Source organism: Stegodyphus dumicola, chromosome X1, assembly GCF_044657685.1.
Source record: "Stegodyphus dumicola isolate Sdum_Otavi_A_Nest chromosome X1, ASM4465768v1".
NCBI classification, from domain to species: domain Eukaryota; kingdom Metazoa; phylum Arthropoda; class Arachnida; order Araneae; family Eresidae; genus Stegodyphus; species Stegodyphus dumicola.
Genome location: NC_140780.1, coordinates 52,381,966 through 52,488,971, shown reverse-complemented (window position 1 = coordinate 52,488,971; position 107,006 = coordinate 52,381,966). Strand labels below are relative to the sequence as shown.

At 33.7% G+C, this 107,006-nt stretch overlaps 2 protein-coding genes across 9 annotated transcripts; one reads left to right on the top strand and one right to left on the bottom strand.

Moving 5' to 3' along the window:
- Positions 1–15,367: 15,367 nt before the first annotated feature.
- Positions 15,368–29,805, top strand: LOC118193758 (elongation factor 1-alpha 1). Its single transcript, XM_035364896.2, has 7 exons — positions 15,368–15,520; positions 20,752–20,917; positions 24,498–24,677; positions 24,858–25,025; positions 27,603–27,882; positions 28,964–29,356; positions 29,438–29,805. Exons 2-7 carry the CDS (start codon positions 20,774–20,776, stop codon positions 29,659–29,661), a joined length of 1,389 nt encoding a protein of 462 aa, XP_035220787.1. The 5' UTR covers positions 15,368–15,520; positions 20,752–20,773; the 3' UTR covers positions 29,662–29,805.
- Positions 29,806–50,127: 20,322 nt separating this feature from the next.
- LOC118193757 (mitochondrial inner membrane protein Mpv17-like) lies at positions 50,128–87,137 on the bottom strand. Of its 8 annotated transcripts, XR_004758987.2 has the most exons (8): positions 86,409–86,879; positions 80,988–81,103; positions 72,727–72,819; positions 63,502–63,597; positions 62,423–62,455; positions 61,348–61,455; positions 54,788–54,840; positions 50,807–50,871 (listed from the first exon to the last, which is right to left on the bottom strand). XR_004758987.2 is itself a non-coding variant. In XM_035364892.2 (7 exons), the coding sequence occupies exons 2-7, from the start codon at positions 81,093–81,095 to the stop codon at positions 50,790–50,792; spliced, it is 465 nt and encodes a 154-aa protein (XP_035220783.1). In that variant the 5' UTR covers positions 81,096–81,103; positions 86,892–87,137; the 3' UTR covers positions 50,128–50,789. The 8 variants fall into 8 exon arrangements, 7 of the variants coding, with proteins under 7 accessions (XP_035220783.1, XP_035220784.1, XP_035220780.1 ...); XM_035364892.2 differs by lacking the exons at positions 61,348–61,455; positions 86,409–86,879 and adding an exon at positions 86,892–87,137 and having other exon boundaries at positions 50,128–50,871; XM_035364893.2 differs by lacking the exon at positions 61,348–61,455 and having other exon boundaries at positions 50,128–50,871; positions 86,600–86,879.
- Between the last annotated feature and the right edge of the window lie 19,869 nt (positions 87,138–107,006).

Sequence of the window (107,006 nt, the reverse complement as noted above, 5' to 3'; positions counted from 1 at the left end):
CTTAAGTGATTTCTAAAAGCTACATTTCAAAAAATTAAGAAGTGATATTAGTTTTACATGTTCGTATGAAAATTTTGTAAAACTTTTCAACTTCTGTAAAGCATATGAATTCTATTGAAATTATAACACGTTTTCCATGTCTTCAACAAATGAGTAACCTATTTAAAAAAATGATTTTAATATATCGTAAATCATGTATGAAATTTATTCAGAAACGATTTGGTGTTGATTAAAATATGCTTAAACAACAAATGTCAGTCCAAACTACAAATTTTTTATTAAATCACTTTTCAAATAAGTTAGTGCAACACGCTCAAACCGAAAAGTTTTTACCGTAGCATAATCACGCATTTGTTTTTATTATTATTATTATTATCATATGCAAAACATTGACCTAGACCAGCGACTGTGGTATGCAAAGAAACAAAGTATTTTTAATTATTACATTCAAGCATTAAATACAGAGTCGTAGCTAGGGTTTTCAGCGCCCAGGGACAACTGAACTGCTTGCCAAAAATGGAAAACATTTAATTCTAAAATGTGGTGACATCAGTTTGGCGCCCCTTGGATTCTGCGCCCGGGGACAGATGCCCCCTCTTGCCCCCCTCTAGCTACGCCCCTGATTAAATACCCCAATATCCTGTTTAAGTGTTCTCTCTAACTCTCGGAAATTTATGCGATCTGACCATTACCATTACTCAAGCCGCTCTTAGAGTTTAGCAAAATAATCCGTTTTTATTTTCACAAATAGTCTTTTACCCACAGACGTAACGAAATTTGTCACCAATGATGTTTTTAGAAGGATTAATAGAAATGGATGTTGCATTTAATAGGAAAAAAAAACTAGTTCTAAGTTCCTAATAAAAGGAAAATAACAATATCTCATTAATTCTTTTTGAGTTGATCGATTTATTAGCATGTTTACACTTTATCTCTCCACCATTTCCGAGCTCATATTGCTCTATTTTCAATTAGAATCATTTTTTACTTGCATTTGCTGTCTCTAATAACAGGCAATTTGTCTTCCTGTTGTTTTGTGTGCCTTACTTTTCGATGCGATTTGAAAATATCGTCGTTTGTTTTTGAAGAACTCGCAATGTACACTTACACTTAAATATTTATGAAAAGATAATAAATAAGAACAAACCTGGATTTTCAAAATGGGGAAAAAGGGCTAGGATTGACTGAGGGGAAAAAGTGATGGATCCAGGCAATGTATTGGCACTAAGAATATTAAAAAGAAAAAAATATATCTATAGAAAATATAATAGTATTGGGTTTACTTGCAATGGAGATGAAATGGACTCTTAACCTCAATATATTGCTTGCGTTGTACTGTTTTCCTATTAAAGTATGAAACCATTGTTTCTAAAAAGACATCTTGAGGAGTCTAAGCATGAATCTGAAAAATATTTTAAGAGGAAATTATTGGAGTTAAAAAAAAAAAAAATACTAAACAAGTAATGAAAGGTTTTGTTACCTCAAGTGAAAAGGTTTTGGAAACTAAGTTACCTAGTAAGCCTAAGAATTGCTAAGGCTGGGCAAGCTTACTCTTTTGAAGAAAACTTTATATTACCAGCAGCTAAAGATATCGTTTTAACATTATTCAACGAAAAAGTAGTTAATGAACTTAATAATATTTCGTTATCAAATGATACAATAAATTGACGAATTCATGAAATGGCAAATTCCTTAAAAGAGACGCTTATTCAAAAAATAAAACACATTGAGTATTTTGCATTGCAGTTGCATGAAAGTTGTAAGATTCTCTACTGTGTGCTTAAGTTACAGTTGAATATGAAGAATCTTAAGAACTAGTAAGCGAATAATCGCTTCAGTTCGTTAGACAGTTCATTTTGTGGACTTGGCAAGGGTTAAAAGACCCTTTATTATTCAAATAAGATTTAAGAGAACTCCGTCTTGGAGTTTTACAATAAAGCCGACTCTCGGGCTTGAACTTAGGGAACTAAGAATTAAAACTTAACTAACATTAACTAAAAAGATATAGCCGAAGCTATCAAGATTCTAACGGAGTTGCCCCTTAACGCTAATGGACTGCGAAGCTATTAAGGGCCTAAAGTACGGCCGAGCGTAATAATAGCTTAAGAGAGAGTAGCCTAAAATTGCGGACGCGTGCTAGCCAGAATCTGTGGTTCTCTCTAACTAAGACAGTAGAAATTCGCGGTTAAATACTGCTCTTCCTCAATTTGCATCCAAACGGGATTTTAAAACTGCGTTCCGGCCGGAAGTGGTAAGTTGAAGTTAAGAATCGCTACTCAAAATTTAACTGTTAATAAAATTAACATAATCCTTACAAAGTGCTGATATAACGAACTTTGTTGAATTATTAGTTTACATACGTTTCGAAGAAGGTAAACGAATTACCGAAAAGTATTTATTTTATGAATCTATTCATGATAAAGAAACTTTAAATGAAATTTCTAAAGTAATCGACAATTTTATGTCTGAGAATGATATTCCTTGGAACAAGTGCATTGCCGTATGCAGTGACGAAGCTCGGGCTTTAAAAGGAAAACATTTCGGTGTTATTTCTCAAATAAAGAAAGTCGCATCGGAAACTAAATTTACTCAAAACAATCCCCAAAAACCTTTGCTTTTAATAATTTCATTAAAAGCCGAGCTTTAAATTGAAGGATTTTTGCGATTATATGCCAAGAAATGGGCAGTTGAACATAAAACGCTCTTGTTGCGTTCCAAAGTAAGGTGGGTATCCAGAGGCAAAGTTTTAAATCGTCTTTTTGAACTTCGATCAGAAATTCAAATTTTCCTCTGTGATTCCAGATTTGAATTGCAAAAATGTTTATTTAGTGAATAACGCTGGCGCGTTTAGCATATTTAACGAATATTTTTAGAAAGTTAAGTGAATTTAATTTAAGATTACAGAGTGTTAATTTGTTTACCATTAGAGTTACAATAAATGCAATGATAAAGAAACTCGAGCTAATAATCAAAGAATGGAATTCAAGCTTTTTACCGCTTTTAGAAAGTTTCCTAATCGAAAAATATATTTGAAAATTAAAAGAAGAATTAGCATCCGACATTAAAAATCATTGTGTTCCATTGATAAATAATTTCAACGTGTATTTTCTCGAGGATTATGAAAAAGAAAATTGGATTAGAAACTCATTTTGTTCAAATGTACCTGAAATTTTATCACCTCAAGAAAAAGAACCATTGATAGAAATTTCCTGTGATCGAACTCTAACCGAACATTTCAAAAACACAACACTTGTTGACTTTTGGCTGAATCGAAAAAAAGAATTCAAAGGCGTTTTAAATGAAAATGTTAAATTTTTATTGCCTTTTTGTACAATTTATTTGTGTGAACAAGGATTTTTCTTCCGAGTTATATTTGAAAAATAAATACAGAACAAAATTAAAAGTAGATCCCAATTTACTAGTTACTAGGTGAAATAAGACCAGACATAAAGAAAACCAGTGCTGATGGGGTAAGTAGGTTGTACGCTGAGACGCTGGTAAGTAGCCCTGTGAGAGGAATAAAAGAGGATTTCTCCTTTAGAGTTTGAATGAAACTGCGGAAATTTATTCTGTTCCCCATAAAGGCCCATAGCGTAAGCCAACGATCGGTGACCTTGACTCTTAGCCACGATAAAATTAAACAGGTCCAAAGTTCGCACTAAATTTTAGAATTAAAGTATTGCAACTTAAGTTTTGATGATTAAAATGGTCACCATTATTTACTCTAATATTTTTTATGTGAGCATTTTTAATACAAATAGCCAATAGGTTGTGCGAATGACAAAATATATATATTTTTTAATATTTCTATTGAGAAATTGAAAAATAATTATTGTAAAATGTAGTAGTGGTACTAAGGTTCCCAGTTTTTGTTTAGATGGTACGTGTTAGTCAAAAGGTTGAGAACTGCTGACCTAGACTGACTGAGAATGATCTAGTCTGGCGTAAGTCACGAAGTGTCCTGGAGACTTCGTGAAGAAAAGATTCCCTAAGAATAATCCTCCTTAAGAATTGGATGGAGTGTCCCTAATTGAGTGACCATTGTGTCCCTAATTTGAGGCTGCAAACAAATCAATTATCACCCCACATTTCGTTTCTTTTATTGACCCTCGTCTCTACCTCGTTACAATGGGAGATACCGTGGGCACCAGTGATACTCTTGACAATCATTTCAATATTCTTTTTTAACTTAAAATGATGCAATGGTTTATTGTTCTGCTATCTGGATGTTCAGAAAGGACCGATGCATAAAATAAATAAATAAATAAATATAGGTTTAAGTTTCCACATGTGTGTCGTTTTTGTATATAAGGTAATTTTTCTTTCCATTCGAATTGTTTCTAATTTTGTGTTAGAAACCGGTAGCCTGCGTCTTGTCTGCATTGAAAGTAACTGTCTACAGTTTACGTTGGAAATGAGACAATGCTGGATTGCTGGATGTAATGACTGTGATGTTGCTTAAATGTTATTTCTTAACTTTTTAATGAGTACTATACATAAAATAATAACTTATAGCATGGTTTAATTATGATTATTTGGAGGTGAAGCTCTGAGGGATTTTAATTGTTTTCAAATTATTTAAATTCAGATTTGTGTTAAATTAATTTAAATTAATATTTTATGGGCAATAAATACTTTTTTGACGAAATACAAATTATGCGAGACGATGAGGATTTTTATATTATTAAGAATTCAATTTCCAGTATTTGAAGTCATTAACTTTTGATCAAATTATCCCACATGCAAAGTTCCGAAAGAAAAACCTAATAATTTTTGTATTATACTAGTTGATGTATTTTTGTGTTATACTAATCACTAGTTGATGATGATCATAAAACATTAACGAAGTATGTTTTGATGCTCAAAAACAAACTGGCTGGTATTCACATTACACATGGGAATTCATGTTACCCTGTTTAAGCCATACTAAGTTTTTATTGTGCATTCTATTATATTTTGCTTGCATTGTGCATTCATTGTTATTTATTAAGCTGCTTTTGTGTCTTAGCACGGTACTGTATCTTGATATGTTTACATATACATAATGTGTAACATTAGTTGCCTACCTGAGTTGTCATCTTAACCCTTGGGCGAGATATAAAAGTTACGAGATCCCAGTGCTGATGGGGTAAGTAGGTTGTACGCTGAGACGCTGGTAAGTGGCCCTGTGAGAGGAATAAAAGAGGATTTCTCCTTTAGAGTTTGAATGAAACTGCGGAAATTTATTCTGTTTCCCATAAAGGCCCATGGCGTAAGCCAACGATCGGCGCAACCCTTGACTCTTAGCCACGATAAAATTCGTTGGACCTGATCTGGCTGTATTTTCAAATCATTATTATATAAGAATGATATATAAGATAAATGATTATACAAGAATCATTATATCTTATCTCGTTCATTTGCGCTTTTGCAGCTGAGGATGATGTTTCGGTAAAAAAATCATCAAAACTAGTCCTGTGAAAATTTGAAAAATATTACGCTGATTTTTGTTGTTTGACTTCTAAATTAATAAATAGCAAAACGTCAATAGGATCCACCTTCCATATTCCTGTTTCGTTTTGTTTAGCAATAATACTGGAAATAAAACTTTGAAACACTTCTCTCTAACTGAGGAATTCTTCCTTATTAACCTTTTGATGGTCCTCAACAAGCTCAGCTCATATTGCACTAACGCACCGCAGTGGGCGCAAACGAACGCACTTCATATTACAAATTTACAACTGACGTATATCGCGCGTATTTGGGAAAAAGGAATTGCTTAATCTTGCAACCCTGATGGTTTCATGAACCGAGATCACAGTTTAGTTCATATTGGGAATTTTCAAGTTTTGCTGTTGAAATCTCGTGGTGATTTCTTTGAACACGTCATCCACAGGAAATCTATTTTTCTTCTTCAATTAATTCCATATGGTAATTCTGAATCGTATTGTTCTTTATTTGTCTGAACAATCCACAGAACTAACCTCCATCAAATATTATCTCACATGAAAATGGGCGCCTCCAAATTGTGTCGTCTGTGGAGGACCGGTACCCTCTAGCTACGCTACTGTGTCTGACATCACATATTCGGAGGGTGGAAGCTGCCTATGAAGGCTGTCCGGAGAGAGACTGTGCCTGCTGCCAAATCCGGTACTTCCTGCTGAGCCTAATCGTGACACACGAGGTGACCATGTGCTTCGGCAGTTTGATATTTACAGCATTTTTTAATGCTAACTCTTCGGTTTGTAGTTTTGTGAAGTGAATAAATGCATTCACAGTATTTTATTCTTATTATTTTTCATTTTTGTGAAGTTTTAAGATCTATGTTTTGCGTCGATTTTGCCAATACCCCTGATTGCTGAATTAAGTTAACAGTATTTTTGCAATTGCTATTTTTAATTTTAGCATACATGATTAATTAATTTTAAATTAAATTTTAAATTATCTTGAAGTTTTGGATTTTAAAGGTGCTTGTAGCTCTCGCTTCCCAAGCTCTCGCTTCAGGCGATTGTCAGGGGCCTTATATGCTATCCGTCTACGCATCCGTCTTCAGAGAAGGCCGTCGAGCCAGGGCTCTATTCCGGGGAGTAGGACTCCGCTTTTCGATGCCGGATTGCTTTCTTTTTCATGCGCGACCATGGAGAGGCTTGTTGAACATTATCATAGCCATATTTCTGAACTAGAATGCACCAGGGATAGGAACTGTTCACTCGCTGATGCAGAAGTGAAATTCTACAATTTTCTGATGAGCTCACTTGAAATGATGCGATCTTTACAAAAGCAATCCGAAAATAATGATGTTGAAATGGATCAAGTCACACCCATCGCTAGTACAAGCCAAAGTTTGAATGATAATAAAAGAGCTAGAAGCCCGATTAATTTACACTCAGATACCACATGTAGTGGTACATCTAGTGCTGATGAGGAAATCACGTTAGATAAGGACCTTAGCTCAGACGATGATATTCCCAAACGTAGACGTGGTGATCAGACAGTCCGAACTAAAATTCACCGCCAGACTGCTAAGAAAATTAAGCTTATTTCGCAAACACAAATCATTTCTCCAATAATCATGACAAATAGTAACATTAGTAATACTATCAACGAAACTACCAGTAATGCACAAGAAAATGCCGCTATAGCTGATAAAGGTAATCACGGACTCTACTCAAAGTGACCGTGCAACCAGTCACAGGAAATACTGCTCCTGCAGTTAATCCTGAAATATTCAAACCCACCAGATTACCTCCAATTATTCCCAAAGAAAATGAATATTCTCAAAGTAAAATCAAACAAATGTTTTACCAACTCAAATTCGACTTTATGGGGATAAATATCAGGATGATGTGAAAGTAATAGCTAACAACTGTGACAGTTATAGAGGGATTGCCAAACTGTAAAAAGAATTAGATGTTGAACACCACTCATATATACTCCCAGAAGACAAGAACCTCAAAGCAGTGTTGAAGGGACTGCTTCTCAACACCGAAATAGAAGAGATAAGAAGTGATCTTGAATACTTAAAATATGAAGTTTCAGACATTAAACAAATGTCCAGAAGGAGAGAAGGCGAAGTAATCAAACTTCCCTTATATTTAGTTACTGACTGTCAAAGACTGAGGCCTCAAAGGCAATTTCTTATGAGAAATACATTTGCGATCTCAGAATAAATGTCATAGAATATAAAGGTAGACAGGGACCTATCCAAAGTTTCCGCTGTCAGGGTTTTAATCACACCCAGGCAGGCCAAGATCACCAGGCAGGTTACTATAAGCCAAGATGCGGAGAGGAGCATTTTATTAAAGATTGCCCTGACGGGAGGAACAAGGAGAAACCACCAGTGTCTGCAAACTGCGGCCAGTCTCACACCTCAATTTATAAGGGGTCGAGATACGGTTTAATCTCAGTAACATTACGGAAAGAGACCGTTACGGTCTCCTGAAGATCTCGTCTGGAGAGGAATTATGCTGAACGGGCGGACGGAGCTCCACGTTTTCGACAGAAGTTCTGTAACCGGAGATCGCTATCGTCAGGAGGTGATCCTTCCCATGTGCGTCTGTTCCGAGGTGCCATTCTAGCAGACTTCGTTTTTATGGATGACAATGCACGGCCACACAGGACTCTTGCTGTTCAGAAGCTACTGAAAAGTGAAGATATCATTCGAATGGATTGGCCAGCGTGCTCCCTTGATTTAAACCCCATAGAATATGTGTGGGATGCTTTGGGGAGACGCTTGTGACACAATTACATTTTCCGGGGAACACCCAACAGCTGAAACAGATGCTGATTGCGGAATGGGCACTCTTACCTCAAGATCTGTTGGAAAATCTGGGGCTGAGTATGGAGAGACCGTTCGAAGCAACCATTGCAGTAAGGGGAGGGCATATCCCATACTAAGAAACACCTGCTTGTTGTTCTTCCTCTTGTACAGATAATCATGTGTAACGACACTATGAGTTCAATAAAGCCTGTTTTTGTTTGATTCCATACTGTATCATTGTATTCATTTTTAGAGCAATTATGCTTTCGTCATCCTTTAAATACAAAATGCTGTCTCTTAATTCTGAATTTCATGTCTCTCAGATGATTTCCAAAATGCCAAAAAGAACACCTGTTTCTTAAGTTTTGCACACTAGTGTATTTTATATATGTTATATATGTTTTCATCATTCATCGTGTTATCATCAAGTACTCCAAATCCACGAACCCGTAAAGCACAACAGTATCTTAATAATATTGATGATAATATATCAAAGTACTGTTTACACTTACTTACATCTATTATGCACAGCGACAAGTCGAAATGATCATTGAAATTTAGATAAGCATGCTTACCTAGGTAAAGGCATTTCATCTGTGTTCCCATTAATTACTATTTGATGAATTACAAACAAAGAGCTGACAAAGCAGATAAAATACCTACAAAGTAAAGTTATTACCCGTTGTTTGAATTCTTCCATAAGACTCACTGTATTACGGAGAGAATTTCCTCAAATTTTAATGATTTTTTTTTTTTTTTTGTAAATTTACAACATTAAAAAATCACGAATTTTTCTCATTTCTATTGAAGCTTTGAGATAATTTCCCATGTTTAAATGCTTTTAATATTTTCCGGCATCTTGGACAATCCATTTTCGAATGCAAACCACGTTACACGACAACATATTAGCTCACCGACGGCCGAGCGGTGCGGGGGCTATCTGATATCACTGAACACTGGTAGTTCGACCGGGGTTCAAATAGCAGCGAATGGGCTGGTTGCATGAATGATTTCGTGATTTTCTGCATGTATAGCATGGTACAAGCCAGATTCACTTAGAAAGTCCTCAACGAAGGCCTCCATTTACGCAGATAGCCCTTGTGTGCTTTGCCGTAATTAAATAACCAAACCAACCATGATAACAGATACCAAACAAAAAAATCTGTGTGAAGTATTAAATTATACTATCAGCTTAAATCAAGATCTTGATGTCTTGCAACGGTTCTTTTAACAATGGCAAAGCTTGACTGTTTGAAATTAAATAATACGTCATTACTTAATACGTCGTTATCTAACAGATTCTTTGAAAGAAAATATAAATGAAAATCCTAGCCTGCAAAATATTCGCCAAATTCAATAATTTATCCCTCGGGAGATGTTCATTAATTTTCAATTATACCATCCTTCCCGCGATGAAATAACTTATACTATGTGATCGAACCTGGCGTTTTCAGAACCCGGGGTTGGGTCGTTTATACAGTCTGACCTCGGGGGTTTGGCGTAAGTCGTAGAACTGATGGTTCTGTAGCTTGGTGTGGGACGGTACCACGGTGTTGGAGAGCACCGAGTTTGCTAGGTAATGTCCTGAGGTGACGCGCTGCCCGCGTAGTACTAGCGGGAGCATTCAAACGACCAGTCTAACTTTCAGGTCGATATTTTACCGGCCATTGGCCAAACCTGAGAACCGGAAGTGGTGACCCCGCGCGCCCAGGTGTAACGCTTATTCACAAAGCCTACAGACCGTTTCTTCTGCTGTTTGCTCCGATTGGTTAAAAGAGGTAGGGTTGCAGAATCTAGTGCTTGGCGACTTTTGGTTCATCGCCTTTACAATTTGTATCTGAGCGTCGTGTACCAAAAAGTGAGCATAACCCACCGGAGAAACCACAGCCCAGTGGTAACGAGCGCGAGAATAATTATCAGACTTCTAGGTTGCCGGTTCTATCCCCGCTCGGAACTTTCATAAACTCTACTTTATACGGATTTATTTTTATTTTAACTTTATTCAATGACTTTGCCATTATTTGTCTTTTCTCCTTCGGGTACGGTGTTAAAAATTAAACGCCTTTATTTTCTCTATTTTTGTTAATGTTAATTTTTCTTATTTTTATTTACTGGTTTGTACTCTTTGTAGTAGGTACCAGTAAGCAAGATTACGATCCAAGATCCCGAAAAGCGTTTCAATAGATATAGCGCATAATGGAATAAAATATAATTTTAGTTATACTTACTCGTAAAAAGAATAGGTATCCGACACCTTTAAATGTTTACTGAATGTTTTCATTAGGTTAATTTTTTAATATTCCTTTATTTGTATAAATTAATGCGCTATGAAAATTTACACAATAGACTCTTCCTAAGTGAAATAACGAAAAAGTGCATATGCTGTCTCGATATAAACACAATTACGTACTTTTAAAAGTTTAAATTCAAATACAAATAAACTATTAATAAGATCAGTAGGTTATTTAAGATATATTCCCTACAATTCCTCTAAGCTTTCATTCATAAACTAAAAAAAAATATTGAATGAAATAAACGCTGTTTCCGTTTGTTTGCTGTTAATTACCACTCCTACAGGGCGATAACTCGCCATTCCAAATATGACCGCCAAGCAGACCTCCAATGAGAGCAGCCCGTAGCGAAATTGTCTGTAGGCTTTGTGAATATGCAGGTGTAACCATGGTTTATGGAGGAAACACTAAAAGTCAGGCTTGGGACCGGCTTGGGACCCCGGGGTCGTAACATGGAGAACTGCGCTCCTCTTGGGGAAATTTTAACTGGGATCCTCCCCTTGCCTAATATGGGGGTTTACAGAAGGGTCCAGTCCGTGTTATGCCAGAGGATGGCGACGCACGTATACAGTAATTATTATTATACTATGTGATGCACAAAATAATAGTGAAATATGCAGCAAGAAGCGTCATACTGTAAGAATTATTGAAGAGGCAAGATCACATTAACGAATCTTTACAGAAAACAACACATTATCCCTAATATTTGAAGGCTATTTTAAATCCGTTTTAGTTATGCTTAATTGCAACATATTTAATGAAGTGCTGACCAAATATATAATGAGATTATTCAGAAAACATAAGTTTAATTGGAACGCATTCTTTTTCTATGATTAAGTTCTATAAATTATCCCAAAGTAAATATCAATTCAGTATTCAAGATGTTATGTAGAATGGTTCAAATTGAGTAACTAAGGCAGTTTTAAAGATATCCCTAGCGTTCTCTGAAAAAATATCAAATGATCACTCTCAGTTCTCGTATAATCCTTGTCAAATAATTTATCATTTAAACTATACTTAGTGGAGAGCCAAACGTTGCGTTTGAGAAATATTTCGTTGAGTGCACTGACAAAGAACCTCTAAAGAGAGGTCAGGGGCACTGACATGTTGGTTGAAGGACTTTGGAAGTAAGTATTCGCACTGGTTTCCACTTCTACAGATGGCTAATGAAAACATTCAATGTTTTGTCCTAAATTGCTCAAGCCAGGGGGTATCTACATCCGAAACCTGTTCAACTCTGCAGACGATCGACAACAAAGGCCTCAAAAATTAGCCAAGTTTCTTACTTGACGAAAGATGCAATGGCGTTACCGAAACCTTTAGGTTTCGAGGTACAAAGTATTTAAATATAATCGATGTATATGCACATTTTGTGCTGCAGAAGTAGCATTTTGATGAATTAATTATGTCATGGTTGAATCTGTGAATGTTACTTCGTTTCCTGAGGTAAAAAATTACCCATTTTAACGCAGAAAAATTAAATGTTCCCCCAAAATAAAAAGTGACCATTAGCCCAAATGGGATTATGGCACCCTATATTTTTCAATTGATATTAATCGAAAAAAGCTAAAAAAGTGATATTCGGCAAATATTTATTAATAATATGATAAAGTATGCCATTCTTTTTAATTCAGCAGAATTTTGAGGATGTATTCTATGTAGTATCAGACTTTTGCAGGACTTCACTGCACTTTTTATATGAGATAATATACCGAAATTTGATTATATTGAAAGAATAGGCAGACATTTGTTAACAAACCGCCTTAACAGCCATTTTCTTGATCATGTCTTGATAATTTTTTTTCTCTCTTTGCCCTTTTTTCTCTTTAGTTTACAGAATTGCCAATGTTGAGGTGAAAGAGAGTAACTTAATGGTCGCCACCTTTCTGTAATCTTTCATAACAACAAACAAATTAAAATGTCAGAAAGATCAAGTAAAATACAAAGGTGGTGGTGGTGGTGGTGGTGTATTGAGAATACGGCAAAGCACACTAGGCTATCTGCCTAAATGGAGGGATGCCTTCGTGGAGGATTTTCTAAGGGGAACTGTCTCGTATACACGTTACACATGGGGAAAACCACGAAAACGCCCACGCAGCCAGCCCGTTCGCGGGATTCGAACCTCGGACCGAACTACCAGTGTTCAGCGATTTTACCGCTCGGCCGCTGGTGGGCTGCAAAGGAAGAGCCTAGTCTGGACGCCGTCGAGATGGAAGAACGGATCGTTTTTTGCGATCTACTCGACAAAGAGCGAGTCTTGTGTCATCGTCTCGTTCATTACAGAGATCGACGGGTCGGAAATTTTTCCGTCAGCTGGATAGCTGCCGTTTAACTTTCTGACTGTCGTATTAGAGCTTAACTGAAGACGGCGGATGTCACGGATAGTTTTTGGAAATGTATGTAATGGATATTTAAATTTCTGAACGAAGAGATTATGATTAAGATTTGAGAAGAACTCGAGTGTTTCGCTGATTAATCTACTTTTATTGGATAAGTTCGATTTACTCTTATCAATAAATTAAAGCCATACTTTACCAGAGCATCCACGTCAAAGACAGCAATAACTCCTGAATTAAAGGTAAGGAATAATTCACTTATTTTCATATCTGCATGATATAGACTTCTGGCTATTGATCTATTAGATAAGCAATTCCTTAATTTAAATTTAGTGAAAATAAGATATTTGGTGTTTTCGTTTTTCACATAAAGAATGAGTGCATACTTTTAATTTTAAATTGTAATTTTTAAACTAATGTCTATATTAATGTACCTAATTTCATGTTTTGATGAGTAATTTATAAATTTTGAAATTTTATGTTTTAAATTATAATGTATTTCCTGCTACTTTTATTTTAATTTGCACCGTATAAAAGTGTAATACAACAAATTCGTTAAAGAATACGCAGTATATATTCAACTTATGCACATCCTAAATTCAACATTCATATTAAGTTTGAGTTAAAAATTTATTTCAATAGTTTTAATTGTATCAATATAAATGTCAATTTTCAGTAGTTTTTAGAATCTCCTATATAATTCAAGTTATATTCCTAAATAATTTTCAGTTAAATTAAATTCTTGTAATATTTTAATGCATGATTTATAATTAGTTATCAGATTTTTTATGTGATCTGCTTTTAGATATTACATCAGTTTTGTGTATTTTTCATTCAGATGTAAAAGTGTTTAGTTTTGGTTTTATGTGATTACGGCAAAGCCTCGAGGGTTATCTCCCTAAGGTGAGAGTTGCCTTCGTGGAGGACTTTCAAAGGAAAACTAGCTCGTATACACATTACACATGGAAAAAACCACGAAAATGCTTATGCAACCAGCCCGTTCGTGAGATTAGAAATTCTGACCGAACTACCAGTGTTCAGCGATTTTACCCTTCGGCTGCTGGTGGGATCAATTTAAAAAGGGCATGAATAGGAATATGTACTGCAATTTCTTTCGCTGCATATCTTAATATATTTATAATAAGTTATTTATATATATAGTTATCTATTTATTTAAAACAGGTTTTTTGTGCTTTAAACTTTTATGCTTCTGGAAGCTACCAGAAAAATGTTGGTAATGACCGATATATTGGTTATAACGCCCATGCAGCCAGCCCGTTCGTGGGATTCGAACCTTTCTAACTGATAATTATTACTTGCAAATTATTCTCTTGCTGGTGAACTATTAACAACTCTTTCTATTGCTGAGTTAGAGTTAACAACCTTCGTTCTCGCTACCGCCTGCCTTACGGAAATAGGGGTAAAATACTGGTACCTGGGCTGATTGTGAGCATGCGCGAACGTAGATGCTGTGAATAGCCTCTTAGCTATTCGCACCGTCGGTGCCAAGGAGGTTAGAATACCTCTTTGGTAGAGAGAATGCCAAGGAGAATCCCTTATTATTCTAACCTCCTTGCTCGATTAGCCACTGCGGACTAGACCCCTAATTTGAAAGCACATGTCTCTTCAGCCAATCTGAGGATTTCTGTTTAGCATTCAGGTTTGTTTAGCAAGTTTAGATGGTATCTTATAATATATGTGAAAGTGGTTAAAAGAAGAAATCAGTGAACGGCTCTTTTATTTATTTAGCCCATAATGGCTATTAATTTCGTTTTCGCATTTTGCGTTGGTTCACTATAAACGTAGGTTCACTTTTCAAATTGTTGCCACCACATTTAGAATCCTGTGTTACATTTAAAGAAATGAAGAATATGCATAAATGTATGTATGTTTCTCGCATTGTGATAAAGCAATATACCTAGAGCCGTGAAATTTTGAATAAAGTAATATTCCAGTGAATATGGGGATCTGGAAACCTGAATTTGGAATTTGTTTTATTATCGCTCTCATATTTTGTAACCCTTTCACAAATTTTTGATTAACAAACTCAACGATTTCAAAGCGATACTCTACGAGAAAAAAAACATTTTTATTTCCAGCGCGCGAGACTGTGTATCAGAAATTCTAAAGGTATACTCATTTTAAAATTATTTTGCGATATTCCTGTTGAATGGAATTTTATTGTTTAAGCTCGAAGAACGAGATATTTAATAAATAAACGTAGCACACATTACGTTAAAAAACGCCCCTTTATTTATTTATTTTTATTTTTGTGGTGCACCCACGAAAAGCTCTAGCAACAATGGTTTCATAAAATTCGACTGAGTGCTGATGAAACCGCAGCAGCAGTGGTCAGCAAGAACTGTCATATTTGTTTGTGCTAATTTTAGTTCAATTTCGTCGTTTATTTTCAAATAAACTTCACAAAGTTATTTTCATCTCAGTAATTGTATTGCATCACTGTTGACTTTCACAGAGCCCCGTATAATTTGAAATATACTTTTGTTGCCATCTGGCATCAGCGGCTTACACTCTGACTTACTTTGGAAAGCCACGTGACCAAACCCTCTTCATCATTCCTTAACGTTCGCTTGTGAGTGTTGTGTGGCAGCTGACTGAAAATCCTATTACATCTTCATTTGTTTTCAGCAAACGTAAGTAAAATAAGCTGTTTTTAATTATTTACATGTTATGCCTTGTTAATGGTTAAACATTTTAAGTAATTAATGTAATATAGTGTTTTTTTTGAATGATTTTAATTTTGGCGTCCGTTTGCTTTCTTGGTGACGTTTCTTATCCGGTAAGTTGACCAGCTGCTCATTTCTTAAATAACTCTAAAATTAAATTTCGAAGTTCTCTGTATAGATAATCTATAAAGCATCGAAATGATTGAATTAGCGTACTAATTAAATAATTTCTCACCGTAGCTTGTAAACTGATTTTTAAAACTGAAAGAATTCTTAATGTACGACGTCGCCACTATTCGTATTTTGGTTAAAGAATGTAATTAAGTTTGTCTTGACAGAGTGTAGAATTACTGTAGAAAGAATTGAGTGTATTACGCCATAATAACATTAGTTTCTTCCATCTCGCATCTTAGTGATTGTAAAAGCTTACTAGTTTCCAAAGTTTGTGTGTTTTAGAAATTCGCACATTAGGAATTAAAATTCGGGAAATTCATTTTATTTACTAAAATCACCAACTCTACATACTTCTGTTAAAAAAAATAACATGCATGTTTTGTCGAATTTTGGCATGTCATCTTATCTAAAAGCAGAAATTTAGTGAATGCTTCATAGATTTAATCGGAATAGTCTGTGTAAAAAGTTTGTTGGAACATTGCTATTGTTAAAATGCGTTTCAAACTTAATTCCTAAATTCAAATTTAAAAATAAACTTCACACACCATAGTTAAACGAATCTGATAGCCATAATAGAAAGAATGTGATCGTATAAACCATACTTTTATTCGGACATTTCCTTTATGGCATTTATAACATGAGCGAATGCTGCGTAGTGTTTCGCCACGTTTTAATTTCGTGTTTGAACACTTTTCTTGAAGAAACCAGATAGCTTAATCTTTTGGAAAATATCAAGTTCTGAATTCTTTTGCATTTTAAAAAAAGCTATGAATTATCTGATCATCCATATCCCAACTGAGAAGGTCACGAATTTACTAGTCATTATAAAGTATTCTGAAACTCATTGCTAATTTTTCACTGGCCTGATGTGCAAAAGGTATTCCATTTTCAAAATGGCAACACGTTAAGAATTTCTTAAAATATTCAGTAAAAATAAGGACAATGTCAGCAATAATACTTTTTTTTTTCCAAGAGATTATTCTGTAATTTTTCTATGTGTACCTCTTTTTGCTGAGAATAAATCAGAATTGCACAAATGTTGCATAGCACATTGGAAACAGTAAAATAAATAGCTGTTGTAATTGATGCCTGGCTATCTTCAAATTAGTTCTTTGTCCTGACCCTGATTTCTTTCACTTTGCATTTCTATCAAATGGTGATTTAAGAAATACAGGTCACATTTCTACCAGCATTTCTGTGGGAAAGTTGCTGAACAATAGTTGATGAGTTTGAATCTGCAAATGGGCTGACTGAATAGTAGTTTCCTGCATTTGTATTATGAGTCAATTTCCTGTAAAGCAAAATTCCTTAATGTAGGTATTCTTTCCCATAGACAGAATAAGTTGAATTCCGGAATGATCTAAAATCTGTATCTCAACCCCCACAATTTTTTCTCATAGGCTTTACATGTGTGCATTTGATTCATCCTCTCCGCACATAATAGAACATCTGGGGAGTCCTTATTCTTAATTTCACTTCGACACTAAATAAAATACCTTGTTATTGAAAAAACAATCATTTTAGCATAAATGGTTGATCTTTAGATTATGGTAACTTGGCGATTTTTTGGCGACAAAGTCTCCTACAGCAACCCTCTATTTTTTTTTCCCCGCCGCCATTTTGTCTTCACGAAGTAAAGACATGTTTCTTTTCTTTTTATCTACTCAACACTTCTTTCAACAATCTACTATTCGAATTACACTTATGCTAGAAATTTTATCTAACAAAACTGCTTAATCATGACAAATATTCACTGCAAAATTGGGAAAAAGTGCACAATACCATACTCCTTACGCGTTTTTCAAAATAACACGTACACATAAACCATGTACACGTCGATTTATTTTTACTTAAAAAAACATCCCAGAATTACACAAAAATGGCATTGTGCACACTCTTCACTATATCCATGTACACTGCTTTTTTCTCATAAATTAGAAAAATTTTATGAAAATACATGACAATTTTCTGAATCTTTAAACTGGTTAAAAAGTACATATATAAAATTACCTAATAACGAAAAAGTATATACCCTTTCCAAATATGAACATATCCACGTATAAAATAAATAAAATATCCAAAAACTTTTACTTCTTAAATTATCTATTATATTATAAACGTCACCAACGAATTCATACCGCAAACATTACAAATACTTAGTGTCAAATATTTAAATTATTTCCATGCATGTTTACTTCAACTAAAACCTATACCAAATTCCTACAAACATAAAATTCACAAAATAACTATCATTTAATTAAAATGTATTTAAATTCAAAAACACTACTTAAAATATAAATAAGCACATACATTAAATTAATAAAAATTAGCTTACAATCCTAATTACTTTAAACTAAACCATTGCTAATAACAATTTTCCCAATAATACCAAATTACTTTACTTCCACCTTACACTTAGAACAATGCATAAAAAGAATATCCTCAAATAATTAAAAATACTAACTTACCTAATCTTCTTCAGAATCTTGCTTACATGGTGGATACACTTTTATTATGGATTCAATAAAATTATTGAAAGATTTTTTCTGCGAATATTTCCTCCGCTAAATAAAAAGCAAAATTCTCTTTATCACATCTAGAATTCACTTTAGACAGCGCCTTACAATCCCAAAATTATTCAACCCTACTTCACACAACACACAATGAAGCTTGATACAAAATAATATACAGCCACAGATATTTTTCCAAATTCCCCCCTTTTCCGATTAAAGAACTGTAATTCGTCCATTAATATCACATGACATATCCCATGATCTCTTATTTCTCTCGCACAAAATAATGCGTAATCGGAGCTGAGTACTGCTCACATTATTACCAAAGTCCCAGGTAGTAACCTTTATCGCCTCCAAAATGTCGCCAAACTACCAGTTACCATATTCTAAAGATCAGCCGCACAAATTTCTATGATCAGTAAATGGTATTCTTTGAAATTTATTGTTATGTTAATTTATTAAAGCGAGGTGTGCGTAGTTCGTAGATTTGTTCGTTGCCTAAATTGTGCAATTTGTAGATTTTTTTAAGTTAAAACATGTCGTTGTGTACATAGATTCTTGCCAAATATTTTTGGTTGGAAACTATGTTTTTGCTATCTAAATTTTGTTTTTGTTTCGGGTTTTTAGCTTAAATCGTGTGTTCAAAACGTAGTTTTTGCATGTGCGAAAACCGTGTTTGAGACAATTTAGGCTTAAAGTTCGAAATATAGACAAAAAATTTAGATAGTAATATGGCAGCGTAAAGTTTCTCGCCAAAAATGTTTGGCGTGAAAATTGGCAACTTGAGGGCGCATATCAGAGTAGTTCCCAAACAGTATAACTATTTTCATTTGTAGTTTGATAGCATGCAAACTTTCTTTTGGTAAACTGGTTTAATGTCTTTCATCACTTGAAGATGCTACTTGGTACTCGTTCAGAGTTGACTTTTTCAGTTATATATTCTGTGTCTGTGATGGCTGTTTAATAATGAAATGTAACCGATCTTTTTTTTATATGCATGTATTAACTATCCAGCCATAAATTCACCTTGAAAAAGTAACTCCCTATCGCATGTTTCCTCTACATGAGACTGGATGTCAAAAGGGACATTTCCAAGAGCCTGCACATTTTCACGAAACCTACATTGCTATGTTGTTTTCACTTACTAAACATACTTGAACGCAAAACTGTTATCTTATTATGGTGAATCTATATTATGGTAACTTTTTGTCGAAAATTTGGCAACCAACCCTGCTACAGCAACCTGCTAGTTTTGTTTTGGACGCCATTTTGTTTTCACAAAGCAGAGGGTTTTTTTTTTTACTCTACATTTTTTCCAACAATCTGCTAGCCGAATTACGCTTATTTCAAAACTTTTATGGAACAAAAATGCTTAATCATAATGAAGATTAGGTGCGAAATTGGGACAAAGTGCAGAATCGCAAACTGTTTCCCGCGTTTTTAAAATTGCACATACACGGTATCCATGTACACGTCGACCTACTTTCACTTAAACATCCCAGAATTGCACAAAAATGGCATTGCGCACACTCTTGACTTTATCTATGTACACATCGACCTATTTTCACTTAAAAAGTCAAAGAAAATTGACAAAAATCCAATTCTTCTTACTCTTGTAAAAAGCGCCAAACAAATGAGTGGACGATTCTGCACTTTAGCAGCAAAATTGTTTCTAAGTGCTTATTAGCTAAAATCACAATCGGAATTTTCCGGAAAATGTCTCATTACATGTCTCATGATCTCTCATTTCTCTGAGACAAAATAATCTGTGATTCGAACTGTGTACTTCTCAGATTATTGCTAAAGTCCTAGCTAGTAACCTTTATCGCCTTACCAAAATGTCACCAAACTACCTGTTACCATATTCTAAAGATTAGCCCTTATTATCTCCAAGATTAGGATCACGTGATTCTTCAGGAGCAGAGCTTTAGTCTGATCGGTTGATTTCTACCGGCTTCGTGTCCAGTGAAGGGGTGTTTTTTTTTAATAGTTGTGTTTAAACTAGTGCTATTATTGGAATTTGGACATTTGTCAAGGATTTGCAAACCTTGTGTACAGCTCTTAGCCTGGTGATAAGGTAACATCTAATATTCATATAGACATTCAATTCATCACTAACCTCTGGTATAAAATTAACATTTAATTACAATAGTGACATCTGCAAATTATCAAGATGGATATTGTGCAAGCTCTACTTTAAAAATTGTACGCACATGTATATATATTTTTTAATCGAGTAAAGCCACTGTACCCGTATAAAGTCCACCAGAACAGATAACATTGAAATAAATTGCTTTAAATATACTGTGTGTATTACCATCAAGCCATCTTGTTATTGAATTTGCACATGTCAGTGTCTCATTCACATAAAACAAATGTCATCTGCGAGGTTAAAATCATTAGAATGTTGCAATTCAATCCTGTCTGAATTTATTTTATTGGTTTAAATGTTATTTTAAAATCTTGCAAGAAATGCATTTTCTAACTGTGCCTTATATTTACTTTTCATAGGTATTTTTTCAAAGAATAAAAGATGCCTAAAGAGAAGACGCATATAAATATTGTGGTCATTGGCCATGTAGATTCTGGAAAGTCAACGACTACTGGTCATTTAATTTATAAATGTGGCGGTATTGACAAAAGAACCATTGAAAAATTTGAAAAAGAAGCTCAAGAGGTAATGGTTCAAATTAAAGTTTTTATACATGTTCTGATAGCTATGCGTGGGTAAGCATAGCTATCAGATATTCAGCATTTACTGACCTAAACGCTGAATATCTGAAAATGATCAGTATTTGTTTAAATGTGTAATTTTTTTGCCTGTATATTTATACCTTATATTAATTTCAAGGATTTTATGAATTCTTTCTTCAAAGCAAGGTTATGTTTTTTAGTTTAAGATAAAACTAAAAACAGCATGAAAAGTTTTCGTACCAGAATTATCAATTTATAAAGTAATGAAATGTTTTCAAGTTGTCTTTCAGCTTTAATAATTTTGTGATTTATTATTGATTAAAATATGGTGCAAGAAGGTTTACTGTATTTTTGGAAGAAATTCTCTTAGACTGTTTATAAAATGTTTGCTTTAGGGTGCTCCATGAGTTATTCTTGTATTGGCAGAATGTTTATTACTCTTACATTAAATCCTATAAAGGACCTTGAGTGTTCTTTTGACACGTAAAAAGGCTTTCATCAATTTCGACAATCATTCCGGCCTTCCAATTTTAATGTTTCGATTATCCTTCAAATCCTTAGCACGCACTTCACTCGTATAATTATTCCAATCAATAACGGTCTTATTGAATAAATCCAACTGATGTTTGCACCATTTAATAGATGACTCTTCATATGCCCAAAAGTAAGTAAATCTTAAAGCTTTTAAAAATTCAATACGATTGTTTTCAAAACATGTACCAGTTTGGACACCAAACTTTTATTGATAATTTTTGACATTGCATCTCCAATAAAATCCTGAATTATGAAACTTCAGGTCATGACCATTTTTACAAACGCGTTCTTTCGGTAAAATTCCAGCCCATGAAAAATTCTATCACTTCATTTGAAGGAAGTTTGAAAATTTTACTATCCACTGGGGAAAAAATCTCGAAAGTTTCATGTGTTTAACCTAAACATAGTAATTCGCATAAGTATAACCAAAAAAGAAAAAATCGTACTCTTTATTTTAGTGCCCTCTATATTAGGTTTTGTATAACCTACAAGGGTTGCCAGTTTTGACGAGATATTTAGGTAATCATCATGGTACATAAGTATCAGTTTGAATTTGACTTTATCGTTGTAGCAATGATTTGTTAAAAGTTAACCTGATGCTCAGCTGGCAAGACTATATTAAGCAACTTGGCTTGCACTAGGCAGGGTTCGTAGCGGTCCTTATATTTGAAAATAAAATATAAAGTCCCTTATAGGTGCTTACTTTTTCTTTAAAGCCCTTATTTTTTTGTTTTTAGTGCGTCTTTTTTTTTTTAATGAACGCGCTATTTTTCCCCCTACCAAAGCCGAAACTAAATAAACAACTTTTCTTCCTAATATGGAATGTCAGATGGTGAGTCATATTCTCGGAAATAGCTTTTCCCCCTTTCTCTGCATTAACATAACCTTTGGTGTGCCCGTAGTACTATTGGTCAAAGAATTGCAAAAGCAGTAGAAAATTCTGCTACATTCAGCATTCTTTTCCTCCCACCCAAATACTACACACGTTTAAATTTCTATCAAGATCTTAAAAATTTGCATTTTCGTTCTGCTTGGTCAGTTCATATTCGTGTTTATTATGATCGTTATGCTTATATTATGAGCATATGTTTATAATAACATAGTTGCAGTAACTGCTGAAGTATAGTAAATGTCCAAAAATGGTTGTGTTTTAACACAGATTAGCTTTCTAAGGAATATTTGGAATGGCTTAAATAAAGGGAAAGTAATCGAATAATCAAAATAATTTCATTTTTTTTTACCAATATATTATACAGTACAAAGGTTGGGAGGTCTCCCCTTTCTCCACAAAATCTTGAATATTGAAACTGTTACAGTTCGCTGCAAAACAAGCGACGGACCTTTTTTTGAGGGGGGTCACTTTCCAATCTGGATTGAATAGGACTAAAAGTTCTGCGGTCTACCAACCCAACCGAAGAATGATTCTACTCCGGAAATTTAATGCCATCTGTTGAAAATTAGAATGAAAAACAGTTCAGTTATTTAGTTCTTTATTCTCTCAATACCGACAGCTGTTGATTCCGATTGCGTAATATCACTTAGGAAAGAATTATGGCACACGTATTGTGCAATAACGTTTGTGATATTTTGCAGAGATAATTAATTTTGATGTTCTGTCCGAGATTTGTTTATGAACACTTAAAAAAGTTTTACTGTGCTTGCTAAGCAGAATATTTTTCAGTTCCATTGGTTTATTTTTATATGATGCACATATCGAAATGTCAAAAGCATTTATTTAGCGGGAAAATCTAAAGAGCGGCTACAGTCTACCCCCACCACCACCACTCCGGTCCTCTTTTTTCAAGTTACACTCGACTGTCTGAATATTCGCCAATTTCCAAGTATGTGGGTTAGTTAAGCTTTTACTGTTAAAGATGACTGCATGAAGCAAATTTGTCTTCTGATTTCAGAAATGTTCCTCTTTTTTACTTAAATTACTTTGCTTGCAATATCTGTTAAGAGAAAACTGATATACAATGAAAATTTAGAAAATGTTAGGAATTTAGATTTAAATTATTAAAGTATCAATATGAGTGGAAAAATAAGTTTTATTTATTATTTGGTTCCAAGTGAATACAATAAATATGCCTTATTATTATTTATTTTCTCTATTTTCAACTGAAATTTTATCATTAAATCTTGTATAGTTTAGTTCTTCATAGCTTTTTTTCTCTCATTGTAAACTAGTTCTGTAAATTGAACTATTATTCAAAATTAAAAACAAAAAAAAGTATCGATGGTTGAGGGAATGCTTATTCTCTCTTAATAAGTACTTCATTTCTCATATTTTAAATTACAAGTTTAATTAGACAGGTGCTTATTTTTTTAACTAAAATGTGGCTATGAACCTTAACTAGGTATACTAATTTGCATTGTTAAAAGGAAATGCAGCAAAAGGCCTGCAGGTCAGTTGTGAAGAGTGTTTTCAAAGTACTTGTTTAAACAGTGGAGATAGTCTGCAGTTAAGTTGAATCTTCACATCTGCTTGTGTATGTTGCTGGATAATTGTTAAAAATACAATAACTTACCTATAACAGTCACAAAATGAAATGTAACAAATGTTGAAAATTGAAATAAGTACAGGATTTATTAAGAAATGTTGTGTGTATGTAATTTTCTATTTCCTCACCTGTTCATCATGTGATAAGGCTGATAAAATATGTAAAGGATTTGACCCATGTTGGCAATTGTTTAACCAAGTGAAGTTTTACAGAAAGGATTTAATTGATCTAGAAAGTTTCTGTATGTTTTCATGGCATCACTTGGATGATTTTCATGTGGCCATTATCATTGGAAAAGTAGAGGAATGAAAAGTAACTGATGTTGCCAGGGTGTTGTACATTGGTTCACAGCTGTAGAAAGCATTTAAAATGAATATGTAGCCAGTCTTCCTAAATGCTTTCTTATTAGTATATATGTATAATCTTCAAATAGTCAGGTGGTAGTTATGGATTTATATGAATGACTCAAATCTTGAAATTGAATTGAATAAATTCATGTATTTTAACAATAAATTTATATATTTTCAGATGGGTAAAGGCTCTTTCAAATATGCTTGGGTTTTAGACAAATTGAAAGCAGAGCGTGAACGTGGTATTACAATTGATATTACTTTGTGGAAATTTGAGACATCCAAGTATTATGTAACTGTAATTGATGCTCCTGGACACAGGGATTTCATCAAAAATATGATAACTGGAACTTCTCAGGTAAATATAACATCTGTTGAATGTTTCATGTTTTCTGTCATAATTGTTTAGAAAAATTTGATTTTCTTGATGGCATAAAAACTAAACTGTTGCTCCTGAGAATGCCTTCTCTTTAATAAAATTTATTCCTGGTTATACAGTGGTTATGTATATATAATTTAATTTTTCTTGCATTTCTAGGCAGATTGTGCTGTTTTAATTGTTGCTGCAGGTACTGGAGAGTTTGAGGCTGGTATTTCTAAAAATGGACAAACAAGAGAACATGCGCTTTTGGCTTACACCTTAGGTGTGAAACAGATGATTGTAGGTGTTAACAAGATGGATACCACTGAACCACCATTCAGTGAGGTAACTTTTGATCTTGTTTTATAATCTGTAAAAGTGATATTTAATTGATCTATTGTTTAAATTTTAATCAGGATTCATACTGTCCTTGTGTTTTTGTAAAAGATATTTGGTCCTGATATAAAAAAATTTATTTAACTGACATTTGTTTGTAGGATTGCCATTTTGAGTAAATTAACATTTTGCAAGAATATTTCTTGATTTATTCTTCTCCCATGTAGGTGTTTCATAATGTGTATGTTTTCTCTAAAAAATGTAATTTTTTACTTCATTTTCTGGCTTTATGCTCTTAATGTTGGCATAGAATGTTACCTTGCACTTAAGAAAGCATTTAAAAGTGAGATTTATCAATCTGGGATTCCAAAAAAAAAGTGAGCAAATGCATGTGTTGTAGGAAATTTGTGATTAATTTTAAAAAACTTGCAAAAATGGTGACAAGGGATTTGAATTTTTAATATCAATTCTTTCTTAAATATGTATATCTTCCCTTTATTTTCTTATCTTTTCACTACATAAGCATGAAAAATCTTGTCACAGCGCCAGGCATCTGTAAAAACTAATATTTCTGTTAACACTTTGTACACTGGTGGCATCTGAGACAACTAAAGTCTGAGCGCTGGCACCGTCTTGACCTCCTAAAGCGTGGGTGCCGGCAGGATTCGCTTGTTGACAACCAATTAATAGGTGAAGAAAATATTTAAAATTTTATACATTACCGTAAAACACTAAATTCGGTTTGCATATTCGTTGTAATGAAATTTAACGATAATGAAAATGAAAGTAAAATTTTTAAAAATTAATTTATAATTGTAAAAAATGCACCTGTTTTATTTGATGATTATTACATATATATAATATAAACAAAGAAAAATATTAATATTTAAGGGATGTATGGTATTTTCAAAACATTTTCCAAGATGTAAAGGTACTAGGCACAAAGAATATATAAAGTTCAAGCGATAGACTTCAAAACCAGAGTTTTCACGGAGTCGACGCTCAAACGATAGACTTCGAAACCCCGTTTTCGCATGGCAGTCGTACAATGTGTTAATGAAGATAATTTAAAAGCTTCATCTTGTATGTCTTACAGTTAGCACTAGGCATTATGCTACTTGATCATACCTGAATTTTATTGCTTCTTTAAAACTTTGTCACACTTGTGTTTTATGTATTTATTCTCTACTTTAATAAAGAAATAAAATTCTAAATACATGCAGTTCTATAACTTAACTCTAAAATGTAGATCAAACTTGATGAGAAAAATTATTTAAATTATTTTTTATTTTTCTAATATTGTTAGAACATAAACTAGGATATGAAGCAAACTAATAGGAACACTGATTTCTTTATTGAAATTTTCTTAAATTATCAAATTGAAAAGATGCATAAATATTTTGTATGATACTGCTACGAAATGTCCTGTTTTGTAGCTTATGTGTAATTACCGTAATATTCCAAGTTAGGTGTGTAATCTGTTTTAAACTGTAAAATGCTGTTATTGATTTGAATAATGCTTAAAAAATTTTTAGAAACCATGTAAATCTGACTTACTATAAGTATTTGTAATGAATTGCTTACTCTTAGTTCTCTGTGTTAAGAGGAGTTATTTTCTTTGATTGCTTACTGTGGATGTAAAACTTGATTCCTTACAGATAATGAGACTTGTTCAGTCCCACTGCCGAGTTAAAACATGGTACTGAACAAGTTAATATTAAACAACCTAAAACCTGAAATTCCTGTAGCTTATATGAGACCTTTGAGTTCCAGCAACTCTACATACAGCTATAATACTTACTGGGTCAGTGTTGAATGTTATCTATTCTGTTCAGCACCTCTTTCTCTTAGCAAGCAGTAGTGGTGGCAATAGCCAGGCTTTTGTGTTATTTCTCATTTTAACCTATACTACTTGACATAACATTTGCAATAAACCTCAGGACTGAGTGGTTGCATAACAGAATGACATATTAAAGCTGTCAGTGAAACTTGAATGTCTCTAATCTTCTTTACAATATGTGGGAGTATAAGTATAAAATACAAAGTAATTTTGTAATATAATGCTAAATTGTTGATTTTTACAAAGTACATTTTATTTCTGAATTTGTTTTAATAGATAAACATATTATGTTTGGAAATAATCCATCCTTATATTTATTTTATTCTTTTAATAGTATAACAAAAAGTTAATTTTAGGTATAAATAATTGCTTCAGTTAATTCCCTTTGCTGCTGGGTAAATTTTCAATGTGCATGAACAGTGTTATTTCATTAGCATGTTAAACATCTTTGTCTTTAGTCATTTGTTTATCTTCTGAAAATGATCATTTTTTCTGATTGTTTTTTATGTAAAATAAATTGGAAGAATTTTGCTTTAAATGAAGACAATGGTGTTAAGAAATAATAAAAATTCATGCCTTTTGTAATGGCAAATATGGATAGTTTCTCTATCTCGGAACAATAAATGTTCATTTTGTGCTACTTTTTTTAGTTTTATTTAACATCATATATTTGCTAGATTTATCAAGAAGTAAACCTTTGAGCAGTATTTTTTAAATTGTTTTAACTGGATAATTTTGTATTTTAGTCTCGCTTTGAAGAAATCAAGAAAGAAGTTTCTACTTACATCAAGAAAATAGGATACAATCCTGTTACTGTACCTTTTGTTCCTATTTCTGGGTGGAATGGAGATAACATGTTGGAAGCAAGTACAAACATGCCATGGTACAAAGGATGGGCTATTGAGAGAAAGAGTGGCAAATCTGATGGAAAAACACTTTTGCAAGCTTTAGATGCTATGGAACCCCCATCTCGCCCTCTGGATAAACCACTTCGTTTACCACTTCAAGATGTGTACAAAATTGGAGGTAATTATAGTCTGTAAAATATTAACTTTTAAAGCAAGTTTAATGTGTCATCCAGATAATAAATATATATATACCAGTTTCCAGTAATATTAAATTCTAAAAAACACTGCTGTTGTAAATTATGTTTCAAAAAGATGTTCTCATAGTTCAGATTTAAATTACTTTTCTTTTAAGCCATTGGTGTTGTTTAGGAAAGTTAACTTTAAGTGTTATTCTTAGAAAACATTTGTAGTTTCAATTTTCTATCTATTTAGTGCAGTTACATGTTGCAGTACAATATGACTAGATGCGGTTTTTCTAAATTCAATTCTTTTTTCAATCTTTGCTATTGCTGAGGGAAGTATTAACTGTAGAAGCTATTGGTTTAAGGCTTGATTAAATTTGAAAATCTTAGTTTAGAAATTAAAAGTACAGTGTTGCATGTGAGATGATTTGTTAGATATATTCTGCATTTCAATTTGATGAGTTTACTTTTAAGAAAATATAAAACATACTTCATGTTCATATTTATATAGCATATTTCTAGTATTTTAATGGTTATAAGCAATCCAAAGAAACTACATTCCCTGCCTTTTTAATGATTATTAGATACTTATTTTCAATTATTTCATAGCCAAGCAATTCTTTTTAACCACACTTTATCCTTATTATTGGTATGCAAGTATACTTACTAGCATGATATATACAGGGTTGCCATTTTACCGGGAAAAGTCGGGGAATTTAAACATTTAAGTCAAAATCTTAAAAAGTTGAGGTTATCTCGTATGGTAATTCCCTAAAAAGCAATTTTTGTGTGGAGAAAACAACTTATCATTAAAATATTAATGCTATATATATATGTGTGTGTGTGTGTGTTATAAATATTAATGTATTTCACATTAGAATCATATGTATGCTTCACTAATCTGAATTGTGCCTTATAACATGAATTTTGTCAGTTTGAGATGTTTTTAAAGTGGTGTCTCAAAAACCAGTTCTTTTTCATACTTCAGGATCGACCACTGAATTGTTATAAATTAAATTTCTGTGATATGCAAAAAACCTATATTTGGTATGACTTGTAACTTTCAATTTTTTGTAGGTATTGGTACAGTTCCCGTAGGAAGAGTTGAAACTGGAGTTATAAAACCTGGCATGGTTGTAACTTTTGCCCCTGTTAATCTTACTACTGAAGTTAAATCTGTAGAAATGCATCACGAAGCTTTGACTGAAGCAGTTCCTGGTGACAATGTAGGCTTTAATGTAAAAAATGTATCTGTTAAAGAATTAAGACGTGGTTATGTATGTGGTGATAGTAAAGACAATCCTCCTAAGGCCACAGAGGAATTTACTGCTCAGGTTATAGTACTGAACCATCCTGGTCAAATTTCCAATGGATATACACCAGTGCTTGATTGCCACACAGCTCACATAGCATGTAAATTCCGTGAAATTAAAGAAAAATGTGATAGGAGAAGTGGAAAAAAATTGGAAGGTATGTGTGTATTTTAGATGGTATAGTAATTTTGTATATTAAATAGTAATTATACTTAAAATTGATTTTTTTTTCCCTCAGATAATCCTAAGTTCATAAAATCTGGTGATGCTGCCATAATTGATCTTGTTCCAAGTAAACCAATGTGTGTTGAGACATTCACAGATTTTCCACCATTAGGGAGGTTTGCAGTACGTGATATGAGACAAACTGTTGCAGTAGGTGTTATTAAAGCTGTAAAACCAAAGGATTTGTCTGGTGGTAAAGTGACCAAAGCAGCAGAAAAAGCACAGAAGAAGAAGTAGACTGAGCAATGGATACTGGTTCCTCTTTATTTTGGTAGCTTATAATGTATATTGGCAAGTTATCTTTTGTTTAATAGGCAGTGTCTGCCATAATCAATGTTTGGTACCAGTTTTTCCAGATTTGCAATAAAGATAATTGCAAAATTTTTGTTGCATTTCATGAGTAAGGTTCCACATGATCATTGTAAAAATTTAGTCACCTCTGAGTAGTATGACAGTTCAGATAGTCGAGATTATTTACACTGATGATGAAAACTGACAAGTTAAAACCTTTAATTATTAGGAGAAAACAAATGCGATGCCATTTTATTAACCTGAATTGCCCATAATGTCATCTAAAGAATAAAATTACTTCAGCAAGAAGTTGTGATTAACCAATAGTCTATTTTAATAGATTATGATATATTTATTATGGGCTTACTAAACAAGCTTTGGTAATATAATCAATTAAGTTATTCCCTTATGAGTTTTCCTGTTTCAAGCAGTAGATGATGGAGAGGATTTAAATGCTCAAACTCGTGGTTTTGCCACCTAAAACTGTCTTTTGGTCCCCAGGACGTGGTGCTAAGATAGGCACCTTTTATTTAATATAAAAATATCATAACTCCCAAGGGCACAAGAATTACTGGCATATACTCTTTGTAGTAGTAATCAGAATCAAAATTTACGATCCAGATGCATTAAAACAATACTCATTGTTTATACTGATTTGTTCTGTTCTTTGAGTGAATTTTCTGTAAACTTTTTGCAATATAATTGGAATAAATTTTCCTTTATCACATTATTACATCTTTTGTTTGCAAGGCCTGATGAAGAAAATCTGGACCCTAAAGATAATGTCCCTCTAGAAAATTATAGCATATAATAGAAAAGATTTTGATACAGGTTAATATTTTACTAAAGCGAGAATTCTTTTAATCTGTTGTGTTATTATTAAATGGTTCTAAATTTGGCAACCTTAAATCGGTTTCTATGGAAACTTTAATTCCAAGATCTGAGGATTTTTCAATAATTTTTTAAACATCGTAACACTGATGCATTTCTTTAAAATAATGGTAATATATTGAAATTATATTTAAAAAATAACATTAAAATAAAACATTGTTATTTGTCGTTGTCGTATTATAAAGTTTCATTTTGGCAACTTGTACAATATTTTGAATCTGAAAAATAAACAAGGTATAATGCTATAAAGCCCAATTTACAAAACAGCTCTTAGCAAAAGCAAAATTGGATATCTAATTAATTAAAAATGTTTTTAATTTTTTTCATAGTCAGTTTTTCTTATGTAATTGTCTTAGAATGTGCATCAATTTACTCTATAAAATTAATTTTATACTTTTTCTCTCCCTTTTTTTTCCAAAATATTTCTGGCATTTTGCTGTTACAGAAATGGTAGGAATAATTTTTCTTTAGGATTTTAGACTTAAAAGCTTTAGAAGGATTCGAAGGCAAGTTTTATAGACCCACGATTCGAGAAATATGTGGCAAAGGGTAAAATCTCCATGGTATCAACACCTAATGGATGTATTTTACAGAAAGTTTGCAATTAATTTCTTACTTTTTTGGAGAATGTGTGGAAAAACAATGAAGACATGTTTTACTTCCAATACTAGAATTATAATATGTTTATCTTCCCTTTATTTTCTCTACTTTTCATTAGACACAAGCATGGAAAATATCAAGAATGCTTCTAATCTTATCACATGGGCAGGCATTATAGAAAGGGATTTTTTTATTAATAAAGAAATTGAAAACTTGCAATTTAAAAGATTCATCTAATACTTAATGTAGCATACACATAGCTGGTCACTAGCATTTTCTCACCTAATGCAATCTCTGTGGATCCTAAATTGTGCTGCCTAGTGCCTTTCCAAATTCTGCTTCCAATGCGTACTCTAAATTCTAAAAGTTTTGCTGTGTCTAGATTTTGTTTTTAGGTGTGTCATTAAATTCTAGAAATTGTCACATCACCTTTGTAACCAGCCTTTATATATTTGATATTTCTTGTGAATGTTCATGTTACTAAAGAAATAAAATAAGCTTTTTCTGTACATTCTAAGTGTACGTAGCGTTTTTTAGAATAGCAGGAATCCTTAAATTCTAAAATGAAAAGGAAACATGTTGAAGAAACTGAATACATAAGAAAATTATTCTTCAAAGATATGTGCAGTTATTATGTAAATTACCCAATTGTTTGATTTTAACCTTTACTATAATTTCCCATTTCCTCATATGATAAGAGTTAATGAGACAGATTAAAGTGTGTAATCTTTGATCAGTAGTTCACATTATTAGTTGGAATTTGACTATTGTTCAATTATGTCATTGTGAGCTGTAATTGATTTTGCTTAGCATCAGAACATGCCTTTATATTCTAAGTTCTTTTTAAATAAGGGGCTTATTTAAATCTTTGTCTGATATTGTAGTTAATTTCAGACATCGCATATGCTTCACGTCGGTCAAGGATTTTGGACTACTTTTACCAGATCAATTAAACCCTCATGGGTACATTCTGGAGAGGTTGACAAGTTAGATCAAGCATGCAGAAACTAGCGAGAGCATTGGTTTGCATATTGAGACATCTCTAATTGTTAAAAAGGATGCTTAAAGAGAGAAATCTATATAAACTAGCCAAAATGTCTGGAAAGGCTTCAAATTAAAATGACGAATAAATATTTTGTTGAGTGTTGTTACAAATCATTCATTGTTAATTAATACTTTCTGGTCACAAGAGAAACAATTCAAGTAAAACTCATTCTTTGCATCTACTGAGACAAAACAACTTATCACCTCTGGTGCTTTAATGGCTTATTGGAACCTTAAACTATATTACCTGGGTTACAACCCCTGGAACTGTACACAAAGCTAAGACACTAACTGCATCAAACAGAGCCTGACTAACTTTCAACACTTGCCAATCAGGCCTTTCAGGTTTGTTTTAATCAGCAGGTCCCTCTAGACAAGCAGCAGTGGTGACAACTTTCTGTCTTGTTATGAATCGTGCTGATTATGATGTTACTTACCTGTGCCGTTTGACATACAATCTACCTGCTATTTACTAAACCTGTAGACTGACCAAGCTTTATGTTGACAAAAAAATCAACATAAAGCTAACTGTTAGTAAAATGTAAATGTCGCTTATCTTCTTTTGAATATGACCAACTATTACAAGTGTAAAATATTTAATGCTACTTGATAAATCGCATAAAGTTTATTTTATTCTTAAACTTATTAACTATTATGTTAATTCATGTTTTAGTGATAATGCATACTACTTAAAGATTATTTTATTTTTAGGATGTTATTACAAAAATGAAATTCAAGCATAGATCAATATTTCAATTGAATTTATTCGGTTCCCATTTGCTCATAGGTCCTTATTTTTTTCAAGTACTTTATTTCTGTGTGCAGAAATGTGTACGAACCCTGTGTATTCTATTTGTTTCAGAAAAACTTCAAATGATACAAAGTCAGACATCCGGACCTTAGCCCTTAAATTGACCCAGGCTATTTATTTTCAAAATTTATATTTTATGCAACTTTTAAGAAAAATTAGTTACTTTATGACCAAAATACTATTTTTGAAATTCTGCTTATAATAGTGGTAACATTTACCTCCGCACTGTATAAGCAATTGCAATTTTCTGATTTGTGCAAAAGAAGAAAAAAAAATCATAATTACAAAAATATCACAAATAAACATGTATTTTTTAATGAAAACTATTTATTCTTGATTACTTAAATATACATATAATTTATAATGTAATATTGATTACAGAAAGAAAAATAACCAAATGCACTACTTCTACTGAGTTTCATGAAATTTAAAACATGGAGTGGTACATAACACCTTGGTACATTTCTGATTTACTTTTATGCTGCAATATTTGCTCCTTCTGTAACTTTCTCCTATGGCATGTGTGTTCCAACATTAGTAGTTCGGATTTCCTTTAGGGTAGTGTTTTCTTTTTTATGCTGATACCCAGTTTGATTGTAGTTTTCGTTTCTCCTATTAGACTGCAAGCTACTCTCAACCTAAATTCAAGATGAGAATTTCTTGACACTTTATCAATGTCCACATATAAAATATACGAAATGATACAAGCAGCATCCAATAGAAAATAAAATAGCCGATGCCACCATTTCTTTGCTCTCACTTGTCTGTATATTCCAAACCTTCAGAAATGGAACCATCGTCTTTTTTTCCAGTATAAATCTTATATCCTCCTTTTATAGGCTTCCCTGGCATATATTGTTTCATTATGGACCTTCCTTTAAATTTTACCATTTTTTTCTTCAATAGATTGCACTGATGAGGTTGAATATTCTTCTTGATATTTTTTCTAAATGAGTGATAAATACACACTGTATGTAATTTGGCTCATTTCAACCAACAGCCTTATGTCATTGAGATTTCTTGATTATTGAAAAAAGTCAGAAGACTAGTACAAATCTAAAACAGGTAATTTATCGACTTCCATAATAATTAAGATTCCCAAAGAAGCCTGCAGTTCTTGCGTGAAGGAGCCCTTTTCTGGAATCTTCTAAATTTGAAGGCAGTGGAAAATAAAGCTCTATAGTTTCCTCGGTTATTTTTATTTTTTTCTTTAATGCAGTTACTTAAAATAATATTCATTACATTTAAATAGTTACTTATATTTTGAAATCACTTGAACATACTGACCAGAATCTATAGCATTCTAATAATATATATAAGTAATATTTTTATTATAATTTTCTAAATGCATAAATATTTATGTAATCCTAAATAAATACTAAAATATTTTCCATAATAATTAATCATTGAAATGATAATAAAGTATTACAATATATATGTGCAAAGAAATCAAGTATGCCAAACAAAATGCTATATCTAAGGCGAAACATTTTAGTAAAACTGCGTTTCGATCAGGTAGTAAATTATATACCACCTCTAAAATTACTCAGCTTGCTGTGGTTAAATATTTTACCACCAAATGCAAATATGTATAAGACAATATTTTGCTATATTTTTAATGCATAATACAATATAGCTGTCAAACCTTTAAGATACAAAATAGATGAATATATAGCTTTTAACATTTTTATATATTATTACATAACAAAATAAAGGAGTATGTGCTTACCCTCTCCATATTGCTTGAAAACGATGAATACGGAAATGTTGCGGTTTACGTGGCCCCTACTGCCATCTTTTAGACAAAATGTGAAGCTCTGGTTACAGGGGATAATTCCTGATATCGAGCGACGGTAAATACACTGCTGGCCACCCAAATTGCAACACCAATAAAGACGAGATGTCGCAACAAAATTTATTTAGTAGGTAACATGTTGACCAAGTATCAAATGATTAAATTTATAGACTTCTGTGAAGTGTGGTTCCTTCCAGAATCATTAACCGCCATTGGCGGAGATCAGCGTTGCCACACCCCTCGGCAAGGATCCAAAGAGACTGGATGTCTCCTTGGAGTACAGCTTCCACTTGTTGCCAAAGTTGATCTGGTGTGGCAGCTTGAGATGTAATCTGGGTCAGTCGTTCAGCAACCATGGACCACATGTTTTCTATCGGCGAAAGATCCGGAGAGCGAGCCGGCCAGGGAAGCAGTTCAATCTGGCGATTGACGAAGAACGCTTGGACAATGCGTGCCACGTGTGGTCGTGCATTATCCTGTTGAAATATGGCTGTGGGCAAGCCCTGAAGGTAATGAAGGACAACTGGCTCCAACACCTTGGAAATCTAGCGCTGGCTGTTTTAAAGTACCGGCAGTGCGTATTAGAGGAGTGCGAGAGTGATATCCAATACCTCCCCATACCATAATACCAGTGTGGTGGAGCATAACGCAGCTGTTCAGCATCCTCTCTCCACGGTGTCTCCAGACTCGAATCCGACCATCGTGGTGTTGCACAAAGAAACATGACTTGTCAGTAAAGACAATTTCATTCCATTTTGCCGTCCATGTCCTTTCATCGCACCATTGGCGGCGGCGACGACTGTAGTTCTGCGTCAAGGCTAGACGAAGCAATGGACGTTTTGCGGACAGACCACTCTGCTGTAAACGGCGTCGAATAGTACTCGCAGAGACTGGATGATGCGTTACAGACTGAATGTGCTGTGCTATGGTTCGTGATGTGACAGCGATCCGTCACTGCCATGCGCACAATGTTCCTGTCATCCCGTGAAGTGGTGCACTGAGGTGGATGCGATCGAACACGTCGGTCCGTTGTACTCTCCTGCATCCAACGGTCACATATCCGCATTACAGTTCTTTGGTTTCTCCCAACACGACTACCGATTTCCTTGAAAGATAATCCACACTCTCGGTAGGCCACTATTCTTCCTCTGTCGAACTCGGATACTTGATCAAACGATGATCGCTGTTTACTACAAGGCATAATTGATTTTTTTTTTTCTTTTTTTTTTTTTTTTTTTGAAAAGACCCACAAGAAAAACACAATTGCCGAACTTGAAATCGTCGATCGTTTTGAAGTGGCGGCATAGTCGCGCGTGATGTGCGTCTTCGCTGAAATTCTAATCATTTGCATATCTCACCTCCGCTAATGCATGTTGTAAATTTCATGTTATTTGCATGCTTGGCCATGATTCCAGATTTTTAAAGTTTCTTGCCATATGCTAAAAATAAATTTTGTTAATGATACTGATAGGCCAAGAGATTACATTTAGTGGTATTTGAATTAAGAATAGCTGATTTTTTTATTCACTCAGAACTCAGAACCAGCGGTATCTGGTACGGCCACTCCAGCAGGATTTAGGGAAGACTAATTTTTTGGAATTTAGAGTAGCACAGAATAATAAAGTTAAGGGGTGGCGAAATTCTAAAACTTAAGATGGTCCTTGGTAGCAGAATTTACAACCGCAGAGAGTGCATCAGGTAGCGAATTATTTAGCGCCGGCCCTCAGTGAACTTCAGTATATGTGGGAATTTATTCAGGGCTCGGATAAGCCTTAAGTTTGTGCAGTAATTAGATGCAAGAAAAATTCAGGCTTAATTACCTTGGTGAGCAACAGAAGCTAGGAAAATTTAAGGCAACATTTCGTCGTCATCCGACCTAGCTAATCATGTATAGCGGACGCTGTTAAGCTAGGCTAAAATTATGCTTTACTTTCTGTTTTAATTACAGCAAATTTATGAAAACTAAAGTTTGAACTTTCGATTATGTCGAAAAGAGTTTCTAATTCTGGAGCTGCAACAAGATCTACAAAACGAAAGCGTGTTTTGATGTTCATTAAACAAACTGCATAAGAGAAAGGAATTTTTCGTAGATTCAGACACCCCACTCGCAATGAATAACAGAAAAATTATTAGCTGTGCTAAAGTTGAGGATCATGACAAGGGATAATTGAATGGTCAGACAGATATGCAGCGAGGGCGTGCCATTGATGGGTCTAATGCTAATGGTTCAAGCCAAGGAAATTAAAGGACTTAAAAACTGGCTGTACATATTCAATAGAATAGTTAACCAAATTTTAAAATATATATGTGGGATAATGTAATTAAAAATTTCAATTGAAAAAGCTTCTGACACTGAAGCTGCTGAGCTATTTGCAGATGAATTCATTGAACTCGTTATTGCGAAGCATTATCTCCAGGGCAAATTTACATTGCTAATGAAACTAGTCGTTTTTGGCAATATGTATCAAAATATCTTCGCAACCTCTACAGAAAAGGCTCCAATTGATGTCGAAGATTCCAAAGCTAGGCTAACAATTTTAACATGAGCAAATGCTGCAGGAAAGCAGAAGTTGAGACTTTGCGTAATTGCAAAAAAATGCACAACCTCGAGCAAATAAAAGAGCACAGATGACACAAGCATTAATGAATATGACTGGTTTGAAAATCATTTCATACCCGAGGCTCGGCAAAATTTGAATTTGGTTGGTTTACCTGATGATACAACATTTTCCTGATCGTAGATAATGGATCATCTTGTATTTCTTAATAAAAGACAATGCATCTGGTGTTATTCTTTCTTCCAAACTATGTCCATCATTCAGCCTATGGGTATAGGAATAGTGCGCACGCTGAAGTGCAAATATAAAGTTTCATTTTTAAAATCCATGTTACATTTCTTCAATAATGATGAGACTATTCAAGAATTTTTGAAATTATTTCAACAAAATCTGTGTGAGGATATGCCATGGATTGAGATGAGTTCATAAAATAGTATATCAAAAACAACTTTTCCCTTATAGGGACATGAGTTTTTTTTTTTTATGGAGTGTTAAATTTGGCAACGTATTTAGCATTTTGGTTATTTATCTTGCACTGAAGAATATTGAATAATTACATTTGACACATAACTTGAAAATAAAACATTATTTTCTCTTGTCCTATTTTAAAGTGATTATGGTAATTTATGACTGTTTTGATTCTAAAAATGAAAACCAATGCTGTAAAGCAGTATCTGAAACAGTTCTATAATTATTTAAAAATTAGTTTTCTTTCTACTCTTATGTATTTTTTGTACTTCCCAGTGTGTTCAGAATATTTAAATGTATTATCAGTTTTCTCTTAACCTTTTACATGCTGCACTCTGATCATGGAATAAGATGCAACTAATTCATCAAATTCGCGTTTGAAATACACCCATAAAAGTTTGCTTTCCCCCCCCATGTTCCATTTTTGAAACATTGCCGTATAATGCCGTGCTGTCTTTCTTTTTCTTCGCTTCATGAAAACAAACTGTTGTATATCTTAAAATTTTGTACTGTAAGAACGATGTGATGTGAAATTACTAAAATTTAAGTGAAAGTAAAACATTTACATAATTTTTAATTGGTGTAATATTTAAAAAATGCAGTGCAAAAAGTATAAAGAATTATGAAAACAATTTTACACTTGGCACAAGCTTGGCTAACAATATACAGAATATGAATAAATGAGATTTTAAAAATGTAAAATACGTTCCCAATAAGAAATAAAATATTTTATCCTTTAGAAGGTGCATGGGATTTTAACTAGTAGCAGAAAAAATACACTCACTTCCAAAAGCACGGAGAGGAAAATGCTAATTTCTGGAAGCCAATCATAATTGAAGAGAATGCAATTCGCTGCACAGGCAGATGGAAGTATGCAAATATGTTAGGTAACAGCCAATCGCGCTTTCATGCCAAGAAATATGCAAAAAAATATTTATCAAGCAGTCTTATAAGAAGCCAGCTTTAAGAAGGGTTACAGGAGTTGATTGTAAGTACTGATAGAAGGTGTTTAAAACTTTCGTACAATTTGTTTTCAAGACATACGTGTTTCTATGACTTCCAGAAGACGAATGGAAGATTCTGGGCGTGCTGTGGGGCGCATTGAAGCAGGACAGTTGATCACAGATGTTGCTGTTTTCTTCAGCGTTCATCATTCTGTAATTTCACGTTTATGGAAACAATTCCAAACCACACAGACAGTTGTCCGAAGGCCTATAGCCGGTCGCCCGAGAGTTACAATCCCCGCGGAAGATCGATATTATTGTGCCAAGCGATTCCGCTTGGCACACGTGACATCTATGGTTACAGCGTCCATTGGTAAGGCGATATCTGCAGCTACTATACGCCAAAGATTACATGTGAGTGGATTATACGCCCGGGTACCTCGAGTTTGTGTTCCTCTATTCGTCCAATCAAGAGGGGCAAGATTATAGTGGTGCCGGGAATGTGTCTGATTGGGGCAATGTCATGTTTACTGATGAGTCAAGATTTGCTCTGGAGCTAGATGACAAGCATATAAGGATATGGCGTGAACAACGAACACGCAATCAGTGCCAGAACATCACGCATTCCGAGGCGGAAGCATTTTGGTTTGGGCACCGACCTGCACATCTTTAAACGGGATTCTTTGACGGCTGTCCTGTATCGATATGAAGTCCTAGAACCCATTGTGAGATTGTACGTTGCAGCAGTTGGCCCTGCTTTTGTTTTAATGGACGATAACGCACGTCCCCATAGAGCTGACATCGTCGATGATTACCTGGAGATTGAAGGGATTGCGCGTATGGCGTGGCCAGCATATTCGCCCGACCTTAATCCCATTGAAAATCTTTGGGATGCTCTCGGCCGTGCTGTATCTTTAAGTTTCCCACCTCCAGCCACTCTTATTGAGCTGGAAACTGCTCTACAAGAAGAATGGCGATTGCTTAATTCTGCGGTGGTTGATCACCTAATTGAAAGCATGGTCAAAAGGTGTAAACTTTGTATACAGATGAGGGGGAGGGATCACATACCCTGTTAATGTCCATTTTTTTCACTTTATACATAATTCTGTTAAAGTCTCCAGTATGTCATTATCTGATAACTTACAAAAATTTAATATTGTTTTCATTTCTGTATATAATTGTTGATTTTGTTTTATGCATAACTATATATGCTACTTTCCTGCCGAATTTTGTGTCCATCAAAGCGGTATTTTTTTTTTTTTTTTCCCCCATCTTCGTGCTTAACTTTTGGAAGTGAGAGTCTAAAACATTTTTTTGTAAGCCTTTTTAGCAGCTTCTCAGTATCCATGATGTGGGAAGCAGTGTACATACAGCCTTTTCTTGCATTCAAAACATGTGTGTAGTGTTATTTGGCGCATTATACGTTTTTCATGTAACTATAATTTTCATCCAATTTCCTTGCAGATGTCGACTGATGGACAAGTCTGTCCAACAGGTCTACTCTAGACATTCCTTCATTATATAACCTTAGAATGTAAAGGTTGGAATATCAACTTTTTTTTTTTTTTTGCTTGAACACATCTTTTTGCTCTTCCTAATGGTTTGTTAGTGATAAGATGTGATGCAATAGTTAAACAGAACTATCATTCCAACGGCACATATAAACTTCTGCATCTCATCAGTCATCTTAGTATTCTCCATGTGGAAATTTCGACGTTCTTTTGCTGTTTTAAGAGGACATTGTTTGTTTTAGAATCTCGTACTGTACCGATTACATAAATATGTCAGCAGACTGCAATCTAATAAAGCTTGAACTTGTGAAAAATAACTTGTTTCTCTGGATTTTCAAATAGTTCGGAGACAACTTCTGATCCAAGTACCAAATGTTCATTCTTCGACTTCCCACCGTAGATAGAGGTAGCATGAAGATAACCATTTGCGGAGTTGGGAATCCAAACTTTGAGCGAGTTGGTTTTCCATGTATGAACATCTTAAAGCAGAATGATGTCCATAATACAGAATCATGGATTCATCAATACTGAGATTATCATAGAAAAATCGAAATTGTCAAGTTTTCCCCAATCTCTTTACGAAAAGGGAGAAATTTTCCCTAATTTATCACCTGGTTCCAATTTACTATTATCAGCAATATGGAAATACATTTTTACACCCAAAATTTATTTCTGGGCATTATAGTGTTAACAATTGGGATATGCAAATCTTCCCGAGAGCTCCAATGTGAATTTTGCTCAAATTTTGAATTGAGCTCAAAAGCAGGGAACTACAGTTACCTCTTGGTGAGAGAGATCAGACCACCCTCCTGTCCTCTCCCCCATCTTTTCTTCAGATATAAATGACACATGGTTAATGCCTCTCCAAAAGGTCATGTTTCTGAGCACTGAATGTATTTAAATCTAATAAAGAAAAATATAAGTGTTGATATCACCGATTCTGTATATAATTCCATGCCTATGTCCCTTTTATAGAACACTGCAGTTTCATGTTATTTTAATTTCTTTTATTAACTCATTAAACTTGTCCTCTGCAAGTACGATGGGAAAATTTTGAGGTGGATTTGAATTTTATAGAAGTTTTTTCCTTGTTCCTTCCTGTCAAAATTGTAAAAAAGCCAATATTTAGAAATTTTTCTATGCTGAAGTATTCATTCATACTTGAAGAAATGTCAAAAAATGAATCTTACCTTCTGTAATAAACAATATTTTTTTTTTAAACTGACAACAGATATGACAGTTTATTTTAAAAAATAAACACTGGCTTGTGAAAGGTTGAAAATGCACTTTTCTTATTTTTCAAAAATCCGTTTTTAGAATTTGGAAGTCTCGGATTTTGACCTTGCACCTCGGACTGCAATGCTATTTTGAAGGCAACATTTATAGACCCACAATTTCCATAAATATATGACGAAATGAAAAGTGTCTTAATGGTATTAACAGGCAGTGAACATGCCAGAAGTCTTAGTATGTTTATCTTCCCTTTATTTTATTACCTTTCCACTATGCATAAGTGTTGAAGCAAAGAAATTGAAAACCAACCGATTTAATAAGATTTATCATAAGTTTCACTGCATCATACATACCTCAGTCCTAAATTCTAAAGCTTTGTTTAAGCATTTTTTGTTGTGATAATAATACATTTTGTTCATTTTTTTCATCGGACTTGTGGATTCATTTCATAAAGAACCCGTACGCACGCAACAATTTTTGGTGTCAGAAGTGGGATTTGAATGCCAATCACAAGAGCGATGGAAGAACAATTAAGACAGTTGATATCAGCCTTTGCCACGTTTAAAGAAGAAACGAAAGAAAAGTTGGATGCTGGTCAAGCAGAAATGAAATCGGGACAGGAATCCGTTAAAGCAGAGATTGAAGCAGTTAACGGAAAGATGGACGCTGGTCAGGAAAAGATGGAAGAATCCGTTAAAAAAGGCGATGAAAGCCGTTCAAAAAAAGATTGAAGCAGGTCAAGAGAAAATAAAAAAAGATATTACTTGTATAATAGAAAACAAATTTGAGGCTATGGAAGGCAGAATTGACACTGTTGAAACTAAAGTTGGACAAATAGAAGAAAGAGTTTCTTCGGTAAAAGAACAAGTAGAAAAAAGAATTTCTTCTGTAAAAGAACATATAGAAGAGAGAGTTTTTGCCTTCGAACAACAAACTGATGATAGGGTTTCAGCAGTTGCGACAGAAGTTGATACTTTAAAGAAGATCGTAGCGACGGCAGGGAGCAATTCGGATAGTTTTAAATTTTTATCGATGCCTGCTCGTCCCGTTCTGAAACTATCTACATATGATGGGAAGACCTACTGGCAGGTGTATAAGACACAATTTTCTATCGTGGCGGATGCGAATGGATGGGATTCCCAAGCTAAGGCCTGTCATCTCGCCGCTTCACTGAGAGCAGACGCAGAGGATATCCTTCAGACTCTTCCCGAAAACCAAAGGATGGATTTAGAAGCTCTGTCCGGCGCATTGAAGAGAAATGTTTGAAAGGCTTCAGTTAAAATTCCGCCAAGAGAAAATCACCGAAACACTCCAAGAACTCGCCACAGATGTTGAAAGGCTGTCCCATCTCGCCTTTGCGGAGTGCGCGATAGAAACAAGGGAAATCCTGTCTTTGCAATACTTCATCGACGGCATTCGGGATCCTGAAATACAGAGAGCTGTACGAATGGCGGATGATAAAGATTTGAAAAGCGGTCTGTTGCACGCCGCGAAACTGGAGGCAGCCCAGCAAGCAACTCGTAGAGATCGCTACACAGTCAGAGCTGTGCGAGTCCACGAGCCAGTGGATCAACTGATGGCTCGTTTAGATGATTTAGCCAGAGACGTCAACGCTTTGATACGGAGTAGAAGGAAGAAAAAGTGGCTCTAAGGTGTTGGAAATGTGGTATTGAAGGGCACATACGACGGCATTGCAGAACACCCCAGGGCACGGATAATAAAGCGGATGATTTGATAAGACCATTGAATGCCTTGAGACGGAATATTGGTGAGAAGAAACCAAACCTAACTGCGGTGTTGAAGGCCACATACGAAGGAACTGCAGAACACCCCAAGGCACGGAAAATAAGAAAGGCGGGTTAAACAGAGAATTAAATGCCATGGGACGGAAAAGGAGTGACAAGAAACCAAAGTGCTGGTACTGTGGAGCTGAAGGCCATGTACGAAATAATTGTAGAACACCCCAGGCTACGGCAAATAAGATCATTTCCCAGCAACAACACAGGAAACAAATTAATGGCCATATCGAGGAACGGAGGTTGCCAGGTAATAAAAAACCCTGTTTTAAAGCGCTTAAGATTTCTACAGTGAGTGGCAACAGTAAAGGACTGTGCATCAATGGGAATATCGATGGAGTTCCTTGCAATATGATCATTTATACAGGAGCTAATGTTACCTTCATTCGGAAGGATTTAGCTCAACAGTTTAAAGACAACTTATTTGGCCGCCATCCTGTGTTACCCTTCAGACTGCGTCTGGTGATAAGATCGACATAGCTGGGAAGTTAAACGTGAGCATCACGTTTGGAAGTTCCGCCTACCATCACATGGCTTATGTGGCGGATATTACAGATCCATGCATACTCGGATTGGACTTTTTAAGGAAATACAATTTTTCTATAGACTTCAAAAACAACAAACTGCTTTCAGCATCTGAGGACATGACGTCTTCAAAAGGGATCATCGCCTGGAAACGCCGACGTCTCATGCGAAAGATCCTACTAGGGTCGGAGAAAAACACCAGATAACCGGCTATTTTCCATCTTAGATGCTCTTCGGTCGTGACCTTCGTCTGCCTTGTGATCTCTTGTTTGGTCGCCCTCCGGATGCTCCTTCATCGCCTGAGGAATATATTCAAGATCTCCAGGCCCGGTTTGAAGAAGTGATACACAACTTTCACGAGAGCGAGTCCACTTGGCGACGGAGAAGAAGACCCGATACGACACAAGAGCTACTGAACATCAATTCTACGAAGGAGACAAGGTGTGGTTGTGGAATCCGACTCGACGGAAATGACTCTGTCCGAAATTACAGTCATCTTGGGATGGTCCGTACAGTCTTAAACAGGCTGAATGACATCGTGGTTCGGATCCGTCTTCGAACTCTAAACCTAAAGTCGTTCGTTATGAAAGGTTAGCTCATTATTATGGGCCATCGTACGTACTGTAAATAATTGTAAATAGTGTACGACCATGGTCCCTTTTTGTTTCTAAATGTGTATTTAGTATTTGATTGCATTTATTGTTTATGTTTTTTGTTTTATTATTGTAATGTAATGCTTATTACTGCATTTATGCCTTAGTTGTAAGTTTGGCTGCCTGTCCAGGGATTGTACTGCCCGGGATGTGCAGTCCTTGGGAAGGGGGCAGTGTTACGGATTTGGTATTTAAATAGTTAATGTTAGTAGAATTATAAATAAAATTGTTTTATTCCCCACGCAATGCAGCGCGTGATGAATATTAAAGGAAAGCTAAGCCAGAAAATTAAAAATACAAGAGCTTGTGCATTTAACATTTAATAAATAAAAATCCCTGTTTTTGATTTTGAGAAAGTACTAGAAAATTCTCCCGCATTTTAAAAGCTCATAAAAAAAGGAGGAAACCTCTCAATTCCGTTAGTTAGTTAGTTTGTTATTGTTTTAAGAGTTTGTTTAGAAAACTGCTCTTGTTGATTGTAGTGAATTCGCGGAATAGCTTTCTTTAATTGTTTTGAATTAAGTTCTCTTGAACGTTTGAGTAGTTAAAAGATAACTACTGTGAGACATTGTAATACTGCATGAATATCTGAGGAAATTTAAGCATTTTTTGTTGTGATAATAATAAATCTTGTTCATTTTTCATCGGAGTTGTGCATTCATTTCATAATGAACCCGTACGGAGGCAACAATATAATATAACAAATTTTAAAAACTTAAATAAGAAATAATCTTTTGATCTCTACATTTGCACATATGGAATCATTAAAAAAGTTATAACTTTATTACATGTATTCATAATGTAAATATTAAAATGGTTCAATGTAAATTAAGCATTTTTTTAAACTAATAAAAATTGGTAGTAGTCATAGAAATGGTGACAACTCTTGTTCAAATCAAAAGTTTTAGAATGCTGCTAATCATCTTCAAACTATTAACTAACAATGATAAGCCAAACAAGAATGTTACTAATGCTAGGACGTTTTGCAGTATTTTCCCCCTTCAACAGAATTAGAGCAAGAATGCTAATACTTTATTCAGTTTACGGTTAACCCGTCAGCACACGCGCTGGGGTAAAATCCACCCCATGTGTAGTCTTTTCTTAGAAAATAAGGAAAGGTCGTACGTGACCTTTCTAATACTTCATATACATTTTAAGATCAAGGTTAGGAAGGGGTCGTCCAGAGGAATTTTTCCCGCGTCCTTGGGATTTTGTGTTTTCGGCGAAGGAATGTGTAATGGGATTGTAGGTACTCCGCGCGTGTGCTAATGTTTCACTTCTAGAGAGACATTGAGATGAGTGCGTACGAGCAAGAACAGTAGCGACTACTGGTTCTTCTTGCTAGTGTTGAAACTGATAGCGAAATTGAAGTTTCCGATTCTGAGTGCGATAATATTTCTGAAAGTAATCCCGAAACTGATTCTGACCAGTAATATGATGATTCACATGATTTAGGGAGCATATCTTCTTTGAGATCAGATGATTTTTATGTTTGAAAATTACCCTCGAAAAATGTTCGGACACGTCCGCACAATATAGTGACACATTTACTCGATGTCAAGAAAAGCTTTAGCAATTTGAAAAATCCAACTGAGTGTTTATTGCAAATTTTTGATGAAGAACTAATGGAAGATTTGTTGAAATCAACAAACATTTGCATTTCATCAATAAGAAACAAATTCTCTAGAAAACTTGATGAGCAAGAGACAAACATAGCTGAATTGAAGACGTTATTTTTCCTATTATATTACGCTGGAGTGCTAAGAGTAGCAATTCTCAAAGCAAAGATTTGTGGTCAGCTGACGGAAGCGAAATAACTGTTTTTCAAATAACAATGTCTATCAACCGATTCCACTTCCTGTTGAGATGTATTAGGTTTGATGACATAAATTTAAAAGCAGAGCTAAAGATGACGGCTAGACTTGGCACTTATTAGAAATGTTTTTGAAATATTTATCAAAAACATACGAAAAGTATATTCTTTATCTGAATATTGTACTATAGACAAAAAATTAGAACCCTTTCGGGATTTCGAATTTCAATTCAGACCATATATAAAAAGTAAGCTCCCAAGATATGGAATAAAAGCTTTTGTTTTATGCGATTCTCATACATTTTACGCATACAACCTAGAAATTTATGCAGGTCAGCAGCCTGTCGGGCTTAGACAATCAAATGTGGCATTGGATGTTGTACAAAAACTTATTGCACCCATAAAGGGCACTGAAAGAAATATAACTATGGACAATTGGTACATGAGCATTCCTTTGGCCAATGAATTATTGAAAAAGCACAAATTGACATGTTTTGGGGCACTTCGAAAATATAAGCGTGAAATTCCAGAAGAATTTCTACCAAATAAAACAGACTTCTGTACTCTTCGTGTTTTGGGTTTAGAGGTAAAGAATGAACTCTTACTTCATATGTTCCAAAAAAGAGTAAATCGGTCTATCATGCATGCATAAGGATAATCAAATCGATCCACTGTCAACTATGCTGTCTAAAGAGCAGCTCAAGCTCGAAATGATAACTTTCTGCAACTCTGCAAAAGATGATGTTTATACTGTTGATGAGTTATGTGGAACATGGTCTGTTTCAAGAAAACGCCGCCGCTGGCCTCTAATGGTATTTTTCAGACTATTGAACATAGCAGGTATGAATGCTTTTATTATTCATCGATCAAATAATGACCAAGTGAATATGAACCGAAGAGCTTTTCTCAAAGATTTAGCATTAGAGCTTGTAAAAGAACATGTCCTAAAAAAAGGGCTGCAATTCTGTCTCTCTCGAAAGAACTCAAAACTGGAGTAAAAAGGTTGACAGGAACAGAAGATGCAGTAAACCTTCACCCTAAGAAATAGTTTGTAAAAATATGTTGTCGCACTACGTCAGAATTGTTCAAAACGATGTTATTTGAATAATTGAACTCAGGTAGGGGGGGTGGACGCATTTATTTATACGCTGTGGTAAACTCCGAAAAACAAACACTGAGGTAAAATTTGTCCCGCGCGTGCAATAACGTTGCCCAGTGATGCGCGTGTGCTGAAGGGTTAATCAAATCGCTCCAATTTTCTTCTAAGGAGTAATTGGTAGTGAACCATATTTATGCCATTCGAAATTCCAAACCAGAATTTTAAATGAAGTTCTTATTTGGAAACATAATATTGGATATTGGACCATAAGAATAAGGACATAAACCATAAGACTTGTTATATAGCCCATTGTACGTACTTTGCTTCTGAATGAAAAGATGTGCATGTACAAATGTTTTGTGGTTGTTATATCCATTGTTGATTATTCCTATTCTAAATGTTTTTCTCCAGATCATCTGCAAGTGATGAAGTCATCTATATTACAAATTTTGTAATACAGTATCTTTAATCCGGACATCCATAATCCGGAACGATCTATAATCCGAACCTCAAAGCTACAAACTTTCTGCACATGCGTAAACGCATTAATGCGTTTACGCAAGCACATAAGCGTTTGTTCCTTAATCTTCTAAATGGATCCGACATAATATTTTTTGCAGACTGTTAGAGCAATTTTATAAAAAGTAAGCTTGAACTTTTCAATTATGTCAAAAAGAGTTTCCTATTCTGGAGATGCCAAAGGATCTACAAAGCGAAAGCATGTTTCGATGTCCATCAAACAAAAAGTGGAATCCCTGCAAAAATTGGATAAAGGCATATCCTTTGTTTCTCTAACCATTCCGAAATCTATTTATCAATTTCACCCTGCCCTGTGGGGGGCATTGCGGTGCGCAATGAATTGGAAGTTGATCTGTCAGCACTATCCTCATCTTCACGGCAGATGTTTTTACTTCCTTGTACAAAGTAAAAAGGAAGTATTGTAATTGCGAAAAGTTTCAGGCAGCATATTTCAACGAAAATATCCATTTTGACCGCTATCGAATGCAATTTAACGATGTTTTTGCGTGATATCTGTACGTAAGGACAGAATAAAATACTCTTTTCCTTCAAAAAAAATTATAAAACTGCTTTAAAATTAATTCTGAAGAGAATTTTTCGTGGCGTCTGTACGAATGTATGTACGTACGTGCGTACGTATCTCGCATACCTCAAAAACAAGTAGCCTCAGAACGTTGGAATTTTGTATATAGGACTGCTATAACATGTAGATGTGCACCTCGTATTTTGGTTGCAATTGGCCGCACCAAACGTATATAAATATATTTATATATATATCCACTCTGTTACCCGGCTCAGTGATCTCAGTTTCTTTACTCTTATATGTTTGTTAATTGTACATTTTTTGCTTTAAAAATGATTGAATTATGTTGTTCTTATCTTCCGGTTAAGGTTTTTATGCCTTTAGTAAATCTTTATGCAATATTTTTAGAATTATCAACAATTTTAAAGTTGTTTAAGTGCCGCTAAGCCTAATACTTCTCTTGATGGTGGCCATTGATGTTTACATTTGAAACAGGAGACTAGTGGATTTGTTGCCAATCTAGAGAAACAGCTTCGCAACAACAAAGATAACGCATTCATTTATTACTGCCAATTAAATTTTGCTTAATTCTTTTTGGAATTTTTTCGAGGAAATAAGTGTTTAAGATTTACTTCGTAATTTTTAATATAGATATTTTTGCCTTCTCGCGAAGTGAGAACTGAATTAATTGAATGAGAAATACTCAATCGTCTGTGAAAAACTGTTTCTTTTTTGTTTTGTTTGCTTAATTTCTTTTATACATCATTTTAGCATTATTATAGTATTTGAATATAACATGTGGCAACGATTAGATAATTCTATTCTTTAAATGATATAAATTTTCTGCATTATGAGTTATAATATGAACGAAATATTTAAGTTAACTCTTATATAATTATTGGATTATATAACAGTTAACTTAGTTTCCACTATATAATTATTATATAAGTTAACTGTTATATAATTATTAATACTGTTAAGTGAATCTAGCGCCAGAGTGTCGCTATGGTAAACAAATACTAGAGTGAATTTTAAAGAATGCATTTATTCTATTGTGGTTTATGCGCTGTCAGCGAAGTAGATTTAATTCAATCCAATAAGTTTAAATGAAATGCAAGAAAAAATGCTTATAATTTAATATTCCGTACAAGGAAGTCGTGGTGTGCACATCAGATTTTTTTTTATTAGGCTCATAATTCTTTACTAAATGTAGTATTTCATCTCGATGTACTCGGTCTTTGATCTTAATCAATTTCCTCGTCATTATAAATATCAAGAATACACATCAAATAGTTTTCTGGTTGCAATTTTCTAATTTCCACTATGCGTAATGTATGCTTTATGCATGCGCGCATTGGAAGAAATGTTTAGTAAAGTAAACAAATAAATATTAAGCTTTTTTTTTTTTGTAAATTTTGATACCCTTTAGATCATAATTGCTCTTTATTTCATAAATTACGGTTTCATATTTTTAATTACAAATAATAATTTCTGCATGCTATCTTACCAGATTTAAATTGATGATCTAGAATCCGGAAAAACCGATAATCCGGAACCGCCGAAGTCCCGACGAGTCCGGATTAAAGACTTTGTATTATATAGATATTTAAGACATTTATGAAAACAACATTTATGAAAATATCAAATGGTTATTCTTTATTTAAAAAGGTTTTTGTTACAATCAGTCTCGTATAACAATCAAATTTTATTGTAACTACATTAAAGAAGATTCTCTGTTAAATAAAAGATTAATGAAGATACATTCTGTTTCAAGAAAGGAAGAATTATGGATTTGTTGATGCCAACAGAACTAATATCTGGGTGAATCTGGCAAAACTGATCCAGATTTTATTTTCTATATAATGAAAAGTTGATTAATCTTCATAATTTATTAATACATTTTAAATATTTGCAGATTTTGACATCTGTGATACCTGAAATTTTTAATTGCAAAAGATTTTAAAGTAATTTCCTTAAGCTACAATTCTTCAATGTCATAAAATCTCAGGCTCATCAGACAAAAATTCACATATTATTGATGAAAATTTGAACTGGCAAAATAGCAGCTTGCAATCAGCAATTATTTACAAATATAAATTTAAATTTCAGTAATTGTTTATCCTACATACTTGTTTTACATACAATACTGCTTCATTTTACCTAAATGTTAAATTATAATAAGTGTTAGAAATTCAGCTCTAATTAACATATGTATAGTAATTTGACTGCTAAAACTTTTCATCTGCTGGAATTTTTAAATGGAATATACCGTTTACAATATTTTGGAAATCTTAATTTGTAGACATATTCTTATTAGCTTGACATGCAAGGAATGTATTCCAGACCAATGCAACACAGCTGACAAAGACAATTCTGAAAAATGATAAAATATGGTTAGTTAACATTTTAATGTATACCTATTTAGCCTATTTTTATGAACTAGAAATATTAATTACACCAAAAAATTAATGTTAAACCTCTATGAATTGAAATGCTGATAAATAAAATGGCTTTAATTTAAAAATAACAAGGAATTTACAAAAAAACTGACTATGAATGAATTGAAAATATCTTAACGAACCATACTGTTGCTCTATCCTGCTGTTATAAGTTTTCAGGGTCAACGCCATGCTATTGTCACCTTTGCTCAGCTATTGTCAAGTCCAATACAGACATATAACATTCTTTGTTGTAGTTGGAACAAAGAAATTTTCTGACCTTTAAATCTCTTTATAAAATAGTATTACTGCCCTATGTATCCTTGGGATTTAATGCACAGCTTGGCTAAGAATAATGGTGTAATGAATAGTTAATTTTAGCATAATTGTACAGTCATGGTAAAATGGCTTCCCCGCAAAGCAGGTTTAGGGTTGCCACATTTGGCGAGAAATCGCCCATTTGGCGACAAAATTGGCGATATGCCAAGGACGGATGGAGAACCTTCTGGAACGAATTCTTACCGGTTTACCACAGAATGCTCTCAAACACAAGCCAAAAGCTATATAAACCCTGCTAGTCCGCAGTCACATTGTGCCTCGTCTAGTATGCGAGATAGTTAGTGTCTCGAGTTAGTCAGTCCGTGCGGAGTCGATCGAGTTGACAGCCGGCAGCGTGTGCCGAGTGGGTCGAGTGCATCGAGTCTCTTCGCATCGTTGAGAGAGTGTGTTGAGCTCCGAGAAGGATTGAACCGAAGAGACAGGAGCTGTGCTCTCTGTGTCGTCAAGTGCATTGCGAGTTGTAGCGTGGAGTTCTGAGAACCACCGAGCAGAGTCAGGAGCTGTACTCTGGTGCTTTGCAGTGAAGCTGTCTCCACCATTATTGCCTGACAGTGTGAAGGCTGTGTCACTGATTGTTCCAGCATGTTTATAGTAGATCTTCGAAGACTGTAAAAATGTTTTGGAGCTGTCCTGATTAATATTGGTAAATAATGTGTGTTTTGATACTTCATCAAGTGTCATCGTTATTCACTCCAAATCCCCTAAACCCCATACAATCGTGAAGGAAGAAAATAACGTAACAACTGGTGTCAGAAAAAAATGCAACAATTGTTGTCAGAAGTGGGATTTGGGAGTAAATGCCAGTGACCTGTCTGCAGAGGGAAGCCATGGCAGAGGAGACTTTGATGGACATTTTAGACGAGATAAAAGCCGGATATGATATGATGAGGGCTGAGATCAAAGCCGCATTGGAAGAGAAGAAATAAATGTCGGCCAAGGAAAGGTGCGAGAGCAACTCCAACAGATGAAAGTGGAGCTTTCAGAAGTAATTGGAGCCATAAAAGAAGATGTGAAAATGACAGAAGTAGCGTCTGAAGAATCGAAAGATGGAGAAATGAATGAAGTAGCTGATGAAGTATCTGATAAAAATCAAGAAATAGAAGATGAAATATCTAACAAGATTAAAGACAGAGATCGAAAAGATGAAGGAATGAAAGACGGGAAAGAAGTTTTTGATTTTCATGTGCCTGAAGTAGAGATAGAAGAAAGTGAAAAGATCGCAGAAACTGATAATGAAGTCACAAAGTCGCAGTTAGCAAGTATTGAACCATTTGAAAATTCATCTGATGCTGAGATGCAAAAAACTTATGTACAGCTTACGCTGAGTGCTTCAGTATTGCAAGAAAATTCACCCACTTCGCAAAGTATACGTGCGTCTCATAGTGCAGATTGTGACCAGGGCTTTTTTCTAAACACGGATACTTCTGCTTGTAAAGGATCAGATTCTATTCACGACCCTGGTGCGAACATCAGAACTGACTTTCAGGAAATAGAGATAAATAATAGCATCTGCTAAAAGTACCGAGGTGAACTGTATGCATGCTGCGAATGAACTACAGAGTGGTGAACAAACTGCTGATCTTCCTGTGGATGAAAAGTCTGAAAGGACTGAATCTTGAGACTGTGATGTGCAAAACAGAAATGCATCTGGGAACTGCAGTGGAAAAAAAGTACTTGACCTGGGTATAACTTAATGAAAAGACTGAGACTGTAATTCATTCTGAACTTTGTATAATTTAAAATTGTTATGTATTTGTGTATATAACTGAAAATAACTGTTTCTTTAGTTATGTTATTTGTTTGTTTTATTATGTTTTGTTTGTATTGAATTTGGCTTCTGACCAAGGGTTGTACTGCCCGGGACGTGCAGTCCTTGGGAAGGGGCAGTGTTACGAAATGTACATAAAAAAAACGTAACAGTATGTATTATTTTATTGCTGTACAAAAGAGACAAAACTATATACCCTTTTAGTGCGGGATAATTTACATTTCTTGTGCATTTTTTCATATTTTGTATGTACACAGATGACAACTTTATAAGGTGTGATCAGTAGTTAAAAGAAATTGAATGTTATTAGTAAGGTATCAAAGGTAATCAGATAACCTTCAAACTCCATTGCATTGATACTGAATTTATTTGACATACAGTATCCTAAAAATACAGTATCTGCCTGTAAGCATTACACTTAAATATTCAATATGGATACATGATACATTTAAAATCAGGTTCAAAAAGATCATATTTATGGCTCTATTGAAATTCTGAATTGATATTTTCCATTCCCCTTCATTTACTTACAAAACAATTTTTTATGCAAATGCTATTTAACAAATGCTTCAATTTGAAAAAATACAGCTTTATTTTCATGTCTACACATATTCATCTTGTTACCACAGCTTCCTGATATGCACAAAAATTATTTTCTCTACTCCAGCAAATTTAAATTGAAAACAGTAGACAGAATTTAACCTTCCAGCACGCGCGCTTATCAATTTTACATGAGCACGCACACGTCGTACTTTTTACAGCATCTGTATTCTACCGCTTTAGGCCAGGTAACACTCACAATATTCATCTTATTCATCTTTGAACAGTTTTCGTACTTTTGTTTTTGCCATTTATTTATTATTTAACTCTATATTTTCCTCACTCAGATTGCTATTATTCTCACATCCAAAGGTTTCCTTGTCTTCTTTTCTTCATCAGATAATTCTTGAAGAATGCGAGCAGCTGGTTGCACAAAATTTTTTGACATGAAAACCGATATAGTTTGGTTCATTTAATTACGGCAAAGCACACTAGGGCTATCTTCCTAAGGGGAGGGATGCCTTCGTGGAGGACTATCTAAGGGAAACTGGCTCGTATACACATTACACATGGGGAAAACCACAAAAACGCTCATGCAGCCAGCCCGTTCGCAGGATTCGAACCTCGGACCGAACTACCAGTGTTCAGTGACTTTACCGCTCGGCCGCTGGTGGGCTGAAAACCGATATAAAAATTATAGAGTTGAATTTATACAAATTAAAATAATACACGGCAATTTACAAAATATTTGACAACAAATTTTTTTTTCTGAATTTTCACCAGCAACCTCGCGCATCTCAGAACTTTTATGATGAAGCTGCCACGTAGCACATATTATTTCCTGTTGGCACATTCCTTGACGTGGGGAAGGGTTGAAAGGAGGAATAGAAATGACATTCAGACGTCTCAGCTGCGATATGCTACATTAAAAACCGAATTTGTCATAAACTTCGTGCATAGCACGCATACTGGAAGTTAAGAATTATCCATATACTTTCAGGACTTTATATAAATTTAGCAAATGCTTGACATAAAATAATCATGACTGAGTATAATAATGGTTGGGATTCAGTTCAGTAAATAAACCTTTTCCAGTTAACTATTAAATACACATGCAACTTAATAAAAATAATTCAGTTGATAGCACATTTCATTAAACACAAAATACTACTATGACTATCAAGATACTACTAGAATACCATACCTCAGTTCAAGAGGAATAACATAGAATGTGATAAGTTGGGCAGCAGGCCACAGCTGTTATGAAGAAACACAGAATTAGATAAGAATCCGCAAATTATTTTACAAGTATATACAGTCAAAAGTCGTTAATTCGGACACCCATAATCCGGACCTCAAAGCTAAAATCTTTCTGCGCATGCGCATAGGCGTTTTACTCGTGCGCCCAAGACATTTACGCACATATGCGTCTGCGCAAGTGCAGAATACATTTTCGCTTGCGCGTTTAATGTATAACGGACGATATAAGCTAAAATTACCTAATTATCTATTTCAGTTAAGGTTGATGATTGCGTTGTTCCTTAATCTTGGAATTGGATCCGGCTTATTATTTTTTGCAGACTGTAAGAGCAATTTTCTAAAAGTAAGCTTGAACTTTCAATTATGTCAAATAGAATTTCTGATGCTGGAGCTCCCAAAGGATCTAGAAAACGAAAGTATGTTTCGATGTCCATCAAACAAAAAACAAATTGCTACAAAAAATGCATAAAGGCATATTCTTTGTTTATCTAACCGTTCCGAAATCTCTTTATCAATTTCACGCTGCTCTGCACGGGGGGGGGATGTTGCGGCGTGCAGTTAACAGGAAGTTGATTTGTCAACACTATCGTTATCTTCAGAGCAGATGTTTTTATTTTATTCGGCTTATAATTCCTTACTAAATGTAGTATTTAATTTCGATGTACTCCGTCTTTGATATGATTTAAATCAAATTCCTCGTCATTATAAATACCACGAATACAAATCAAATAGTTTTCTGGTTGCAATTTTCTAATTTCGGCTATGCGTAAGGTATGCTTTACGCATCCGCGCGTTGAAAGAAATGTTTAATAAAGTAAACAAATAAATATTAGGCTTCTTTTTTGGTAAATTTTGATACCCTTTAGATCATAATTGCTCATTATTTTATAAATTACGGTTCCATATTTTTAATTTTATAATTTCTGCATGCCATCTTACCAGATTTAAACTGATGATCTATAATCTGGAAAAATCAATAATCCGGAATCGCCGAAGTCCCGACGAGTCCGGATTAAAGACTTTTGACTGTACTAAAAATGAAGTCCTATATACATACACTATGATTAACAGAGCAGACAATAATTAAAAATTAACATTTAAATTGAATTACTTGAAAAATTGAAAATTTATATCAATGAAATATAACATGAATCAAATTATTACTTGCTAATTCAAATAAGATATATTTGTAATGAAACTGTTATCTTTAATTTTATGTTCAGATTAACCTTGTATCTTTCAGCCTGACATAAGTCTCCACATCAGTCTGATTTCACCAAATGCTTCCTAATTATTCTGAATTTTCCTCAAACAGTTGCAGAGTGGATAAGACCATTACTATTGGCAGCTGAACCTATACTCCAAAACTATCCGATTCGTGGGTGGTTCCCCCCCCCACATGTGTAATGGAAATATAAGCCACTTTCTTCAAATGTTCAAGTTAGGTTGGTTATTCATGGCAATGGAACTCAGCTACCTGCCTGTGAGTTGGGATGCCTCTGTGAAGGTCTGCTTGGCCACCCACTTGTTGTTGCCCCCCCATGAAAGTACCCCTGCTATAAATGACCATAACCATGAAAGTCCTAGCATACATTGTCATAATTACGTAAGCTACAAGCATTCAATTATTACAATAAAGAGGAGACTTTAACCCACTAATAACATCTGCTGTTTATGTATTGTTGAAAACTCCCACAAATGATTTTTGTATTGCCATATAGAGGGCATTTCACTTCTGAGAAAAGAACGTTAGTTCAGTTTGTGATATAGAAGATATCGATGCACGATTGTTTTTGTAAAATAAAATGATTATCTGATGCAAAATGTTGAAGTATTGGCTTCCATTAGTATTAAGTATGATCAGAGCTCTCACAAGGAAGTCAAAATATATATTTTTGGTGATCAGTGACTGGAAATATGCTGTTTTGCGCTTCTAATAAAGAATATAGTAATACAAGTGTTGCTAACTTTGGATTAAATATATGCAAGGCTTTGGAACAAGTAAGATTAATATTAAGATCATTCAAGATAAGATTTAATATTTTCCTTTTGTTAAAAAATAGATTTTGTATTGCAAATTACTTCCGTTTTGATTGAACTGATGACTGAACAAGTTGCAAATGACTGCTAACTCCTCTTCTTTTAGAAAAATTTAGTTAAATGAAGATATCAAGTTAATCTGAAAGCAAAGATTTCAAAATGGAAATCGCAAAGGCTAAAAGAGCTATGCTTAGATCTCAAGTAAGATTAAATTTTAAAATCGAAACTAAAATTTTAGAAAATGAAACAGGAGAAGAGCTTCAGAACAGATAAATTTGAAATTTAAATACTTAAAAGAAATAGATTCTAAAATTCAAAGTCAAATTACGGATGTTAAAGAAATTGAAACCGAAATTATTAAATGTGATGAGTATCATGAAAAATTGATTAACTGCTCGTGTAAGTTGAAAGCTGCTATCGCTAAATGTAAATCAACTACACAAAGCTTAGCTTGTTAAAATTACAAAAACAATTAGTTAAATTACCATCGTTAACAGTAAGAAGATTCGATGGCGATCCTGCCGAATGGCAAAAATTCTGGGATCAGTTTAAATCCCTGATAACAGAGAAATGAAGATTTATCTAATGTAGACACTAGAATTACTAACACTCATATTTAACTGGAGTATCCGCAAATGCAATTAAAGGAATTACACTGAAAAATAAAAATTATGAAGAATATAATAGAAATCTTAAAGGAAAGATTTGGACAAAAGACTTTGGTCATTAATTCTCATATGAATAAACTGTTAAATCTAATGCCTGTTAGGAAATCAACTGACATCTCTCTGCTTAGAGAATTGTTAGATATTTGTCAAACAGAAGTTCGCAATTTAGAAGGTAATTCAGAAACTTATGGTTTTCTATTATGCCCCATACTGATTAAATTAATACCACAAGAGAGACAAGTTCTAGTGATCACTTAAAAAATGCAGAATAGACAAAGATTGGAAGGTTTCGATAATAATTAATGTTATAAAAACAGAAATTGAAAGCAGAGGGAAAAAAACCTTATTTTTGGCATGCAACAAATAGTCAAATGAACATGGAAAACATTCCATTAGGAAAAACTAGTGATCCGAATGCAAAGCTTCAAAACCGAAACACCTTCGTGAAAGGAATTCAAAAAAGCACACCATCAGCAATGGCATTCAATATGACACAATCTACATGCATTTTCTGTTCTGCACCACATGATTCATTTAAACATAAAATGTCACCACCAAATAAAATAGAAATTTGAAAGAATACTAAACATGGTTTCAAATGTTTCAAAATGTATCACATTGGTAAAAACTCTCGTTCTAATTAATTTTCTTGCTCAAGTGCAAAAGCGAAAGTCATCATAGTTCCATTTGTCCAGGTAATAACCAAAATAATAATACTGCAACAATTAATCAAACAAATAATATTGAGGACAAATGTAAAGAATCATTGAATTTAAATTGTAACACTAAAGATACTCAAGAGTTAAATAATTCTAATTCTGAAACTGTCAGTTCAGTTTCACAATGACATGCAAGTATGACATGCTCTAAAAATGTTTATTTACAAACATGTGCGGTTGTTGCAAATTCAGAATTTAATTATAAGGTGACTAGGCTTCAAAATCTACTCAATAATGGAAGTCAAAGAAGTTTTTACAGTGAACATTTTGCGAATATGCTCAAATTAAAACCTATTTGCTATGAATTACTCTCTGTATATTCCTTCGGAATGGAATGTGCTTGAGAAAAGAAGTATCCAGTCGTAGAGTTTGAAATCAAAGCTAGACATAATACGCAATATTCAATTAAAATCAAAACTCTCGTTATCCCAAACATTACTAGCGCCATAATTTCTCCTCCGGATAAATAAGTATCAGAATTCATGACTAGTCATAAATTACCGCTCACTAACTTATGCTGCGGACATAAGTATTTGGATGTTGAAATCCTAATAGGATCCGATATATTTTGGAAATTTATCTTAGATGAAAAAGAATCGCAATTAATAAACATATAGGTGCATTAAAAACTGTCTTTGGATAGGTAATTACAGATTCGAAATTTAGAAAAGCGGAAGCTTGATTACAAAATATTAACGTTATGAAGAATGCGATAACGAATGACCTAAGAGTGTTTCGGGAATTAGACTCAATTGGTATTTCAAAAGAAAATTTAGGTTTGTCTGTTAAAGATAAACAAACAATTGATCAATTTGAAAACTCTTTATCCTTTGATAAGGGAAGCTATCAAACAAAATTGCTTTGGAAATCTAACCCTGATGATTTTAATAATAACTTTTATATTGCAAAGAAGCGTTTTGAGAGACAGATTGGATAAGGATGTAGAAATGCGTAAGGAATACACAAAAATAATTGAAGAACAACTCGATGACGGAACTGTTGAAGTATATTAAAATAAAGATTTCGAATCAGGTTATTATATGCCCCATATAACTGTGATAAGATCAGATAAAGAAAGTTTTCGTGTTAGAATTGTTTTCGATGCGTCATGTAAAGGAGAAAATTCAAAATCCTTAAGCGATTTGTTACAGGTTGGACCTAATTTAAATCCTAGCACATATTAGCTGTCATTCTTAAATTTCAAGAACACTATATCGCTTTTTCCACTGATATAGATAAGGCATTTCTAATGATAAGTATTGAAAAGGAAGATCGCAAATGTTTTTAAATTTCTTTGGTTTCAGAATGACAACAGTGAAAACATGACACATTTACCATTTGGTTTACCAGTCCATTCATTTTAGCAGCCACAATAAAGCAGCATATTAAAAAATACATTAAAAAACCTGAAAGTTATGAAATATTAAATTCATCTTTATATGTCAATGATTATGGAACGAACGATTTTAAAGCACACCAGTATGAATCTGTGTAAACTTTATTCCAATTCTAAGGAGTTAAAAAACGGTTTATCAATGAATTTTCATTTCGAGAAGAGGAAACTGTTGCACCTTTTATTTAAACAACGCAAAGACTTTCAAATATGCTGCCAAAGATTTACAGTATTTTTACAGCATAATTAAAAGAGCAGACTTTCAAAATTTTCTAGCAAATGAAAGCTTGAGTTGGAAATTTATCATCGAGCTTGCTCCGTGGTGGGGAGCTTTTTATGAACGCCTTATGAAAAGCATTAAGAAATCATTGAAAAAGATATTAGGCAGAGCTCAAATGAATTTTGAAGAACTTATGAATATGCGGACAGAAATCAAAAATATTTAAAACAGACATCCTTTGATCTAAGTTTACAATGATTTTACATGAACCTGAACCGGTTTCACATTTTTAAAATGAATGGAACCACTTTTAAGGTCCCATTTATACCTGAACCTTGTTTCTGATAAACTGTTATTTTAGCCTTTTCATTGCTGAATGTGCGAAAATATTAAGCACTGTTAATTTTGTTCAAAGTTGCACTTTCTGGCTACATAATAGTTTTTGTAAATCATTTCCTACTAAAGTAAATAAAAGCAACTGTTCTTTAGATACTATTTTATAATGACACTGCATTCCCCAAAGTATCTAGAAAATATTAAGGTTCATGTAGCTCCTAAACTGAATTTAAACACAGTTTATTAATTTTATATCAAGCTTGAAATTTCATAATTTTGGTCAAGACTGAATTTTTTGAAACTCTTATAATGTTCAAGGGATGAAAAGAATTCAGATAAGTTGATTAATAAAAATATTCTTAAAAAAATAGAATGTTGATTACTCTGTAATAAGATGCATTGCAACTCACTATTAAATGCATAAGAATTTGAAGTGGGCTGGATTACAGCAAAGCACATGAAGACTATTTGCTTAAGGGGAAAGACACATACAAGGCTATTTTTAGGAAAGTTGGTTCATATTCATGTTACTCGTAGAAATAACAAAGGCATGTACTGTTCCCGTTCCTTAATTTCTAGCAATAAAATTATGAGAGTATAAGCAGAGTGTGGAAATAGTTCATTTAAATTTCATAAATTATTACCGAGATGGATTTAATATAGTTATTTTTATATAAAGATTTATAAATATTTTATTCATTTTGCCTTAAATAAGGAAAATTTGAGTAATTTCAAAATATGATATACTTAATATTTTCACATTTATTTATATACAGACGAGCAATGAAAGAAGGAGAAATTTTGTACAATTTCAGTACAATATTGCTACAACAGATGTGTATCAGAGAATAATGAACTCTTCAAAGCAACTCTTCATATTATTCTAACTCCGAGCACCCAACTTTTTCATGTGTCTACTGTTTTAACATACCATTAATTAGAAAAGCTGCAGAGCTCTTTTAGTAATGAACATTATGTCTGTGATGAGAATTCAGATCATTTTTAGCATTTAAACAATGGCAAGGCTTACAGACTATTATGTGCAATTATTCAGAAGACAGAATTACTTTAGAAATTCTAGGATTAATTAAAATATTTTTCAGGGGAACAATGGTTGATGTCTGTTACCTTATAACAGTAGCTGCCCTTTCATAGTTGTGCAGAACTACAGTAAGATGTGAAGTTTAGAGCCAGGTCATCAAAACGGAAACTTTTCAGAAATTATTCCTGAAATATCTGAATTTCGTATGTCATGTGAGTATATTTTAAATGCACAATTTTTGGAAAAGAAAATTTAAAACAGACATCTAATTCCCTATATATATATTAGTTGAATGAAAATAAACAGCTCACAACAGCAAAATAAATAACTGATGTTAATTTAAATAGAATGAAAATTAACATAAAAAAAATGGCAAATATAGCAACCATGTTAATTTTACTGCCTTCATGGTGGGGACAGACAAAAGACTTCACAAAAACTATTCCTCAATGGGGGAATAGTAAGGGAAGGGAAAAGTATTTTGGATTTCACTGTTCTGAAGACTATAAGAGCATTCCCACCTAAGCTTAGAAGGTAAGACAGTATACCTAATGTTCAAGAACCTCTAAGCCAAACAAAACTCTTTTGAATATATATTTTTCTACCAAATCCCCATGAACATCAATACAATTAATATATCTGTTAACTCTCTGATTGAAGAAAAAAATTCTGTCATACTCCTCAAAATAATGTTCAATAACTTTTTTTACATCCCTGCAAAAGAGGCAGCTTCCAATATATTCTTCACATGAGTACTAACCCATGTTGCCCCTTCCTTGGTTAAAAATTTCATAAAGACACAATGTTTGATACTGACATTTCTCTCATTCTTATCTTATAAACTTCAACAAATTCCATCATAAAAACTAACAACACACACTGCTGCAGGACAGGCACATGAACAGAGAATGATGAAATATACACACAACATCTGAACTTCTTCAACTGGTTGAATTACAGATTATTCTTAGAACTTACTGAATGTCATTTACAAAATTCTTCACATGCATGCATATACAAACAGATGGGGGGAACTCCCCTTTTAATTCACATTTATTTTTAACTCACTAACCAAGCATACACCAAGAAATCAGAAATGTATATGATTTTCTAGCAACAAAAGGTGATAAAGAGACAAGACATAATTTAGCCGACACTTACCAAGTAATTCGTCTTCAAGATAACAAAATAATCCTAAAGGGAGAAACACCATATTTTAAAGATTTAACTTTCATTACATTTCTGTTATGAAAGAATATTTCTTAGATTGGTTAATTTAAAAAAACTCCTCATTAACAATTAACATTATTTTAATTACTATAAAAAATTCTGCTAAATAAAATTAACTATGACGTTTTACATAATGACCTTAAGTCACCACCACAAATTTCTGTGTCTCAAATTTAAGATGTTTGAGAGAGGACAAATATAAACAAATACTGCATGCACATTTTAAATATTAAGCTACAACATATATTAAGTAAAATTCATATATGAAGCTTTTAAGCCAATAACTGCTTTTTCTGCACCAGCAATCACAACATAAGTGAGAATGCACAAACATTTTTAGAATTCTGAATAACCCCCCCCAATTACTTCAGGTACACTTAATGCAGTAAAAAACTACAGAAAGCCCTAAGAAGCAACACTATTCATTCAACCATTCATATACTTCTGTGTATCTGAAAACAGTATTAGCTTTAACCTAAACCTACAGTGTCGGTAAAAGAACTTTTAAGATGTTTCTACTTCCACTTTAGTCTACAGAAATTGACAGATTTGCATCATAAAACACAAACATTAACTTTAAAAAAATTAAAACCATTGCACAACTACAACGTAAGAGTGCATATCTAACATTTTAAATAGAATTTGTTTTAAATGTTTCTGCTATATATATTGTAACATATGCAGAAACATTTGATGCAAAAAGTAGTTTAACAATTAAACACTGAAAGTTAAATAAGGAAGCAGCAAATTGCTGGCAGCACTAAATTTAAATATCAGCAGCTTTTTTTAATTGACGATTTTTATGAAAAGGAAATAAATGTTTGGTAGCAATAACAATACATACTATTTCATTCTTATTAAATCTTTTTCACACTATCATAATACAGACTGAAAATTTTCCATGTAAACTATTCACAAGGATCTAAGTAGCGTATTATTAAAAAGAATTTAAATACTTATACCATATGAATAGTTATGAATGACTATATGAATATATGATATCTAATCACCTTTTTAATTTTTTCTCCTATTTTATGCCATGGTTGTAACTGGAGTAAACCAGACACAGTCAGAAAGCATCCAATAAAACAAGGTGAAAATATGGACTGCAAAATACAACAAAAATTATGGAATAACAAAAATCTATAAGGAACAGCAAGTTTAATTTCCTGAAAGTTAAAATGTGTTCAAGTTTCCCATACATATACTTCCTCTTTAAATTCTAGTTACAGTTTTTTACATGCACATTCATTAAGTGGAAAGTAATCACTTCACTACCCTCACATGAAAAATTTTAGATTTGTTGTTGTAACTTAGCTCAAAGGGGATCACGACTGAAAAAAGTTTAATAAACTCTGTTACAACAGAACAAAGAATTGACTTTTTGTACCAGAAAAATATACTTTACTTTGTGTTTTGATCAGCAAAACTGCTATTCTATATCCACAAACAGCACAAAGTCTGAAATACGAACATCTAAATATCCAAAATAATCTAAAATCCGGACCTCAAAACCACCAACAACGTTTTGCTCATAAGCTTTATGCATGCACATTTGATTCCCCTCTCCAAGCATAATAAAACATCTGGAGAGTCCTGATTCTTAATTTCACTTCAACACTAAATAAAATACCTTACTATTGAAAAAACAATTATTTTAGCATTAACTTGTACGATCTGTAATTTGGCTCTGTTGCTGCTATCTGCTTGGTACACATCTCAAACCGAAACACTCCACATAGTTATATCTGACGCCAACCTGGGGAATCATTATTTATTATACTTTGCTTTTATCATCGCATGTTTATCAACTTGACAACTTGAGTAATGACTCATGTAGCAATGCCTAAACAATTTTTTTATGTTAGTAATTGAATAATAAAGGAGTATGGTAACCTTTTATGTTGACATTTCACTTGGCAATGATTACAGATTTAAGTTAAATGCACTAAATAATGTTGATGAGGAAAAATTTAACAAAAATTTCCTTCCATATGCTAAAAATAGATTTTGTTGATGATAGTCATAGACCCAAAGATTACATTTAGGCCTGTTTGAATTAAGAATAACTGATTTGCTATTCACATAAACCTAGAACCAGTGCCAAGGCTCGTAAGACGGCACCAGGTTGCAGAATTTAGGACCTACGCATCAGGCAGCGAGATATCTAGCGCCGGCCCTCAATGAGGCTTGAGTATATGTGGGAATTTATTTATTCTGAACTCTGATAAACCTTAGGCATATGAAAGAAATAGACATAAGTATAATAAATAACTAAACTAAAACAATTCAAGCTTAATTGTCTCAATGCGTGATAGAGGCAAGATAAAAGTTAACAGAACAACTTGTCGTTAGTCGCCAAGCTCATGATGCATAGCCAAATATGTATAGTGAACGATAGCTAAATTTGATGATGATAGCCGCACATTTTAAAGAATTTCGGATATATCAAAACAAAGGTGAAATTTTCCAATTTACAGATTTTGTAAAGAAATGTGGAAAGGTGGTAATAAATGAAGATGATTCAAAAGAAGTTTTTGATTGTGATGACAATGCTTGTCAATCATCAATCAATTAATGAATGGCGGAATCTGTAGTATGGGTCTATACCCAGAAAATACTGCTACCGATAGTGAAGAAAGTAACAGAGAAGTTACTGAAAACTAAAAAATTTCGATTGACAAGTTAGTCGGAATTCGCGAAACAGTAGTTACAGGACTTCAACAATGTAACTATACAAGAGATTATGTTTGTTTACAGAGATATAAGCACAAAAAATGAAGCAACTTAAACAACTTACATTGAAAGAAATGTTTAATAAGTTAACAAACAAATATTAAGCTTTTTTTTTTTTTTTTGTGTGTGTGTGTGTGTAAATTTTTATATTCTTTAGATCATAAATGCTTCATTATTTCATAAATCACGATTTCATATTTTTAATTTTATAATTTCTGCATGCCATCTTACTAGATTTAAACCAATGATCTAATATCTGGAAAAGTCCCAAATCTGGAATTGCCGAAGTCCCGACGAGTACGGATATCGGACGTTGTACTGTATACCACAGCTTGAAGGAATCTACTGAAATAAAACCATTTATGCTTAAAATTACATAAAACATACATATAAAATCATATATGATAAAATGCATAGTAATGAATATAACTGGTATGGAGCATTATGTTGCCACGCCTTTGTAATAATTATTGAAAGTACAGCAATCTTAGTTAAGGGTATATTAAGTTTACTATTTCATAAAAGGTTATGTCCATTTAGTCTCTATTATATTGTAAATACAGGTAATTAAAGCATGTTATACAAAACTGTTAAAACTCTTCTAGATTTTACCCTTAATTCCTAATGCCTACTTAGTTTGAAGATTCTCTATTAGAGTGGTTGCCCTCCCCCTTTTTTTGGATGTGTTCTTGTTTTTCGAACAGCAAAATTCCTGTTCTGTTTCAATATATATCCCAATCTGTGGCATCTATTGAAATATCTTCCATCCTTAAAATGTAAACCACTAAATTTATACAAAACATACATATAAAAATACATATTAATAAATGTAACTGGCCTGGAAATTTATAAGATTTTTATTTCAACCATTGAAAGAAAAGCATTCATAGTGAAGCTTGCATTAAGTTCATATTTCACGCAAAATTACGTGATACTTAGTCTCTATTATAAATACAGATAATTAAAGTGTACGATTTCAAAACTGTTAAAAGCATTTAGTTATAAAAAATCATACATGATAAAAATATTAGTACTACTAAGTGAAACTAGCCTGAAATTTATCAGACTTTTATTATAACCATTAAAAGAAAAGCATTCTCAGTCGGGTCACGTTAAGTTCATTATTTCACACACAACTGTTTTAAGTCCTATAATAAATATAATTAAAATGTATTATTTCAAAACTGTTTAGCACATTAAAACAATGATATTCAAGTATCCAAATACAGTAAAATTGTGTCAGCTTTAGTGGGTATGGGATAAATATGTGAATGAGACCTTCAATCACTTGGACCTAAAAACAAGAACAATCCAATTATGCTTTCTTGGGAAGCCCTGACATAACACTGTACTACTGAAATGTTTCTGAGCTTGTTACTTTTCCCAAGTGTACTTATTTTGCAGGAATAGGGAAGAATATTGCCTATGATAAAAAAGGTCAAACAGTAAAGGACTACAGCAAACATCATAACTGTAACTTCATAATTCAGCAGGTTTGGGACATCATCAAATATTATTCTGATGATTGCTATGTAATAAACCTAACAGAACTGAAACCTACTTAGATAAGTCATAAAATTCAAACATTTTTTAACATTTAGCCATTTGAAAAATTGATATATTTAACAGTTTTCAAGTGATTATTTTATTATCCATACACTAATTTTTCAGTGGCACTGTAAAATATTCAAATGCAGATAGTAATGCAAAATTATGAAACAAAACCAGGCACATGATTAGCAATGTCTATTAATACAGTCTTACTTTTAAAAACAGTAATAGTACTAGCACTTACAGTAAAATCAAAATTAACGTTTACAGAAAGAAATATACATAAAAATAATTTTTGAAAAATAAATGGAAAATTACACTGAAGATTTATGTTGGGATTATTTGATTATGCAACGTGCACAATGGCTATCTACTTATGGGAAGGAATACTTTCCTGGAAGAATTAAAAGGGATTTGGCTCAAACATGGTCCTTCTGATAGTTTTACACATGGGTAAAACCACCAAAATTTCAATCCAGCCAGCCTGCTTGCTATTATTTGAATCAAGGTCAAACTATTAATGTTCAGTAGTCTTATCCACTTGACCAGTAGTGAACCTTGAAGAGTTTTTGAAACATTTTTCATACGATCAATCTGAGTTACTTTTTACCCCACTGCCTGTTCCTTAAGAATATTATGTACATTTATAATCGAAAAATGGCAAATATATAGCTGTAGCTGACACGCTATTGAGAATCGACACCATCGCTATCCCAGCTCCAATTGATTACACAGTTATATCAGACTGCCAGGAGAATGAAGACCTCAGGATCCTTAAATCAAATTCCACTTTCAAAATAGTACAAATTCCTATTCCAGATAGCAATAAGAAAATTTATTGTGATACCTCCACTAATTTTAACAGGCCATACATTCCTAAAGAATTGAGAACAGGTATTTTTCTTTATACATAACTTATCCCATCTTGGAATTCATGCAACAACAAAGCTGGTGACAAAAAGATTCATTTGGCCTGGCATAAACAAAGACTGTCAGCTGTGGTCTAGACCATGCTTGCAATGCCAACAGCCCAAAATTCACAAACATACCCACGCTCCAGCTGCTGAATTCAAAGTCTCCAATCAACATTTCAAGTACTTTAATATCGATATTGTTGGCCCTTTACCATCTTGCAAAGGTTTTAGGTACCTACTTACCATCATCGATAGATTCACTCGGTGGATCGAAGCTCTACCTCTGGAAGACCAAACCACAGAGTTCGTCGCACATGCCCTCATTGTGACTTGGATTTCTAGATTTAGAATCCCAGAGAAGATAACATCTGACCAAGGTCAGCAATTTGACAGCCAACTCTTCAGATCTTTGAGGACATACCTAGGCTTCAAGGCGAACAGCACCACGGCTTACCATCTGCAATCTAATGGTTTAATCGAACGACAACATCAAACCTTGAAAAACAGCCTAAAATCCCACCTGCAAATGTCAAATTCTTGGACTGATGTTCTACCTTTGATTCATCTTGGCATTTGAACTGCCATTAAAGAGGATTTGCATTGTTCTTCTGCTGAACTTGTGTACAATTCACCAATCTGGTTGTCTGGAGAATTTTTCAGTTATGTCCCCACTGTTACGCATTCAGATTTTATACAAAATATCACACCCAAAACCTAAAACCAACTCCAACAACCAGCCATGGAAAAAAAAAACCCCAATTTTCGTGCACAAGGACAGCAAATTGTTCACACGTATTCATCTATAATAACATAATTTCATCTTCTCTTCAACCACCCTATCTAAGACCATATTTAGTTAAAAAACGTTTTGAGAAATTTTTCGATGTGGAAGTTTCAGGTAAAATTAAAAGGATATCGACAGATAGGTCTCAAAAATGAAATAACAACAAATCCCCAGACACATGAAGCTGATAACTCCAAAATCTCAGCTCCACTTCCTGGAGACAATGATTCTTAAAAAGATATTGATCCTAGAAACACAAAAGCTGGAAGAAGGGTGAGATTTCCTGCAAGATTATGAGGTATAACGCTATCACTGGGAAGGGGGTGTGTGGCAACATCATTTACGTTAATGAAGCACCATCTGTGAAACTCTTTGCATGCAATTTTCTTTTCCCCAGAGTGACAACACTAAGCCTTCAAGTAGAAAAAGAACAATGATTGATTTTCTGTCTGTGTAATTCTATTTCCAGAAAATGTAAATAAATATTAATCTCATTGGAGTCAGAATGGTGTTTAACATTCCCTAATAGCCAGATAATAGCCCAGAAGTAAATCAGTAAATATCTTTAAGCAGTAAATGATCTTTCCTTGGACAGACAAATAAGTCAGAACCTACAATCTATATTATGAAAAAAAAAAAAAAAAAAAAGAATCAGCAAGGTTAAAGCTATTTAGTGATAATACTTTGAGACTTTGAATATACTAATTACTGTAAAATAACTAAGCACTTCAAAGATCACTCAAAAGAAGTATTTGATAAATCTTACAATTTTGATTTTTGTGCAGTACTGTTAAATATTTTCTTTTGATTTATTAAATACATGGAAAATCTGAACTTCTTCATTCAAACAATATTAACTTGCTTTATTCTAATATTTAATATATGGTTAATCTACCATGTTTCTCTGAAAATAAGACCTAATTGTAAAATAATTTCAAGCATAATTTTTCAAGATATCTGCAATATAGCCTTACCTAAAATAATAAGACCTAATCATAAAATCAGCCCTAGCATCAGGTTTCAAGACACTTGTCCTACTCAAAGAAAAAAAAAAAAAAAAAAAAAGCCCTAGTTAAGATGTCAGACAGATTTATTTCTTAATGATCAATCAGAGTGCATATTTACCATACGTGTGCACTTAATAACAAACCAATTTGGTTATGACTATCCAAGTTCTGCAATGGAAATATTGAAAACACTTGTCTAAAATAAAAATAGGTTTCCTGAATTTTGTGCTTACAGTTTTTTACCACTTTAGTGTAGTCCACCATTTTTTAATAGTTTTTATTGTCATTCCTATCTTGCAAGTCTTTCACTAACACTTGATTTAATAATACATTTAAAGGGAATAAACTGTTTAACCCTAAAGAAGATGTGTGTAAAAATAAATGAGGTGTTACATCATGGAGAACTTCCAGGCTATGCATTTTACAGCTTTTTGCACCAAAAAGTGTCCAGTCTGGAAATGCTAATCAGAATACAATATACCCTACAGATGAACAATAAAAATGTTAAGAAGCACAAGTGTCAGTCAGAAATTAGTATTTCTTGATTTAAAAGACATATGTCAATGGATTACTGTCAGAAGAGTAAAGCTTCTTTTTGTTCACAAAACTGATATTCAAGCATTTGTCTTCACAATGCAACCACAGTTAAACATAGCCCAAGAAGAATTCAAAGTGCTGCAGTATTGGATGGATGGTTTCCTTTAGTAATATGAATGCCTTTCAGAAATCTTCAGCTCTGTTTAAACAGAAAGATGCTGAAATTATCATATGTATACTTACAAACTGTATAACATATCTGCATGGGTGTGAAAAAACCTCCACCTCTAATCATTGAGAGCAAGAAAGATAAGGCTGAATTTGTTTCAGGTATTTATGTTCTTGAAACTGAAAATACCTTCTGCACACAAGAAGCTATAAAGAAATGGGCCAATTTAATGGCTACCACTTGTTTTGTAAACTAGCCAAAGTGGTCAGCTGATCTGCGATTCATCTCACATTGACCAGACATGAAAAATTATGCAGAAAGTAGAACATATGACATAATGATTCCCATAGGAATAACTGTTTATCTTCAGTCTCTGTATACTGCCAAACTTTACAAGCCATTGAAGGACCACTTTCACACAGAAATCAATAACTATATAGAGCACAGAAGAGAAAAATCAGTGTGGACAGTCACTAAAGCCCAGCTAGTGAGATCCCAAATTGGATGAAGAATTCATGTGAAAAAAGTCACTGACACCTGTGTTATAAATGTGATCAAACTAGCTACAGGGAAGAAAGGACAAAAAATGATCATTTAAGAAGACATTCCAGGCCTGAATTTGAGGTCTTGAGTTTTATGAACATGTTTTAAAAGCAGACATGACTGTACTTAAATAAATGTAATTTTTTTACATGAATAAACCAATAAATATTGATTTTTGAATGATGTAAATGGGCAAATATTAATTGCTGTGCATAAAAAAATAAGACATCCCCAAAAATAATTTTTGCTCCAGTCTTCTGGAGTAAAAATTAAGACCCAGTCTTATGCTTTAAGGAAACACAGTACATATCACTTTTAAATGAATACATAGACTGCCCTTCAGTAATTCATTTAAACTCTCTGGAAGAAAAAATATTACTGTAGTAATTTTTGATTAAATAAATTTTGATTCTAATGTCTTTGAGCATGAACAACAATTTGTCATAGCATGAATTCTGTAACTCTATAGATGATGCTCACATTGATTTGATAGAATTTAAATCAATAACCGAAACTAACGTTTTGTCAAATTCTTGGAATGTCTTTGGCTCCTATTGGCTTGTTCTTCTTAGTGGTCTAATAGATTTTTGTAGAACTTAACAGGACAGGGCATATGAGAAAGTTCCTTAGACTGCCCCTGTAACTAATTAATATCAGTTTAGGCCTAATGATGCACTTCACAATTATCACCTTAAAAAATTTGTCTGCAAGAGGGTTATTAGCAAGATGATGAACAAAACGTAGTACTTATTCCTCCCAAACCAGAATACACCACTGCTGGTTTAAGTGCACGCTAACTGCGACAAACGTGCCCTATTTAACTCATGTGAAGTATCCTGACAGCATCAACGACCAACCTTTCGAAGTTTGAGAGGGCTCAACTGTACATAACATGGAAAGTGATGACAAAATTTAGATTTTTTAACAGCAGAAGTGACCAGCAGTGGAGGAAATCACAAAAACAGTATTTTAAGCCTAAAATAATAATTAATATTGTTATTGCATAAACAAGATAGAACTGTATAAATAATAAAATTTTACAAAAACATTTTTACCAAATTTTCCTTTAGGTAAAAAAAAGATTTGCATTTAATTGAACAAAAAGAGAAGTTATTGTATACTTAAGCTTCTTGCCTGCTTTTTCTCATCTGCATTTTTTTTTTTTTTTTTTTTTTTTTTTTTTGAGAATAAGGAAGTAAATGCATCCTTAATCAAGTTTGTCTGCTTTTTTTCCTTTCTCCCTTTCTTTTTTTCTGTATTTTAATTAATTTTTTTTTCAGTTGATAAGTAGGATAATGCTAACTTAACACTTTGAGTGGCATGGTTTGTTGGATCTGTTCATGAAGACATTTAAACAGCATTTATTAGCTAAATTTGTAGAATTACTCATTTTTGTCTTTTTTTTCCCCATAAACTTCCATTCATTAAAATGATATTTACATGATTAAAGAAAGTAAAAAAGCGAAATATTTTAAATTATAAACTAATATATTTTAAGTAACAAAAAAAAAAAAAATCTTCTGACCATATAAAGCCAGTCATGTTTGGAAGTATTATTTTTAATACTTAATATAAATTCTCATAAAATTCTTAACAAATATTATATTTACTCGCATATTACTATCCTCTTTTGCTAATTTTATCTCTTGAAAATTGAAATTGGAAAATTATGTAGTGTATACTATTTCTGAAAGAAGAATTAAAGGAAGAACTTAGTACATAATAAAGCACAAATAAATTATTATATACTATGTATTATTAAAAAAGCCTATAACCAAAGGTGTAACTACCCATCCATACCTTGGACATGATAAATACAAAAACAGCTAGGGAGAGAAATATACAACAAATATGGCAAGTGCATTCAATTTTTACACTATTTCTCATTGCTAGTCTTTGAACAAAAGCAGCACAGATGCTGCACAGAAATGCTTTCAGAAACTGCAAATCAGTAAAAACATAGGACAATAAGAAATTAAAATTATTAAACTAACTTGATCAATTAACATCTTTTTTAAACCAGCTGTTCGGCCAATCGTACCTATGCCTTTCTCCAAAACATTGTACCAGACACGCAAAACAGGACCCTATAATTATACAAAAAAATTAATATAACAATCAAGTTTATGAATCTATGCAAATAAAGTTTACTTTGATTAAATTATAACACATAAAATTAAACAAATTCATAATTTTACAATGGACATTTGTTGTTTCAAATGGTAGTTTGAGTCATAGAAGGAGAAAAACAGAATTAATATAAAGCAACAAAAACATCCAATAATACACAAAATGTTTATTTTCCTGAAAGACAATGAGTAATTATAAAGGATAGATGATTTTACACATGTAAAACTAAATATTTGGCCGTGTATTTTCCAAATTTTGTATAAACAAATTTCATTAAAATATAGCGAGCCCTCTTGAGCATCCTTGAAAGTGACCAGTATTTCTAAGAACATAAATAGACATCAGTACTGAATATTAACTCTTTCAGGTAACCACTTCTGCAGAAGACCAAACTCATCTGCATTAATATATGGTTGACTTAGAAAGAGTTCACTGTGAGCAGTGACGTAACTAGAATTCTTAGGGCCCTATGCAAAAAAATTTTCTTGGGGGGAGGGAAGGGCAAAAAAATTTACAGTATTAAAAAAAAAAAAGAAAGAAAAGAAGAAATCTGAAAGGTTTTTAGATTTTAACGGTCAAACAAAAGGGTTTATGCTCTCATTCAGCACACAGTTTACCAGTCTGCTGTTGTACTCATTCCTGCTAACCGTTTCCCTTTCCCTCTTTTTATTAAGCATTGTTTTCTTATTATTAAGCATTGTTTTCTTCCCACTTATGCCACATACAGTTCAACACCAAAATCACAAAATATTTTTAAAGCTGAACTGCAGCATATGTTATATGAACTCTAGATACAGTGTTACGTATACATTATTATATTAATTTTATTTTATTATTATTATTATATTCATTTTATTTATGCTGAATAAAATTATTATATTATTATATTCATTTATTAATTATTATATTCATTTTATTTATGCTGAACTGCAGCATATGTTATATGAACTCTAGATACAGTGTTACGTGTTGGCATACATTATTATATTCATTTTATTTTTTTACCAGTTCTTTAAATCAGTATCCAGTTTTCTTAGTAAGATGGCTAACAATTTTTTTTTCCAAATTAAGTTTTTATGTGTTAAGTTTACTTATTAAGTAGTTCATCTAACTTACACCAAATAAAACTCAAGTTCAACAGCAAAATCACAACATATTTAAAAACAGTATATTTATATTTGCTATATTATTTAAAAAAAAAAAACAAGTTACTTGTACAACAAGCATCATAATATAGCGTAAAAATATATTTATGGGTGCCCCTTGGCAAAAATTGGCTTTGTCCATGTACACATCGATCTATTTTCAAAGTCAAAGGAGCACCTACTTCTACACTAGAGCCAAACAAAAAATATATATTTCTCAATAAACTAAATTTTACATCAAACAATGAAATAACAAAAAAAAAAAAAAAAAAAAAAAGGAAATTTATCTTATAGCACCTAAGCAGTACACAAAGGAAATACCCACTTATTTAGAAATTTCCATGTCTTCAGTATGTGATACACAAAATTCCTTAACAGCATCCAAAAACTTTCCTCAAACCCTGTTCCCTTTCTAACGGAACAATTTACGTATATCTTTTCTTCTATCCTGAACCACTCCCCCCCCCAAAAAAAAATTCTGCTCTCTCCTTGTATACCATCAAACATCCACTTTACCACCGGCAGTCATTTTACAATGCACAGCACACAGTATGCGATGTACTTCCTAACTGCATCCAACAAATATTTTCCCATAAGTCAAATTCACCGCAATCATGCAACCACTCGTGTCATAATAGGGTTTCCATAATATTCAACTACTCAGGTTACCATAAATAAAACAACTAGGCAATAATCCAAAGGGTACCCTTAAACTTTTCACAACGGCGCACCTTTGTTTAAGACGCTCGTGCGGGACGGAAGGGAATCGAAGGCAGTCACCGTACAGGATAGAGGTTTTGCGTCGCTAAGCCCAATTTAAAAAAAAAAAAATCAGAAAAAAAAAAAAAGGTTTCACTTCTAGCATTGTAATTTTTTGTATCATTTTAGATTATTACTTGAGTTCTTATATATGTTAAAATTAGCACTTAATAACATTTTTTTTTTTTTTTTACATGAAAATATATGTAAAAAATTGCTTATCTTGTAAAATAATTTTCGGAAGCGCTATCCAAATTATTCCAAAATTTTAATTGGTAAAATACATCAATAAAGTTTAAAATTAATAAAACAATACAATAAAGACTATTTACAGTAAGAAGTAACAAAAGTTAAAATGAAGACTGAGTGTGGTAAATCTCGAAGCAGGGAGATGTATCATTTCTAACTCTTTAAAAAATGAATCATCACTCTCATCTGTGTTAGTAAATGGTTCATTGACCATACGAGGGTATTCTTCCTCTGATAAATAGCGCCTTCCCGCCATAATAGACTGGAGGTGAGGCCTTTCTGAAATAAAAAGAGAAGAAACGGAAATATATCTGAAGGCAATGCAAAACGTAACAGTACTCCACATACTAACCCTAAAAGATCGTACATAGTAAAGGGAAAAAATAGAGTAAAAAAAGGAATTGGATATAAATCAGACACGCGAATGTTTCATTAGCACGTAGCGATTTAAAGAGCTCACCTCTGTTTACGCTTTCCCTTCCCCTCCCTCGCAAGAGCTGATGAGTAAAATACCAAAGTCAAGCAGAATATATCAAACTCAAAGTCAAGAACTAAAACTGCGTTCATTTCAAAAGTAATGACCATAGGATCTAGTGGCCTTCAGAAAAAACGTTCCAGCTTAAAATGCGTATACGCATCACCCATCCTCTGAATGCAACCTCTAGCGATGCGTGGATGGGACGCCTGGCTATAAGAGACATTCTTAAGGAATGCGGATATGGGACACCCATCCTGAAAGGGTTAAATATAGTTACCTAATATAGTTATAAAAAAGTATTATTCATTAACCTTCCAGATTAAATATGAAAATATGGAACTACTCTGATATGCGCCCTCAAGGCGCCAAATTTCTTGCCAAATATTTTTGGCGAGAAACTCCATGCTGCCATATTGCTATCTAAATATATATCATATATCAGAGTCGTACCAAAAATATCTTAGGCTTTCCTGAATAGCAACATGCTGATGTGAGGAAGATAAAAGAATTTTACTTCTAGCAGGGGCAACACATTGCTTATTGCTTTCACTGAGACGACTTTGTTAATTAAAATTGAACAATAAATAAATATCTTATATTTTTTCAACTGGCAGCATTCTCATGCAATGAGATAAAAGTGTTCTGTTTCTAATAGTATTGCCACTGCTCGCTTTCAAATTCATTAGTTGTACAAAATATGAAATAAATAATAAAACAAATTGGAAATTCAAAATTCAGGCTTCCAGGTGCACGTTTGGGTGTTTGGGTTATTCAAAATTTAATGGCTCTAGGTACCATCATTTTTTTTCTAAATGCGAGAAACACACATTCATACATGCAGAATCATCCTTATTTAATTTCTTTAAAAATAATACAGAGCGATTAATATTTGACAGCAACAACTTCATAAGGGATACGCCGTTTATAGTGAACCAATTAAATGCTTATTATATTAAACTAAGAATCACTCATATTGATGAATTTAACTTTTTTAAGTTTAATACAGTCAAAAGTCTTTAATCCGGACTCGTCGGGAGTTCGGCAATTCCGGATTATCGGTTTTTCCGGATTATAGATCATCAGTTTAAATCTGGTCAGATGGCATGCAGAAATTATAAAATTAAAAATATGAAACCGTAATTTATGAAATAAAGAGCAATTCTGATCTAAAGGGTATCAAAATTTACAAAAAAAAAGCTTAATATTTATTTGTTTACTTTATTAAACATTTCTTTCAACGCGCGGATGCGTAAAGCATACATTACGCATAGTCGAAATTAGAAAATTGCAACCAGAAAACTATTTGATGTGTATTCGTGATATTTATGATGAAGCGGAATTTGATTTAAATCATATCAAAAACGGAGTACATCGAGATGAAATACTACGCTTAGTAAGGAATTATAAGCCGAATAAAATAAAAACATCTGCCCTGAAGATAAGGATAGTGCTGACAGATCAACTTCCAGTTCATTGCGCACCTCGTCGTCCCCCCCCCCCGGTAGAGCAGCGTGAAATTGATAAACATATTTTGGAATGATTAGAGAATCAAAGGATATGCCTTTATCCATTTTTTTGCAGAAATTCCACTTTTTGTTTGATGGACATCGGAACATGCTTTCGCTTTGTAGATCTTTTGGTAGCTCCAGAATCGGAAATTCTTTTTGACATAATCGAAAATTCCAGCTTACTTTTATAAAATTGCTCTAACAGTCTGCAAAAAATAATAAGCTGGATCCAATTAGAAGATTAAGAAACAACACAATCTGCAACATTAACTGACATAGGTAATTAGATAATTTTAGCTTAGCTTATACCGTCCGTTATACATTAAATGCGCATGCATAAACATATTATGCGCATGTGTAGATGCATATGCGCATGCATAAAGGTATTATGTGCACACGTTAATGCACTATGTGTTGACGCATGCACAGAAAGTTTGTAGCTTTGAGGTCTGGATTATAGATCATTCCGGATTATGGACGTCCGGATTAAAGACTTTTGACTGTAGTAGGACTGATTTTTGGAGTTTGGAAATGGAAATGCCAGTAACAGATTAAATATATGAATAAAATTAAACACTCCAAGTGATATGTTTTGAAAATTGAGAACTGAAAGTAATATACCACAATTTCTCTTTTAATTTTTACAAGTTCACTCCAAATTAAGTAGCAGAATCATACCTAGTTACTTCTTTCATTTATACTTCAAAAAATATCTATTGATTATTCGATTATAATAACAAAATAAACAGAAACAAAATAATACACAAAATAATTAGATAAATATAAAATAATACCAGTATAATAGAAAATTATTATACCTATTTTTAGGCATTTTGTAATAATACCTTGTTACATTATTTTGTTCCATTCATATATGCCTATACATATAGATATATATAATTTAAGGATTCCATATTAACTAATATGTACATAACCAAAAATTACATCAATAATGTATTTTTCCGTATGATTAACTTCATTCTTAAGAATTTTCTGCAATCTAATTTGCATTATACAAGTCACGAATCAAAAACAATTAAATGTTTACATGGCATTAGAATTAATGCCATAATGTATTTGTAATTTGGCAAATGGTCCTTAGACATGAAAAGGTTGAAAGACACTTGAGTTACAACTACATTCTCGGTTATTTTGTATACATGTAACATAGTACAGTAAGACCCCGCTTAACGCGGGGGATACGTTCCATCAAAGTAGAGCGTAATGCGAAACAGCGCTAAACGAGGCTATCTTTACATGTAAATATTGGGGTTAGGGGAAGATGGCTAGGAAATTGGTTAGGTATTGAATTTAAAAAGTATGTTTTTTAATAAAAATAAAACCAAACATTTATTTCTTAAAGCCCAAATTAATACCACATTATTATTTCTTGCAAAAATAAAAACAAAATATAAATAACAAAACGAATATTCTTAAAAAAAAAACAAAAAAAAAATTCTAAGTCAGTCATATTTAGTTAGCCTTTCGCGTTTTCAGTGTTCTGCCTTTTTGTGACAAAAGCATCTAATGTTGTTTGCCTTTTTCTTTTGCGTTGTTCTCTTAAAAGTTCTTCATAAACAGATAGAGCATCTCTACCACCACGCCTTACTTTTGAGCTCCTGTCAAAATTCGGATCATTTTCAATGAATTGATCCATTATTTCAGTTATGGTAGACAAACTCCTTTTTACAAACGCCATCGAAAGTTCTTTTTGCTCTTCTTCTGAATCACTGCTGTCAACATTTTTGTTTTCTTCTTGTTCAGTTAATTCCTTGAGCTCATCATTAGAAAGACTAGCCGCTGCTTCTTGAATTATTTCTTCGACATCTTCCACATTTACCCTTTCAAAATATGTCTGTACATTACCGCACCAAACAAGAAATACAAGTACACTCTTTCGGATATGTATTTGAAACCTATCGCTGCATAATATTTCGAGGAATCCCCGTATGCTGCGAGCGATTTCGTGGAATCACCGGGTTGAAATAAAAGAGTGCTAAACCGAAACAGCCTTAAGCGGGGTCTTACTGTATTCAAAAGGCAAAACTCAATATTTACACTACAAATCCATCGATGTAACGAATATGTCTTTCTACTCCTATGTTTTTTAAAAAAGATGTTACTTGCCATACAATTTATGGTTCAATATTCTATTTTCATAGTAAAAAAAAGATGCATTCATTCACAGAATTAAATTTTTCTTTTTCTCTGTATAAAATGGAATGCACAGAAGTTAATTAAACAACCTCCACATTTTCCCACAACTCCAAAGAGCTCAGTCTCCCCTTTTTCAGTATCACCTGTGTTTAGAATCATTTGTAATTTCCGACTTGATGGTATTTGATCAGTATTCATTTAGGCCATAAAAATGCATAAAAATAATATCCTCAAATGATTAAAAATACTAACTTACCGAATCTGCAGTACTACTGCTAATTTCTAAATCCTAAATCCAGTAGTCAACTGGAAGTCTATTCACCAAGTAATAAGAAATTAATAAAATTTCACCTATACTCAAACTACTTTCAGCAAACCACGTACACTTTTTGATGCACACGTTTGTGAAAATGTAAGGACACTCCTTTTTCACAAAATGTCCATTTTCACCATATTTCTTGCACCGCCATTTAAACTTGTAATATCCTTCTTTTCACATAACCTCAACTTATTATTATTATCAGATAAACGCATTAAAAATATAGAATTCACTTTACATAGTGCCATACAATCCGAAAATTAATCAACAGTATTTCACACAACACACAATGAAGCTTTTCCAAATTAACCCCCTTTTCCGATTACAGAACTGTAATTTGTCCATTAACGTCACGTTTAACACAACACAGAATATAGCTAGCTAGTAGTAACCTTTATCGCCTCCAAAATGTCGCCAAACTACCAGTTACCATATTCCAAAGATCAGCTGTCATTTTTACCTCAGCCAACTGACTTTTCTTATATGACAAAATTTGACATCACTTCCCAAAACTGGAATTTCTGTGACTTCTAGTGAACTTTAAGGGGGGGCCTGACTTCCTATGTTTTAATTTTCGCAGATATTATCACGTGCTAGCCTTAACAAATTCAGGACTTCTCACAATAAACACGAACAACAGTCTGGCTCCAGTTATAGCTAATGACATGAAAGCTATCCCCTAGAAGGGAATCAAAACTAAAGCATACAGCCATTTTTTATTCATTTATTTATTTTGGTATTTAGTGCAACACTGAATTCAGCTGTTATATCTGCATCATATACTATATATACACATAAATGTAGTTCAGCAGGACATTCAAGGGTCTTTTAAGCCTTTGGGTCCTTATGCGATGGCATCCCTTGTATAGCCTTATTTACACCACTGTGTACCACACACACAAAAAAGGCTACATCCACTAAATACATGAGGCCTCAACTTTTATTTAACATTGGTCATATTTCTAAAGATACATAGCTTTTATCACATCCTAGGAAAAGACAAAAACACATCCTTAGTTCTACATTATCTCTCTGAAACTTAATTACAGAAGGAACATGCTAAAACTAATGGAATCATTTTAAATATATACACTCTTGCAATTTTTTTTATTTCCCCCCATTTGGAATAAAAGATATTTTTATCATTAACAATGATTTTGTAATTTAAAAACAATACAGACATATACAGTTTTTCATAAAATGCTTTTCTACAAATTACTTCTGGGCTGTGTCTCCTATTCAGTCTTTTAAGAAGTTTATAGTGCAGCAACGCCGAACACCTGACATGGAAGACATGAAGACAAGTTGTCCTTTTGGACTTTTTTTAAAACTTAACACATGAAATTCTAGGTTATAATAAGATCTAACCTAGAATTTCACTTATAAGTTTCAAAATAAATCTAAATGAGAACCTGTTTTAATTCCTTCCATCCAGGGATTTCAGTGAAGTTACAGTAGAAATGTCATTATCTTGGATTCATAATATACAGAAATATAGTAAATAGCTTACCACAAAACAAGCACCAAGAAATGCAAATCTTGCAACTCTGGAGATTTCTATTCCTTTCAGTTCACATTTTTCAATTGCTGTTTGTGCAATTAAGTCACTAGATCCCATTAAAAATCCTAACAGTAAAAGAACATTAATATGAATTAGGCCACATTTTCTAACATGTTAAAACACCACAATAACAATAGTAGTATTCAGATTTTGTTTTCAAAAATATACTATGAAACTATTTAGAGCATTAATTTAAACACTGCAAATGACACATACTCTTGAATGATTAAATAGCACAGAAATAGCATTTTTAAAATATCAAACTTAAGTAAATCAGATTTAAACAAAGCTTAAAAATTAAATTAAAAAACGGCAATATCATGAAAGCACCATTTAGAGTATATACAGGGTGAATCTGAACAAGTGGGCAAAACTTTAGGGGTTGATAGAAGGGGTTGAAGAATGTATGGTCAGAATGCAAACGGCAAACCACTAGCTGGCATTGTAAATGGCATAAAAGGGGTCGGTCCTCACAACCCAATAGTATTTTCTACTGTGGATTGCTGGTTATATGAACCATAAAATTTTCAGGTCAATGGGTTGGTTGCAGTGGTTGCATAGCTTGGCCATCAAGATCACCGGATCTTTCATGTTTGGAGTTTTTCCTGTGGTGGCATATGAAAAGCCTAATCTGCAAGTCCCCGCATTGAAACCAATATGGGTCTAGTCACCAGGAATGCCGTTGCTGCCGGCGATACTCAAGAAATGCTTGGTGTTCTCGCAAATGTGGGTCAGTCCCTATCCCGCAGGTGTGATGCCTGCATTACAGCTAGTAGAACGTCTTTTGAGCAATTTCTTTGAGAATTTACATCAATTACATTCCTGTTAAAAAATTTTTTTTTAAGTATCTCCTCTCATTCTTGTGTTAATTCTTTGAATGTGACAGTAGAAAACTACCCTACAGTAGAAACTTCTCACCACTTGCGTTCTGACCATACATTCTATGACGAATACTGCTCGTAGAGCTGCCTTCTATCACCCCCTAAAGCTTTGTGCACTTATTCAGTTCACCCTGCATACTTCTAATAAAATATACATAGCAGCAATTTCGCTCTTCTCCTAACATACACATAAAAAAAACTTGTTTTAATAACAAAAGAATTTGAACTAATACACAATAAAAGTAGTATTGTTTACTTAATTATTAACAGATACTGTATGCTATTCTAAAATTCAAATCGTATCAATACAAAACAGGTTTACGACTCGCCCTTACCCTTTTAGAAAGATTTTCCATAAACTTTTGTTATATATATGTAGGTCTTTTGTGCCATTTTCCCAGCAGCATATGATGCAAAACAAATTTTATATTGATTCTAGGACATCTGATCTAGCACCCACCCAACACACCAATTAATTCCAAGGATGCTGAAATGGGTTGATACTGGATTTTGAACCAGGTACCTCAGTTCATTATTCCCATCTTCTCAAATCATTCAGTTACGATGTTTGTGTGTATTACAATACTGAAACAGTAACAGATCAGTTCCAAATTGTTACAGAGTAGACAGATGAAACCTATCTACTTTGTGACAATCAGTTTTCCTGAGGCAAATGTGAAGTCTATAACTACTACTTCTAAAAAGGCCAAGTGGTTTGATTTATTGTATCCACTGAAGTTACTGATGATAAGTCCAAAGGGGCAATTTGCCCAGTAGGACTATTAATTTCATTTTTGCATCAATTCACTAAAAGTGTTGTTTCACTTTTCAAATTGTTGCCACCAAATATTATCACTCTGTATTATATTTTGAATAACATAATCTTCCCACAAATATGCACATTTGGAAGAGAAAATTTGAAATTTCCTTTATTATCAATTTCATATTTTGTAAAACTTTTAACAAATTTTTGAATAACAAACTCAAGGATTTCAAAGCTAGCAATGGCAACGTTGTATAGAAAAAACATTTTTATCTCCAGCGCGTAAGACTGTGTACCGGAAATTCTAAAGATATGCTCATTTTAAAATTATTTTGAAATATTGCTCTTGAACTGAATTTTATGGTTCAAGTGCAAAGAACATGATATTTAATAAATAAAGGTAACACACAGAATGTTAAAAAAACACCCGTTTGGACGTAATTTAAAATACGAAAGACTTCAGATATTTTTTTTTTAATATGCTGAAAATGCAATTAAATAAAAAAGCTGGAAAAGACATATAAAAAGCAGTTCTGTGGTTTTTATTATTTATTTGTTTATTTATTTTTGAACATTTTCAGGCTGGGCTGTAGTTTTTATAACTCCTTCGTGATTCCATTTCATTACTATAGTGATCCTTTATTGTCTACTGTTACTTTACTGTACTTCATTCAATAATGATGTTTGATCAATTCTTATTTTATACTGTGTTCTATGCTGCTGCATATTTCTTACAATTGATTTACTTGTTGTTAGACTAAACAGGAGTCGTCAAAATGGCATAACGAGTGGTAGGATTCAGCGATTTTTAGCAGAACTACTTCCCAAAATAATTTTAGCTCAGAAAACCATTTATTAAAATTGAATTATAACACTTATTTACATAATTTACAGCAACTCAATACCTAATTTTATCACATTTAAGAAGTGAACCAGTTCTTAAATTTATTTATCCTGCCATTAGGCTCAACGGTCTCTTTTCTGACTGCACTGGGATTGCACCAACAATGCTACAGATACCCGAGATAATAGTATTTGAATTGCAGTTATTATGAAAGTGTTCACTGTCAAGAATGGTATAGAGATAGAAGAAAGTGATTAGGTTTTTTTAAGTGAAACTAGGTCGACGTGTACATGAATACAGTGTATGTGCAATTCTTAAAAACGCGACAAGCAGTTTGCGATTCTGCATTTTCTCCCAATTTCGCACATAATCTTCGTCATGATTAAGAATTTTTGTTCCATAAAAGTTCTAGTATAAGCATAACTCAGCTAGCAGATTATTGGAAAAAATGTTGAATTAAAAAAAAAAACATGCCTTTATTTCGTGAAAACAAAACTAGCAGAATGCTGTAGCAGGGTTGGTCTTCAAATTTTCACCAAAAAGTCGCCAAGTTACCATAATCCGAAGATTAACCAAGTGATTTTCTCCTCTTCTCTGATTTCCACTACATATGCATCATTATGTTGCTACACTCTGAACCTACCCTGCACACCTAGCTGCACTTTAAACACAAAGAGAAACAGAAGGTCTTCATCTTAAATACATCTGTTTAATCTTAACAATAGTCTAATAATTCAAAAGAATGTGTGCAGTGGCCCACAGAAAAGTACATTATAACAATAGAATTACAATGATATCAATTTTGATAGAACTCCATTGAAATAACAATAGGGACATAATTAATTGATGATTTTCTACATTACTCATTCCTGAATGAGTCTCATCCCTGAATTCTGGAATTTGCTAGGAATCATATAGATGGAATGACCAAATCAGTGGGCACTGATAATTATACCAAACAGACTCTCACTCAGCTTATGTTGTACTAATTTCATTAGTAGCATCTAATACATAAATATAGTAAATTTAATCTTGATGCACAGAGATAATAGTATTTATCAAGGCCAGCTGAGCGGAATGCTTGAAAGTTTAGCCTCACACTTTTTGTTTTAAATTACACAGTTGTTTACAGACATTCTAAACCTTCTACAAATATGTTCTGAAGGTGATCTTTCAATATTAACTTCTTAGTGTTCACACCCATGTCTGACTCAGGTGACAAATTTATGCTCCTAAAATATAGGTAACCACATACAGTTTAAGGATCTGTTGTTACATTTGTCAAGACTACTAAAGCAAGACATACTGAAATTTTAATTATCTTTAACTTAAAAAGGCAATTCTGGACAATTTTTCTAGAAATAAAATTAGCATTGAATGAATTCTATGTTTGCTTTATGACTTTTGTTTTCGTAACCAAGAAAAATCATTTTTGGATTTCTTTTGGTAAGTAGAAACACATAGTAATGCAGGTCTTTTGTAAAATTATAAAAACAAAATGGCATAAAATTGACAGAGATATTTGTATACATATTTCCTAAGTAATTTGTAATAAACTTTAAAATAATACTCGTATATTAATTTTCTCTAAGATAAATTCTGAAAAGTAAGCAACTCTATACATCAAAATGAGAAAGTATACCTAAATTAAAATAATGCTCACAAAATTAAATATGCATTGTGTAACATTTTTGTTTTCACTTTTTAAGAAAGTATAATATCTAAAAAACTGAATATGATTGATTGTGTAATGCATACAATACAGCAAGACTTTGCTAATCCACATCGCATTAACCCATACACCTTCCAAAATATCAATTATTGTTAATTTAATAACAAAAATTGGTCCCTGGTTACGAGTGCATCATAGATGATGCTTAAATTTCAACCTTGGCCTTGGTTTAATTAATTATGGCAAAGTACTTGAGAGCTATCTGCCTAAGGAAGAAGCCTTCAAGGCGGACTTACGATGGAAAACTGCCTCGCACACACATTATACAAGGGGAAAACCATGAAAACGCCCATGCAGTCAGCCAATTCACTGGAATTCAAATGCTGGATGAAATTATCAGTGTTTGGAGACTTTACCGCTCAGCTGCTAGTGGACCCTTCCTGGCCAAGGATGAGGGTGACATGGGTTATCAAATTTTAAATTACGTGGAAATTGTACACAGTGTGTCAGCAATAGTTAATTATGATGAAAATGGAGGAGTGTTGACTTTCTGTTTACATAAGCATACAATAAACATGTCGGAAGCAGTCTTGATTATGAAATTTGCAATATATTTTTTTGCATTATAAATTATTTAACCTGAACCGCTAAAATCCAAATTTTTGGCTAGATTAATAAGGCTCTACTGCATTTAGAAGATAATTTAATCTAAATCCATACTCTCACTGTTGAGATGCATAAGGTTGGGAATAACGAAAAGAATGCATACTCTGATTGTTGAGAAGCATGAAGTTGAGAGTAACGAAAGGAAAGTGAAGAAAAAAAAATCAGAATTCTTTGCTAACAGATGCTGCTAAATTATTATCAAACGCAAATCTGTTATCCCTTGTTTAATGACATACAGCTACTCTGAAGACAAAACATTTAAAACTAGTAACTAACATTTCTTTTACTCATCTACTGAAACAAAAAAATCTCTATCTCTAAATGAAATATATCTCTATCTCTAAAGGAAAAAACAAACTCTACATCGTACGAAACTATACCAACTTTTTACAGTACTAGTACATTTCCGACTATTCAGATTTACAGGGCTACAGCAAAACACATTTAACAAAGATGAAAGTAATATCGACAAAAATATGAACAATAAAAATCTGCGACAAGGTATTCATGTGAAATGTACAGCTAAATAAAAAAAAGCTGGCACCTGTCGTACAGAGCTGGGTTTTCCATGGGTGAATTGAAAGAATTCGGGAGTACCACTTAATTAATGCTGTCATAATGTTTTGTAGTTGAAATAAAATAACAGTATTGGCGCTTGTGTGTCTTTCTTGTTTACATTATTAAGTAGGAAAGTAAGTGAGATAAGAAACTTTTTTCCCCCAACGATATATATACTATTATATGAAGTTGTTGCTTTTTCCTCGTGCTGTTCTTGCGGACCCCTCCTTTGCTTCGTTTAAACCGCGGAGGCCACGACCATGAACTAGACGCAACTGCGCACGAGATATCGTTAGTAGTTCTTGAAGCATCAACCGAGAAGTTTTGACCTCTAGTTGCGTAGTAGTTGAATCAAAGAAGCTATAGCGAGAAAGAAGCTAGATATTCTTTGGTTGAATGTCCGCGTCTGAAGCTGAACTGGTTGTTTTTGGATGACATTATTTTTCGAAATATAATCGTTGAGTTGTACCTGGATAACTTTTTCAAAGATCTTGCCCAGACATGGTTTAGCTTATCGGGCGATAATTGGTAGGATTTTTTAGGATCTTTGTTGGGTTTGCGGAAGGTGATAATAATTGCGTGCTTCCATTGCTGTGGAAAGTAGGATTTTCTTATACATACATTGATGACATTCACAATGAGAATTTTGCATTTGCGTGGAAGTTCTTTGATAGCTTTATTTGAAATTCCATCATAGCCGCGTGCTTTTTTTATATTCAGATTTTTGATGACTTGTTGAATTTCTTGAGGTGAGGTGGGAGAAAAAAATTTGATCATTATGATTTTTTAAGTAATAAAACACGCATACTCTACTCGGCCTGATTTATTGAACATGAATGGATAGAACATAAAAGGAAGAATTTTTTTACGTTGTCATTTTTTTCACTGCGTTCAAAAAGCGCACATTTAAAAGGAGGCAGAAAATTACTTTTAAGTAATCTGAGATAACAGATGCTGTTCATTTGTAATTAACTGTTTGATTAAACTTTATTTAATTTTGCGCATTTATAGATATCTATTTACATATTGTTAAAAATATGAAGAGAAGAATCCAGGATCATTTGAAGGTAAATAAGATCATCATCATCCCACAACAGTTTGGATTTAGGAGCAAACTACAGCAACAATCTGCAATTTCCAGATTACATTGCGCATATAATTAAATCCTATCTTTCAGGTAGACGTATTGTCATCCGCCTCATTAACACACATTCCACATGTCGAGCTATCTCAGCTGGCGTCCCACAAGGATCCCTTTTAGGAGCCGCCCTTTTTAACATTTATGTGAACGACATTCCCAGCACACCCGACACTACACTAGCAATGTACGCTGATGGCACAGCGATCCTTACACGAAGCCCATCTGTATCAGTATCAATCTTGCCTTTTAGACAAAAAGAAAGATGATGAGGACTTTGGCGAACGCCGTTTCCTCCCATTCGTGAGGGTTAATATTGAAATTAACAACAAACGTTTTTATAAATTTTTATTAAACATATACAAACATCCATGCTTTCTCCGGGATTCGAACCCGGATCCTTCGGCACGGTAGTCAGCAACGCTAACCACTATACCGGTTGGGCGGCGAAGCCCATCTATTAGCCAAGTAATACAACGGTTACAATCTCACATCCAGGTATTAGAGACCTGGCTGACAACGTTAAAAATTCAAGTCAATGTTGATACCATTATTATATTATTATTATATTAATATATTATTCACAAAGGGAAAAAACATCACTGACAACCTGCCATTTTATGGATCAACTCTGCCCTGGGCTAGGCAAGTCCTTATCTTGGTATGATCCTCACTAAAACGCTTACATGAACCCTACTCATTACATCTGTTATCCAAAAGTTTTGTGCACATAAAGTTCAACTGTTCCCCTTAATTGCCGGGGCAGCGTTCTATCCATTGCTTATAAATTACTCATTTATAAATCCAACTTGCGTCCCCTGCTGTGTTATGCTTGCCCGGTCTGGGCTTATTCATGTACAACCAGCAGGAGAAACATGCAAACTGCACATAATTGTACCTTACGGCGTATCACGAATGCCCCGTGATGTGTGCGAAATAGTAAAATCCACGAGGAATTAAAAATTTGTCAAATAAGAACTTATTTTTGTTACCTTGCTAAGAATTTTCATATTAAATAACGCAGTATCTTGAATCCTGCCATCAGTATTTACAATTATGACTACAATCATGGTAAGAATAACAAGCGACCCATGTGTATCCTCAGTAAGAGAATTGTTTGTGAAAAATAGTCATTGTAATTAAGTTATATTCTATGTTATCTATATTGTGAATTTTTATTAATATTATAGCTCTATTACCAGTACCAGTTCTGTGTAACTTGCCTCGCTCGCGCGGCTTTCTGGTGAATTTCGCTTATCTCCAATACTATTCTTTATCCGAAAATATTTACTAATTCTCATTTATAAATCCATCCCTTTTAATTCATTACGGAAAAAGTATTAATTCTTTTTAAGTTAGTACATGAATTCATTAGGAAAGTTAAAATTAGTTCTAGAATGGGTAGTGCACTGCCCGCAGGCACCCTAGTGTTTATCGCTACTACACGGGAAGGAACCTAAGTGTTTTGGCAGAATGCCAAACCAGGTTGCGTTTACAATTAGTTCAGAAGTTTTCATGTTTAGTTACTAGTTATAGTTCTAACGCAACTAATTATAGAGTAGTTTTAACTCTAAAAGGCCGTTCACACTGGGGGTTATCTGAGCTAACGGAGACAATTGACGTAGCCGACCATACCCTAAACCAGTTTTTCCCCATAGGCAGCAAATTGAAAAATCTGAACTGCAGGCATAGCGGAGCTAGTCGACACATGAAACTGACTCCGTTAGCTCAGATAAACCCCGATGTGATCAGATAAACCCTTTACATTTCTGAAGGTAATCGCATAGGGTTTGGACTATAACGTCTTAAGGCCCGTCCACACGAGTACGCTCGAAACGTAGCTGACGAACGCGCTTTTACGTTACCAGCGTAAAAGCGTCCAAACGAGTACGCTTGCGAAGAGTGCGTTTAACCAATAGAATTATTTTGCGCAAAAATCACGTGACGCTGTAATATAGCGTCAACAGAGCTGTATCTTATTACTTCGCTGTTCTTCTGTATGTTTGCGGCAAGTTGTCCGAATCAGATGATTTTTTTTATAGCTGAAACTTTACTATTATGTGCAATTATTAAGCAGAGGCAAAACCGCAAAAAATGGCAAGAATGGGTCCGAAAGATTTATTTAGAGCGACCTGTTCAAAGAGATTTTTTTTTTTTTTTTTTTTTTTTACTGCCTTGTTTGCGAAAGGAATATCTGGAATTATTAAATTCCTACTATTAGCTCACACTCTCCCTATATCTTGTTCAAATTTTCAGTACATAAAATGCTTTTTATTCATCCATTCAAGTTCAAATACAATTTTTTAAACTTGCAGTGAATGACACTTGATGTTAATACAGCTTTTTCACACATTAAAATTTTTTTAATTTTTAATTAAAAAAAATTATGTTTGTATTTTTATTTATTTATTTATGTTTGCATTTTTAAACTTTTCTTTGTGGACCTAAGTAGGAATTGACTTAATTTTTTTTTTTTTTGGGAGGGGGTATATTACTTGTTTTTTAATTCCTTCAGGATGAGTATCGACCAGTTTGACAGACTTGCAGATTCTATATCGTATGAAAATTAGGATTTATAAAATTGGTTTGGAATACAGTATATAAAGAGAATTAAATTACTTAATTCTCTTTATATACACCATCCACCATATAATAAAACCAACTTCATATTTTTTTAACTCGCTCTCCCTTGGTCTTTTGTTTTTCTTTTTATTTATTTTTGAATTTAGAATGAGGTTCAAACTTTGGACAGTTTATGAGAAATTATGTGCATGATAAAATATGCAATAAAGTAAAAATAAAGAGAGAATTTATAGATGATATATGATAAAGAGATGCAGATATATTTTTACATAAGGATTTCTATTTGCATTGCACATTTTTAAACTAAATTAAAAACAATAATAATAATGAATAAAATAAGAAATGAAAACAATAATAATAGGTAAAATAAGAATACAATGATTTATGATTAAATATAAGAAACACGTTTCAAAACGAGAAAAGCTAACTGAATTATACCGTCTACGGGTGAGTTCGAACTTGCCACCTTTCCATTTCTCCGCTACCAAAGCAGCGCGCTAACCACTCAGCTATCTGCGATAGCAGAGTTTGTGAAAAATAATGTAACAAGTAGAAGTTGCTGCAAAGGTAATTTAATTAAACTTCAATAAATGATTGCTGTATGACACAAGTTGTAACTTTCCTCCAAAATTTCGTAATTGTATTTTATTGAATACTCTTTCACAGTCAACTGCTTTATTTTAGAAGTTATTATATTGCTGAAGTTAGTTTTTGGTGTATTTAATATTGGGATATTTATAGAGCTTTTTATTACACATGATATAGCCAATATTTATAATAATTAAGGAGAATTTTGTAAGGCAGAAACTTTGATTTCGTAGAAACTGTAATTTATTTAGGTTCCTATTACTTACGGTGTTATAAATAGGTGAAGCATATGGATATACTGGTCGGAACATTGCTTTATAAGTATACAGTTTTCCCCTTTAATGAGAATTTTAAATGTATACTAATATGTACGGTTTGAGAAATCTGAAAATGGCGTGAACAATGCTGATTATTTTATTGTTGTATACAGTTATATTTCTAAGCAAAAACTCATCTCTGTGTGGCTCTGACGCCATATTGAAACGGGTAAGCAAGAAGGTTTTCTGATTATGACACGTGATAAGAACTCGGTCGGCTATTGGCTATACGCGCGCGTCGCGGGCGAAAATGCTGAACAGGAGCGTACTCAGTTTTACGTCTTCTGCGTCCTGCGAATTTACGCCGGCGTCAAAAAAGTTACGTCAACTACGTCGGGAGCGTCCTCGTGTGGACGGGCCTTTAAAGAACAATTTAGAAATCCGGCCTTAGTATTCTTAGGGATATCAGGCGAATTGAAGGTCAGGATCACGTGTTTTGTATCGATCAACTGACCTTCCTTACGCCTCTTGATCCGCTTAACACCACAGACATTTTGGTCAGACAGCTGGGAGGCGATCTCTTCTTCAGAAACACAGAGAAGGTCGACTTCCGAGATTACACCGCGACAATTATTCAATGTCTTAATGTCTTATCTTAAGACAACGCATCCAAATACTATTAGATAATGTGGTGGTGGTGGTAATAGATTTATGGCGCAAAGCTCTTAAGGCCATATGCGCCAAACACAGGATTTATTGTATATACGCTAGATAGAGAAAAAGGTTTAAAAACAACAGCACACTTATAATTATATTCTTTAATCATATATATTTTTGAATTAGCCATATTGAAGAGAGAAATAATTTAGACCCGGCCGCCCCACCCACCACGGAGTCCAACAAGGGGATGCAGAAAACTGCGCCAGGGTTAACTGGGTCTATACGCAATCTGAAGACCCCACAGTCAGCTCTCCCGAAAGCAGGAACTTCCGAAAGCTTATCTCCAAGCCACTGTCCTTAAGGACACATGACCAGCCGATTGACACCAGGAGGGACAAGCAAGTGCCTCCTGTTTCAATCTGAAGCAGAGGCCAAAGCAGTGTGTTGGGGACAGTACTTCGCCTCTCAACTACCATGACCCTCCTTTCCAGCCTTACGGGTCACAACGCACGGCAAACGCGTAGGTGGTTTTTCTCTCCGTGAGAAACTCTAAACCAAGGAATGTGACAGAATCTCACTTTGAGCCTGAACCTCGAAAAGGAAAACCACAAGGGCAGAAGAAATGAAAATAGTAGAGATGAAAAGGAAGGGAGGAAAGGTCACTAAAGGCTCCAGGATCGTGACTCCCGTCTCACCAAGAAAGTGATCCCTTGAAGGGCTAGGGTACCTCGGGATTGCCACACCCGTACTCACAGAAGGCGAGCCCCTGAGGGGCTATTAGATAATGATGCACTTTATTTTATAGCAGTACGGAAAAACAAAAGGCGAAATTAGCAGTAAATTTACATAATTTACTCCTTCAAATCCACGGATCGACTCATTGTTAAACAGAAAGGTTTTTCTGATTGTTGTTCTTTAGGGTATCTGAAAGCTAAGGTCTATATTTCATCAAAGGGGATGAATGTTGCACACTTTCTCGCTGTTCGTTTGGACGAGCAGTTCAACAGTCTTTTACTAGAAGAGCTGTGCCAAACAGAATACTTCCAATTCTATTCAATAAAATATTTTCAAATTAAAAAATCAATAAATGTTTTACTTGAGGTCTAGGCAAACATTTCGTGAACATGCTTACACATATCACTTTGCTGCTGCAGCGTTGTAATTTGATGATTTCTTGGTTTTGTAAATCACAGAGATAGTGAATTTTACATCAATGCGTATAGTGTAACTGCTCCCTTTCATCATTCTAGAAAGATTTATACAGTGAATGTCTTCAGATATAATGCTAGCCACTTTTGAATGAAATTTAAATCTTTGAGTTGCCTCATCCACCATGGTTTTTGTGAATAGTTATAGCAAATATTCAGCTTCTGTAGAAGATAAAGTTATAAGATATATTCTCCCTTCTTCTAGCATGTCTTCGTGGTGTAACGGTAGCACACTTGGTACGTATTTGAGAGGTCCAGGTTCGAGTCCCGGCGAAGGTTTTGCATTTTTTCACATCTCCTGCTTCAAAATAACCTAATGATTTTAAAGTGACGACCGAACTAAAAGCTGGTGAACGATGATTCTTCACCACCAGGATTTGTCAACTGGGTATTCTAATCCTCAATCGCCTTTAAAAGGGGAGTATATAAGGTATTTTTTACCTCCTAATGACTCTACAAACCAACCTAGTTTTGTTCTTGCTCATGATACTATACTGTATCCGATTTGAAATATGCATCCCATGTAGAGTTTCCGTCACAACTGTCTCCGACCCTCTCAGCGTCAAAACATGCTTTGATGACAGGTTCATCGTTTAATTGTTACATGTAATTTGCAACTGATAGTCGCTGTTAAATAGCGAAAAATTTTAATACCACAATGCCAATCCAATACCCATGGATTTTTCACTTTTCTGCCAAGTATTCCAACAGAATTTTCTATATCAAGTCTTAACACTCTTGCTAAATAAACACTCTTGCTTCTGGTTATCAGGAAAACTGTTCTCTTGTTTATTTTATTTTTCATTGAACTCGTTCTCATGGGTATGATTGAATTCGTACACATGCTCTTAAATTAGTTTCTTTTGCTATCAGCCGTCAAATTTCCTGATTATACTCTTGATCTTATTAGCTTGGTGGAGTTTAAAGTGTTCATCCTTTTGGGTTTCCGTTCCTAAATATATAGATATTTCTCTCAAATTCTGAATGTCAAACTTTTTCGGATATTCGTTCAACTTCTTGGATTAATTCATGCTTATCACTCACGACTAGCGTGTTGCGGCGGACCACGCAAATGTAAGAAATTCATGTATGGGTTTCCCACAGGTCACAGTGTTCGAGTTGTTACGAGGAGTGAGACAAAAAAATCTGACACTAAAGAAGCATAATTCGTTCAGTTACGACTCCGCTTGACATTTGAAGAATCATAACTTCACAGTCAGTGTCAGGGATTTTTATCAATCCACACTATGTCTGTCATCAAAGCCTCTCGATTTCAAGGAGGGTGACAGACAATGATCCTGTTTCTCCTCTGGTATCGTTTCAATTATAACGAATCAAAGGACGTAAAATACAACCGAAAAATTAAAACAGCGTGACTAGTTCAGTCTGAAAACTGTTTTAGACAAGAAAAGAACCCAGAATGCTCTTGAACTCTTGACTTGAGAGATTCTTGCCGCTCGCAAGATTCTCGCATGATGAGGACAATTCTTTTCTTGCCTATGCATTTTTTTAATTGTCGTTATTGTATTAATAATAGAGCTTCTCATGTATTTATAATAAATTTCATTATAGTTCTATATGCAGTAACACACAACCTAAATAAAGCGCAAACCAGTCAGTTACCAATCCTTATATCTAGTCGCCAAATCAGTGTAACCTATCCTCATCATCCCAGTGTCATCAACATATACAGTTATGTAAGTTCTTATATTTCCTTTGTTTAATGAAAGGGGCGTGGATCAGCTTTTTTTAGGATACAACCGTCGCCATTGCAAAGAATTTCAGCTATTTTGGAATTTCAAAGTCTGGCTCCTTGCTTCAATTCCTAAATACTTTTCTTTACAAACTTTGTTTCCTTTCCCTGGAAAAATTTAACTGTCTGGTTGATGCACGTATATTACTTAGTTTTCGTATAGAAATGCTGTTTTAACTTCGAAATAGTTTTCATGCATATTGTTCTTAGCTGATATTGTCAAAACTGCCCTTACTTCAGGGCTTAATTTCTAAGATTAGAAGTGCTGCAGCCGTATGTGGAAGGCCACCAAGAAAGGAAGGAAAAAATAAATTATAAATAAATATTATAGTAATAAAATAATTACTAATTAAAATAATAAAATAATTAGTAATTAAAATATTACATAGTTAAAATAATACAATAATTAGTGATTAAAATATTAAATACTTAGAATAATAAAGTAATTAGAATTTAAATATTAAACAATTAAAATTCAATAAAAATTTAAAAACAAATAAAAATTTAATTAGTGATTAATAATTAAATAATAAAATAAAATCTCGAACATCGTCTTATTTTGGGCTGCGGCTGGAAAGATTCACAAGAAGAATTAAGCTATAGATCAGCAAGCATTAACAAAATATAGGCCCTGAATGAAGAGATAATGTACAGTTTCGAAGGATGAGAGAAACAAAGACCTTAATTTTTCCAGCATACCAGGGGAAAAAGGTAAGCCACAAATGAAGATAATGCTACAAATAGTATGAAAGCATGGTTTTTGGTTTTGGTTTATTGAGATTACGGCAAAGCACACTAGGGCTATCTGCCTAAGGGGAGGGATGCCTTCGTGGAGGACTTTCTAAGGGAAACTGGCTCGTATACACGTTACACATAGTATGAAAGTATGAAAAGAAACTTTAACGGAGACCTGCAGCTTCGAAAATAAACAGAAAAGAGTTCAACGCTATCTGATGGAGATGCCTTGCCTATATAATTCTAGATGTCTCGCAAAATGCGAATGAGGGAAAAATTCCCACCGAATCGGATCCGATAACAACATAAGAACAGATCTGCACAAGTGACAATTTTTGTATTTGGTTACGTAATTCAAAAGTATATAAGAGCTCTGCAGTGGGATGTTATTAGCGTTGCATGTGCACTACCAAGATAATCTCATTTAACACTTTCGGGAACGAAAAATTTCACTCACTTTCAATTCATTGCACTACCTGGAGAATAAGCCTTTGACGCGTGGATGGGATATTTTCTAACCTTAAAAGCCTCAACCTCCGCCAAGTTTTTTTTCCCAGACAAAGATAGGCATGCATTCAGAAAAGAATAGATTTTTAAGACATACTTTTTATTAAAATAAAATTTGTCTACTGAAACAGTGTTTCACTTACATAAAAGAAGAGCCGGATCTCTTTTATTTAGGGCTCCAGTGCGCTCCGGTTAGCATTACGATTTACCTCAAAAACTGAGAAGTACCGGAGCCAAGCTCCGGTGAGCTCGGGGGCAATTTAAGCTCTGCCTTATTGTATTGTATTTTACGACTAGTGCAGATGTAGTACAATTACGCCAAAATTTTTGGCAATATTCTTTAGCTATCAGACGAGCTTTACTTCCAGTGGCGTAGCTAGGGTGAGGCAAGAGGGGAAATCTGTCCCCGTGTGGAGCATTCAGGGGACGGCACACTGATGTTACGAAATTTTAGAATGAAACCTTTTCCATTCTTGGCACACAGAAAGAGGGGGAAAGTCTTCAGTTGTCCGCGCGCGTTGAAAACCCTAGCTACGCCTCTGTTTGCATCGGATGACATTTCTTGAAACATTGTATTTTGTTTGATTAATGCCATTGCTTTGCTTTCTTTCCTTCTGGAAGATCAAATAGTTCCTGCTTTATTTCTCTTTCACTTCATCTTTTGTAGATTTCAACCACAGTTCGTTTTCGTTTGTTGGAAGAGTTTGCAGTTCTTCCAATTTTTAAAAAATTCGACTTCTTCTTTATTTACTTTGAATAAGAATTATTTGGCGGTATTCCTTTCGTTGTCTTTTCAGATCTTCTCGTTAATTTTGGATCTTCTTCCGTTTGGACTGAATTTCCTCTTTCTCTTGACATAGAACGTGATTTTTTTTTTATTTACCTTTCTTAAATATCCATTGTATTTCTTCATTCCAATCGTTTATTTGACGAGGTATTTCTTCCCTTTTATTTTAATCGAACGTGACTTCTTTTAATGACGATCCTGACTGTATGCTGCAAATAGTTTTTATATCCTGCATAACGGTCTACGTACAACTAGAACCCATTTTCGGCCTTTTCGTCCATTTGTAGTCTTCTGTTCTTTAGGACCAGGCAATAGGCTATGTTGCTCAATATACTCATACAGCTTAAATTCGGTATTTTGTCATTCCAGAGCGCATACTAGACCTATATAATATTATTTTTTTCGATTGATCTTAATAGTATAGTCTGCTTGTAGATATGCAGCTGTCATTACACGTTCGTCCCAAAATTTTCATTTGAGTCTGGTGGTGTGTGGTGTACTTAATTATGGCAAAGCACACTAGGGTTATCTGCCTAAGGGGAGGGATGCCTTCGTGGAGGACTTTCTAAGGGAAAGTGGCTCGTATACACGTTACACATGGGGAAAACCACGAAAACACCCGTGCAGCCAGCCCGTTCGCGGCATTTTGAGTCTGGAATCGAGAAGCAGGCGTCTTCCTCTTTCCAATATACATCGATTTTTTCCTTATGCTAGACCATTCTATTGTAAACATGCTATCGTGGTCGGATGTTCGATTTCATCTTCTTTTAGATATTCCTCAATCTCTTTGTCTGTGTATTCTCCTCCATTGTCTGCTCTTAAGATTTTTTTACTTCTTTCTAACTTTTTCTTTGGCCATGGTTTTAAAACTGCTTTAACTTTAGAATAGTTCCCTTTTTTGTAGCTAGCAAATATATTGCATTGTATCTCTAATAATCTTCGATGATAGTTTTCATTTCCTGTATCTGTTATTGATCGGAAACATTTTTCTTTCTTCTTTCTATATATGCACAAAATTAAAGTTTGCAGATCTACTTCTGAATAGCTCGCATGGATTGACAGCATTTTAAGATCTGATCCTTCCCTTTTTAATTGCGGAAGCTTTGACAGAAGGATTTTCTTCATTACACATAATAGTTGCGTGTTTATTTCCACAAAGAGTTATGTGTATTATTTCCAGAAAAAGTTATTTTTGTTTTGAAATTTTGTGCTAAATGACATGTTGTCAAACATTTATAGAATGCGCCTTTTCTTTTCAAAATATCTCCTTCCCCATCTAACAATAAACTAGAAGCGAAATTACAATCGTAATTCTTGTGTGAGAGATAACAAAATGTACAATTCAGTTTTTCTACTCAGCATGTGGATTTCATAAATACAAGGTGTGTCTGTTAAATTCCAGGACTGGGGCTAATACAACGGAGTGAATAATAATAACAACAGGACTTTCACTTTCGACCTCTGGAAACGGAATTTTTCCTGTCTTGGAGAAAATGGTGATCCCCATTCGGCACTCTGTCTTTTTGTTTCGGGATTGTCCTGGTAACACCAGGATTCGTCGCCTGTCACGATCGATTGCAGAAGCAACGGACCCCGGTCAGTTGCGTCGACTAAGTCCCCAAAAGCTTCCATTCTGCATTGCTTCTGATTGTCAGTCAAAAAATCCGGCACAAACCGCGAGCAAATCTTTCTCTTTCCCAAATTCTCCCTCAAAATCTTGCGCAGCGTGTCCTTGCCCATTTTTAACTCATCCGCAATCATCCTAAGGATCTTTTGGCGATCTGCAGTCACCAAAGCGCGGACTTTTGCGACCTCATTTTCTGTTCGTTTTGTGATGCGTCGTCCACTGTGCTGGTCATTTTTCCGTGCTTTTCCTGCCATCGCGAAAGCGTGTGTACCATTCGAAAGTAGAGGAGCGGGACATAGCAGCATTTCCATCACTTTTTTTCTCAGCTAAACCTCGGATTCTGTGAAAATTTGTTTCCCTGTGATATTCTGCTTGCCAACTAGAATTATAATGAGAGGAGATAGTGGTCAGAAAATGTTGGACTCTTCTCTTTTGATTTTTCTACCTACAGGTCATCCGTTAAGATTTTCACCGTACTGTCTTATTGTTTATAGCATTCTCTATATTTCCATTAGTGACACTTTAACCATTTTAATGATTTTTATTGGTGTGCTGGAAAAATAATGGTCTTTATTTCTACCATCCCTTGAACTAGCACATTATATTCAGAGCTTAAATTAAACTGGAGACCGGTTGAGCTATTTCTCATTTTTTGTGTGAAATATAATTCCAGGCGAAACCACAAAAATGCCAAGGTCCAATAGTTTATTTTAATGTTTAATAACTTATTATATTTCTATTTATCTCTTTGCATTTTATTAAATTTTAGTATTATTTGTTTAATTATTCTAATCATTAATTATTTTACTAGCCATTTTATTTATTTATTTATTTTTGCTCTTCTTTCCTGACAATCTTCCATGGGTCTCTGGCACTTCTAATTTTAGAAATTAGGCCCTGATTGTTTTATAATTTCCTATTCATTTTAAAACTTGTTTGGGTTTAAAGCTAATTCTAACTCAGCATCAGGAGAAAAAAGTGTTTCGGTTTTTGCACTAATCTGGTTTAAAACTTTTCAAGCTCATTCAACATTAACTTCTGATTTATTTAATTCACTTTCTACTTCCTAAACATTCTTGTAACTGCAGTTTGCAAGACAGTTATTTTCCTTTTTTAAATGTATCCACTTTTTCTTCTGCCATTTCCTTCTTAAATTTCAACACATGTACAAAAATATATTTTTCAAAATCAAGAAAGATATAGTTAGAAAACAAAAACATTTTCCCACCGAATACTTCAAGAAAGAAAACTAAAAATATTTATTTTAATACTCAATGTTTGAATTTAGATATTCCACATCCTCTAATCTCTCTCTCTTTTATTTAATTCATGTCGGAACAGCCAAAGGTAACGGAAAGCATATTTTGACCTTCAAAAATAATAAAAAATTTTAAATCTTTACTTTTGGAGTGCTTCCAAAACATAATTCTGATGAGCCTACTTTTCCAGTTTGAGGAAATTTGAAACATGAATTTTAATGAAGCAAGCATACATACCTTATTTACTTATTTACCTTATTTACTTATTACATACCTTATTTACTTATTTACTAACTTGAATAGAAAATTCCCACTAAGCCTTTTATTTACACTCATTTATACCACAGCATTCGAGTCATCTGTTTTGGCCACTGCCAAACTGCAACTGCTTGAAGTTTTTTCTGTTTCTTTCTAAGAGATGCTGTTAGAAGTGGAAAATAAGCAGTTTTTCCTAGATAGTGACTGCTTTTGGTTTGCATAATGTCATATAAAATAACTGCTAGTCTAGGTTTAGTACTTTGATTATCTGCACCTTTTACGAAAAGTTGCCAACTCATTGGTGAAAGACATTTATTTGGCTATCTTTACGGCTTACGGTTACTGCTCCGCTCGTAAATAATTTTAAAAAAAAAACATTTTCTAAAAACAAGAATGTTTATGAAATAATCCAAAAATCTGTGTGGCGATATTTACATTTTTACAGCCAGTGAATACCGTTCAGCCAAATGACAGTTAAATATAGTGCATATAAATCCACACATGAGGTATGAAAATCCATTAAGTTGCTGTTGTTGAATGTATAACCAGAAATATGTTACAAAGCTGGCAGTTAAACAATACATTATAGCCAGAGGTCTGGGAAGTACCCTTGTTTAACACAGTCAGAAGAATGCAGAGATTTTTTTCCCACGAATGTTTTAATGCCACTTGATAAGCAAATAGCACGCATAACCTTCTATACATTACCCTTGTATTTTTATAGTTCATATTTTCAAGGATCAGTTTTTTATAAACTTTGAACCAATACTAATGCAAGTGTGTAAAAATTTATAAAAATATAATTTAGATCTCAGTTTTGCAAGTCACAAATAAACCTATATCCATACTGAAATTGATTATGGAGATTTCATTAGATGCTCTTCTCACACTAATAGATTTACTAAGTCACACTACACTAAGTCAAATTTACTGAAAATGTAAGCCTTGCGATTTTGTATTCCTCCTAATAAACCATTTAAAATTCTAGTTTAAAAGATTTAATTCAAAAGAATTATTAAAGTCTAATACAGTCATTTTTTTCGTCTTTCAATCTTGTGAATTATGGGATTATTTTTCTCAAGAGCATTTCTTTCACTGTTGAATTGCATAACACTGCATATTAATTAAAAATGTATTTTTAGTAACGAATATTTTCTCTTTATTATTTAAAAGTGGAGACTCAGTTATACAGATAATTATTCATTTTCTGTAATTTTATTACATTAAGTTTTATTACTATAACCAGCATAGTTAAAGCTATTAAGTTTCAATTTTGCATAATATGAACAAAAATTAACTTCTGTGGTGGCAAGAAAGTATCACATCTGTTATCATTATACAAGCAATTAAGATTTTGTGTGCATAAAACTGTTATGTACCAGTTCAGGAACAGCGTAATATTGAGATCTAATGATATTCAAATACTTGGAACTATGACTGCAAAGAAAACTAGTGGCTGAAGTGCCATGTAGCTCATGTAAAAACTATAACTTAAAACAATAAAATTAATCTGAAGAATCACAGAAAACACCTTTAAAAGATGCCATTATTGTTTTTTAACTGCTATGTTCATCATTTTATCTTATAACATATTTCTAAGTATTACATACTTAAGTACAGAATCATTTGATTTTATTTTAATAACACATCCAATTAATGTAATTTAAAATTCAGTTACTTTGTAATATATTCAGTTGATAAATGTGAATAATTGCAGCATTATTATGAGAAATAAAAAGTTTTCCTAAAGGCCATATATTTAATCAATTCATATAAAATTTGATTAAAATTATCTTTTTCATTATCATTTTATTAGCACTAATGTACAGGATATCATGGTAAAGTGTTTATTTCCTAGTGGAAAAAAAAATACCTGAATGAAATTTGATCAAATTGTTTTAAAAAGGACAATATAATAATTCATTTGTGTATTTCGTAAAGAAAGAATAATGATAGTTGTGTAAAATTCCTTAATTAATGTTACTTTGGGTGAGTGAAGTTACTTTGGTATTACTATTTTACTACACACAATTGCACATTTAAGTATGTTTGCGAACAAACATGTATTTGCACTAAGAAAGATATTTCAGTTATTTTTCATAACGGGTGTCATGTATCTGGCTGCGGAAAGCCAATCAGCTGCCTTATTTACTTTTTGCAAGCCCATACCTTATTTACTTTTTGCGTATCGTGAAGTTCCAAATTGTACTACAGGTGTATCTCCATTTATGCTTATGTACGGTCGTGAAGCTAGAGGTCCCTTAGCTGTGTTAAAGTTATCATGGTCCGGTGAAATAATATTACCTCTTAATCTAAGTAATTCAGCAGTTGATTATCTACAAGAATTAAAGATAATTTAGAGAGCACCTGAGCTGACTTCTTTATCTCTCGCGGAAAAACAAGAAGCTTACGCATATTATTTTAACCCTTGCAAAAGTATGAAAGAATTTAAAAATGGTGATCTAGTATATTTACTTATACCAGACTCTAGCAACAAGCTATATGCTAGGTGGACAGGTTCAGGTGAAATTGTTGAAAGAGTAAATCCTCATTCTTATAAGGTTAAATTACTCGATGGGAGTGTGCGGCATGTTCATGTAAACAAAATAAGAAAATTTTATGTTCGAGCACAAACTGTGGGAGTGATATTTGAAGATGATTCTGAGTTTGGGGAAATTCATACAACTTCAAATAAAGTGGATTGCGCTGCATCTAAAAGGGACATCGAGGTGGATATTAGTCATTTAGAGGGTAGCAAACAAAAGGAATTACACGAGCTTTTACTCAAGCACATCACGTTATTTTCTGGTGAGATCCAAATAGCCAGCGTTGAACATAGAATTCGGTTGTTACCTGGAGCTGAAAGGAAAAAACCATATATCTATAAGATCCCAGAATCTTTGAAACATGAAGTAGATAAACAGATTAGACAGCTTGGGTCTTATTGAGCCAAGTGAAGTTGAAATAGCATACCTAGTCGTATGTGTTGCCAAGACAGACGAAGTATGCATTTATGTATTGATTTCAGATTGTTGACTCAAGTAACCAAGCCTGTTGATTTTCCAATGGAGAATATGACTGATCCAATCAATAAAATTGGACACTTGAATATTATCACCTGTTTAGATGTTTTGAAAGGTTACTGGGAAATACCTTTAGAAGAAGAAAGTCGTGATTTAACATCATTCAAGACACATCGTTCCTAATACCGTTGGAAGGTGATGCCTTTTGGATTAAAAAATGCAGCTTCTACTTTTCAGGGAGTGATGAATGATGCCTTAAGAAAACATAGTGATTTTTGCAAAGCCTATATTGATGATATTGCTATCTTTTCACCAGATTGGAATTCACATCTCAAACATTTACATGCTGTAATTAAGTGATCTCAGATTTACGGTGAACGTAAAGAAATGTGTTTTTGCATGTTCGGAGATAAAGTATTTAGGACATATAATAGGAGCTGGAAGACATCAACCTGATCCTGAAAAATTACAAGCCATCGAAATTATAAAAAGTCCTAAAATGAAGACTGCTCTAAAGAGTGCATTAGGGCTTATTCAACTATTATCGTGATTACATAAAGAATTATGCAGAAATAGCTCGCCCATTGATAGAGCTTACGAAAAAGAAAATTCTTGAGATAATTCCATGGACTGATGTCGAGGAATCAGCATTTCAAGAACTGAAACATCGACTGTGTGAAGCACCAAAACTGTACACTCCAGAACCAGAAAATCCTTACACCATACAGTGTGATGCTAGTTCATATGGTGTTGGTGCTTGCTTGCCACAACGAGACAGCAAAGGCAGTTTGCATCCTATCAGCTTTGCCAGTCAAAAACTTTCGAAAACTCAGCAGAACTGGTCAACTATTGAAAGCGAGGCTTATGCCATTGTGTGGTCATTAAAAAAGTTCGAGGGTTGGGTGTTTGGATCGAATATCGAGCTATCACAGACCATAATCCATTATTATATTTGCAAAAGTCGGCATCGCATTCTGCCAAATTACAGAGATGGGCAATGGCACTTCAGCGTTATAATATTCATATTTCTCATTGCCCTGGTGCACAATTAAAAAATGCAGATAGTCTTTCAAGACTAGTTGGTGAATGAAGTAGGTGTGAACTAGGTATGAACTAATATGTTTAAAACTTTGAAGAATTAGTTAATTTAAGAATTAGAATTTAATTTTAAGAATTAGTTATTTTTCTTTTGTTTCGGAATTGTACGAGAGCTACTTTCCACCTGCTTTGAAAAACAAATTACTGGTTTTCATTTAATGTTGCATTATAATATGGTGTTTTAAAGTAATATTGCATATATGTTTTATTACAGAACTCTGGTATTGTATCAAAGCGTCTGTTCATCTGTTGTGAGATGAATGTTTATTGCACTTATTTCAAAGTATGTTATTATGTCATATATACATGCTCATATATTTTGAATTAATTTGGTTAAGAAAAAATATATATATTGGGATACTTAAATATATATATTAAGTATTACATTTATAAAAGTGTTTATATATGTCATTTCAGTGCTTAATTGTTTATTTCAATGTCAGAGGATTCAAATATTAACAAGTATTAATTATTAAGCATTGGTTTGTGGAGCATACAATTTAAGTTTGTGAACTTATTTGCTGGTTCAGTTTTCAGATTCTGCTTCGCTTTGGCGTAGCACAATCTTACCGGGGGGGGGTGTCATGTATTTGGCTGCGGTAAGCCAATCAGCTGCCTGCCAGAGCTCAGCAAGTGAGAGAGACGACAGTTGCATGTTAGCCTCAGAGGAGGAAGGTGGTAGATTTCGCTATGTTGTAGGAGCGAGGTACTGCTCCGAGTTTACTATTATTCTTTGAACATTAATTTTAATAAATGTTTGTTTCATTTTTTTTAATGGTGCCTTATTGAACCGTGAAGCCATTACAATAGGAAAATTGCATATGAAGAATTAATGCTAAAAAACTTTAATTAGGTAAAAAAAAAAATATTTACTTTTCAATGAAATATAAAGATAATGCCATTTAATTAACTATTTCCTTGTACAACTTCATTTTAACTGCAGCAATTAACTGCTTTCGTTAAAATCAAATTTATTATTTATTTACTTATATGTATTTTCAACAATAGTGCACACAACTCTAAACAGTTTTTTTTTTTTTTTTTTTGTTTGTTTGTTGAATACAAACATATTTGCATGCAGCATTTTTATCTGTTGTAAACGGTTGAAGTCAAAAGAAAAGTTAACAGCTTGTTTATCAGTGTGATATATATCACACTGATAAACAAGTATTATTAAATTATTAAAATAGTGCTTCAAAACAACACACAATTCAAATTGGGTGGAAATATTACAAAAATGGATCGGGGATTTGAATAATGGTTAATTAAATATGCAGAGTTTGATAAAATATAAAATATTTTTATTATTATTTGTACAGATATTAATGTGAATACACTGGTGTGCAAAAATTAAGGACGAAGTCAAAAAATTAGCATATCAGCTGAACGAAGAGGCAGAGCGGACAGAAAGACCAATCAGGAGATTAAGTAAGGTGATGTACGGTAGCACATGCGCAGATATGCAGGTAGACGTGACGGGGGAGTGTCTGAGTAGTATAAAGCATGTTGTCGGTGTAAGATCAGTATTTCTGGCAAAGAGATTGCACGTCGTATAGCAGTTAAAATCACACCGAGTGGCTGCCTCAGCGAGAAATGGCGAATAATCAATCTGTTAGACGACATCTGGATGCTTTTACCCGAGGTCGAATCATTGGGAAGTTGGAAGAAGGCCGCAGTGTGACAAGTGTGGCTGCAGAGTTCGGAATTGCTCACAGCATCGTTTCACGACTTTGGAGACAATTTCAAACTACAGGAACAGCTATCCGGGGGTTTAGTAGTGGTCGTCTACGAGGAACCACACCCGCATATGACTGGTATATTGCCTTACAGGCCAGAAGAAAGAGGCGGCAGATAGCGGGAGAAATCGCTAGACACACGACACAGGCGACTGGACGACCGATATCGCGTTTTACCGCGGCCAGAAGACTGAACGGTGGTGGTCTGTTTGCACGACGCCCTGTACGGTGTGTACCTCTAACGCCTGCCCATCGGAGAAGGCGTTCTCTGTGGTGCCAGGAACACCGGAATTGGAGAGACAATGAATGGGGACGAGTACTCTTTACAGATGAGAGCAGATTCAGTCTCAGTAGCGATTCTCATCGCATATTCATCTGGAGAGAGCGGGGAAGCTGCAATCATCCCTCGAACATCATTGAAAGCGACAGGTATGGAGGTGGCGGTGTTCTCGTTTGGGGAGGCATCATGCTTGGTAGTCGTACAGACCTTCACATCTTCGACGCAGGCTCAGTCAACGGGACCCGTTATTGTAATGAGATTCTTCTTCCATATGTGCGTCTTTTTAGAGGCGCTATGGGTCCGCAGTTCATTTTCATGGACGACAATGCACCATGTCATCACACAGTAGCTGCCGAACAACTTTTAGACAGTGAGGATACTGAACGTATGGATTGGCCGGCACGATCTCCGGATCTCAATCCCATCAAGCATGTATGGGATTTTCTAGGCAGACGCTTGGCAGCTCGTACCTTACCACCAGTAATGATTCCGGAGCTTCGATTGGCGCTGCAAGACGAATGGACAGCAATGCCTCAACAACTCATTGACACCCTCATTCTCAGCATGGGCAGACACTGTGAAACCTGCCTAGCAGTCAGGGGAGATCATATCCCCTATTAAAGACCGGATGATTCTTGCTGGACACCCATCACAGGGATGTTTCGGCCTTCAGTCGCATTGCGCTCCATGCTACTTTTTCAATAAAGCTTCTTTTTATCCCTCTGATTTCTCTTTTAGTAAGTGTTGCTTACATTACTCATGTCCTTACGTATTGGGGATCTTACAGTATTAAATGTGTTGATTTGGAAAGCTTTTGTACAAAGTTATATTGAAAAAACCGTCTCATCCTTAATTTTTGCACACCAGTGTATATGTCCAACAAAAATAAAGGAAAATACTTTGCTATAAAATCATTTAATTGCTGAATGCTTTTCTAGAAATCAAAAGGAAAAACAGCTCATTTAATATACGCATTAAATTATGATAAATATTTTCTACATTTTTACTGAATGGTCGTTCAAAGAAGGTAACTGATCCTATCAATGGAAGTCCATTTTCGAAGCTCAGATTGTTAGAAATAATTTAA

Excerpts from the sequence above, each read along its gene's own strand:
- LOC118193758 (XM_035364896.2), top strand. The coding sequence starts at position 20,774 with ATGCCTAAAGAGAAGACGCATATAAATATTGTGGTCATTGGCCATGTA. Across the intron at positions 20,918-24,497 it reads TTGAAAAAGAAGCTCAAGAG|ATGGGTAAAGGCTCTTTCAA; the intron begins GTAATGGTTCAA and ends ATATATTTTCAG. Across the intron at positions 24,678-24,857 it reads TGATAACTGGAACTTCTCAG|GCAGATTGTGCTGTTTTAAT; the intron begins GTAAATATAACA and ends TTGCATTTCTAG.
- LOC118193757 (XM_035364889.2), bottom strand. The coding sequence starts at position 86,481 with ATGACAGCATTAATTAAGTGGTACTCCCGAATTCTTTCAATTCACCCA. Across the intron at positions 62,456-63,501 it reads TAGGAGAAAAAATTAAAAAG|GATTATTTTGTTATCTTGAA; the intron begins GTGATTAGATAT and ends TTCTCCCTTTAG. Across the intron at positions 54,841-62,422 it reads TCTTGAAGACGAATTACTTG|CTGTGGCCTGCTGCCCAACT; the intron begins GTAAGTGTCGGC and ends TCTTCATAACAG.